Source organism: Melanotaenia boesemani, chromosome 6 (assembly GCF_017639745.1).
Source record: "Melanotaenia boesemani isolate fMelBoe1 chromosome 6, fMelBoe1.pri, whole genome shotgun sequence".
Classification (NCBI taxonomy): domain Eukaryota; kingdom Metazoa; phylum Chordata; class Actinopteri; order Atheriniformes; family Melanotaeniidae; genus Melanotaenia; species Melanotaenia boesemani.
This window is the reverse complement of record NC_055687.1, coordinates 21,373,181-21,479,487: the sequence shown is the minus strand read 5'-3', so window position 1 is coordinate 21,479,487 and position 106,307 is coordinate 21,373,181. Positions and strand designations below refer to the sequence as shown.

Here is a 106,307-nt window from a genome sequence, read left to right as displayed (position 1 = left end):
GGGGTTGCCAGCGTCGGTCCTCGAGAGCCACAATTCTGCAGGTTTTCCAAATTTCCCTGCTCCAACACACCTGACTTAAACTAATGAGTCATTGTGCAGATCCTTATAGGCTGTTGGAGCAGGGAAATTTGGAAAACCTGCAGGATTGTGGCTCTCGAGGAACGACGTTGGCCACCCCTGCTCTACACTTCTGCCTGGGACTCCACACACTGGCCTTGTGAAGATTCATCAAAGTGACATGTTCATTGTTGTGGATATGAACATAATATCCAAGGTAAGCACATCTGTTCTCATATTGTCACTATACTCTTAATAAAATAAATGTCAGCAGTGTGATTAAGTATAATTGTTTGTGTCTCTAGCTGGACTGTCTCTGAGCAGGAAGTTCATTGTGGAACAGATTGTAGAGACATTTGCCCATGTTGATCTGCTTAGCAGCAGCAGTAAATTCAACTTCCTACATAAGTCCTCATGGTCACCACAAAATCATTTGTACCTGTGTTGCTGTTAATAAAATCACCATATGGATCAACTTATTTGACCTGTGCCCTGGTAATCACACTTGGAAGGCCACCTGCTTGATCTATGAGGCACATGCTGCTGCCAAAATGCTGCAATCTTGATGGAAAGTGGAATAACAGCACCGTCTGCCGTAAGCAAATCTATGTTGCAAAGAAGACAGTTGTAACTAACAGTTCAAAATACTTTGTACACCTCAACACAACCTGTTGACTGCGCATTTCTCTTTTTGTGTTCATATGTGTATTCACACAACTCCTTCCTTATTTCCTTTTTATTACACATAGCTAAAATAAATATGAGGTCCCAAAGCTGAAAATCAAGCTATATGATTGAGGGCATTTTAATTTATACAGCATTTTTTAAGTCTATGCCAATTTTTTATTCCAGTCCAGCTTTTCTATCTATCACTCACATACTCCCACTCAGCAGAAATTTAGGATAATGTGGGGTTCAGTGTCTCGCCCAGAAACACATTGACATATTGACTTTGGAAGCAAGGAAACAAACAACTGTCATACAATCACTCTTCTCCCTGAGCCACAGTTACCTGACAATGAGTGAGACAACTTTTGAGAATTTTATATGAATCACTTTTAAGATGAATCAGAATTATAAAAAAAGAGGGTGGGGGGGTGTCTGAAAACTTTCTTTCTGTGCTGCAACTTACCAGCAGCTGCTCTTATTATAACATCTGTGCTGTGTGTTGCGTCAGCAAAATCAGAGGCTTATGTGAGCAGTTTTACTCAGTAATGTTGATCATTTCCCTTTTCTCCTATCAGCCATTTCTTGCAAACTGAATAGCCATTATGAGTCCTGTGGCATAGCCTGCACTGCCACCTGTGAGGTCCTATTCATTTCGAGCCCCTGAGCCCCTGCTTGTGTGTAGATGTGCCTTTGCAACCCATGGGATCATTCGGGATGGTGACATCTGTGTTTCTTTGCCACAGTGCAGCTACCATCCATCTGGGCTGATGAGGGATGCACTAAACAGTGTGTTTGTGACCCTAACACCCACCATACACAGTGCCATTCGATTTCTTGTGGACCTAATAGCCATTGTGGTCCCAAAAATTGAGCTACAAGCCGTGTATATTTCCCATGACCATGATTTTCATGGCCCCTTTGAGAAAACCTAAATGGTTGTATGCTTGCAGAATCCAAGCCTTGATGTAACTCAGTTTAATGTGCAGACAGAGAATGATTCAACACTTTATGTTCTTGGGAATGTAGGTGGAGTAATTAAGAGCCTGCAAAAACACAAAAAGCATAGATGGGGCAGCTGGTATCCAGATGTTTGAAAATATGTTACAGAATTGGTCTGAAGTAATTAATTATTAAAGAAAAATCATATGAAATTACTGCTGAAAATGTTTTCTTGGTGTGTCAAATTGTCAAATGCAGTTTTGGCCCCCCCTAGAGGTTGATGTTTCCACATGGATCAAGTCTTGTCGCTCTTCAGGCCTGCCACAGCAGCTGCACGCTCCCTCTCACACAGACATGATCTCTGAATGAAATCTCAGGAACAGCAGGAACAATAAGCCTGTAACGGAAATATGTTAATGCAACTTGTGGCCCCTGTGGTAACTTGTAGTCTGCTCCCACTCTTGACCCCAAAGTGGCATCTCAGTCAAGACTGTTTTGGAAAGCTTTGGGGAAGTGTGCAGAATCCTTGGTGTGTGGAAGACTGTCTAAGAGGAAGTTGTCTAAAATGTTCATCTGAGCGTCCAGGCTGCCTCTCTGACCCAGAGGCTTGCAAGAAGATTCTGGAAAGTAATGGACCATTCAGACACTGTCATGGCAAGGTGGACCCCTGTAGCCTTTACAAGAACTGCGCCAGTGACCTGTATCTTCATGGAGGTCTCCAGCGTGCACTGTTTTGCTCCTTGGCAGATTATACTCCTGTATGCTCAACCCACAAGACCCCACGTCATCCCTAGAGGAGCCCGGGATTCTGCTGTGGACCTTAATGTGCTACCAGCTCTGTTGTGCAAGTGAAATTAATTAATATCCTCTACAGTTGTAGCTACGCTATATTAAGTTCAGCATCATTGCTCACCAAATGAAATATGGAGAGACTGTGGATGCCTTTACAAGCAGATAACATTTCATCATGCCAAGATTGCTAATATTGATCATAAAAACGAGGAAAAGGAAGATTTACATACAAAACTGATGTAAGTCTTTTGGTATTTAATGTGAACTAGTTTTTTTGTGTTTTGAGCAAATTACAAATTGTGGTATACAACAGATGGTGTGATGTGACTCATTAGCATTGAGGCCGCAACCTTTCAAGTGCCATTGGGCCACTAGATGGTACTAATGCATCACCGGTCAACCCTAACCTTTACAACATCTTGCTGTCTTCCTGCTCTACGTGACTCATGTATCTCTGCAGACCTGCCCAGTCCCTCTGGTACCACTTACAAGATGGGTTCACCTTTACTTTGACTTGCAAAAGAGCACAGTGCTTCTAGACATTTAAAATATCAGCCTCTGTGACACAGGTTTATTTAAAATGGCAACATCTGTTCAGTTTAGAAAACTGTGTGCTTTCACCACGGAGAACACCTAAAGGCAGTTCAGAAGTGTATCTGCAATGTCCATGTGCAAACAAAGCTGTTTATGTCATGCAGGAGGACACATGGCATGTGATCTTAAGGTTGCTACCCCATGGGTCTCAAAAGACTACATTTGACTGTGAGGCAAAAGTATAACCATACACCACCTTACACACATGTGATCTCAGAGAACTGGATGTAGAGTTTGTTTTAAAGGCAGCACAAGAAAGTCAGAGCAGACGGACTGACCTGCAAATCAAAAAAATATATTTTTATTTATTATTATTATTTTTTTTTTTTATTCAGGTAATTCATGTACTGACTTCATAAAATTCAGCATGGTTTATTTTCCCCACCATGCAAGCTGCCCTGTATAGGATGCCTTGTGAATTATCGCCCCCAGGTAAATGGAGTTTGTGTGAATATGCCATACAACTTCACTGTGCATCAAAAAACAAATGGATAACCATCAAGACCTCTGAGTCAAAATAATTTATTTCAAAGCAACAAAATCAGATCTAGGTGAAGATGTTAGATATTTTCACCACACAGTATGTGGTGTTTTTTTTGGAAGTGTAACTGACAAGTGGAATTGCAGTCTCATCTCATTTTTTTCAAGTAATGTGAAAATGCTTGACAGCGATTCATCTTGCCAAGACAGGTGAAAATGTCTGTCCATGAGAGACTACAACTTCAACCCACCTTCTGGTCTTCTCTCCCATTTAGCTTTTGTCACTTTTGAAGTGTGGCCAACAAAATATTAATCAGCAGCCCAGACTCATCAGGAACATGTAAACAGGTAGGTTTATCTATATCCTTGAAACTCAGCAGAATCACAAGGACTGTCTTTATTCTGTAGTTTTTTAATATGGTATGTTTTATAACTTGATGCAAACCCTAAACCATAAAGAATATGACCACTAACCATGTTTTAATTTATGGTTTGTTTGTTGTTTCAATGTATTTTGTATGTATCTATGTACCATGTAAGTTAATTCTGATCTTCTCTCCTTTTGGTGTTTCCCTTTAGGGATCACCACAGTTAATCATCTGCTTCCATCTAACCCTATCCTCTGCATCCTCTTCTCTCACACCAACTACCCTCCCTCACAACATCCATAAATCTCCTCTTTGGTCTTCCCCTAGGCCTCCTGCCTGATAGTTCCAACCTCAGCATCATTCTACCAATATATTCACTATCCCTCCTCAGTACATGTCCAAACCATGTGAGTCTGGTCTCTCTGGCTTTATCTCCAAAACATCTAACATGTACCGTTCTTTAGGTTGCACTCATTCCTGATCCTATCCATCACTCCTAAACAGAACCTCAACATTTTAGTCTCTGCAACCTCAAGCTCTACCTCCTGTCTTTTCTTTAGTGCTATTGTCTCTAAACCATACAACATCGCTGGCTTCACCACAGTCTTGTACACCTTTCTTTTCTTCCACCCGTTCCAACCTGCTTATACTCTCTTCTTCTCCTCTTTTCCACACTCTCCATCTCCCTGAACTGTTGAACCTAAGTACTTAAAATCCTCCACCTTTTTTTTTATCTCTACTCCCTGTAACTTCACTGTCTTGCTTTGGCTAACCTTCATTCCTCTCCTTTCCAGGGCATACCTCCACCTCAGCACCTCCTCCATCTGCTCCCTGCCCTCACTACAGACCACAATATCATCTGCAAACATCAATCCATGGAGATTCCTGTCTCATCTGTCAGTCTGTCCACCACCATAGCAAACAAGAAGGGGCACAGAGTTGATTCTTGATGCAGCCCCACCTCCACCCTGAACTCCTCCTCCTTGTACCTACAGCAATGTCTTATAGAGCCCATACGTCTCTGCTACTCCAGACTTTCTCATACAGTACCACAGTTCTTCTCTCAGCACCCTGTCATATGCTTTCTCTAAATCCACAGACACAATGCAGCTCCCTCTGACCATCTCTGTACTCCTCTATCAACAACCTCAAAGCATATATTGCTTCTGTAGTACTCTTTCTTGGCATTAAACCATACTGCTGTTTGCAAATGTTCACTTCTGTCCTCAGTAGCTTCCTCTACTTTTTCCCATAGCTTCATTGTATGGCTCATCTACCTTATTCCTCTGTAGTTGCCACAACTGTGCACATATCTCCCTTGTTCTTAAAAAATGACACCATCACACTTCTCCTCCATTCCTCAGGGATTTTCTCATTCTCTAAGATCTTGTTGAAAAACCTGGTCAAAAACTCTACAGCTACCTCCTCTAGACACCTCCATTCCTACACATGTATATCATCAGGACCAATTGTCTTTCCACTCTTTATCCTCTTCACTGTCCTCCTAACTTCATGCTTACTAATGTTCGCAACTTCCTGGTTCACAACAGTCACCTCTTCTACTCTTTGTTCTCTCTCATTTTCCTCGTTATTCCACCCTTAAAGTACTCTTTCCATCTTCCTATCACACTTCTAGCATCTGTCAGTACATTTCCAACTATCTTTATTCACCCTAACTTGCTGTACATCCTTACCATCCCTATCTCTCTGCCTTGCCCACCTGTATAAGTCATTCTCGCCCTCCTTACTGTCCAACCTAGCACACAAGTCATTGTAAGCTCTTTGTTTGGCCTTTGCCACCTCTACTTTCACCTTATGCTGTATCTCCCTGTACTCTTGTCTACTCTTTTCAGTCCTCTCAATCTCCCACCTCCTCTCCTGTACACATTCCTGCACTTCCTCATTCACCACCAAGTCTCCTTACCTACTTTCCTTCCAGAAGACACACCCAGTACTCTCCTACCTGTCTCCCTGATCACATTAGATGTTGTTGTTCAGTCATCTGGAAGCACCTCTTGACCACCCAGAGCCTGTCTCAACTCTTCTCTAAAAGCCACACAGCACTCTTCCTATGTCAGCTTCCACCACTTTGTCTTCTGTTCTGTCTTTGTCTTCTTCATCTTCCTCACCACCCAAGTCATCCTACACACCACTATTCTATACTGTCTGGCTACACTTTTCACCTACCACTCCATTTCTCTTCCCATCTTCACCATGATAGAACAGCTTGAACCCTGCTCCTAAACTTCTAGCCTCGCTACTTCTCCACCTGGTCTCCTGAACACAGAGTACATCTATCTTCCTCCTTTGCATTATGGCAACAAACTCTCTGCCTTTTCCTGTCATAGTCCCAACATTCAAGTTCCTACTCTTAGTTCTGGACTCTTGGCTTTTCTATTTTCTCTTTGCCTACAGACATGTCTTCCTCTTCTTTGACCTACAGTAGCACAATTTCCATTGGCGCCCTGTAGGTTAACAGCGCCAATGGCGGACATTGTTAACCTGGGCCACAACCGATCAGGTATGGAAGTCTTAGAATGTATTCACATGTTTTTTTTTTGGCACATGTTTTACGCTGGATGCCCTTCCTGACGCAACCCTCTGCATTTATACGGGCTTGGGACCGGCCCTCAGAGAACACTGGCTTATGTCCCACTTGGGGCTGCATTATGTAAATTAATTCTTATCCTAGCCATATATTATTAATCCCTAAACCTTAGCTTCAGCAGGGGGAGGGCAAAGTAAGGAGTGTGGAAAACACTGTGTGAGATAAGCTTTGAAATTTCCCAGCTTGGGATGAATAAAGTACTTCTATCTATCTATCTATCGAACTCCAGGTCTCAGCACTGGGGTTTATAGACTACCTCTGTTTGCCCCCTCCTAACTCCTTGCAAGCATTTTTGCCCAAATGAACACTTAAAATTTACCTTCATCTCATGGCAATGTGTACAAATATCACATCAATTCAAGTTCTGACTGTGCATAATTTACACAGAATTTAATGTTTTCAGTAGTTCATTTTATGCCAGTGAAATAACACACCGAATGGTTAATATTAGGACAAAAATACATGGCAAGCTATCATCCTCTCAATGTGTAGAGCATGAAATGACTCCCAAAACTACATAAAAAAAGACATGCAATTACTCTGCCTTTTCATGAGACCTGAAATGTCACATGTTTAACAACCTATTAACATCCTCAATTTAGTCATTGCAGCTCGTGTGTGAACGTTTGTCGCTTTCTGTGTCCTGACAGGAAGCCGTTATTACAGCCGTGTCTGCAGACAAGGTGGGAAGGGCTTCAAACACAGTATTGTGTTTTGCTTTCATTGGAAAACAGTTTATTTTACAAGTTCTACACATTTTGGTAAATTGCTCCATTACATTGCAAAATAGTAATAAAGAATCTCATTCAAATTCTTATTTTATAGTCTAATTTTTATCAGTTTGATTATTGAATTCCAACATTTTGATGAGGTTCTTTTATGTTCCCATTCTCAGGCTTCTGCGGGAAAAAAAAAAAAAAAAAAAAACTTCATAGTACTGGGATGTTAATTGCACCTGTGTGCCGCTTATCTGAGCAATACTCATTTCTCCCTCTGCACCGTGGCACAGCTTGGAATTGTGTGCTGTCACAGAGATGATTTGTATTTCTATAGTTAATAGTACTTCTATCCTTCCTGTCTCTGTGACCACTTTGATGGCTGGTGGTTGCTTCAGCTGCAGTTTGGCTTTGTTGAGATGATGGTCACCATGGACAAGCTGTCACTCCACACAGACAACCACACTCACACAGAGAGCACACTAACTCTCATGTCTACAGCCAGTGTACAATCACCAATTACCCTAACAGGCATGCCAGGTAAAAGAACTCTCCAGAGAAAACTCCCACATACATAAGGGAGAAGATATAAACTCCACATGAATTGCTAACCACTTCACTAATGTGGTCTTACTAATAGCTGGATAAACATCTAATATACTTATGTCATGAGACAGGGCAGTGCTTTGGCTCTGAAGGTTTATAAAAGTAAAAATATAGAGACAGGATGACTGAGGTTCTGAGGTTAGTTCTGGTTGTCCATCATGTATTTACTACTGACCCGTGAAAAAAGGGGAAATTGGGAAGTAAATGCAATTATTTAGTCCGTTGTCAGGTTTTTATAAAGGTATTATGTAAACTCCATAAGCTTAAATGGTTGCAATTGACAAGATTATCTTTAACACATTAACAGTGATGGACAAAACAATGAATGCTGCACCACACATCAACGTGTCACACTGTACATATGCCAAAGTAAAATTTCTATATGATGTACTTTACTATCCAACAAACACCAGTACTTTTACTCTCTGTCGTCAGTGGTGGCCATTATGTACTGTTCTCTAACTGTCCCTACATGCATGATGGGCTGTATCACCCTGTAGAGGAGAAGTGCCTTACAGCCCCACAGTGAACTGTTTTGTAAAGAAAGCCGTTGCCTTGCTGAATAAGCTGTGCCAAGTATTTTGCTGGATTTGGCTAATTCACTCCCTGTACTGTTATTCTGCTTAACAGTTGAACCATTTACCAATGTATTGTTAGTCTTCTTCCATTAAGAATTACTTGACTTTGCTGATTATCTATAGGTTAAATTCTGTACCATCTATTATTTTAGGTAAATATATATATATATATATATATATATATATATACATATATATATATATATATTTTTTTTTTTTTTTTGCATAAGTTGGCAGTAGAGCGATGGCAAATACAGTATCTGGGCAGGGAATTAACTTGTACTTGAACTTCAACCAGTAAAGCTAACTCTACCACAGATGAATAACATCACAACTTTAGGTCCCTGTGGGAAATTGAGAGAAGACAGATGGGAAGATGTATCTCCTGGACAACACAGCACTGACACTATTGGGGAGAGAGTGATGAGTGCAATCTGTCTCTGCATGACGGCACAATCTGAAGCATCCTCTTGGTGGGTAGAACTGAATTAAACCATTAAACTGGAACAGTGCTGTGGAGTGTGTTATTTACGCATCAGGGCAGTTTCTTGCTGGAGCAGGGCACATGGCCACATGTCTAGTTTTGGGAGTGTTTTTGCAGCCTGGAGGTTAAGGAATAGCAGTAGGACTTGGTTGGAGGACATATTTTGTCAGAAAATATTCAAAATTATTAAAAAATTTCCATCACATGTTCTCTAGTGTCCAGACTACAGAAGTCGTGCTGTTTGTGTTGACACCGTCTCCATCTCATACCCTGCTCTCCTTTCACCTGGTCCTCCAGCAAGTGGCTGTTCTGGTGGTGCAGTTGTGAAAATATATTTGGGGGGGTCGAGGGTAAGTGTATATTTTACAACCACTGTGTGTGCATGTTCTTAATGAAATATATATAAAAAGAAATTTCATAAATACAAGCATAACAGAGACAGTGAATACTGTGCACATTCTCTTGGGACTGCATAATCAGCAGTCAGCGCTCGCATGTCTACTTCAAAGCAACTGCAAATTTTCTTTCTTATTAGATTGAAAAACAACAGTTCATTGAGGTCTGCACACAGAGTTGTTGGTTCTGGCCTTTAGATGGGGTGTCATGTGAGGAGGAGAGCTGCAGCGCAAAGCAGCCACATACACTGACAAATGGTTCCAGGAAATGTTGTGATAGACACAATTGGGCGTTGTCCATAATTTAAAATCAGCAGCATTCTGTACAGTCCTACTGCAGCATTGCAGATCTCAATCCTCAAATTTTAACTTATAGCACCATAATCATCTTAATTTGTTTCTGAGAAACTGAGGTAAGAAGCAAGCAATGTGGTTGCTTCATTTTTAGTCATTTAAGATGACAGGCACTTAATTGTGCTTCCTATTATTAGAAGATTGCTCTCATCTAAGGCACTGGGCCAAACTAAAGGGAGTGTTTCTTGAAACATTAGAGCATGCATATAAGAGATGTACATTGTAAGCAAAAATACTTTAAAAATTAAAAAAAAAAATCTAATTGTGCATTTGCACAGTTGCATAACAATATAAATAGGCATAATCAGAAATTAGAGTAAAGGAGATACAAAAATGAACATCCTTGTGTCATTAATTAATTTATATCTATTTTTATTTGCTCTCTGCTACTGCAGAACACTGCAGAATGACAGGGATCTCACAGAAACACATAAAGCTTTTACAAGTATAGACTTTTATAAAAACATTTTTGTATTTTTGTATTACATATTTGCTGGCAGATGGGGACAAAAGAGTTCAACACTACTGAAGTAAATCTCACCTTGCTTAATTTCAATTGTTATGTAACTTATGTATAGTTCCCTTATGAAATTAGATGGCTTTTTTTATATTTACTATGGGGATTAACAGCAAATTTTATTGCCTCACAGGAAGAGGGTTCTTGCTTTGAATATTGGCAGTATAGTATTTTTATGAACTTTAGGCAGACAGAAGATTTTCTAGACTTTATTTCAAATCTTCAGATCATCAACTGCCAAATAAAAAGCCAAGTCACAGGTATAAAAACTTCTTTACAGATTTGAATTGACATAAACTACATCACTTTATGAACATTTCCAGTGTTTGTCTTCACTTACTCATTATGGCTTCCCATTGGTGAATCAGTTCTATGTGTGCATGTGTCTGTGTGTGTCCCTCTCATTTTGCCATAAGTGTTGTCCCTGTCATGTGATGTAAAACAGGACGAATCAAAGGGTCACTTTGTACCTCAGAGGAAAGGCTGCTGCCATGGTGACAGGCAAATGTACCTTTGGTAATCAACCAAATAATCTGGTCGCTGTTGAAACTATAATAACCACAGTTCAAACATCTCTGCCAAGTCATGGGTTCTTGATACGCCTTGCTGGGAAATGATACACAATAGCAAATCATGAAAAAAATCTATTGGTCACCACCAAGCACCTTTCTTACATATCTAAATGATCTTTTGTCCAACATTTTTGGGACATTAACCATGTTTGAAAACAATAAATTAGTAATTGATAACAAAAACAAAGAGCATATACCCACACGTATACCCATATGTGCATACTTATATCCATATATGACATACACATACACACATATACACATATGCAAATTTAATATACATACACATAAATATGTACACGCCGCATCAATATACACACACATACTTACATATACCTGCACATACATACATAAAAAGAATTACTTAAGTAATTCTTTTTATTTTTATTTATTAATTAATTATTGTCATAATACTCTTTCAGTTGCACGGGAACAAGTCTGTACTTGTCTATCGTCATATCTTTGTACCTTTTTGTTTTTAATTCAGCACATTCTTGATACATTTTAATTCTTCTGGTAATGCATTTCATAACTTCACACCACGGACAGATATGTACCTGCTTTTCATAACGGTATTACAAATGCATTGTTTCCAGTTAAGTTGGCCTCTGAGGGCATAACCCCCCCCCCCCTCTCTCTCTCTCTCTTTCTCTGAACATGGATTGTATGTTGAGAGGAAGCACTTCTCCTCCATCATGAGATCTGACTAATTATCCATCTACCAAGGACTTCTTATTTAGGCTATTTATGATTTTATTTAGTTATTATTTTATTTATTATTTTGAAAGTATATATTTTCACAGTGACTTTGAGGCTCATTAAAAAATTCAAATAAATATTGCTGTACTTATAAAAAAAAAACATACTTTGTGTGATCTGTTGTCAGTTAATGAAGGCCGTAACTGATTTAAATCAATATGAGCAGCCTTCGTACAAGTTAGGTCAGTTGAAAATAAGGTTATATCTGAGTGATGTAGAACAGGTTCTTACAAAAACTTTAACGAGGGCACACCTTTATCAAATTTAGCCCAACAATATGCGTACAATAACTACAGCAAGCGTCCTGCCCAGCCCAAGATCATAAGAACACCAATTCAATATTTGAGTTTTTAGTCTTTATTTTTGGAGCACTCTAATGCAAACTTTTAAAAGCCAAGTTATATTTACCTTCTCTGTTCAGAATAATTGTTGCACCCTCTGCTACACGCTGTTATTCTTTGGCTGGCATTTAAAATCAACAGAATCCGCCCATTTAACCAGCCACTGCAATTCAAAAGAGATGTTAGTATAATGTTTGATATATATCAGTATTTAGAATCTTCCTCCTATTTTACAAGCTTTACATAACACTCTGATGAGCATGAACTACCTTTAAGAACACAGAGTGAATTTGAGAAGAAAGTGTGATTTATTTGTGGAGAATAAACTAAACGTAAAGGTAAAAAGGTTAAAAAAAAAAAAAAAAAAGGGGGAGAAGGGAGAAATTATCATAGCAGCTCATTTTATCAAAATGTCAGAGTTTATCATTTAGCATTGATTTCTGTCTGATGTTGTTTAATGAGGTCTTTATTTGGCCCTTTAACAAAATTTAACAAAAAAATTTACATTTTTTGGGAGGGATATCTACCATTTATTACCATGTGATATATTAAAAATATTATAATGTGGTTTTCTGCTTCAGGGTATCTAATAGGGGACAGAAGACAAGTATTAGATTGTGTTCAAAAGGATTTTGATCAAAGTTTATACCATAAATTTAAGCAAAATGTCTCAGAAACTGAATGTAACATACTGTATATAACATGTCACATCAGGCTCTTATGGGTTAAAACCTATGGGATCTTAGATATTCATATACTAACAATGGTTTCTGCATGTTTTGTACTTTTCAAAACAGGCTTTCATCAAACTAAACTAAATAAATAGACTTAAAAACATTTTTTAAAGATTAGTTTGCTCTTATTGTTTTCATGTGTTGCCCAATCCCACTTAAAAATATTATGTGGTACCCCAGATAATGAGCACAAATAAATATGGGCAAATGATCACATCAACCTATATTTTTATGGAGTTAGGCAAAGCAAGTTTATTTGTATAGCACAATTCAACGACAGGGTGATTCAAAGTGCTTTACAGAATAAGTATAGTTTAACATTAAAAACACTGGATAAAAACAGTGTTAAAATATTATCAAGTGTAAAAATTGAAGCTTAAAAGAAACAGATGCAGATCTGGACTCGAAACAAAAACTATTGAAATGCAGCAGAGAACAGGTGGGTCTTTAACCTGGATTTAAATAAATTGAGTGTTTCAGCTGATCTGAGGCTTTCTGGGAGTTTTTTCCAGACATGTGGAGCATAGAAGCTGAATGCAGCTTCTCCATGTCTGGTTCTGAATTTGGCAACTGATAAGAAACTGGAACCAGATGACCTGAGGGTTCTGGTAGGTTCATACTGGGTCAAGAGGTCACTGATGTATTTTGGTCCTAAACCGTTCAGAGCTTTATAGACCAGCAGCAGAACTTTAAAGTCTGTTCTCTGATGGACAGGCAGCCAGTGACCTAATAGATTTTTTTAGGTAGACATATAAAAACACTGTTAGAATAATCAAGCTGACTAAAGATAAAAGCATGGACTAGTTTTTCCAAGTCTTGCTGAGACGTCAGATCTTTTACCCTTGATATATTCTTAAGGTGATAGGAGACTGACTTTGTAATTCCCTTAATGTGTTTCTCAAAGTTAAGGTCTGAGTCCATCAATACACCCAGATTTCTGGCCTGGTTGGTGGTTTTTAGGTGTATAGACTGAAGCTCTGTGGTGACCTTTAATCCTTTTTTCTGGGGCTCCAAATACAAACACCTCAGTTTTGTTTTTGCTTAACTGAAGAAAGATCAGACACATCCAGTCATTAATCTCCTCAATGCATTTACCAAGATCCTCGACGGGGCCTCGGTCTCCTGGTGACATTGTAATCAGAATCAATCAGAATCAGAATACTTTAATAATCCCGGATTGCGTGCACACAGTCGCTCCATACCAAATAAAGACAGGATGAAATAAAGATAAAAGTCACAATAAGAAAAATCACAAATAAGTTACGATATTTATATATATTTGTGTGTCATCTGCATAGCTATGGTAACCAATTTTGTTGTTTTTCTTTATGACCTGTGCCAGTGGGAGCATGTAGATGTTTAACAGAAGAGGCCCCAGGACGGAACATTGGGAAACTCAAGTCTGATGATGTAAGATGTAAAGTTACATTTCAACAAAAAGTACTTTATGTTCTCTAAATACATTTTGAACCAGTGTAGTGCAGCGCCAGAGAGGCCAACCCAATTCTTCAGTGGTTTCAGTAATATATTGTGGTCATCTGTGTCAAATGCAGCACTGAGGTCCAGTAAGACTAAGACTGACATTTTTCCATCGTCTGTATTCAAACATATGTCATTAATGACTTTGGCCAGAGCAGCCACAGTGCTATGGTGCTGTCTAAAACCTGACTGGAAGACACGACCAGCACTCTGGACTCATTTACCTGCCCTTTAATTAAAAATTTTGGGGTTGTTTTTGATTTTAATCTGTAATTTGACAGGCAGGTTAGTGCAGTAGTCCAGTTTAGTTTTTATCAGTTGAGGCTTATTAGTAAAGTCAAGCCTTATCTTCCTTGTGATGCATTCACGCTTTATCTTTTCTAGACTGGACTAATACTCTCTTTATTCCAGGACTGACCAGTCTCACCTCCAGCATCTTCAGCTGATCCAAAAGCTCAGCTGCCCCCCTATTAACGGGGGCAAGACGGTGGGAGCACATTACTCCCGTACTACACTCCCTTCGTCTGTTTTAGAAATTCTTTTCAAATTTAACTTTTGACTTTTGAATTTTTAAATGGTCTGGCACCTCTCTATCTTTCTGAGCTTCTGCACTATCATCGTCCTTGAGGAGCTCTGAGATCTGAAGAACAAATGCAGTTAGTAGTCGGCAAGACTTGACTCGTGACTCAGAGAGACAGAGCGTTTTCCTCAGCAGCCCCTAAACTTTGGAATGGTCTCCCTTTTTCTGTGATGTCTGCCAGAACCTTGAATGAATTTAAATCTCTTTTAAAAACTCATCTTTTTACATTAGCTTTTAACTCCAGAGTATGATCATGAGACCCGGTTTTGCACTTTTCTTTTCTCTTTTGTCTTTTATTGTTTATTTTTTGTTTTTTGATATTTGATTTTGTATTATTATTTTACCTGTGTAGCACTTAGGTTACCTATTGGTATGTGAAAGCGTTATATAAATAAATATTGATTTGATTTAATCATAGCAGTTGTTTTGTGTTAAAAAGTTGATGATTTGAGATCGGCCTGTGGTTGTTCATTTGTGTCATGTCTAGATTGTCCCTTTTTTATCAGAGGCTTAATTACAGTTGTCAGAGGCTCTGGCAAGATGCCAGAAAGACAAGTTCACATATAGTATACTATTACTACTACTACAACTACTACTACTACTACTACAAGTTCTACTATTACTTATAATAATAATAATAATAATAATAATAATAATAATAATAATAATTATTATTATTATTATTATTGTTATTGTTTTTATTATTATTATAAGAATAAGAAAGCACAAGAAAAATAAGCAGCAGCAGCAAAAAAAAAGCTTTATATTGTTTTGGGGGATTTTTTTGTTTTGTTTTTGTTTTTGTTTTGTTTTTTTGTTTTTTTTTTTGTTGTTTGTTTGTTTGTTTGTTTTTTGTATGAATTTTTCACATAACCAGCTCTTCAAAAGCAAAATTTCAAGAAAATAAATCTCAAGAAGATCATGTGACAATGCCCACATTACTCCTGGAATAAATGACTGAAAAACTTATGGCAAGGTGTGTTACAGACGTATTAATCATTCCTCCCATACATGCCATTTTTATTTAACTTTACACCTATGTAAACATAAAACAGGACCTTAAAGTTATTGCAAGCTCTGCCTGTATTTGTTTTAGAGGAAGGGTATTGTTGGGCTGTGAAGTTTTTCCATTGGTCAGTCATTTTTTTTCTCTCTTCAATATTGTATAAAAGGATGGATGAATAAAAAAATCACATTTATGCTTCCTAGCAGGTTAGTACTGAAAGAGAGATTGTGCGAGTTGTCTAGTCATGTTAATGTGTTTTATGCTTTATGTAAGATGATTTCTAAATAATTTGATAACTGAAATGAGTTTTTCTATCTTTCAGCCATGGGAACCCTACTGCTCCTTTGTGCTTTGGGGGTTTTAATGAGTTGTAAGTATATCATGAATGAATGACTTATTATACACACACACACACACACACACATATATATATACATATATATATATATATATATATATATATATATATATATATATATATATATATATATATATGTATGTACATAATATTATAAAGGATGTCAAGCCCATTTGTTGAGTTTCATTGGGCAGCTATTGCATGTACTGGTTTAAGGGGAAAAAATTACCAAGAACAGAGTTTAATAATGCAGCAAATATAGAACAACCATCTAAATTTAGTAAATGTCGTTTTGTGGGAAATTATATTTAGCTGTAACTGATATTGAGTTAGAACTATTAAAGCTAGAGGGCTGAAACAATAGTATGATCTAAATTCCTATAGTTCAGGCAGAGTGGTCTTTTAACTGTAGAAGGGCAGATAAAGATCATTTTTCCATTGTGTAACTTTACTCTTTACTCAAGTTCCTTATTGAGTTGATGAGCTGTTGAAAACGAGATGAAGGAAACAAAAAAGCAATCTATTTATTACATGCTGGCTATCATCCCTACTTTTTAATTTAGACAAAGAAGCCTTTTTCAGCTGCTTGCTCTTTGGTGTCACCTTGTTTCTTTGTACTACGTGTGCTATGCAAGAAATTTTATGCCAATCTTTTGTATTGCTAGTGGGTGAATCCTTTGATTGTCTTGGCAGAAACTGTCTCCATAATTTACGAATGCTTTTCTAACATATTTTCAACATTCGCTTATAGTTTTCAAAGCCCATTTGTGTCTGACTCCTTTACTTTAATAAAAATAAATAAATAAAATAAATAAAAAAATAATAATAATAACATTCTTTGGACATGTTTTTTCTCTTCCTGTCTCATAGGTCCATTCTGCGCTGGCTGGGCAGGGAGGGAGTTTGCCCTGTCTTTTATGCAGAATTATGCTCCACACTATGACAGTCCTCAGTTTCAGCTCTATATCACAGCTGTTCAAGCTAATACAAAAGTGACAGTGCAAGTGCCTCCCTTGAACTTCAAGTTAGAAAAACCTCTGAAAGCAGGAGAAGGGACCATCATCAGTGTTCCTATTACTGTCGAGATGTATGGCTGCCAGAAGTCTCCCAACACAGTGCGCATTGCATCTTCAGAAGATGTGTCTGTAACCGCTCTTAACTACAAGCTGTACACAGCAGACACCTCTCTGGTATATCCAACCACTGCGTGGGGCACAGAATACTTCATCTTCAATCCTCCAGGATCCCCGTATGGCTCCTTTAAAGAGTTTGCTGTGACAAACGGAAAGCAGAAAAACAGGGTGACGATTTTCCCCAATGAACCTATCACATTCCAGGGCCGTGTCTATACAAAAGGCTCTAACATGACGATAGATCTTGAGCCGTATGAGAGCATCCAGCTACAGAGCTTTTATGATCTCTCTGGCAGCAGAGTTTCCTCCCAGCATCCTGTTGCTGTTTTCACAGGGCACACTTGTACCTGGCGTTTCTCAAAATGCAACCATGCTTTTGAGCAGCTTCTGCCAGTGAGCAACTGGGGAACCAGCTTTGTCATCCCCCCTCTGAGCTTCCAGAATAAATTTGATACTGTTTACCTCCTGGCCTCTCAGCCCACCCAAGTCACTGTCAACAATGGCAAGAGCAACTATGGCTTCAGTTTCTCTAAGGGGGAAGTGAAGAAGATTGACTACAGTAATCCTGAGACATTGTTTATTAAGGCTGATCGTGGTATCCAGGTCCTTCTACTCTTCAACGGTGTCAAAAGTGGCTGGTACCAGTTCTACGACCCATTTTTGATTAGCATTATGTCCACAGACCATTTCTGTTCTTCTTACTCACTGCCGGCTATTGGGGGTTTTGAAAATAAAGCCCTGATTGTTGCACCAACAAGTGCAACAGAAACACTGAGGTTTAACAGTGAAAAACTGCCAAAAGGTGTTCAGTGGGTAAAGATTGGAGGAACAGATTTCTCCTGGGCTGAGATGTCCTACAAAAAATTTTTTTTTTTTGACGACAAATCTCCCATTGTGTCTAGCTCCACTTCCAGCTTTGCTCTCTACAGTATAGGACTCAGTCAGATGAATGGTTATGGTGCCCCAGGACAGTGTATGCAACAAGGTAAGGTTGGAGCTCCCCAACCTGTCCTGTCCTGCAGCAGTATCACCTGCAGTTCTGATGAAGTCTGTGAGATGAGTGGTGGGTATCCCTCCTGTGTCCCCAAACCACCAAAACTAAACATTGGTACCTGCTGGGCCATGGGAGATCCTCACTACCGCACTTTTGATGGTCTACGCTTTGACTTTATGGGCACCTGCACCTATGTCATTGCTAAAAACTGTGGAAAGGACAGTGATCTTCCAGCTTTTGAAGTCTTTGCCCAGAATGAGAACAGAGGAAGTAACAAAGTGTCATACGTTGGCCTGGTCATGGTAAAGGTGTACGGCGTGACCATCACAGTAGTTCGGTCTGAGACAGGTCGCATAAGGGTAAGCAATCCTGTTTAAATAAGTAAAAGATGGTCTTTTTTTTTTAAATGTTCAAGTGTTTTACATACTTTCCCATTTATAGTCATTTTTTGTTGTGTTAAAAATTGTAATGTCACATCTCCTGTTTTCATTTTTGCAGATTGACGACAGCTTATGGAGCTTGCCAACAGTTTTGAACAATGGCAAACTGAATATCTTTCAGAGTGGTCGCTCTGCAGTCATAGAGGTTGATTTTGGTCTGACAGTCCGTTATGACTGGAATCACAATCTTGTGCTCACTTTGTCTGGCAATTATGCTGGTAAGACTTGTGGACTCTGTGGTAACTTCAATGGCAAACCCAATGATGACTTCACCACACCTTCTGGCACTCAGGCAAATGGGGTTGTAGCCTTTGGGAGCAGCTGGAAGGTGCCAGGGATGGTAAAAGACCCTCAGTGTAGAGATGACTGTGTGGACGGGTGTGGTACCTGTGACCAGAACCAGCTGAAACAGTGGGAGAGTGACTTATTTTGTGGGATCATAACAGGGAAAAAAAATGGTCCTTTCAGCCAATGTCATGCTGCTGTTGAGCCACAAGCATACTTGGAAAGCTGCAAATATGATTTATGCATGGGAAATGGTCTGCGACAGTTTCTTTGCAAGGCTCTTGAGGCCTACAGTGACGCCTGCCAGGATGCCGGAATCCAGATTCAAAACTGGAGGGAGATGGCAAAATGCCGTAAGTAATGTTAACTACATTAATGACTTAACTCAAGTATGTATTTATCATTTATTGTCACAAGCTTTTACCTGTTCTTCTTGTTTTTCTCCCTAAAGCTGCCAAATGTCCAGCCAACAGCCATTACGAGCTCTGTGGCAATGCTTGCCCTGCCACTTGTTCTGACCCAAGCGCTCCATCCAAATGCAAACGCCCCTGCGTGGAGACCTGCACCTGTAATGCTGGCTTTGTTTTAAGTGGAGAAAAGTGTGTGCCTGCTGCTGAGTGTGGCTGTACATATGACGGTCGCTATATTCCTGCTGGGGAGGAATTCTGGGCTGACAAGGACTGTAAGCGATGGTGTAAATGTGTTCCTGGAAAAAGAAATGTAGAGTGCCAGAATAAAGGCTGTGGGGCAGGGCAGCAGTGCCAAGTGATTGATGGTATAAGGAAATGTCAAGCAGTGTCCTACAGCACCTGCCAGGTAACTGGTGATCCCCATTATGTGACCTTTGATAAGACGAAGTTTGACTTCCAGGGTACATGCGTGTACCAATTGGCAGCACTCTGCTCAAAGGATCCAGAGTTGGTACCTTTTGAAGTCCTGGTACAGAATGAGCACCGGGGCAGCAACGTGGTTTCCTACACCAAGTTAGTAGAGATCAAAGTGTACGCTAACAGCATTGTTATTACAAAGACATACAAAGGCCAGATTATGGTAAGAGCTATATAATGTTTGGTGCATCATAGTTAAAACTGTTAGTTCTGCTTATAACCTTATACTGTAATGAATATTTTATCATAGTAGTAACACTAAGTTCTCTTCTTCAGGTGAATAATGAGCTGGTCAACCTGCCTATTAAACTGAATAAAGGATTGATATCTGTATATAGGAGTGGCTGGTACGCTGTTGTCACAACAGATTTTGGTCTCAAAGTTGCCTTCAACTGGGAAAGTGCTCTATTTTTAACATTGCCAAGCAACTACATGGGAGCCATTAGTGGCCTCTGTGGCAACTACAATGGCAATCCCCAAGATGATCTGACCCCAAAGAATGGCAACAAACCTGTTAAACCAGCAGATTTTGGTGCCAGCTGGCAAGTGGCTGAGATCCCAGGCTGTGTCCACGGGTGTAAAGGGGTTTGTCCCAACTGTGACATTACCCAGAAGGCTCAATATGAAAAGCAAGATTATTGTGGTGTGATAAGAGACCCCAAAGGGCCGTTCCATGACTGCCATACCAAGGTGGACCCAGCTGGCCACTTTGAGGACTGTCTTTATGATGTATGCCTGTATAATGGCCGGAAGGATGTGTTGTGTCAGGCTATTACGTCATACACATCTGCCTGCCATGCTGTAGGGGGCAAGGTAGACAGCTGGAGGACCAGTCAGTTCTGTGGTGAGAAATGTATTCAATTTAACTTAAAGGTCCCATATTATACACTTTATTCCCAATCTGAGACCATTCATTAATATCTAAATGAAATATTTCCGCCATGGTATGGACAAATCGACCCTCAGTTTGAGTGCAGCGGCTTCTCTTCACCTCCCTCTTTTTAGCAGCTTCAGAAATGTGCCGTTTATGGTGGGCGGAACCCTGGTGGAGCAGCTCAGCTGTTGGCTCCGCCCATCGCATCGCCCGTCATGAGGTGATTGACAGGTTAGGCCTTAGCGGTTACTAGACGCTGATTACAGCGTAGTGAAGGATAAACAAACGCCGGAACACCGGAACCCATTCCTGAAGCCCCCATTACCGACCCAAACCGCGACGCACGGAGAACACAGCTAGCTACGCTCATCAATCTGATGCACAATGGCACCGGATACAAACAGTAGAAACAGTGACTTGGCTACATTTACAACAGTGCTAATATATTTTCAAGCTATCAGACTAATAAGGCCGAAACGATAAAATAACTGCCAGCTCTTACCTCTCCAGCTGTGTCACGGACAGTTGGTATTGAACCTGGCTTCAGCTTCAAACGGTTGGCGAAGCCTGCTTTCCATGCCCCCATGTTGTGGAAACAGTCCTCTTTGAAATGCTGGCCACAGACATGCAAAACCTTTGGAAGTTTTCCGGGTACATTTCCTCCAAAAATAAAATTAATCCACTCAGTCCTCGTGGGTTCAGTGGATGGAAGTAAAAAAACGTTTTCGTGTTCATTTATGCAGCCACAAACAGAACAGTGCTTCTGTCGCTTAGCCATGTCCGCTAACGAGGGTTGCCGAAGAGGGAAAAACACTGGGCGCTAGGTGATTTTTAGAGGGCGGGCTTTGAGAGCCGGTAGATGGGTCCATCGCTCTGTGGGGAGTGGTTATTGTCCCTTATGACGTCTTAACGTACAGGCTTTCAAACTCGCTCAATTCAGCGCTTACTTCCCTAGAGGTGGAGCAGGGGGGAGAGAGAGCGCCTGAAAGAGTTTCACACTTACGGGTCTCCTACACATGCGGGGGGACCAGTATGACTGTTCCAAAACCATTAAAAAGTGAATTTTGCATAATATGGGACCTTTAAAAAAGTAAAAAGAATATTTACCCTAACTGGACATATTAAGCAGCTTTTATGCATATTTGAGTGTTTCTACTTCTACTTTTACTTTCTTTGTATTTATCTTGAATTGTTACAACTACAAGTGTCTTTTTAGAATGATATATGTGTGTCACTGTCTTTTGTCCCTTGTTTTCAGCAGTGAAATGTCCCATTCACAGTCACTATGAAGTGTGTGCAACTTCCTGTCCAGCAACGTGCAATACTTTGGCTCCTCCTCAAGGTTGCAAGGCTGATTGCCAGGAGGGCTGTTCCTGTGATGAAGGGTACATCCTCAGTGGAGATGCCTGTGTTCCTTTCTCACAGTGCGGCTGCATCCACAATGATCGCTACTACCGCATTGGCGAAGTGTTTTATCCCAGTGGAGAGTGTCAGGAGGAGTGCAACTGCACACAAGATGGACAGGTGATGAATAATAAAATTATTAAAACTGAATAATTTGGTACATATTAGTGTAACATTGCTGCTGGATCATTTTAATCACTTCTCTTGTTTATTATGTATTTTTCTCAGGTTGAATGCAAGAAGTTCACATGTGGCCCTAATGAGAAGTGCAGAATAGAAAATGGAATCCACAAATGTCATCCAGATGGAAAAGGTGTGTGCCAGGCCTCGGGTGACCCCCACTACCTTTCTTTTGATGGGCAGAAATTCGATTTCCAGGGCACCTGTACTTACACACTTTCTAGGACCTATGGGCTGGAAGGTACCCACCTGGAACCCTTTTCTGTAAAAGTGGAGAATGTACAGTGGGACCGAATGATGGGAAAGCAACAGGTTTCTGTCACCAAGCTGGTTGCTGTGGAGGTTTACGGTTTCTCTCTCATCCTGAGGAACAAGATGTTTGGAGTGCTGGTGAGTCCTCTTTCCTCATTTAAACAGCATTGATATTTTGAGTTACAGTATTTGTATTAAGTAACATCTCTTCTTTTCTTGTAGGTTAATGGAGTGTTTAACAACCTTCCAGTGAATCTTAATGAGGGAGCAGTGAAGGTCTATCAAGAAGGCAGAAATTATGTGATTGCAACTAATTTTGCTCTCATTGTCACTTACGACCTGGTCTATCATGTGACAGTCACAGTACCTGGGAATTATCGTGGAAAAGTCCGCGGCTTGTGCGGCAACTTTAATGGAGACAGAAAAGATGACTTTCAGATGCCCAACAATCAACTCACTGAAAATGTCAATATGTTTGGAAAATCATGGAAGGTCACCATTCCCAATGTGGTGTGTGAAGACGGTTGTGAAGGGAAGAACTGTCCTGATTGCAGACCAGCTCAAAAGGCTGTATTTTCAAAGACCACTTACTGTGGTATCCTTACAGCACCCACAGGTCCATTTGCAGTCTGTCATAGCAAACTGGACCCACAGCTGTACTTTGACAACTGTATGTTTGATGTTTGCGCCTCTAACGGCGATGGAAATGTGCTTTGTGACAGTGCAGCAGCCTATGCCTATAACTGTCACATCGCAGGAGTGGACGTCAAAAACTGGAGAACTCCTTCATTCTGTCGTAAGTGACAGAAGTGACATTATGTATTATGTCAATGTATGTTACCTGTAAGAATAATATATGTTTGTTTTTTGTTTGTTTGTTTGTCTGTCTTTTTGTTTTGTTTTTTTTGTTTTTGTAATGTTTTACTACAGCTATGAAATGCCCCACCAATAGCCACTATGAGGTGTGTGCAGATGCCTGCTCTGCTTCCTGTCCAGGCCTCACAGATATTGTTGAGTGCCCTACCGGCTGCACAGAAGGATGTGAATGTGATACTGGCTTCCTATTCAATGGACAGATGTGCATCAAAGAGGCTGATTGTGGCTGCTATGAAAATGGGAAAAGTTACAAGGTACAGTTCAGAGTTATTCCAGAGTGTATCCAATAATAAGCTAATTTATAGTATCAAAAAGCATTTGTCTTGTTTTTTTTTTCTCCCAGTATTTTGATTTTAGATATTAGCATTAAAGATTTCTTTTAAGACTTACCTAAAAGATTACCCAAATTTGTAATCTGAACTCTTTCTACCTTTAATATCCCCATGAACTTATTCTCTGCCACCAGCCAGGTGAAGTTGTGTATGAGGAGAACTGTAACACAAAGTGCACCTGTAATCCACCCAATGGCCTTGTTTGTGAAAAGCATTCCTGTCCTCCTACCACCAAATGCATGATCAAGAATGAAGTCAGGGCATGTTACAACACAGGCAAGACAAAAATTCTATATATTTGCACTGATTAATTGAAATTCATATTTTTTTTTATTGAGTAAAGGATCTAAAATAAATATTGTAGTTACATATTTTTTAAATGCAAGCTTAACTTTTCCTTGTTTATCTTTTGCAGATCCCTGCAAAGACGCCAAATGCCGTGCCCAGGAAAAATGTGATATTGAGAAGGGTGAGGCTGTGTGTGTCCCCAAATACACAGGCACCTGCTGGGCCTGGGGGGACCCCCACTACCACACATTTGATGGTTACAACTTTGACTTCCAGGGAACCTGCAAGTATGTCATCTCCAAGACCTGCGGTAACCTAGATGGCCTAGTTCCATTTTCTGTCACTGAGAGGAATGATAACAGAGGAAATACAGCAGTTTCCTATGTCAGAGAGGTAGATGTGCTTATTTATGGGTACACCATCACCATCCGGAAGAACCAAGCCGGTCGAGTCACGGTGAGATTTCAGCCTTTTGTCTTTTTTCACCTGTCATATTTCAGTGTGTGCAGTATACGTATTGATCTGATTCATCTTCTATAGGTGGATGGGAAGCTGCTGAATCTTCCTGTACAGCTGGGTGATGGTGAGGTATCCATTTTTCAAAGGGGGCCATCTGCAGTGGTAGAAACTAATTTTGGTCTATTCGTCTCCTATGACTGGAACTGGCATCTTGTCATCAAGCTTCCCAGCAGCTATTATGGCAGTGTCTGTGGTCTGTGTGGCAACTTCAATGGTAACAACGGAGATGAGCTCCAGAATCCAGATGGTAAAGCTGTCTCCTCAGTGATAGAGTGGGGAAAGAGTTGGCAAACACCTGATCAGGACAAAGACTATCTGTGCTCAAACACTTGTGAGAAAAACTGTCCTACCTGTGGCGATAACGAGCAGAAACTCTATAAGACTGAGGCTTTATGTGGGGCCCTCACAGTCAAGACCAATAGTGTTTTTGAGAAATGTACTGGAAAAGTGGACCCCCAAGCCTTCATGAACAACTGTGTGTATGACATGTGCTTCAGTAAGGGAGATAAAAAGATGCTGTGCCAGGCACTAGCCTCTTATAGTGCACAGTGTCGTGAGGCAGGAATAATAATCAAGAACTGGAGAGAAAAGTTTGGATGTCGTAAGTATTTAAGAAAGTCATTCACTCAAGATTGCAATCAAATATTAAAGTTTTTCTTTTTCAGTTGATATTTGTCTGAATTTAATTTTTACCCAGCAATGAACTGTCAGAGTAACAGCCACTACGAAGACTGTGCCAGCCCTTGCCAGCCATCATGCCCATTCCCTGAGGAAAAGCCGAAGTGCAGCAGTGCTTGTGTGGAGGCATGTGTGTGTGATAACGGTTATGTCCTCAGTGCTGGTGTGTGTGTGCCTGCTAAATCATGCGGTTGCTCTTATGAGGGCCGCTACTATAAGCCAGGCCAGCAGTTCTGGGCTGATGAGGCCTGTGGTCGTCTGTGCGTATGTGACACCACTCTGGGCATGGTGACATGTCGTGAGGCTTCTTGCTCTGCTAAAGAGAAATGCACGGTGGTGGATGGAGAGCGTGTCTGTCAACCCATCAGTTATGGCACATGCACAGCCTCGGGTGATCCACACTACCGCACTTTTGATGGGCATAGGTATGACTTCCAAGGGACATGTGAATATCAGCTGGCGGGACTGTGCTCTCAACAGCCTGGGCTGGAGCCGTTCAAAGTGAATGTGCAAAATGACAACCGAGGAAGCAAGGCCGTGTCCTTCACAAGGACTGTCAAAATTTCTATCTATGGTGCCACTCTCATCATTAGCAGAGAATACCCCTACAAAGTCTTGGTAAGTGTGGATGAGGAGGTATGGATAATGACGTAAATGGTTGATGTAATAAAAGATTAAAGAGTTATCTGCTTTTATGAGCATTTTTGAAGAGAAGAGAAATAGGACACAGCATGTAGTCGCATTATTGAAAATAACAGCACAGATCCTCTCAGCCTTATTGAAATGGGTGGATGATAATTCCTTTTGTCACTGCGCTAATTCTGACATCCCTCGTGCTCTTCTGCATATATATTTAATTGCATATTAAAATTTTGATCCAGGGATTCTTAATTAAACTAAGATTTAAATGCACATTAAAATGGATTAACGAGGTCTACGGAATTATTAAATCGATAATCTCCTAAAAATATTCCTCCCTCTTTTCCTCTATGTCTACTCTTCAGCTCAATGGGCAGCTTGCTTCACTGCCTCTGGATTACAATAATGAGCTGGTTGTGTTTCTGAGTGGTCGTACAGCTGTAGTGGAGACAGCTGCTGGAATCACTGTGAGTTTTGACTGGCAAAGCACCGTGAGTGTCACTCTGCCCAGCAGCTACCAGGGCTCTGTGTGCGGTCTGTGTGGCAACTACAATGAGAAAGCACAGGATGACCTGACCATGCAGAATGGCAAGACTGCCTCTGATGGAACAAAGCTGGGGGAAAGCTGGCAAGTGGCCCTCACACCTGGTTGTTCATCAGCCTGCCAAGGAGCATGGTGCCAGGCCTGTTCAGACTCCCAAAAGAAAGAGTACCAAGCCAGCAAGTACTGTGGCATCATTGTTGACAAGGCAGGACCTTTCAGAGAGTGTCATAGCCATGTGGACCCTGTTCCTTACATGGAGGACTGTGTGTATGATGTTTGTCAATATAACGGGCACCAAGGTTCAGTGTGTGATGCTGTGGAAGTGTATGTGTCTGCCTGTCAGAGCCAAGGAATCACCATCCTCTCCTGGAGAACAGATTTATTTTGCCGTGAGTTAGAATTTGTTTAAATTTTTTTTTTTTTTTTAATAGTGTTTTAAATGTCTCTGTCATGTTTAATCTGGTCTCATCCTATTCCACAGCAATGGTGTGTCCTGCCAACAGCCATTACACCCTGTGTGCCTCAGGTTGCCCTGCCACCTGTGCTAGTTTAACCTCCTTCTCCACCTGCAACAGGCGTTGTGCTGAAGCCTGTGAGTGTAACCAAGGTTACCTACTGAGTGGAGGTACCTGTGTGCCTTTGAAAGACTGTGGATGTTCCTATGATGGTCAATACTATAAGAAAGGGGATGGTTTCTACCTTGAAGACAAGTGTATGGAGCAGTGCATTTGTGGAGAGAATGGGGCTGTATCTTGCCAAAAGGCCAAGTGTCGTCCAGGAGAAGTCTGTAAGCTTGTGAATGGAGTGAAAGGCTGCCACCCAGAGGGGCAAGGAAAGTGTGTGGCTTCAGGTGACCCACATTACATCTCCTTTGATGGATTAAAGTTTGATTTCCAGGGTACCTGTGTCTATGTACTGGCCAAGGTTTGCAATGATGACAAAGACCAGCTTATACCATTCAATGTCACTCAGGGCAATGAAAAATATGGAAATGGAAAAGTAGCTGTAACCAAGTCAGTTGCAGTGACAGTCTATGGTTATGTCATCTACATCCAGCAGCGAGTGCCATGGAAAGTTATTGTGAGTTCAACATTATATCCAAAACACTTGTATACAATTTTGATTTCCTCACAAGAGTTCTGACAATGATTGTATTCTCTTATGTTCTTGATCTAGGTGAATGAAGAACTTCTCAATCTCCCTCTCTCTCTGGATGAGGGGCGTCTCACAGTCATGCAGGAAGGTCATAATATAGTAGTCAGAACGGACTTTGGGCTGAAAGTCCTTTATGACACTGTGTACTATGTTGAGGTGATTGTTCCCTCTACGTACCAGGATAAGATGTGTGGTCTTTGTGGCAACTACAATACAAAAAGTAATGATGATTTCAGACTTCCTGGTGGCAAACAAACAAACAATGCAGATGAATTTGGAAAGGCATGGGTGGTTGATCTGCCAGAGCATGTGTGTGGAGGCTGTGGAGCTCAGTGTCCAGTATGTGATCACACCAAGGTTGCTTTGTATGAAAAACCCGACTTCTGTGGCATCATAAGTGCAACTAATGGCCCTTTCAAAGCTTGCCACACTACAATCAACCCAGCAGCATATGTGTCTCATTGTGTGTTTGATGTCTGCGCTGTGGGTGGCAATAAAGATACTTTGTGCAGCAGTGTGCAGGCCTACGCTTTGGCCTGCCAGAACGCAGGGGTTCAAATCCAGTCATGGAGGAGCAGCTCCTTCTGTCGTAAGTTACACACATCGTTATTTTTAAAATAAGCTGTGTCAATGTTTTCTGTGCTTGAATAACTCCATTTATAAATTTGTTGTAGCTGCCTCCTGCCCTCCACACAGCCACTACGAGGTGTGTGCTGACACCTGTGGTAGGACATGTGCCAGCTTTATTCAGCCAGTTTCTTGCCCTGAAAGCTGTTTTGAAGGATGCGAATGTGATGCTGGCTTTGTTTTTGATGGAAGTCAATGTGTTCCCCTAAACATATGTGGGTGTGTGTACAACGGCAGATATCTGAAGGTAAAACTTTACTTACATTATGTTCAAATCATAAAAATGACAAATATCCTACATTAATGTCACAGAAATGAGACATAAATACACACACACACACACATGCACATATATATATATATATATATATATATATATATTTTTTTTTTTTTTTTTTTTTTTTTTTTTTTTTAACATACCAAACTGTGTTTCAGGTGGGCCAAACAGAAGTCGACAAAGATTGTACGTCTATGTGTGTGTGCCTTGCGTCTGGGCAGGTTCAGTGTAAAAAGCTGTCCTGTGCCAGTGGGGAGGTTTGTGATGTAAGAAATGGGATCAGGGGTTGTCAGATTAAACAGCATCACTGCACTGTCAGCCAAGCTGGCAAGCTGAGCTTCTTTGATGGCATGTCTGGAGCGATTGAAGCACAAGGGGCATTCGAGGTGGCGTCACTGTGTGATGAGGCCTCTGAGCAGTGGTTCCGTGTGGTCGTGGATGTCAGGATCTGCAGAAAGGGGGCACCTCCAGCTGCTGCTGCTGTGTATGTGTTCTTCAAGGACACTGTCGTGACAGTGAACAGCCAACATGAAACCTGGGTGAGGAATATGAGTTTTTTGATGCAGAAACTTTTTTTTTTTTTTTTTTTTTTTTCTTTTGGCTGCATTAATTTTGCTTCTCCTCTTACTTTTCCATCTTTGTATCCTCCAGGTAAATGGCAGGAAAGTGAATCTTCCCAGCAAAGTGACAAATGAGCTTACAGTCCAAATCTCGGACATGAGTGTTGTCATTGAAAGGCTTTCAACTGTACGGGTCACCTATGCAATTTCACAGGAGGTCACTGTCACTGTTGACCATCACATGTCTGATAAAATGTGCGGTGCCTGTGGCAACTTCAACACTGACTCCAAAGATTATCTGAAGACAGCAGATGGGAAAATGACCAGGAATATGTCGGTAGTTGTTGACTCATGGCTTGCAGGAGACTTCCCTAGATGGTAAGTATTTGAAAGACATAAAGGAACATTTAATGGCAAAGATTTGTTGCTGTATTCAATGAAATGATAGTCCTTTGCAGTGCTGCATACTCACATCACAGCTCGCCTTGTGTTAGCCTGAAGTGTTTTAATAAAATAACTTTGCCTAACTGTCTAGTCTTTATAAGCTTGCAGTTAAAAGAGAAGCCTTTGTCATTCTTTTTTATTATGCAAACTGCAAGCGTGATTTGACCGCTAAAACAATCAGGTCCAGATCAGCAGGAGATGGGACAGTGCTACAAGCATTCCTCTGCTCATTCTCTTAACAGCAAGAACTAAACAAGGACTCTGCAGAGCCTTTTTAAAGGAATGAGAGTGTAGTTTTTAATTGCATTTGGCTCAATTTAATTAAGAAATGCTGGAGAATCCCCTATGGTAATTACTGATTAAAAAGCAGGTGAGGCTGACAGGCATGGCCATCAAAAGCTACCAAGCTTGCAATCCAATCACTGCTTGTCATCCAAGGACACTTAAGACTCATCTGGGTGCAATAATAATTTGGGGGCCCTTGTCTTCAGTTTCACGCCTTAGCTTCAAGTCAATCCTTCTGAGGATTTTGGGCATCCCCCTACCTCTTTTTGTTCAAATTTCTCCAACCTTAAAGAACACAAGCAATAATATGACTCAGTGCTTGCACTTGCATTTGCCTTTAGAAATACAATTTTCTGAGGCATTGCGTATAATCTCTGTTGTGCCACAGTGGACATGATTTTACATTGACTAAAATTATTTTTTTGTTGCAGTGGCCTGTAGAAATGTATGGTCTGTGCTGACTAATGCACCTGGTTCACAGGTAAAAAAAATGAATAATAATAATAATAACTGAAGCTGTTTCTTTAAAAAATGTGAACATATGTGTCCTCGTGAATGAAGCATAAAGTGTTGTTTCCCTGTGTTTCCCATCTGTTCAACAGGATGAAGAAAGCTGTTTGTTTACTACTCTGCTCATCACAGTTTGCTACTTCCTCTTGATTCATACAGTAGTTTTCATTGTTTCTTGGCAGTCTGGTCTTTTACTGTTCCCTTTGGATTTGTAGAACCATGTGGTTCACTCTTGTCCAACATCTCCATCTAGTGGAGAGAAAGATAAAGCATGTTATCTATTTTCCATAGAACTCCTTGTAAGGAAAAGAAACTGTTTGGGGTAATAAACCTAACAATACTTTAGGAATATGTTTGCTATGAAAAAAATGTCTTCTTTACTGTTCTAACCAATAAATTTATATGTTTTCATGACAACATGTGCCCTAGTTATTTGTTATACCCAGAAAAATACCTTTATGTAACTAAAAACCTCCTGAAAATGTTGTGTATATCAGCACATAACAAAAGGGATCTTGTGTTTGACCTCAGCTACCAAATTTACAGGTGGTGATAGAAATCTCATGCCTGCCTGGCTGATTAGAAAGCAATGTCCTTGGAGTGAGAGGGGGAAAGTACAATAACAAAATTCCATAATGTCCAGATAACCAGCTACAATACCAAACTAAGACTCGAACTGCTTCCAGCTTGGTCCAGCCGTGTATTTGCTCACAGAGGGGAGAATGTGTCAGTTTGCTGTGGGATTGACCTTATGAAAACTGTTACATCGCTGAGAGAAAACTACCTCTGTGGCAGACTGGCGTGGCCCTAAAAGCCCTCTAGTGTTTATGATTTAACTTCACAGTTCTGACCCCCCACTACAGCCTGTAAATTACACCACAGCACAACAAGCTCTCTGTTACATGCTGCTTATACCTTTTAAATTAGACTGTGGAGAGACATTAGCATGATTTACAGCTTATTATGAAATTACATTTAACTGTCAGTGCTGGCAACGACTCATGGCAATAATAACTAACATAACAGGAGCTCTCCTTGTCTCCTTGATTAGTACACAGGGGCAGCTCAGGGTAATTTTTGGGAGCAACTTCAGTGACTCCCCGCCCCCTTCTGCTTCATTCCTGAGACAAGACCAAGAAGGAGCAGAGCTTGGATGAGCAGAGCAAACGTTTCTGCACAGAATGCGGCCATTATAATTCTTTTTCTTCTTCTTCTTCTTTTATGTGAGGTTTTCATTTTCTAATATTTTTCTGGTCTTACGAGATTTGAATTCCTTTGGCTGAAGTAACAATTAAGTGCTAAACTTTTTTTTGTTTTCTTTTTCTTTTTTCAAAGTTTAAGTCATTGGTAAGAGGCTGATAGACGGTAAGTTTATTTCTACTCCCGTTAAATTTATATCACGGCATTTTTCATATCACTGAAATCAGTACCTAATGCCATAATATAGTTCGTGTGTTTTGATTATTTGGCCTGTCTTTCAGTTTCCTTACTGTATTGCAATTTCTCGACACATAACTTCTAGTCTTTATTACGGTTGCTGCGCTTTACCACGTGACTGTTTCGTTCACTCAAATAAATACACCGCTCGCGCAAATCTGATCGCTTTAAGTAGTTTTTGTTTGTTTGTTTGTTTGTTTTTGCATTTACAAGTACATCAAGTTTTAAAAGGTATTTTACTTTCTGTGTGCTTCATAATACCTCAAAGTGGACTGAGTTTGGTGTCACACCTCTGAGTTTGCCACCAAGTTTGTGGCAGTTAAGGAAATTCCTTCCTTCAACAACTAGAGCTGGGAAAGGGTCACCCGTTCAGCACAAAAACATGAGAATGTCAATGGCTGAGCAAACAAACACAGAAAGTATTCCTCTTCCATCAATGTGCTCCCATACGGAGGCTGCTGCTGGGCTTTTTGTTGTTGTTGTTTTTTTTTTTTTTTTGTTTGTTTGTTTTGTTTTTTTGAGGGGGTTCTTATTTGCAGACTGCATGCAAATACCTATTTAAAATAATCCAGACACTTATATTTCTTTTGGGCTTCATGGCCATCTTCAGTTATTCTCATTATTCTTCTAAATCACTCAGAAGGTGAACAAACAAGATTATTGTATTGCTTTATGTTAAAATAATACATTTTTAAATATCATTATTAAACCTGACTGGCAGGCCTTTGTTGTTAATCCGGCTCTCAGGTCTGAAGTGTTCATTTCTCTCTGCTCCAGACCCATGCTCACACCCCCACTCTAGTCATGCATGAATCCCCAGCAGTGCTCAGGGCCAGGGAGGTAACTCTTAGCTGTGTTAAACACATGCTTTGATCTTTGTGATGCAAAACATTTCATTTCATGGCATAGATTTTCTTCAAGTGTAAAGCAAACTCATATGTCACTGCTTTGCATTTGTGTTGTCACGATGTGGGATTGTTTTGAAAAATTTGCCTGTGAAGTGAGCAAAATCGTACTTAGTGTGCTATCTAAACTGAAGTCACTCTTGAGCTCCTGTGTCCAGTTATGTAAAGTGGTTGTGAATCATCAGCCTGTAAACATATGGTGTGTAAGAGAATCCCAAAGGAATGATCTGGATAATATATAGATAGAAAAACAGCCCTGCGAGGCTCATACTTCATGTTGATGACCCCGCAAAACCAAAAGCAAAGCCCACTGACTAAATATCAAGTGCAACTCAACACCGACTTTGCTTTGCAGCCCTCCACTACCAAGCGTCTTCTTTTGGGGTGCTGAGCTTAAAATAGATTCCCCTCTTTAACCCAGAGCCAAGAGACCAAATTATTAGGACATATATTCTGTTAACATTTATGATCGTGTTATGTTGTGTACTCTAAGTGGAGCATTATGTTCCTACCAGGCATGGGTCATTGGAGGGCTTAATTTCCCACTAGGAATTAATTTCAGTTTAGTTCTAGTTGTCATTAGAACTTAGTGTTTAGCCTTTGAAAAAGTGTTTACCTCTGTGGTTGAACCTCGGAAATGTGTGAATGATGTAATAAAACTGTATTAAGTTATATTACTGTTTTGGGTTTGGCCAGTATTTTTTTTAGAAAAAACAACTAACTCAGCTCATTCAAACTTTATCTGACTGGCTGCTTTGCCCTAACCCCTCTTAACAGGTACAATGGATCTCGTTGTACTGGTGGCATTTAGCTCCTGGCTGGCTCCTGCACTTGGTGAGTATCATTTTCACCATATGTTTGAGAGCTTTGGAATGAACCAGTCTGTGTAAACTTAATATTCTTCATTACTTCTCATAGCTGTGCTATGAGTTCCTCGAAGCTAAATGAGCCGATGTTTCTGTATAACAGGATCAGCGTTTGGCAGGGAGATGTTTGGTAAGGTTATTTTTGCACTGGAGTGGTGGAGTGGTCAATGAAAGTGCTGGACATGTAGATTTATCAAAGTTTTTGTGCGCTGGCTTTTTGCATGGCTTTGTTTGCAATGTGCTCTTTTTGGTCAAAGGTATGGTTTTTTGTGCCAGTACTGCATTTATTATACAGTATTTATTTTATTTTTTATTTTAGCTTCTTTTTTTTTTCTTTTTTGTCTGGAATGTCCATGTTTTGCTCTGAGAAAGGTCATGTCTTTCTTTTGTCTATAGTTTGAATAATCACTTGTTCGGACTACAGCCAAGTTTTCCATTTTAACACAGGTCCTGGTTTCTGACTTGTATCTTTGTGAGTCCTGCATGCCATCAATTGGACTTGATGTTAAGCAGATTTGCCTACTCTAAAGTTTGGGGGGGAGGGTTGGTTTTTTTCCCCCTCGACTCTTACATGTGACTGCAAATCAGACCTCATCTTTTAAGACTTGTCAAAAGCAATATGCTAGAAATGTGTTTTGCTTCACAGAGAAAAAGTTTAACATTGATTTACAGGCTTAGGAATGAGGTCAGAGGTAACACTAGCCCTCTAACTCTTACTCTTCAGTGAGCAGGCTGCAACTATGTGTATAAAATATTAATCTTTGTGGTTTTAAATAAAAAGCACTCACCTGTAACAATTCATTTTATAATTAATAGCATCACTAATGTTAAGGATATGAGTCTTTCGGTAGCTGTCAGATAACATTAAAACTGAGCATTGACAAGCTGCTAATGGCTGCAGTTTACAAAGCTGAACACAGTCAAAGGAATATTTTGATAACAGCTGAAAAAAAAAAAAACATTAATTATACAAAATGTTGGCCGGCATTAGCATTTATGTAACTCCCAATGTGCCCACTGCAGGGTTACATTGTTCTCAATCCAAATACTGATGCTCATATAAACACAGTCTCCTTTGTGTCTGAAGTTGGTTGCTTAATTGTTGCAAGACTGATTCTGATTTGATCAAAGAGGTCTGTACTTTCCCACATTGCACCATTAGCATGTACGAGGGGAAATCAAACCAAATGTACTCTGTGTGAACAAAGGTGAGTTGATCTTACAGTTTTAAGTTGAGGACTCAGGTGTGTTTACATGTGTGAAACTGGAGGAGTTAATTGTTTTGCACTGATTTAGAAATGGAGCGTAAACAGTCACATGAAAAATAAGCTCATTCTGAGAAAACATTTGACCTTTCTTTCACATATTTATCCATGCTAATATTTAATCCTCTTTAGTAATGTCAGACTGGCCTGTCACTTTAAAATGGGGCTCTATCTGTTTAATCTGGAACCACTGGTTTTGATTGACTCTGTCATATTTATTAATTAGGCAGTCTTTCAAATATGACCAAAAGTTAATTCCCACGGGGTCACCGTTTCACATTATAGTAATGTTTATCCTAAAAAGTGACATAAGCGCTTTCAGCTGAATTCATTATACATTACTTATCACTATATTTGCCCTTATCATACACCAGTATACATTTGCATTGATAAAAAAAAGGACTGTGTAGTATGTATTGGTGTTCCACATCACTTTTATCTGATGAGCCCCACAAGCTGAATTTCTTGTTTTTCCTTCTTCTTTTACAGCTTCATCAGCAGATGATGACAAAGGTGGGTATTGTCGAGCCAAAGTTTAGAAAAGTCTAATTATTAGTGAAATTAGTACAATGAAAATGGTTTCATCTGCCAAATAAATTGGTACTGGCACAAAACTGAGTAATGTCCTGCTGAAAGGCTGGTGATATAATGAGCACTCTCAGAAGTTTGTCAGTGGATTGTTCTGCCTCTCATTTGTTTCCTCTCTTTCTCTCTGTCCCACTAGACTTTGACAGTCCTTTTCAATATGGTGAGTACTGAGCACAGAACGGTGTTCCTTTATTGGTCAACCCTCTTCACAGGAAACATGCCTTGTTTTTCCTTGAGGTAATGGAAAACTTCTGGAAGAGCCTCAAAACAAATACTTCACATCCTGCCCACTGTGATGATTTTTAGTGCAACCAAGGGACCAGCTGAACATGTGCATTCACATTTTATTCAGTTGTTTACTCCCTTTTATTTATTTATTTAGGTGTTGTGTTTGTGCTGATGATAAACCGGCTTTTTCCTTTTCCTTTTTAGGACACCACTTCTTCAACGAGCCAAGTAATTCCCACTGGGAATGTTTTATTTTTTACATTTCATGTTTCCTTATTAGTTAATGATTTTACCAGAAAAGCTGGAATAAGAACAAAGTTAAAGGAAAAAGTAAAAAAAAAAAAGAAAAAGAAAAAGAAAAACATTTTACAAGTGGCAGGCTTTTTTGTCTTTCTGGATAAAGTCTTTCCCACATTTAAATTCAATGCATAATAAAACACAGAGTCTCCACATATATCCTACTTTACTAACCCGATATATATGCACATCTTTAACTTTAAACCATTTGTCAAAAAATAAAAAGTCATCTTTTTTTTTTAGAAGCAAAACCGATCAGAGATGTGTGGATAGTAGATTTCTAAAATCACTTTAAATTTGTGTAATACTTATTGTAAAACTTACAAATTTGTCAATCTTAGTTTTTTCATAAGTATATATTTTTGTCGCCATTTTAAAGTTAATTTGATATTTCTTTTTGAATCAGGATAAGATGTTTGTTTTATGTTTATGGAAGCCATATTTATATACCATATAATATAAACAAAGGAAATGACATTCTTGTGTTTTTTTTAACTCATGGTTTGAAGCACCTTAAACTTATAGTGTGTAACTTTTAAAGCCCGTAGAATACTCTATAGCTACATAAATATGAGCTAAAACATCACTAGAAATTCTAAAAGTAGAGAAAGAGACTCAAAACAAATATGACAAGATAATATGTTTGCTGAGTGCAATGGTTCAATATTGTGTATCTATAACTGATGAAGTGTGTTAGCCTTTACTCAGAGTATCTCCTGTGACCTCCTTGTGCAACAATAACTCCTAAAAGTAAAACTGTTGATCAGTCATTTAAGACTTAAATTTTAAGGATGTCCTGACATTTTCACATGTTTGGAAACTGTCCAGGACCTGATCTAATAACATGGGCCCAAACCATGATGCTACCACCACCTTGATTCACTGTTGTTTTTTGTTTCTTTGTTTTTTCCATTGTATTTTTCCCCCAAACATAATGCCTCATGTCTGCCTGTTTGTTTTCTTCATGAATGTGTCAAAATGTCTTTTGTTTTAGTGCCTGGCTTGTCCACATGATGATTAGAGAGCTGCACACATTTTTCTCACTTGACTCACCGCAGACGGTAGATTCAAAGAGATTGCACCGTCCCCCATGACCTCTATCTCATAGCTGTAGTTGTTGCAAAGTAAAGTTTTTTCTAGATCCTTGAAGAATGAACATTTCTTCTTTTCTGGCATGGTAAATGTTCAATATATTATGAAATGATCCAAGATCTCAAAAATCAATGATAAGAAAAACTCAAAAACCTGAAAATACAATTATGCAGCACAATGTTTTTTTTCCCTTTTAATCACATTTATCTGGTGTCTTTATATGTGAAATCATACATAAAGAAGTTTAAAGTAGCTCAGTTTCAGCAGTTACAAAATAAATTTGGTTTACATTTGGAAACAATATGATATTGAAATATGTGAGTAAGATTGGCTACATCTGTATTTTTACTGTATACTTTATTTTAGGGCTAGTACTTTAACATAAGACACTGATATAAAAGTCACTCCTAGTGGAGCGTTTTGAGATTGCAGTATTTATTAGTTTATTTCAGTAAACGATATCAGTATTATACACTGTTGGATCATTGTCCCTATTAAATAACTATTACATAACTCTTACAGTGAAACATTCTTGTCTAAGTTCTCTCTGTCTTGTTTTAGGCCTGTTCTGTTTAAATAATGTGAGAAATCTAGACAATTCATAAGGTTCCACAGATATTCAAGTACAGTCACACATTAGCTTTCATTTTTTTAATAGTTATCATCATTATAATAATTAGTTTTGTTCAAATTAACCTGCTCATTAAATTATTATCATATTTGTTCATTTCATACACTTAACTAATGATTTTATAGCCTGACAGTTCCTTAGAGGCCCCAGGGGAAAGTATTTACAGCTTCTCTGTGTTTTTTCTTCTTTCTCTTGTGGCATTCTGGGGATTTTATCTCCTCTGCTCAAATAACCAAGATTATTAAGTTGTAGTCTGAAACAGATAATGCTTTCTTTTCAGTGGCTACGAGCCAGAAACGTTGCAGATGACACGCTTCATTGCACGTTTTCAGGACAGTTTACTGATACATTTTTCACAACGAGCCTCAGAATTTCTTCTTCATTTGTTTGTGGTTTGTGGAAAAGATATCTTCCTTTCTTGTTTTCGTGTTTGTGTATTAACTTTAAAATGAAAGTTTTTCTGAAACAGTTTGTCAGTCCTCAAAGCAACAGCCAGCTATGGAGCTGAAGTTAACCGTGGTGTTTACAGTCCTTGTGACTGCAGATTACAGGAATGTGTGGTGTCCCAACAAAACCATTTCTACAGTGCTGCCTTTCAATTAAAATGCTAATTAAATATCTCAGAAAACTCATCAAAATGTTTGTTTTTTTGTGACTGAATACTTTAAATCAGTCTTTTTCATTTCAGATTATGAGTCTCTGAGAATCGGTGGACTGGTTTTTGCTGTGGTGCTGTTCTTTCTGGGCATCGCCCTCATCGTCAGTAAGTACTCTAGTACACAACTCGAGCGTGATGCCCGTACTATCTGCTGAGTTCAAATAGGGCTGCAAGGCAAGCAGGCTCCAGGCGCCCTCAGAGGTCTGGTAAAGACACACAGATGCATCTTGCAGTGTCAACACACGAGTTGGCTTTTATATCTCATCCCCTTTCTCACACAATGTCCTTCCAAGATTTCTCCTCCGAACTGCCAGCTCATGCTGCTGCTTCTGCCAGTTGTAGTCCTGAAATCTAAACCAGCCAATAAATAATTCAGTGGTATTCGTACACCCTGCCACAGTGTGTTTCTGCACTCCAGTAATATTCCTGTGTAAAACTTTATTTGAATAACAGATTTTTTTGTACACTGTTTTTTTAAAAAGTGGGACATAAATTAAATCTTTGTTACATTTATTCATCATACAGAGGGGCCGTTGATTTCTACATATATGTTATTATTTTCAGAATCTTAATCATGTCCTTTGTTAGCTGAAACCACTTGTAATTGGAGTTCATGAAGAAAATAATTTGGTTTTGTCAACTTCAACTCCCAAGACACAAAGAGCAAAGAGAATTTTTTCTCTTGAGGCGTTAACCTTTAGTGGAATTGCAGAGCTGATTATCTCAGAACAAGAAGCTCTGCTCCGAACATCTGCATGATTTTTTTGCTACGACATTACTCTTACGGTAATAATAATAATGATTTTAATGATGATGAGTAAACATGGCATCTTTGTGATAACCACAAGAAAATTAAAATTTCATAACCAAATATTAACAGTCTTAGCCTGCACAGCATAGGGAACCATGTGTTTTGAATTTTTAGTTATACAACTGAATTCTCTGGTTATTTACTGACATGTAAACAGTCTTGGGCTCAGTAAGCTGGAAGTTTGTAAGGTCTCCTAAGGCTTGTAGCCCAGAAGGGCTTATAAGCACATGTTTGTGTTGTGGTAAGATCTTTGATCAAAAGCAGTGAAAAAAAAGTTTGTTTTGAGGGGAAATTTTTTATAAATCTCTTTTTTACTACAGTGTAGTGGCAATGACCTGAGAGCCCTTTGTTATTGTTTTTCTTCTTTCTGCCCCCAAACAGGTCGAAAGTGTACCTGTTCAAAGAGTGACAAGTCAAGGTATGTTTTAAATTCCAAGTATTTTAACAGTTTTTAAATCTCAAATTAAATTGTATTTTGATTCTTTCTGTCTTTTAAGTTTAGTTTAGCTCTGTAAGGAACTTTTCTCCCACTTCTGTTTGATAGGGTTAAAAAAATAAAGCTGATTTTAGTTTGTGATTGTCATTACTTTACCATTTATGTTCCTCAGATCCAGGGGTCTTGGTGTGGAACCAGGAGTCCAGAGGGGTAAATGTTAATCTTTATTTTATAATAATAACTATAAATGTTACTTATTTTGTGGCATTAATCCAAACCCTCTTTTTACAGTTTAACAGACACTAAAGAAAAACTGGCAAGTATCCGACAAACAGCTGTGTATATATAAGGAGCTGAAAGAAATGCAGATCAAACTCAGCATTTTTACCTCTTTCCACAGTCTGATTGTTGCCTTTAGGTGGCAGCAAACACCATGATCACAGCAGAAGACAATCATTTCACAAGCACAACATGAAGCTTTCTTGAATTTCATAATGTTCCTCTTCTTCTGTTTTCCTATTTTAATGTTTTTATCATCAGTAACTTTCACCAGTTAATGTTTCACCTTTATAAAGTAGCTATAGTCTGATCATTTATCATTTATTTTTTTGTGACTTTCAAATTTATGCAAAATAATAAAGCAAATCTTTTAGAAAAAATATCTATCTTCCTCTCTTTTTTTTAGAGTCATGCATCTGTAGTAGTCCAGTGAACATAGCCTTCTATTATGCAGCACTCCAGTTCCTGCTGACACTGCAGACACTTCAGTTGCACATGCAGTAGTAACGATCAGCAGTGAGTGTGGACTCGATGATGTGCTGAATTGAGCAGCTTTTGAAAAAACAATACACCTAATTGTAGCCATCTCCGTTTTTCTATGCTGTTAATTGTCAGATTTTCCACCGTAGTGATTCTAGCAGCCTCTGCAAAGATAAAAGCTGCATATGCAGACTGTATTTTCCCTGGAGTTACAGGAACAGGCTGACTGCACTGCACAAAAGAACACAAGACAAAACTGGGTGCACTTCCAGCATGGAAATCCATATTTCTGCAGTGTAACCAAACATCAGTTTTAGTAGGAAGCATTCAGGAATGTTGGTGTGAAAACTGTAATGATTTAATCAGCCATCTTTTTTTTATAACAAGCCACATCTTAATAAGTCATAAAAGGCTATTTGGTTGTCAGTAAATTGTTGAAAAGAACTAATTTGCTATAAGATATTTATTCTACCATTTATTATAACTTTGAGGTGCCATGGTGACCTAATATCCCCAGGAAACTGGGGCTTAGATTTTTTTAATACTGGGATTGCCCGTGGATTGCACCAGTCGGTGTAATGTTTCATCATCACCACCAGAGGGATCCTGCTGGTTTGACACTGAAGGTGCACTAAGCTGCTTTCCCTGCTGTGCTGTCCAGTTCTTCCACTCATATCCAGGCTTTAACTGCAACCAAGTAACCTGCTAAATTTCCAGGAGATAGAGCTCTTCCACATCTCTGCAGTGCAACCATGGCTACAACAGGTTTGTTTGTTCTTTTTTTTCCCTTTAGGGGATCTTTAATGGTGTTGTATTCAGTGCATAAAGAATTTAGTAGAAAATAGAAGAGAAATACATCTTTCCCTTTTAACAAGTTTGGTGATTTTATACATACAAATTAAACTGGACAAATTGAAAAAAATGTCATTTTAATGCCTATCTTGATCAATTTGTACTTCACTATGCTGCATTTAGTGGAGCTGAAAAGTGCTGATGTATGTTTCAGTGTTACAATAAGGGAAATTCTTAAGTAAACTTCCCACTATAAGACTGATATTTTGCACTTCTCTGAAACTGATTAGTTTGTGTGAAAGTGGGAAAACAGTAAGGCAAAATAAAAACTGCTAGCGTAGCCCCTTGGGACTGAGGATTTAGCAACACGCAGGTAATGTTATTGACTTCCTGATAACCAACTAAACTGGCACAGTCTGTAGCCCACATCATCTTTATGTATTCAGAATTATTTATTGCATTGCTAAAACACATCTTTTAAAATGCCCCCTCAACTCTATCACTTTTCTCCATTCAAGCCCCCACCCCTTCTTTTTTCTGCTGTGATGCTGCTGCTGGCTTGTAACCCATTTTTTCTGCTGAGCGAAGATGCTGCATAGAGCGCCTCTGAGTGGAAAAAAAAAAAAAGAGTGTTGAAGTCAGACCTGCAGATCTAGGGAAGCTGAAAGCCCTGCCCAACTAGAAACCCACCCAGAAAGCTCACTGTGTTGAAACAAGTTCCTTTATTTGATTTGATGTGTGCTGATGAGACTCTTTCTTTGCAGAATCAATCTTTCCAGACCAAAGCGACTTTGATTATGGTAAGGTTTTTACCATTTACAGTACTAGTTTTAAAAACATAAGGGCACTTTGTTTTACATACTGAGTTCTGTGACTGCAGTATATAATGAACTCCAATAGGTGTGTTTGGTGAAGTCCCACACGCTTTTGTCCCTTATAGACTATGAGACATTGCGGACCACAGGCGTTATCCTCGCTGTTATTATGTTTGTCTCTGGCATTTTAATAGCCCTGAGTAAGTTTAGACATTTTTTTAAATATAAACTAAATTTTTAAGTTTATTGGATAGACATAATATTAACCCTGTAACTTATTTATCATTCCTCAAACAGGTAAAAAGTTCACAAAATGTTTTAAATCCTCATCCAAGTAAGATTTGTGCAAGATTTAGTGGATGATCTGCCCGTGCATGGTGTATGAATTTGAACTGATAACCACTGTAAGCTGGGGAGAAGAAAAAAGCAACTTCTGTTAAAAATATTAATAATGATTTCCCAATTTTTTCCATCTCCCTTCCCTGGATGCCACTTCTCTAAATACTCCCTCCCTATACACAGCCTAAAATACACCTCCAACACATTAAGCTGTTTTACACAGAACTGTGCGTGCATTTAACACACTCTTCATGTGTTGGTTGTGAATAGGCGGTGTACACCCAGCTGATGGCATGCTGCTTGAATGGCAAAACAAGAAGAAAGACAAGCTTCTGTTTGAAAAGTACAAAGAGCTGCACAGTGGTCTTATAGCTAAACAGGGTTTATATTTGAAGGTTTGTGAGCTCTGTAAGTTTCAATATTTCTGCTTAAATATGATATCAAGCATCATCATATTTACAAACAAAAACTAAAAGAAGATAAAAATAAAAAATAACCCAATATTTTTAAACAATGATGGGAAAAAAATCATACTTGGACATTTCTTTGAGGAAAATGATTCAATATCATATCATTTTCACAACATAAATGCATCTGTAACATAGCTGATAGGTCTGATTCAGTGTCATATCTGTTAGTCTGATATCTTGTCTACAAGTAGAGGAGATTCACAACCAACATTTCTGCAGGAGAATCCAACCAACTAAGATCATTCCAGGATAAAAGCTTGTGTGAGATTGAAAAAAAGAGAAGGTTTATAGTGTATGTTTGGCGAAAGGAAAACACTTCATTTCAGCTTGAGAACATTATGTGTGCCGCATGGGGGTGGTGTTCTAATTTTTTATGCTTGTTTTTCATATCTGCACTTGCTGTACTTAATAGGACAATTGCTTTTGAGTTATATCAGTAAATTCTAACAGTGAATGTCAGGACATTCGTGTGTGCAGTGACTCAACAGATATGACTAAGCACACAACTCATTTTACTAAAGAATTGTTCATAAAGAATAATAAAGCGTTTTGCAATGGCCATGTTAAATTCCTGACCTTGATTCAAAGGTCAGGAAATGTAAATGCTGCAGAAGAGCAAATGTGAGCCAACCCACCATTACCTCAGATATATATATGTGAATTTTTTTTTTTTTACAGTAAACAGAATAAACAAGTATTTGTATTTCATTTCCTAAATAAGCTTCTATTTGTCTACTTTTAGGACATGAGTTTAAATCTGTTGATGTTTTGCCTCATATTTATGCAGTGATATATAAAATGTTAAAGAGTTCACAAATTTTCAAGCACTATTAATCAAAACTCTGTGGCTTCAACTAAGCTCATTAGCCCCGATAATACAAATAATTTATCAAGTGCAATCTTAGTTGTTGCCACAGATTTAAAATAGTTTCATTTGTAATTTTGACTATTTTAAACTATACAATTCTATGTACTAATTTGTATCCTTGTTCCTAAATGCAGCTCAAGCTCTTCTGGTACCCAAATTCCAAAGACAGAGAGTGAGTAAATTAGACTTATTTGAGCCACGGTCGTATTCATCCTCTCATTGTCACTTTTTCTGATGTGTTTCTTTTTCAGTTACTCCTCCAGCCGTATAGAAAATGTAGAATGTGCATAAAAAAGAAGAACGCCATCCACTGATCGATACAAGAAAATCCACACCAGCTATTTTGTAGAAATTCTTCCTGAGATAAAATACCTCTGCCAGCTGGATGGATGGTTGGTGGTTATTTAACAGGGTTTCCCAACATATCCTAGTATGATCACAACCATCCCACTGAATTCTGATAAATAAAGATATTCCCATCAATAAGACTCCATAAGGTGCACTTAAAGAAATATTACAAATGTGATTTCTCATTTGTATATTTTATTCCTGTTAAACAATAAAATTGAAAGCATGGTTACACAATATAAATTTGTCATAAATTTGTCAATTTTGCATTAATGCACCTGCATGTACTGATTATAAGTGACATATGCCCTTTGGTTTGATTAAAAGTCATTTTCTGTTCTGTGTCAACTTATCTGGGTGTTTCATAGAAGATAAAAAGTGGAAAAAAGAAATAGCTTAATGGCAGAATAAATAGATAAAAAAATAAAATAAAAATGTAACACAATGATGAATATTAAACATTATGTAATGCCTTAAATGTTAGAACAACCTTTGGCTCCCATGAAGCCTTAACAGTTTACTTACAACTTTCAAATGACAATAAAGTATGCTCAATACTCATTTTATTTATAAGTTTCCTTAAAATAGTTTTTATAAATTATTATAGGGAAATAAAATCTGAATTAGGAATTGTCAAAAATAAACAAAAGCGAGATAGGAATGACAGTATCCAAACAAGCAATATATTCAATACCTTGTTCACTTGTGAGCTTGATCTCTTTTGGGGGTTTTACAGGAATTTATCACAAGTCTAAAGTCAAAGATGACACACAAGTGAGAGACATGAAATTAATTACTCATTTCAGCTTTCTATGTGTCAGTAATGGTAGGAGGAAAGGGGCTTGAAGAATAAATGCTCCACTGAAAGTCTAAATTGCTGTTAGCTTTCTTGGGGGATGGTGTAGTTTCCATCCTGCTAACTTCTGACTAGCTTAAGTGTAAATGCAACCGTTCAAAGGTCGCCCTGAACATCAAAACAGTCTGATGGAACTGTGATCATTTCACTCGTGACTCATGAAAAAAATGTACAGTGAATCAGACAATATGTCATCGCACATCATGTAATGTGTCCACGAAAAGAAGTAACATTATTTGTCATGAGCAAAAAAGTTTTTACAGTTTCTTTTTCCACAAAGAAAATTGCACTGCCTGTTACAAACACATGTATGATGCATACAGAAAGAGAGCAAAATTATATTAAAGATTGCCTTAATTTTAACACATAAATTCTTAACATAAGATTAAGATACACGTGCTGACAGAAATCTAAACCATAACTCAGAGTATCACTATGATACCTATTCAATGGGGTTTTTTTTTAATTGGGACTCAGATGCGTTTCAGGGACATAGTCTTGGAGTTCATTTGCATGATTTCACAGAAATCAACCATAAATTGGGACATTAGCCTATCAGGTGAAAAAGTACAATTCCAACCTCCTTAACAACATTATGGCTTCCGGTTAATCTCTTTTTTTTTCTAACCAATATTCTTTTTTTCTGTACTCTTATCTACTTTGTCAACTAAAGTAATTCTTCAGTTTTTTTCTGTATGTCAGAATGTTTTACACATGGCTTTTCATAAGTAGAAAGCTAACAAATAAATTCATAATCCATTGTGTGTTTAGAACAATGAATGTGGCAGGTGTTTATGGTTTCATAAACACCTAATGTAACAAAGCAAATTTAATTATTAAAGCTTAATTTGTCATAAAAAATAAAACGTGAATATCAATAAATGTAGAGATTAATACACCAAATGTATAGGCTAGACTCCCAAAATCTTATAACCGTAAAAGCAGCATCCCCTTCTCAATAGAGGAACCAACTCATTCCCTCTAAACAGGAATTACAAGTGATTTCAATCATTCCTGGTCCTGCAAGGACACGATGCGTCGTCGAGAAGAAGCACTTCGTTTCTTCAACATGAGTTTGAGCTACAAAAGAATAAAGCAAATAAGGTAAATTACCCTAGAAACAGTAAAACAGCAAGACTTAACATTGTGAGATAATGGGCTGTGTACCTGCTCTCCCTGCTCATCACTCTGCAGCAGGTGAGCCGGCTGGTCATTCTCCAGGTTACGGATACTGGGATCAGCTCCTCTGCCCAGCAGCAGCTGGAGAATATCCTTCTGGTGAGGGTTACCATGGAGACCAGCCGCCATGTGTAAAGCTGTGTGGCCATGAGCCTGTGACAAAAATGCAAATGTAGCATGACTCAGTGTTTACAGTCAGTCTAGTTATATGGTGCAACCTACTGTGTATATGCAAACACACAAACAGAGTTTCATGTCAGTGTGGGTCTCACTTTCATATTGACAAAGTCTTTCATGTTTGGCAGGGGAAACCTCAGCAGATAGCGCACCAGGTCAATATTCCCCTCTTTTACAGCCAAGTGCAGGACTGTCTTGTTGCTTTTGATTTCCTGGAATTGGAGAATTGGAAGCGATGGAAAAAACATAATGTAACCACAAGTCAAACTTTGACCTTTAAGACACAAAGATGACAGAGAACACAAAAGAGAGTACGAAGGGGGAACGGCTGGCACTATGACATCATATTTGTTAAATGAAACATCGGCACTTCCCCTATGAACTGTACATTTTCGCTGACACTTCAGAGTTACGCATATTAGTTAGCGCCCTTGTTTTTAAAAGCCTATTGAGCTACTGTACCTGGCTGAGAAGGGAAGCCCCTGCACTCAGTAGCAACTGCACACACGACAGCTTCTCTGCAGCTTTGGCCTGAAGATTAACATCAGCTGGCCCGCTGGTGGACAGGGCCTTGACGGTGACACTGTGAGAAATGGCTGCACAGTGCAGAGGAGTCATACCTGAGGCAAAGAAAGAAGACGTGTAACTTTTAATTGAAGTAAGAATTTGTTAACACAACTTCAACATCCTTTAACTATTGCTATTTTAATAATTAGAACTAAACCATGAAAGTACCTTCAAAATTGCGAGCCTCCAGGTTGACAGATGGTCTGTTAGACAGAATTACCTTTAGGGAAAAAAATCACCATTCAGGCCTTCACAGTTAACTCATTTCTGTGTATCTTTTAAAATATTATTGCCAAAGTAATTAAGCAGTTATGCTTATTTACCTGCAGAACCTGAGGGAATCCATAGTGAGCAGCCAGATGAAGTGCAGTTTGTCCTTTAACATCACAAGCGGTGATGTCTGCCCTTAACGACAACAGATCTTGTACAATCTCCGGATGGTTTGCCGTCACTGCCACCAGCAAAGCAGTCTGCACAAACATATGTATATACAAATTACAATCACTGTATGCTAGCCGAAGAAACTTTTCATATAAAACATGTCATATACATTCTTTAAAGCCTGTGGACTTTTCTTGATCTTACTTTTCCTTTGTGTTCTTTCGCATCGAGCCTCCCCACATCCCTCAGCTTTTCTGCAGCAGCATAGGCACACTCCCTCAGTCCCTTGGCAGTGTAGATGTGCAGGATGCTGATGGGACAATGGCAAAAGATGAATCACATGTAAATTAGACTGGATAATCATAATGATCCACACAACAAATTTCACTCTGACCCATTTCACTATTAAAGCTTCTTTCTATTTTACTGGACTTTCTAATCATCAACGACTATTGCCTGAGTCATTGGCTTTTTTTTTTTCTTAATCATTTTCTAATTCTACCAAACTGCATTTGCGGTTCTCGCTTTCAGCTCTCAACTGAAAATGAAACTACGGAAGTAAATAAATTGTGTACTCACATTAAATCATTGCAAAATCATTTCAAACCTAAGGGTTTGAGAGGGACTAGAAAGTCTGAATGCACGGTTTTATACATTTGTTCTTAAATATGTTGCAGACCAACGTTTGATTCGTATATGTACACCGTTGGTGTAATCTTGCAGTTTCAGCTCTAAACTTTACAAGCTTATATTTTTATTTTAAGGGTGAACAAGAATATTTTCAATGCTTTACTTAGAAACATTGTGCATTTTCTAATATCACATACCACCTTCTCTGCAGACTTTTCTGCGTTCATTAAAAAATCTCAAAAGTCTCAAAAAATGTAATATGATATATTTAAAGACACTCACGTATCTCCATCTTCATCTTGACAGGTAGCTCTGCAGTAGTCCATCCCACTGAGCAACATCCTGGCCTCTTCTAACTTGGAGGCATCCATGGGTGGACCAAAAATCTGCTGTGTGGTCTGACTGGGTCCTGGAAGTGGCCAAGACGAAACCACAGTGGAATCTGTGACTCCCATTTGGTAGTCCTGCTAAAAATAGTTAGATTTAAGCCAACAACAATGAGGCAGTGAATGAACTTATGGGATTTTATCTTGCATGTTAGCAGCAAGTCTTACATATGAATGAGGCATTGGATCTACAAATCCTTGGACTTGCTGCTGGGTGCTGTATTCAGGTGCTATTGGAAGGTTGTAGGATGCAGCATAGCTAGGTCCTGGATGGTTGGTGTAATAACTGAGTGTCGACTCAGGAGTTGTGGCCCATGGTTCATAGCTTACTGCCATGTCTGAGTAGCTGATTGCTGCACCTAGAATTGAAAATCAGGACATTTAAATTTTACACTCAAGAAACATAAAGCTGAATTTATCCTTTACATGTAGCATAGAAGATGTCCAGCACTCGCCTGTACAGGTAAATGGTTCTGAGGAAGACAAGTCCTGGAAGAGGCAGGAGAAAATAGGAGATCATTAGCAAACACAGTAAACAAAAATTATTTATGATGATATTTGGGGAGATGCTGATTGGCTTACTGTCACAGTAGTTATAGGAAGAGGGCTTGTGCTGGCAGTAGAGCAGGGTGGTGGCACAGCCAACGACCCACGTCTTCTCTTCTGCTCCAAGAGTTTTTTCACTGTGGGCAGGGTGCAACACGGCTTCTCTTTTGGCGCTAAAAATAAAAAGGGAATAACCATTTGCTAAGTTCATGACATACTGACTTTTGCTGACATATTCAAACAAACACTTCACTTTGCAACAGTGTAGAGAAATAAAAATGATATACTTCACCTACAAAAGATTTTATCACCTTACTGTCATAGTTTAGTTAAAAGATGTCTAAAGAATTCCCTGCATGTACTGTCTGTTTCAAATCATCCAAGAACATTTTAATGGGATTCTAATCTGGGTTTAACTGGACTCTCCCACAACCCCCTGAGTCCTATTTCCGAGCATTTCATAGTTGGTTTTGGTGGTGTGTTAAGGATCTTTGTCTTGTTCAACTTGCCCTTTCTTCAATCACTCTGATTAGAACCAAACCATAATATTTCCACCGCCATGCTACACAGTATCGTGAGAAGCTTCCTATGGTATGCATCCAAACATGGCTGCTGCATCTGCTGCCAAAACAGCTTTGATTGAACTGTCCAGAATATGTTATTTAAAAAAGTTTTAGTCTACATTTTCACATATAAATTGTGGTGTACTCCAATGTTTTTTTCGTTTTTTGACAACAAAGACAACAAACATTAAGAGCTTAAAAGATCTCAGGTTACCACAACAAAGAGAACAGAAAATCCTAGACGTTTCTGTTCTCTGTCCTAGATAATAAAGTTTAAATAAGAAACATTTAACACTATCAAATCCTAAACTCTTGATTTTAATGTCATAAATTGAATAGTGTAATAAATGGATGAGGATACCTACTTTTATCCTTTTTAAACATAGATTTAAAACACAACATTGACTGCAGGGTTTCAGTTTTAGCTGCCATTTCTTTCAGCATATCAATTTAACAGTTGGTATTGTTTTAAAAAGAATTATGGATTTTTGCAATATGTAAGCTATTTCTACAAAATGTGCTTATGTTTACATATATGTGTGTATCCTGCTCATGAGATGAATATCCCAAACTACATTTGGCCATTACATACTTTGTTCAATTTTTTATAATAATAAAACGCAATAAAAAAATCCCCATTAAAGTTTTTAAGAGCCGACGTTGTCATTTTCAGATATCTTGTTTAAAAAATTAAATATTAAACATTAACAATGAGTTTGTATAATGATGCTAATCAAACTAGCAAGAGCCAGAAAAATTATTACATGTAAACAGTCTATATGTTTCTTCTTTTAACTGATAAATTAATACAGTACACAAAGCAACGATATATCTCATTATACTTAAAGTAAGAGTAGTGTATATGCCAACCATCATCCAAAACCAATTTTGACAAAAGACCACGGGTATAAAGATTTTTTTTTTTTGTATTTAAAAATCAAAATGTGTCAAAATGAGAATACAATCAGTAAAATAGATAATTAAGGTTATGGATATGTGTCTAGATGTGTAAGTTTTTAAACTGGCTCTCATTAGTTAGGCTTTAGTGAGAGTAAATTAGCAATTATTCCAAAGTAGACATAAACTGCTGAAATGAGTGGAACCAGCAATATGAGACAAATCATGTGTTGAGCTTACATAATTAATTTTTTGAGTCAAGTCGATATAACAGATCCAGCATATATATATATATATATATATATATATATATATATATATATATATATATATATATATATATATATATATATATATATATGTATGTATGTATGTATGTATGTATGTATGTATGTATGTATGTATGTATAAGAATTTATGCTATGATTACATTTTCCCCCAATGCTAAAGCATCATTTCCATTGAACAGGTAAAGGAAAAGAGAAAAACTGGAAAAAATATTACAAAACAGAATTCTAATGTTTCCAATAGACAGTCTGTGACCACACAAGCTGTTTCCTCAAAAACTTCACCCCACACATAAGAGATAAGCACTGGGTCTATTTCCACTCTCTCTGTGGAACCAAAGTACAAAGTTAAGTCTTTGAGAAACCTCCTCCATTAGGAGAAACCTCCTCCATCATGTGGCCATGCAAACCAGAGATTAATCAGAAAACCTTCAGCATGGGATTGCCACCGCTTATTTTCTATGACAGCTTCCGTACCGCTCCATTACGCTACAGAAAACAAACCACATCTTCCTGCCTTTGTTATAGGCGCGTCACCTGACACAAGTAGATACTTTTTTTCTTTTCTTTTTTTTTTTGCTGTTAACCTACATGTCTACGAAGCAGAGCAGCAGAGGAGTTATACTGTTTCATCCCCGTTTTTTTACTCTTCGTCCATTAAGGACAAGACAGCCCTGTTCTGTGAAGCAACCCACACATAAAGAGAGAGAGGGAGCATTTCCGGAAAAACAAAACAAAACAAAACAAAAATGCTAATCCAGTCGAGACAACATATGAGACCATGGGTTTGCCAGTTTAGATTTCTGTTAGGCGACTGTCTCAACTTACAAGAGCTTTCACTTCCACTTCTAAAACTGTACTGAATAATAAGCCCTTGTGTTGTTCTGTGTCATACTGCATAGCCCCAGCACCTGATAAAAGGTTACTTGAGCAGAATTCATACATCAGTCAGGACATTTAAATGCTGATACATTTAATTTTCAACTTCAGGAGGTGTTACTACAGCCTTACTCAGTCCTGACTCATTTCATCTTTACCACAAAATGTAACCTTTGACCTTTTGTCTGAGCACGTATTTCAACCTAACTTCACAGCCTATTTCAAGGAGTTTTACCAGATGCAGAAGTTGCATGAGTCTTGGTATTTTTGGTCCATCACATTGCATGAGAGAAGCAGGAAGCAAGGGGATGGCTTTTAATAGTTTGTTCAAAAGTAAGAGGATGCAGGCACATTTTGGATTAACCCTAACTGTCTGCCAAAGTTAGACTTTGCTTCATTCAAACAGAGGTGGTGGAAACCCCTGGACATTGAGTCACGCGCGTGGGAGGCTGGGGATTCCGACGGCCTTTCTCTTTTGGCTCCATCCACAGAAAAGAAAGAAACAGTGCATAACCAGTTTCCTCATTTTGTGGTTTAGCAGACTCGGGGCAGCAAAAATATATGTATGTGTTCACCCGGGCATGTTCAGCAGAGGGCAAGTACAAGAAGCATGTCACACTGCCATATCACACAAGATGCTTGTCTGGCATTAATCAAAAGGGGAAATGAGAACATGTTACTAAGGGTGGAGATGCATTAGGGATTCCCCAATAATGGCCTGACTACTAGATTCATCCAAATTATGATGTCATACATATATCACTGAAATGATTTAATGAATAGTCCATGTACAATGTTTGTAGAGCGGTATTTTCACCTACAATACATAATAACACAATCTGGGAAATACTGTTGAAGCTGAAAAACCTCATAGGATTTTTCATCCAACACAACAAAGTAAGAACAGAATCTATCAAAAGAGCTCAAAACTATAAAATAAGGTTCTCGTAGTTCTCGTGATAAAAATAAATCTTACACAAAAAATGTAAACAATTTCCGCAGGATCAATATAAAAACGAAGCAACACTTGTCATCATTCTGGCTAAAACATTTAACTTAGTGTTATGAAGCTGCAATAACCCAAAATAAGAATAACATCTAACCTTAGATTATGTTTGTTTTGTTGTCATGACGACGTATCAAGGGCACGCATACTCACATTTATCAAAGTGCATGTCAGAAACGTTTTTTTCCTCTGATGTCTTTAGCGGATCGTCCACTCAGTCACCAGTCTGTTGAAAACGGGATTCACGGAGCCGGAGGAAGCTGTGTTGTTCAGGTGGGCAGAAGCCTGTCTGACTTCTTGTAGCAGCTCCCGCGTGTAAGTCCACACTGTCTCCGCCCACAGCTGTAGCCACGCCTTCTGAAAGAGGGTGGCTGGGGGAGACGCACATCAAGAATTCAGAGTGGAGCATTACCAAAGGAAAGCTGTGATCAGTAACCCATTTTTTAAAACCATACAAATAGAAATTATTGCGCTGAGAAAGTAAATCATATAAACAGCTATTTAAAAAATATATCACTTTTTTTACCAGCAAGGAAGAGAGTCTCAAGCAACCACATCAGTGTGTTGAAGCATTTATTACTAATCTGAACTGATTTCATATTTGACATGCCTGAATGAAAGTAAAAGGGGAAAAAAGAAGGATCTTAAGCTTTAATTGTGAAACAAGATAAAGCAAAATAACTTCCAGCAAAAAGCACGATCAAGAAAAGTTTCTGAACAGGTTATTAGATGTACACAGGGAAGATGAAGGGTCTATATATATATATATACATATATATAGTCAGAGTTGTTGTGGGTAATTCAGCTTGGCTGGTGGTGGTCATGCTAGCACATACAGCCCAGGCAGATCCCACAAAAGTTCAGTGGGGTTGAGGTCTGGACTCATAGCAGGCTATTCTTTCCCCTACACTACTACTGTGACTGACACACACCTGATAGCGCTGGAATCTGAAAATAAGAGTCAATACCAACATGACGTTGTGACGTTGATGTTACATTTTATGTACTGCTCACAAAAAAAGTTATGGATGTTCTGCTTTTTGTTTAAAATCAGAAGGTACATAAAAAGCACTTTAACCTTTACAGGTGAACTTTATTTGAGCCTTCTCCAAACCTTTGAATGCAAATGTACAACTGTTCCGTGTTTAGGTACTTACTGCATGGCGTGCTGCTCTCCAACAAAATGATTAGCCACACTAAAAAGAAGAAAAAAATACAATAAAATAGAACTGTGTCTGAACAATAACTTGACCAACAAATCTTCTGGTTCAATAACATCTTGTATTTAATCAGTCCTCTGCATCATATACTGTTCACATTTTGACCTCAGGTCAAGACGCCATGCATGACAACTTATTGAGACTGTTGTATTGTATAAAATATATATTTTAGATGAAGAAATTGCCATTACATCATTCTACTTAAATGTCCTACATTGATGATGTAATATCAATGTAGCATGAACTTTTTAGATTTCCTGTAAATTTCACCAAAAGCTGAATATCTCTAACTGGGACAGATTTTTACAGACAGGAAAAGTGACTATTGTTTTAGATTAGTTTGACCTTCTTCCTTCTTGAGCATGTTAAGCTACTGTTTGCCTTACTTTTTTTTTATTTTTCTTTACTTGTGTGCTTTTATTTCTGTTCCTTTTTATAAGATTTAAGATTTAACAAATTCTTGTCGTTGTCATAATAAAAACAAGATATTGTTTGCACATCCTAATACTGGCATAAGAAAAAAAACAGCACAATGTCAAAAACAATATGCAGTCTCATAACATGTTGACAATAAAGCATTAATTCAAGTCTAGGTCAAATTACCAAAGTTGGGATAGCAAACTTTTCCAGATACATAAAATATTTGACTTTATTGAATCTAACATCTGTTTTGTTTTTGTTTTTTTTTTCTGTGTCAGAAAACTCACAAAGTAACACTGATTATATCACTAAAATAATGTAAAAGACACTGCACTGCTGCTTTATAGCTTACACAAATGAGAACAAAAACTTTGACTGTTTCTTTTCTATTTTTTTTTTTTTTTTTTTTTTTTTGATATTTTAGTTGCCTTAAATTTTTCTCAACAATAAGGGAATCATCTCTGTGATAATAACAACTTTGATATAGGAAAAAAGTATTTTCTTTAAATTCTCTGTCTACACAGTCTTACAAGAAAATTGGTGTGACTTTAAACAAATTAACGTCAATCTTTGTTTTTCTTACACAACTAACATTACATTAACTTTTAGTTCTGCAGATAACTGCCAAATAACACATAATTACAGAGATGTGGAAATAGAAGCATGGAAAAAGAGAAGAAATGTAATGGTTTAGATGACTGCTTTGGAGATTCAATGATTGAATGATTTAGAGAAACAGCTCATAGACGCCACCGGCAGACCTCTCATGCTGGAGCACGTTCCCCAGCATAATGTGACAGGAGCAGTGAAGAATAACATGATATAATAGTAATGAGGACAGAATATAGTCACCTTAGACTAATCTGTGAAGTCAAATAAAATAGTTTTTAACACAAACTCCAGTGAGCTCTTAACTAGTTAACTTACTCTATGTAAAAGGTTAATGACTCAATGAGTAACAGAAACAAAGAAAGGAGGAAATGATGCCACAATACTCTATAAAAAAAAGCCGGGACAATGAACTTCATATGATAAAACTTATATCACAGGTTATTCATTTGCTCATTTATGGATGTTTTGGATTTTTATGCTCTAAAGGCAAAGATAATGAATACCCACAATGATATATTTATATAGATCTCAAGGCTATTTGCATTAACAATAATTATAAATATTTATACAATTCTCAAAAATTTTGAAAAAGCATTCAGTAAAAAATTTGATAACTTCATTAAAATTAATACCTCATTTTCACATAGTTAATATGGATTCAGTAGTAACCTCATGGAAGAAATCACAAAGGCCATACATATATATAAAAAAATGCTGTGGAGATATTCATTGATCTTAAAAAGGCATTTCACACAATAAACCATGAATATTTAATACACTGGAAAAATATCAGATTAGGGGATTGGCACGGGAGTAAGTGAAATGTTAAAAGTCTAAAAGAACAGAAAGCAGTTTGTGAAATTAGATGAATGTCAGTCATTTTGTTTGGATATTAGGTGTGGTGTACCACAAGGGTTGGTCTTAAGATTATTCATAATTTACATCAATGGTATATTTAAAATCTCAGTCATGTTTGCTGATGACACAAATATAATTGTCTCGGGGAAAACAGCAGCTTTTGGAAATTATCAACACAGACTTAAAATTAAATATTGGTTTGACAAAAATAAGTTATAACTAAACTTAAACAAGACATGACTAATGATATTCAGCAATAGTAAAATAAATCAAAGTGTGCAAGTACTGATAGAATGTGTTAGTATAGAAGAGGTAGGCTACATGAAACTAAATTATCAGGGACGATAATTAATGACAAAAAATTGCTTGAAGTTATACATTAAATAAATATGCAATTAACTGTCCAAAAGTACTTCTATAATAGCTATAGCAAGACACCTTATAAACCACAAATAACTTCAAATTCTGTTCGTTCAGTGGTCTCACCATGCCGTACTTACTGCACAGAGGTTTGGGGCAACATTTATTGGAGCCACTCATCATCCATTCATAAGGTCATCTGGAACACACAAATGTGTCAAGGCCTAAATATTATATTGTAGAAATTCAAAACATGTTTCAGGAAAGAGATGGAAGTTATAATTTTTGAGAGAAATTATGACTTTGGAACATCAACCTATTTAAAAAGAAATATAAACAAATTCTTTTTAAATTGTACAGGAAAGGGAGGCATTAACAGCTATTTGAGATATTCTTGTCATGTATTCTATGTGTGTATTATTATATAGAATATGCATACTGTGTATACTGGCATTATATGTGTGTGTGTGTATATATATATATATATATATATATATATATATATATATGATATAATGAAAATATACACAGATGGATTTTTTTAATATATATGTATAATAACACTTATTTTCACATTTAAAATGTAACTCTTCATTAGAACATATATACAATCTCATATATATTTACATGCATAAGTTAAATATTTCTATGAATAACTACTTAAACTAATTAAATGTTGATATATTTATAGCTTCTCATATATATATATATATATATATATATATATATATATATATATATATATATATATATATATATATTAATAGTCTATATAATAATAATAATAATAATAATAATAATAATAATCTGTACCCCTCATTATGAATGAAAAGCGGCTTATTGTGTGTTTTACTTCTTCTTACTTCTTTTAGAACATTTCAGCAGATTCACCATTTTAAGTACTTATTCGAAATTAAATAATCATTCATAAATGTCTTGTAAAGATTAAACTGTACATTGATTGAATTTAGCTTTAATAAGTGACCTTTAAAAAGGCATAAAAAGAAAAGAGAACAGGAAATCAACCAGAGATCTTCTCAGAGCACTAAGTCTGCAATGATGAGCAGCCCTACAGCTCCATCTGCTGTCACAACCAGAGAATCAGTCTTTCACAACCCTGCTGACATGAGCAGATTTCAGAGGCAGAGCACACAAAGTATGTTCATTTGTCGTTCATCTGGCAGCCACCAGATAAAGCGTGAAAAGAACATTTCTCTGCAGTCCTTATCAGTAATGATACTTAACTAATTACTCGAGTACTGAACTATCAGTTTGAAGCACCTTTTCTTTGCTATTTTGTACCATTCCAATTCATCTCAGAGAGAATATGTGTGAGAGTGTTAGTACCTGGCTACTTTACACATCTTTTTCCACAAAAGAACAGATAACATTAACAAATAAAACAAACAACCAATAAAGATTAATCAAGTAATCAGTTTACCCAGCAACATAAATTGGCATAATTTTGATAGTTTCTCTAAGGCATGTGTGATGGCATTGCTCCCATTTTCCAGATTCATTAATGAAAAATCAGCCAATCCCTGATGAAAACAGTCTGACAAATGTTGGTTTTAATTTAATTCATTAATTACTTGTAAAACTTTTAATGCTGTGAGATCACACTTTTAGATGCAGGACTATTTTTAACAGTGAACTTTTTACAATGAGGCATTAGTAATTAGTGCAAGAACATCTCTCTACTAATGATACTAATAAAGGCCCTGTCAAATCCACGTCCAAAACACAGTGTCCAATAACAGGGAAAAAAGTTCAAGATGTTAACGTGTTATTTAGTGTGCAGGCAACACTTGTAACTATTGATATTTAAGTATAACAATGTTTTGTATGGTTTTGATTTTTATCCCAATCCCTGACCAGGTTTTTATTAATACATAAATGTATTTACTTACAGCACAGAAGGAAGAGACTAAGGTAATCAGACAAGACTCAAAATCAAAACCAGAACTAAACCAAAAACAGAGCTAAAAGTCAAAGATACTAACAGGCATGTTACACTTGTAATAGGCAGATGCAGAATGCAGCAATTTTGGAGCCAAGAAAATGTAGTAGATTTAAAAATGTAGTAGAATTAAAAAGTCCTTATTATAAAACTTCTGTTTTGCAACGTGGACCATTGTAACTGTTACACACTCAAGTGTGAGACTGAGCTGGAATTTTGAAAAAAAATGGGTTGTTTAATAAATTAGAGGTATATTGAATAAAATATGCAGGTTTGCTGTTGATGGTGCCTGGCAGTTATGAGTCTGGAGCTGCATCACATCGGTGACATTTCAACAACCCACACACTTCTTTGCCTTTATCTCTGGGGAATCTTTAAGCAGTCAAAGGCCATGAAGATGGCCCAGTTTGTGTTCTTTACAGTTTTAACTTAGCCCCCATAAGAAGATATCAGTTTACTATATACAGAGAAATGTGGCATTCTTTAGATAAAGCTGGGGGAAGTGTAAAACAACAGCACACCTATTATAAACTATACCGTCTTTAATATTATTTTATTTTTATTACTACAAAACTTTGACACATTTATCCACATGGACATTGAAGTGTAGTCTACTCTATTATCTATACTTCCCTTTTCACAGTTAATGTATTAGTAAAGAGAAAGAATCTGCATCTGAAACATTGCTTCCCTGTACAGATAGATGGTGTTTCAGCTTAACAGAGGAAGTTACGAAAGTGACGTCACCCCTCAGAAGTGAAAATCAGACTCATCATCATTTAGACTGCAGAAGGCAGATGAGCCCAAGCAGAGCAGGTAAGAGGCTCTAAACTCATAGTGATTTTAGTAAATTTATAAAGCTTAAACCTTCATGTTAAATCTTTCCTGAATCACGCTGAATGTTTCATCAGATCGTTGATGTTCAGATAGATTATCACTCGTATCATTAACTCATTACATTAACTGTATCATTAATACAGTCTGATACATGTTATGTACTTGATGGGGCTTAACCTGTTTTCCATCCATTTAAAAAATAATCATTTAAAAATTTCACATCACCCATCTCTTTTGATCTTTTTTTGTTGTGTTTGGTTTCCAAATGCAACTTATGGTTTGTTCTGAGGGCGGAGTTGTTTGTTGAAGTAAAAGCAGCCCAAGCCTACAGTCTCTCAAACACTCTATGTGATTTATCTTTAATGTTGGCACAAACTACAATAAAGTTCAAAGGACATAAACTAAAACTCAACCTGGAACTAATGATTGAATAAGTTTAAACATGTCTGGAGGCTGTTTATAAGTTTTGTTTTGTTTCAATTCTTTTTTTTTTTTTTTTTTTTTTGTCTTACAGTAAAACACAGCCCACTTTGAAAGCAATGGCATATACAAAATCCTTCATCAGAGCCATCTTCTTTCTTTGCAGTAAGTTTGCTTTCACAGGTCTCAGTTTTTTTATACATATTTAGGTGATCTTTCACAGGAAGATGAAACCACAGTTTGCATAACGGAAATCAAACAAACAGGGCCTTGGTGTTACAAAATCTGAAAAAGTCTTGTATTTGATGTGTTCTTTGTTTTCTTTTTGTTAGATCTGTCTGTGGCACTCACAGGTACGTAGCCCCAACTAATAGTGTACTCTTCATTTAAAAAAAAAAAAAATCATTAAAAGGAGAGTCACACTAAAAAATAAATAAAACTACAAGAAGCAAATAAACTCAGCCTTGATGAGTCATTTTTTCCAGATGTTTTTGTCTCTTTAGCATCCCACTTCATTTTCTCACTTTGCTTTTTTTCATTTGGTTTCTGTCTGTGTTTGTCAGAGAGCACTGTGTCTTGCTACAGAATTGAACCTGGAACAATAGTTGGCATCGTCTGTGCAGATTTGGTTCTGACTCTCATTATTGTTGTTGTCACCTACCGATGCGCCAGGATTCGCCGTCAGAAAATAGATAATGGTAAGTTGTCAGTACGGTTCAAATCTATAATCGTATGTCTTGCAAATTTTTTTCAATAATAAATGATGAAACATTGTATTTACAACCATGTTTGCCTAGTCTTGTTTAGAACGACTAAGCTGTTGGTAGATGTTCCTTTAATACCTAATCCTGACACCCTCACCTGGCATTAAAAGTCTGCTGGTTGACTTACATTTTATGCATTTTTAGTCTTTGTTTGCTTCTGAACCATTTTCTTCTTTCTTTCTTTCTTTCTTTCTTTCTTTCTTTCTTTCTTTCTTTCTTTCTTTCTTTCTTTCTTTCTTTCTTCATCTTTCTTTCTTTGAGCATGTTGCTGACATTAACTTCTGGATTTGTTGGATGAAGTTGATCTAATTGTGTCTGTCAACAAATGAACAAATTACATATTTCAGTTTTTGTTGATTTATATAAAAAAAATCTTATCATTGAATTAACTTTTATATTTTCAAACCATCTTATTTATGTTTCCTTTTGTAATTGTTCCTGTAGTTTGGCTAAGATTATCTTTGGAAAATCATATCACTGCATCATTTAGACTTCACATTAATCCTAATGTTCTTGGTGCATTCTGGAAAATTGCATACATGTTTTTAAGTAATAGGTTCTTTGTAATCTCTTCACAGCTCACAAGGTGTACATGAATGTCCGGGCTAACTGCAAGAGCACATGAAATGGCATGCCGATTTTTCATATGATGGTCTCTGTATACAAATCTAAAAATTACATAAGATTAGGTTAATGTTTGTTCATTGTGATTACTTCCTAACAGCTAGCCAGCATTGCAGTACAGCAACCTTCTTTTTTCTTTTTTTTTTTTTTTTTTTGATCTCATTTATATTAATAGCTTAATTTGTTTCCAGGAAGACTTGATTTAGCCTATCATGTTGTATTAGCTTTGCAAAAATGAAAAGAAATAAATAAAAAATAAATAAAAAGACAATGCAAATGAAAGTGTATTTCCCAGGTCCAGGCTGACTCAACCCAATGTTTAACTGCATTCTAGAAAAATGACTTTAAAAGAAATTATTTTATTTTTTATTTTTTTTTACTTTAAAGCCCTATAATAAAAATTTATACAATATGGACTCTTAGAATTATTTAATGTTGTATTTAATGTCTATTTCATAAACAAGTTGTTTATCTGACTGTTTCGGAGAAAAATGTTTAAGTTTAAGCTAAGATAAACAATGTTAACGAAACAAATGTTAACATTTTAAATATTACACATATTCATAACATTTTGGCTGTAGCTACACTAAACAGCAGCATCTGTAATTAGCTTCTGTAGCAAAACTTCCACACATTTTTACAGGTCCTGAAAATGATTTGAAAAAACTGAAGAAGAAACTTAATTTTGAGTTTTGGTACATTAATAAATCATGTCTATATCCCTTCTGTCTCTGATCTTTTCTTTCTTTTTTGTAGATTTCTTTTGTACAACACCTCAACAAAATGTTAAAAGGTCTTAATCAATTATTGAAATAAGTCAGTGCTAGGAATCAAAACACAATTGGGAATTCAAATGAAAAGCGAAAACAAATTTACAGAATAATGAAAAAGATGTTAATATTAAAAAGCAAAAATAAAAAAACATGAAAAGACATGTTGAGAAGGGACTGATTCTGGGCTTTCTGATCCTCCGGTAGAAAGTTGCACAGCAGCGGATCTTCAACTGCAGAAGTCCCATCATCTGTCATTCCTGAGTAGGAAGCAACCAGCAGAAAGCTGCCTGAGGCTCTGAAGCTCTGGTCTATAAGGCAGCTGCAATGCAGCGCAGAGCTGAACCATTATGCGCTTCAATTTCAGTCAGCAAATTCTTAAAGTCAGTCCTAACACATCAGGTGAAGATGTGCTAAAAACAGGGCAAACTTGCTTTGGTTACTAGATTTTTGGGGCGTCAGTTCTTGTTTTCTGTGAGTTTGTTAGGTGGTTTTTTTTTATTATTTTCTCTTTAATTTTTATCTAAATCATGGCTGAGTTCAAAAAGGGCATTTCAACAATGCGAGTAGCACTGGAGACCAGATTAGATATGCTGCTATGCCTTGTTGCGTGCTGATGAGACACTGTGGTTTAACTGCTCCTATTTCAAACACAAAAACATGCTGACCAGTTTGACTTATCTCTGTTTAATCTGTCTGATCTACCTCCTCTTTGTTTTCACTGTGTTGTTGCAACTGTCTGCTTTTGCCTTTCACCCATTATTAGTCTCTTTTCTGCTTCTAATTTTCTTTCATTGAATCACACAGGGTACAAAATTCAACAATCACACCTTTGTCGTTTTTTTTCTAAGTTAAAACCAATTTTTCCCTTAACAGGACTCTCATCTGGGTTTCCTGTTGGCCTATGGGTTTTAGACAGCTGGTGTAATTGATTGAATGATTTTATTTCATTCTTATGAGTTATAAGTAAATTGAAAGTATGTACTGTAAATGAGAATTAGTTCTATAATAACATCTGTGTATGACTGTATGGTAGCTCAGCACACCTATGTTACATTTAAATGGTAAACCTTAAGAAACATAACTGAGTAAAACAAAACAAAAGTGCTTTCATTTCACTGAAAGAACAGCTCAAATTTAGATAAACTTGTGGTTATAAGCCCATAGCTTGAGCAGCAGCAGTGACTATGTGGCCCACACAAAACCACAGGTCATGACAAACACCTGCACTCAGAGATAGGATTGCTTTGTATTTCAACGGAAAGTGCATGTGTAAAGAAACTGACTATAAACATCTCTTCATCTTAACCAGATTTGGATGATTTCAATAAAAAAAAAGCTCTGTAACATTAAACAAGCAAAGTGCACAGTGAGAGATTTTCTTGTTAGATTAGAGGACCAATTATCTCTTAAGCAGGGCACAAAACAGACACACCAACTTCCTCTATTACCAGTGGACTCCTTCCTTTAGCTCCTCCCCTGCATCATTGACAGTATTACCCGTGGACACTTCTTCATCTGTAAACTCTTTGGCTTCTTGTTTATGGGTGCAACAACGTAGCTGTGGAAAAAGAGAACGGAAGGACTGCCCTTCAGCTTCTCCCTTGCATTTCCTCCTCAGCGTAAAACCAGCTTTAAGATGTATGACGCTCTTTGTGTTGGGGGTTCCTTGTTCGGTGAGTTTTCTATGTGTTTTGGTGATGAACAATTATAGCAATGCCGCAGCAGTTAATAAATATGCTGATGTTTTCTGAACTGTTTGTCTTCCAGGCTCAGAAGGAAAGCAAGGTATCTAGACTAACTTAACCTGAAGATTTCTGAGCTATGATGTCTTGTTTTTTTTGTTGTTGCTTTTTTAATCCAGTGTTTTCATTTTTCCCACAGATTGTAGCTCCTGTTACTTGATAGGCATGGGTTCTGTCATCGGCATTATCGCCTCTGATATTCTCTTGACCATCTTCATCATTATTGCTGTGTTCTGCTTTGCAACTCACCACCAAAGAAGAAGAGAACGAGGTTCACATGATGGTGAGAATGTGTAATTATGATCATTTGTCACTGTGCTGGGTGGTAATATCTGGCAAGTAAGCACTTATTTGACTATTTTTCAACTGTTAACAGGTAAAAGAAATCTACCTTTATCAGTTACAAAGAAAATGTCAACAGAAGTCACAGAGTCTCCCTACCAGGTAAAATATTACAACATTTAAGTTTGAAAAGATATTAGATAGTTTGGAAAAACATATATGGTATTTCTGCTGTAATGATCAACTGTTTGTTTTTTTTAGGAGTTACACGGAGTCCAGTCAGATGTGTACAGTGAGCTTCAGCACTTTAGGAAATGAAATTCTCGTAAATAACCCATGAAATGTCTAAATCTCAACCTTTTATCTGTTATTAATTCCTCATTTTCAATGCATCAACATTAACATTACATGAAATAATATTTAACCTTTAACACACAGCTGGCTTTGCAACTTAAAATTAAGCAGAATTGTACATAATGATATATAATTGTGAATATTTAGCATATAATGAATATTGTATTTAGTGAATGTGTTGTGTGTTTGCATGTGTTCATTTCTGAATGTTTTCAGATGTTTTTCATTCAGTCTTCATGCCATTCGCATTATTGAACGAATTTTTTTTCTGTTGGACAAATGACAAAATTCTGTTACAATCCCTTTATTTCTTTTAGTTAGATCAATTCTCACATGATCAGATTACAAAAACATGCATATCAAATTCTAAACCTGGAAGAAAAAAGTCCCAGAAAGCAATTATATTTGGAAGCAGTCTGTCTGCATCCTATGAGTCAACAGATGGAGGCTTCTGACTTAAAATGAGGAAGAAATTAAACCTGGAAAAAAAAATGAGGAAAAAGAAACAGTTAAAAATACAATAAGAACTAAAAGGCAAGACACAGACAGCTATTTGGTCTTATATTTAGATTAAATTTGGGGATTTTAAATAAACCTCATATCATGAGCTGGCTTCTGGTTATGTGCAGAAAATACTTGAGTGATTCAAATGCAGAGGGAACAGACCTCCTGTTTGATCGTCAGGCAGCTCAGCCCTTGGCTGGAACAGACAAGCTGCTGGGCTCTGGAGGTGTTAAAGCACAACAAAAAAATATTCACAGATCTTTCTGGAGAGCTGTATGCATATTTGATCAGGGGTATTTTTAATATTCACTTGAGAAAGAGAAATCTATTCTTACTGGATGGATATGTTTCCAAACTGACAGATTCTCTAGTTTCTGTGGGAACATTTAAGATTTATTGTACAACTTTTGATTGATCGCTGTATACAGTTGTTGTGATTTATGTTATAAAAACATTCAGTCTTACCATCATAGTCTGCGTCTTTACTGCTGCCTCCTGCAGTTAATCTGCCATTGTTGTCTTCCAAACTATTCCAATCCAGCATCTCTCTGCTTTGGCCTGGGAGCATCTTATCATTAATGCCTTTCACTATTCCTGGTCTTGCCTGCCTTTGGACATCAGTGCTTTCATGGACACCGTGAGCTTTCACCTTCATTCCCTCCTCACTGTCCTGATCAGCCGACTCTCTGCTTGCCTGCAGCTCCTCGTGGATCCCATTTAGCTTTTGGCTCTTGTGGTCCAGGATCAGTCTTCTGGTCATACCCATCGGCTGCGTATTATCTTTGCCATCACCTGTCATCCTCCTCAGTGGAGCCTGCTGTTTTGCCAAAGCTTCACGACTCAAGACTTCATCGCTATCAAGGTCTTTGAATGTTTGTGGGAAGAATAAAAATATAATATCTGCATCAGTGTGCGCTTTTACAACTAATATTTATGGTATTGCGTCTTTGCTTTAACCTTCATCTTTGTTGATGCTACATTTTATAAAATATGGAGTTTAGAATATAAATTACATATACCTGGAAATCCATCAGTGTCCACATTCTCCATAGATTTAGAGTCAGACAAATCTGTAAAGGAATTGTGTGTTGTTATTTAAAAGAAAAGAATATTATATAGGCAAAAATGAGATACCAAACCAAACAAAAATTCATAAATCAAAGGGAATTCTTTGTTAGTAATATATTTTGATTAAATAAATGCATTTATATATTTATATAATGCTCATTTGTCATTAAGAAACAGGAAAGTGTACCTTCAGAATTTGGCACATTTACTTGTTTTGGAGGGTTGCTGTATGCTGTAGACATGAGAAAATGGAAAGTGATAAATACTTGGGTTTAGATCATATCAGACATACATACTAAGGTTTTTGAAGGTGAATGATAAACAGCAGTTTCAACCGATGCCTGTTTCTGTTCTCTTTTTTCTGATCATGTGTTTATTATATTAGAGAACCAAAAGTCCTATGAGGATCTGGTGAGGAGAGTAATGTGTATGAGACATCATTTCACTTTGTGGTTATAAAACAAAATCTCTTTGGATGCATTTTGAATCACAAACCTTTGGTTTTCGTAGTTGCAGCCTTTTCAGTAGTTGTGCAAAATGCATCTATATCAACAGAGGTTAAAAAAAAGCATGCTATCATTTCAAACAGCACTATTTTGCAAACATTAAATGACAAAAAAAAAGATTACAAATCTCACCATTTAGAAAGCTTAACACATTTAGTCTTTCAGCTCGTAAAGAAAGAAAAAGACAACATGTTATACCATCTGCCCTGTTTAGTGCATAAAAATAAAACATTTTAAAAATGGCAAAACAAGGAGAGTGGCTTACCTCTGACTGGGGGTGTCACTACTGCAGCTGCAAATGCAGGCAGCAGTAAATAAAACGTTAAGCTGAAACACATAATGGATTGTATCAAAGGGGATTGCAGTATTGTAGTACATCAATTAATTCAACATTGAAAAAAGAGAAAACAAAAATTAAACTAATTAAACTTACAACTTCATCACTGACTTCTGTCTCCAGCTGTGTCCACTGTCATCAAGAGGGTTGAGCTTTTATATGCTACAGCATCAGCACATAAAAGCAGAGATCTTTTTAATTATGGTTCCTAACAAGACAGATAAGATTGACTTTTAGTCAAAGACCACATCTGTGTGTTGAACAGTGTGTGACTTGTGTGCAGACGAAGAACAGCTATGGTAGTTCTGGTATATTTACAAAGACCTGTTTATTTCAGCTCAGTATCAAAACAATCAGTCTTAACATTCAAAGTCATGAAGGTAAGTGGTCTTACCCTCTATTTTGTGCTGATTACAGGTAGCAGGTTACCTTGAAAGACAACCCCAGTATTTTCAACGGCCAAAGTAGCCTTTCAATTAATGCAATGGAGCGTGTGTTGGTATTTGTCATTATTTCAGCACTGTCCACTATTCAAATGCATCCCTGTTTTATTAATGACAAAGGCCGTTTGAACAACACCCCTATTTTTCACAAAGATGGGATCTGTGTCTGTGTAAAAAAGTATAAACAGAATGTAGTGATTTCAAGATTATCTAAACCCAATTTTCAACTCAAAATAGTAAAAAGATAACATATCAAATCATAAAACTAAAAACTCTTTAAAAAATTGTTTTCAATTTGATGACAACATCACATTTAAACAAGTTCTGATAGAAGATGACTGTATGCTACTTGTGGAACGAGTTAAAAGTTTGGAATAAGTTTATGTACAAATGATTCACCAGAAAAGAATTAAACATTTCAGAGTACACACTATAGAGATTAAAATTCATTAACAAATCGATTCTTTTGAACGGGTTTCTTAAATGAACAATAAAAACCTAGTCGGAGCTGCGAGATGTTTGTTTGCAAGTCTTTCTTTTTTATCTATAAATTATCCATGCTGCCTTTACGTGTGCCATCATAGAAGTCTGATATCCAACACGCTCCATTCACATGAATAAATCTATGGGGAGATTGTTTGGAAACAAATACTGTGAGTTCTATCCAACTATCTATCCTACCAAAATTTGCATTGATGTTGCTCAGGTTTACTCTATTTTGATTTTGATTCGTCTGTATTTCTGTTTATTTTTTTATTTAATTTTTTTTTATCTTGTATAGTAGATTTTAAATAGGTACATATTTTATTATTTACTATTCTTATATATTGTGAGTTTTTCTTTTTCTTTTTTTTTTTTTGCATTGCCTTTCTTGTGTGAAAGGTATGGGAATAAAATTATTTTGATGAGATGTTAATTGTAGCCTGCTTAGTTTTTGTTGTGCCACAGTTTTGGGTGAGGGAAAATCCAAAATAGTGATCTCACTGTGAAAACATTGAGATATGGAGCCACCTTATGGACTGGTTACAATGGCAACAAAAGCCAAATTCAATTATGACTAATATTTCTGAATAATTCCCACCAACAGAGTAGGCTGATGTTGCTTTCAGTTACCCCTGACCTAATTCTAAAAAGAAAAAAAAATCATTAAAGAAAAAATAAGAACGAGTCAGTCTTTTGAATGGCTCTTTGAAAAGAACGGCTTCTCAAGATCTGACTCCCTTCCAAGAACCATAAATCCCATTTGTAGTACACACACTCACATTCAGGCAGATCAAAGTTTGTTCCTTTAACCAGACCTGTTGGTGGCAAAGGAAGCTGCAATCTTCCCCTGGAAAAAGAAAAAAGAGTGCGCCCTCTGCTGGAAAGGCTGTTCGTACTAAGCTCTTGATCTCGAGCATCGCCATATTGACGTCCCAACAACGCTGAGAGGTAATCGTGTTATTTAATCATAAATCGTCGTTGTTCTAGATCCATTGTTGTGTGCTTTACATATTAAGAAAATGTTAAAATGTCTAACTCGGCCGAGGGGCAATTCTGCTGCTCGAATACGGTGTTTTTAGGATGTTTTTTCAAGGCGTTGTCAGCCAGTTGCCTCGCCAGCAACCAGCCTATTCACTCCCTTAGCTTGTTAGCTTAGCACTTTTTAGCTTTAGGAAATTTTATATTTCTTCGAAGCGTTGTATATCATCTATATATACATACATAATGTTCGACCGTATAAGAATTTCGTTATTTTGGCATGGCTTGTTTATTTGACCCCGTTACAGCTCGCGGTGTGGCTGAAAGCTAGTTGTGACTTTCCAACCGGCTTTTCACTCTGCTGTTGATAAGCTAATGCTAACTTGTTAGCATCCCTCCCAGCTTCCCGGTTCGTCAGCTAGCTAGCTTCAGTGCAGGCCGTGGGCCACAGTGGTTTTGTGCGTACCCTCTCCTTTATCATCAAAGTATCAAGCGGGCAAACAGCTTTTAATTGAACGAATGTCTTGTACTAGATATATATTTTTATCGATTGGATGTCTCCCATGAATGTATTTGTTTAATACGACCTCACTAGTATTAGCTTTATTGGATGGCGTGCGCTGGCTTACACACTTTGCTCCTGTTTGCCTAATTGATTCTATTGATTTTAATCAACCTACTTTCTGCCTTTTTCAACAGGAGGTACTTGTTGTAGCCCCCAGTGATGACTGTACTGAACCCTGTACCTCCTGATTAGACTGGTTGGATGCCCCTTTTTAACATCCAGGTTTCTCCATTTCATATATGTCGTCATATGCAAAAGCACACCTTGCACCATTTGTGTGGTTTGACATGATTTTTGTTGTGTCTGTGAATGCGTGCGCGCGTGTGTGTGTCTATGATTATTATTTTTTCTTATACATGAAACTTTGTAGTGGCATATACGTTGTGGCATAGCACGTGATTAACGTACATTTTTTTATTAGTTGGTGGGGTATATACACTCCATATGAAATTGCAAAGTTTTTAAAAAAAAATATTTGATGCTCGGTTTTACATATGATGGTTCAAAATTACACAGGATTGTTGTAAACTCATTTAATATATATTTTTCATGGTTGTATGTCCATTTAGCTTTCTTACTGTAGAGGCATCACAGCCACTCTTGTCGCATCATTTGTCACCATTATCCTGGAGGAAGTCTCCCAGGTAATGTGATGTTTTAAATAATTGTATAATTTCATTGTGATTCGGTTTGTGCAAATATGTTAACTATCTCTGATACTTATATATGGAATTCTTTTTTATTTATGTCGATTTGTGCTGCTATAATCAAATTTAAATTAAATTTTAGGATTTTTTTATGCCCTTTTCTCATGTTTTTATGTTTTAGGAAGTTTAGAGAAGATCCTGTGCAGAATATGTCTGGCCCTGTCCCCAGCCGCTCTCGAGTTTACCCTGATGTAAACACACAAAGACCTCGAGAATATTGGGACTATGAGTCCCATGTTGTTGAATGGGGGTAAGGATAAATGGACTTATTTGGGTGTTTTTTTTTTTTTTTTTTTTTTTTTTTTTCTTCTTTCTTTTTTGTTTGTTTTAAGATATCTTAGCATGTTGAACAAAGCCTTTTTGTCTTTATTTTGAAAAATCTTTTAGGAACCAAGATGACTATCAGCTTGTCAGAAAACTTGGAAGAGGCAAATACAGTGAAGTATTCGAAGCCATAAACATCACAAACAATGAAAAAGTGGTTGTCAAAATACTGAAGGTGAGATTATAAAACAATATTTCATGTATAGCAGGTTATTCTGTCCGGTCATCTGGGATTTCATATGGCTAAATGCACTGTCTTTGCTCGCAGCCTGTCAAGAAAAAGAAAATCAAGAGAGAAATAAAGATCCTGGAGAATTTGAGGGGTGGCCCAAATATCATTTCTCTGTTAGATATCGTCAAGGATCCTGTGGTAATTTTAGGCACCTTTTTACTTGCCTAAATATTCCGGTCTTATACATATGCTGTATATCTTATACAAATCTTCCCCCCTTTTTTAGTCCCGAACCCCTGCGCTGGTCTTTGAACATGTGAACAACACAGACTTCAAGGTAATGATTGATTGGTTTAAATATACACTACCAGTCAAAATAATTTTTGTTTCAATTCGATTCAATGATAAATGTTTGTTCCAATTTTACAGCAATTGTATCAGACCCTGTCAGATTTTGACATACGGTTCTACATGTATGAAATCTTAAAGGTAAGCAATGAGCAATAGTGCTACTGCTTCCCCAATAAATAAATGTGAGAAAGTTGATAGGAAAATTAGATTTTTTTTTTAAAACATTTGTCACCTTTTTATCTGGAAGGCTCTGGACTACTGCCATAGCATGGGCATAATGCACAGAGATGTGAAGCCCCACAATGTTATGATTGATCACGAACACAGAAAGGTATTGTGTTACACATCTTTCACATCAGTTGTGTCACCATCTCATTACAGTGATGTGATACATTGAACTTGTCTTTTCAGCTCCGTCTAATCGACTGGGGTTTGGCAGAGTTCTACCACCCAAACCAAGAGTACAATGTGAGAGTGGCATCCAGGTACTTCAAAGGACCTGAACTGCTGGTTGACTACCAGGTGAGGACAAAGGCAATGACTTGATCGGGTTCTTGTGGGAGGTAAAGAATTGAAGAAACCGTTTTGTTTTTTGTTTTTTTTTCTCCCTTTGTATTATTTTAGATGTATGACTACAGCTTGGACATGTGGAGTCTTGGTTGCATGCTGGCCAGCATGATCTTCAGGAAGGAACCTTTCTTTCATGGTCATGACAATTATGATCAGGTATGAGCAGTCGTGTCTTTTTAACATGAATACTTTTGTAGATGAGTTTGCAGAGCTTGTTGCCACAGCGTGTCTTATTTGAGCATTTTTCTTTCACATTCCACAGTAAGCAGTATTTTTAGTTTTACACAGCCACACCACTGTCTTCTCAGCCTGGACGCTGGCCTCTTAGCAATTCTGCAACGCCTCTCTGGGTTATTTTCTTTTCAAAGGATTTAAGTAACAGCTGAGGCTTTTTGGTGTCAGTAATGCTATAACAGTTTGGTATGCTGAATGTAAAACAAAGACAATGCAAGACAAATATGATACTGTACCAGTGGACAAAGTCTTGATCTTTATTGGTCCCATCTGTGGGGTGGGTTGTGTCAAGGGCTCTTTGTCTCCATTACATTGGGGGTTGGGCTAGGATAGAATTTTCTTAGGCTTTCTTATTAAATTTAACTTTCAGAATTAGCTGATTTGCACATGCTTTTTTTTCCATTTGCACATGCTCGAGACCACTTTTTGACCACCAATACAGCTAAAGAATTGTAGTGTTTTATAATTTTGTACTAACTGACAGTTATATCAACATATACCTGCTTTTTCACAAATTATTTCCTTAGCTCTTGGTAATCTTTTTAGGTAAACTACTACAGATTTACACTTATTTATAGTTATTTATAGGTATTTTGCTTGGATAAATGTTATCAATGTTATATCAGCTAAGCACACGGTAACAGGAATACAAAAAGTTACTGCTGCACATTGCGGCATGCTTTGTCTCATCTTTCCACATCAAATAGTATTTCAAAAAGGCCTTTTGTTCTTTAAAAAAAAAAGTTGCTCTTGGCATTCAGTAGCTTGATAGCTGCAGGAATACATTAATCTTTTTGAAATAATTTCATGACTTTAATACTTACTCTTTGGACACTCTTTGCACTGAAATTTCCCTGCTACTAACAAAAGTATCTTATCTTCAGTAATTCCAAATAAACCTATTGGAATGTACTGACAGTCATTGACTTAATGAAAGCAAATAGGAAAACCTTTAACATGAATTTTAGGTTATTGGTATTATCAGACTAAGAGTTTATTTTCCTTTGTAAATTTAAAATTGTTTCTCTTGTGCAGCTTGTGCGGATTGCAAAAGTGCTTGGCACAGAGGACCTGTACGACTACATCGACAAGTACAACATTGAATTGGATCCACGGTTCAATGACATTTTGGGAAGGTGAAATGTTATAGCTGCCTTAACTCAACAAAGCATCCACTAAATGTTCTTTGGTCAACGTTGGTCTATTGCGCACCTTGCTTCAACGCCAGGCATTTTTTTCCCCTTTCAGGCATTCCCGCAAAAGATGGGAGAGGTTTGTGCACAGCGAGAACCAACACCTAGTCAGCACAGAGGCTCTAGACTTCCTGGATAAACTGCTGCGCTATGACCATCAAGCTCGCCTCACAGCCAGAGAGGCCATGGATCATCCCTACTTCTGTAAGCTTGTCTCTTCACCTCTATGCTTCAGCGCATTGCATTGAACCACAATTGAATGCACTGAGTGGGGTGTGATTGTGTCAGATAATGTAGTTGATTTATGAGGTGCTCACATCCACTTGCGTTCTTAGATCCCATCGTCAAAGATCAGGGAAGGGGGGCCACTCCTGGAGGGATGGCTGCCAGCTCCACTCCAGTCAGTTCCTCCAGTATGATGGCTGGTGAGTTATTTTCCGCTAGTTGTTGCATCATTGTGATTTTATTTGTCATGCAAGACTTGGTCAGATTGTGAGATTGCAAAGGAATTTACTTCTATACTTTGCTTGCTTTTAGGTATTGCCTCCATGTCCTCCTCACAGCCAATGGCTAACATTGCTGGATCACCTGTCATCTCTGCCCCCAATACTCTGGCCACACAAGTCCCTGCCGCCACCGGGGCCCAGCCCTGAAGCCACTTCCTCACCTGTGTTAACGTGTGCTCATGGCCTTGTCCTGCCTAGGTCTCACTGCGGCCCAGGACCATGGCTCCCCTTTTTATGTTAAAAATAACAAAGAAGAAGATTTAAATTGCTTTACACATTCAGTTATATTTGACACCTGGACTTGACAGACATGCATTGTTGCACCTGTCAGGTTTATTAGAGTTAATTTGGGTGTGTTATTTGATGATGCCATTGTCTAGAAATTCTAATAAGATGTAGACATAAAGAGAATGGATAATAAAATTTATTTTGTATGTTCCAAATATACAGTCTTGCTTGAAACTGTTTGATGGGGATCCTGCTGTATTACACTGTGAACCTTTACATGACTTCACAAAACATGAGACAGGAGTCTGGTGTGCCCCACTTAACGGTGTCCGCTGGTTGCACACAATGTAATGTGCAGGAGTTGTTGGTGTTTTGAAGTTGTTAGATGCTATCATTCATTAATTGGACTTTTGTAGATAATCTACAGTTACTGTCAGGTTGCATGCACCCAATGCTGAGTTTCACAGGGTCAATAGTTTGCCAACTTTATGTTACTTTCACTTCTGTATGTGTATGTATGTGTCCATGTTTGTTTTTTATGAAGTCTCTTACACATGATTTTGATTACATAGACAATTTTGTAACCTTTTGTTTTATGTTGGGAGGAGTCATCACCTACAAAAAACAACTTCAAAAATAAACAATTTAAACAGGGTTCTGCAGGCGCTATATGTTTCTGAGTATGCTATCCGTTTATAGGTTGAAGTGATTTTTACTTTTTTCTTTGGAAATTAGGAATTTTAGCACCAAATGCGATTCAGTCTATACTGTGTACCCTTTGTTATTCTGAGTAGTTGGAGCAACATTTGTGGCCACAGTATTTCTTTTTCAAAGCTTTGTGTAGGTGGGGTTGATCAATAATTATTTTTCTTGAGAGAGAGAAGCGTAAAAGCTGCAAATCTAAAATCAAACTTTCTCCTGTGAGTGAAGTCCAAATCTGATTGAGGGAGGACTCTGACCCTGCGTGACTTGCATATACGTAGTCGTGAAAAAAGGAGTGCTAACAGAGATTAGAACTGTGCATGCGAATTACTCCTGCCAGCAGGCAAATGGGCCAGTGGTCAAGAGGCTAAACGGTAATTATGGTCCAAGACTGCTGGTGCTGCTATTTACAGGCTGAGCATCTGTTGGATGCTCATTCACAAGCACAGTGGTGCTCATACCTCCCTGACAACACTGCCACAGGGGATAAATGTACAGATAAAACTACTGAAACTGTAGTCAGTTCACTGGAGTAAATTAATACTAGTCTTTTACAGAGCTGTTGTCTCATGATGAAAGAAGAGAAAAGGTTGTCGCTCTCAACTTCTTACATAAAAAAAGATGAAACACTTGAAATGTCCAATGTCTCTTTAAAGTAGTTTTTGTCTGTTTTGCTCTTTTGACAGCTTCTGTTACCTTGGATTCAGATATCTCATAAGATGGAAATTCAGATTTTCTCATCACAGTCATTTTGGTGTCTTTATTGTTGTCTTGTGTGTAGTGTGACCATTGTGATTCTCTGTTATTGCTTGTGGCTGTTTGTAGTGATGCCCCTGCTGTAGCCATTTGTGCCTTTAGGTTGCCATTTTCTGTCACTTTTTGTGCTCGTTCATGTTTTTGTGTGGTCATTGGTGGTTTCTTTCCTGCTCTGGCACTTCATTTTTGTTGTAATAATGTTTGTAGTAATTTACTTATTTTTTATCTTAACTTGTTTTGCAACTTTTTGTTGTTTCACGTCTGGTTGTTTTAAACTTTTCAGCCTCTGACCTACAAAATAACAGATGGCAGCCCGCTGACGGAAGTACAAACGTCAACAACAGCAATACTGTTTTTCATCCGTGTATGTGATTGGTATTACTTTAAAAATGATCAATTTAAAATGATATTAGTAATCACATTTAGACCGTCCAGCAGTGGGGTCACGACACCAACTTTGGGACTACAGCGCTGAGTGAATGCAGCTGCCCACATTAGCGGTTCACAATTGTGTTGCATTCAGGTGCTTGTTTAAGGTCGGAAAATTGTCTATACAAATTGCTTCTTGTTGGGTCAGACTGTGGCACACAACAAAAGTGGTACAGTGTTAGCGAAAGGATGTGTGAATTTTTTTTCTTAAGAATCAAGTGGTTTTTCTTAAGAATCAAGTGGTTCAGACGGCAATTCACAAATTTGCGGACATCAACGTTAAAACAAAATTAATAAAAATAACCAAAATTAACGTAAGAAGACATTAGTTTATTTATGTCCGATAAATTATAAATGCAGCATTAGTCGTGCCCGCTGCGACTCGCCTCGCGCTGCTCCAGCCCTAAAGATTAAATCTTGTCGTAAAAGCGGGCTGTCGTGATTTTGAAAATGGGGAAGCTAGTCACTATTTCGGTTGTAATTGCAGCGGTATCTGTGCTGCTCGGAGAGAGGCTTTTCAATTTAAGGTAACGTTGAAAACAACAGCATTTACGACGATATGGTCGTCTCTAGACTTTCATTCGGTAAGAAAAAGTTTGTGGTCTGACCGCTGAAACCCAACTCTCTAAACTCTGCAGCAAAAGGAGTCTCGCCTTTAGGGAGGTTGTTCAGAATCACCTGCCTAACTGTGTTGCACTGAAAAATCTAGGTAAGCCCACGCTGCAACAAAATACAAATTAAACGTTGGGGCACGTTCAACATTAAAGTGATAGTGCAACTATTTTTCCTCCAGATTATGGGTCGGAAGATATAACCATCCTCGGAAATGGACATGCTTTAATTAGTACTGTAAGTTATTTTTCTTCTTCTTTTTTAAGTTATTACACGGCTAAATATACGCATCTGCTGATTAAACCGACTTACAGTAGAAGTTGGAAGAGAAATGTGGTCATCCAAAGAATTTCTTTCTTTCTTTCTTTTTTTTTTTTTTTTTTTTTTTTTGCTCGCCTACAACAATTAAAAATGTTAATGTATACACTTAGTCCCGCTTTGTTTTAATGTTTAGTTGATCTACCTGAATAATCTCCAAAGGGTGGGTGTCCTAAGGTATTGGATGTTTTGCTGCAAGAACTGATACAAATAAAATGGACCTCCAACAGCTGGTCAAGTTCTGCACAAGTCTGCTAATGGTCCATTCATTTGAATCAAGTGTGTTGCTGCAGGGAACCATCCAATACCTGCAGGATACCTCCCTGAGTTGGTGATCCCTGATCTAGACTGTTGTATTTACAGTTTATTGATCATTTTCAAAGGTTATATTTGCTTTTACTAAGCAATATCTTGTGCAATATTGTCATAGCCTGTTTAATTGAGAATTTTTACAATAATTTATAGGGGCTCAAGTATCCTGGGCTGCCATCCTCAGATTTGCCTGGGAAAATCTTCTTTCTTGATCTGCAAGATCCTCGTCTGAAACCGGTGGAGCTGCGTATGCCATGGAACTTTGACCTGGAGTCATTTAACCCTCATGGCATCAGTTTATACACCGATCCAACTGGTAAAAACACTTCTAACTCAGCTGTGGTTGCACATATGTGAGACAAATTCCCGCATGTTAGCATCTGGTAACTCCTACCCCAGTAGCTTTAAATGATCATATTTTGACTTTCATGGACCTTTAATAAGCATCACTTCCTATCACAATAACCATTTTCAATTCTGACTGTATAAATGGTTAATTACTAGATAAAAATATCTATAATTTTTTGTGATTTTTAAGCTTGTGTGAGCATGCAGAACTGGTTTCTCTAAACTCAGTCCTCAGGGGCCACTGCCCTGGAGGTTTAAGATGATTCCCTACTACAGTGGCTTGCAAAGTATTTAACCTGAAATTAAAATACTAAAATTATAAAAAGCCAAAAGTGGCATGTCCACACATATTCACCCCCTTTGCTATTTAAGCCCTGTATAAGGGTGCATTCACACCAGGATAGTTCGCTGCACTCCGTCCGACTGGGGACTCAGTTCAGTTGGGGATCCAACCGAGATTGCACTGCTTAAATGAATTTGACCTTTTAAATGGCGTGTTCCACTCTTTGCCAGAGGCAGCACTGCACCATGAATTACTGAAGGAGAGGACGAGAAACCCAACAAAGAAGAAAACTCGTTCCTCTGTTTGATAATGCAGAACTTTGGTTTCTAGTTCATAACAGCTAAACATGGAGCTGCATCAGATCCTAGCGGTTTTGGTTTGATTAGAATTCTGTCAGAACTTTTACCGAATTCTTCCACGTCTGACCTTGTCCAGAGCTGCTTATCACCCCACACATGTTTTTGTTGTGTTTACCCTTGATACCACGTGCTGAACCCGCAATGCACTTTGTTTTGTGGTCCGCTTCCTGTATTTGTTCCGCTTGAAATGGACCGAGTCTGCTTCTTTGTTTCTAATCAGAATTCATTTCTGCATTGACAGTACCCCAAACGAAGTGGCCTTTCTTAGCAGATGGAGTAGGATTAGAATCAAAAAGACTGGTGTGAATGCAACCTAAGGTATGGTGCAACTAATCACCTCCGGAAGTCCTACAGTTAGATAAATAAGGTTGATCTGTGTGCAGTTTAAGATAATCTCTGTTTATATACACACCTGTACTGAAAGGCAGAAAGACATTACTGGTCAAGAGGTACCACCGGCTATGCAGCACCATACAGACCAAGGAATAAAAAGGTCAGGACCAAAGCTGTGGAGGAGTACAAATCAAGGTTGGCTTAAAACAATATCCAAAACTGGAAATCTTTCAAAGCGTCATTAAATCCATTGTTACAAAATGGAAAGAATATAGCATGGCAAAAAAACTGGTTAGAGAGGGACGTCCACCAAAATTCGCAGGCTATCAAGGAAAATGCTGTCTGGCATAAACCCAACACCTTTTTAATCCCTCCAAGAACTCATTCCTCACAGTAAAATATGATGGCAGAAAATTTATGAGGAAAACTTGTTTTGGGGACATTGACTCCAGGATAGTTCAGGGGACTCTGTTTGAGAAAATGTCCAGTATGAGCAGCAGGACAGGCAGAGAGCAATCCAGCATGTTGGTCCACACCAGAATGTGAATGAGCATTCACACTACTCCAAACAAACCATACTATCCATGGAAGCGGACCAGGGTTCGTTTAAACTGGATCAAACCGTGCCAGTGTGAATATGCCCTTAGTCTTTCAGTGATTTGAGACTAGAATGGAGATTGGTCCCCACCAGTACAATGGCCCCATGCATATTGCTGAAACAACACTGTTTTAAAAGGAAACTTTTTAATGTGTTAAAATGGTTGAGTTAAAGCCCAGATGTCAAACGTTTTTAAAATCGGTTGCATGACTTCAACGATTGCTGTAACCAGCAAATTCATCCAAACTGCTTCAAAAAATGAACAAAAATCCCAGTGAGTAGATGTGCTAAAGTCAGACACATACACTAAAGGCCAGTTTCCACCGGGTGCGTGTGCGCTGCGGCCTCCAGGGCTATACGCGGCCATTTTAGTCAATGGTTTGGTTTATACCGGGGATGCCTCGGCACGTATTAGAAGCATCCCAGAATCACCACGTCACGGCTCTGCTAAACATGCTCGCCGAGTCTATTTTTGGTGGAGCACGCGTCTGGAATGCAACAAGTTCAGCAGATAGGTCCAGACAGGAATCAGACACAGGAGTAGTGTAAAGTAAATTTAGTAAATAAATGAAATAAAATTTCATTTCCAGTAATTTCAAAATAAAAGCCCAGGGGCAGATTTGCTCTTGCTAAACATACAGTAATTCAATCAGTAATTTTTCTGTAGGTTAATTACATAAAAAGATTACCATTCAAAAATCTATTCACATTACAAGTTGTAATGCCAAAAAAAACAAAAAAACAATAATTCAGACATTAATAAAAATGGATCTCCTCAATTAGCCTATTTTCAATTTCTACACAAACCTGTTAATGACACAATAGGTGAGTTGAAGCAGGGAAACACCTTAAACCTGCAGGGCAAGTACCCCAAAGGACCAGAGATGGAGATCACTGATGTAAAAGAAGAGAAAAATGTGTTTAAGTTTTAGTTTAGGAACTGTTGTGGGTGTTGCACTTTTTACAGTGTTAACTCTTAAATAATCTCAACACAAAAGAATAGAAAAGTCTAGAAGTTTAGATATGTACTAAACAATATTGTAATAATTTTTAGGTCGTTGTCTGTTCTAGTGTAGATAAGGATTTTTCTTTTCAGGTAAAGCTTACAGTCCTCCTCCTTTCTATCACTTCACACTTGCACAGTTTGGTTTTTATGTTCTTTTTGTTTGTTTGTTTTGTCCTTGTTTATTGTTATGTATCAGATAACACGGTGTACCTGTTTGTTGTCAATCATCCTCAACACAAAAGCCAAGTTGAGCTGTTCAAATATGTAGAGGATGGCCTTTCCCTTGAGCATCTGAAAACCATAAAACATGAACTTCTCCACAGGTGACGCATTTTAATTGTACCGAGCTTTATTCGTTTGGGCTTGATTGATTAGTAATGTGTACTTAATATTTAACAACTTCCTGGAATTCCATTATTTTCTTTCCAGTGTAAATGATATTGTTGCAGTAGGAGTGGAAAGCTTCTATGCCACCAACGATCACTATTTCTCTCACGAAATCCTTAAAACTTTGGAGTTGCTTCTACTTCAGCCTTGGACCAATATTGTGTACTACAGTCCTGAGAAGGTAAAAGTGGTCTCAGAGGGTTATTACAGTGCAAATGGAATCAACATTTCTCCAGACAAAAGGTAAATAATCTGCCTAATATGAACATGAAAATTATTATGTCAGTTTTGCTCAATTTTTTTGTGTGTGTGTCATTTACAGGCATGTTTATGTGGTAGACTTATTTGACCACCGTGTCCATGTGTTGGAGCGGAAACACGACAACTCGCTGTCCTCTGCAAAGGTAAAGTTCAGTTATATAAAAGCTGACTGATGGATTTTAGAACACTTTTTAACAATAGATATTTCTAAAGCAATAACGGATTATTTTTATCTCTGCAGTTCCACGCATTCATTCCTGGTGTTGTCAGAAAAAGACATGCATATATGCAAATATTCTGCAACATAAACTTGTTCTATAGTATTGTTTTCATTATCAAAGTTGGTACACAAATGTACAATAACTGGTATAATTTTGAGAGATGCTTAGATGAAAAATGGTATACCAGTCATATAGAGGTCAGTTGAGTCTTGAATAGGTCACTGCTGTTCTATTGACTGGCACAAACCATTTTCTAGTGGAAGATATTGGTATTACATAGTGTTACATCTGGGCATGGAAATTCTTAATTCAAGTGACATAAATGTCAGTGGAGGTACTGCAGTAAATGTGTATATACATCTCATCTCATCAAAACCAGCTCAAACAAATATACTTGACATTAAAAAAAAAAATCTGTATATGAAATTAAATTAATGAAATATGCCTTATTAAACCCTAAAGGAAAATGATATGATAAATTATTATATAGATTACACATTCATTGAACTGGGGGTAGTACACCATCAGCTATGTTTTCAACATTTGGCCATGTCAGATGCAGCTGATGTAAAATTAGTAACCTATTAGAATTTCAATTTTTCCAGTATCAGATGATGTTAAAAAATGTTATTTAAGATTATCAAGACACTGTTTCTGGTGTTTTTTAACAATAACTTTTCATCTGACTCCTCACCAGACTGTACCTGTGGGTTCACTCTGTGACAACGTAGAAGTTGATCCTGAAACTGGTGACCTGTGGTTGGGCTGTCACCCTAATGGAAGGAAAGTTTTCCTGTTCGATCCTAAAGACCCACCTGGATCAGAGGTTTGTCTAATTTTTCTTTAGCAGTGGTTAAATGTGAGAAGCTTGACAACAATTCTAAAATCTGAGATGTTTTTGTCTATTTTTTGTGTTATTTTCTTATATGGATTGCAGATGTACAAGTTTATATGTTTTGAGTTATATTTGTTTCTTTTGTGTGATTGTGCATGATATGTTTTCAGGTCATCCGCATCCAGAATGTTCTTTCTGATCAGCCAGTGGTGACCCAGGTGTATATGGACGATGGCCACGAGATTATGGGCTCTTCTGTGGCAACTACCTATGGCGGGAAGTTGCTCATTGGCAGTGTGTTCCACAAAGCTTTATGCTGTGATTTTAAGTAGGCAATGCCTCTTTGGTGTCTATAATGCAGTTCAGTAGAAGAAATAAAAATATATGTTTACCTCTTTTCAGACAGGGTGCCTGTGAACGATTGTATGCATATGTACGGTTGGGCGGGTTTGTGAAAAGTGAAACTATTGTAATCAGGATCGGATAGCAGACCAGAGGATGCCCCAGAAAAACCTGGAGGAAGGTAGTGTCTACTGGAACCAAGAAGGCATCAATGTGTTTGAGAGTTACACAGAAATTTAACAACCCAAATATGTGAACAACTTGTACTTAGGGAAAGTGTGTTTTCAGTTTTTCTTCTGCTGTATATCATGATGAGGATGATAGGTAGTGATAGGAGTGAGCATGTGTCGGTGTGGACCACTCACATTGGGTTGGTGGGTTACATGTTTTAATTGCTGTTAATTTCTTTTTTTCCCTTAATGTCTTTCTAAACAAAACATTTAAAGAAATCATTCTAAAAGTATGCTTTATCTTGTGGTACAAAAAAGCGTCCTCTGGCAGGTAAAATGTATGGATGTTTGAATAACAATTAAAAATTTAAACAACAAATTTCTGTGTTTTCAGGCCCAATTTTTTGTTGTGCTTTAATTACAAAAATTTCTCCATTATAAACATTACAGCATGTCCCACAAATACCATGTCATTACATGACTATTTACACATTTAATCCTTTCAATAAGTTTTAATCCTATAATATTATCCTATAATATTAATCCTATTAAAATATATATATATATATATACACACACACACACACACAGATGACGTTAAATTACATACAATCTACTACAAGCATGCACACACAAAGTAAAGCTGCAAGTATCAAAGTACCAACTTATCTGAATTTATAAAATGAATTTTCAACTTCGGAAATCCTTTCCTGGTTTGAAAGTATAAGTTTAGGGGTGTGTCTTGAGGGCACTTTGGCTCCATATTTAGTATGGGCATGTTGTCATGAGCACAGCCTTCGAAAGGTTTCAAGTCATTTCAAACATGGCCGGCGGGAAGAAAGTGTTGATTGCGGCTGCTGTTGCTGCCTTTGCAGGGTTTGTTGGGCACTCATTTTTGAAACTACGTATTTTTTATTTGAGAAGGCTAGACATGTCGAAGGGATCAGAGGATGATTGCCATAACACACATTTCCCCATTGTGGGATTAATAGATAGATAGATAGATAGATAGATAGATAGATAGATAGATAGATTCGTCCTGTTGAGTGTGATATGATGATATAATAAATATATTGTTTGCTTGTAGTACTGTGAAAATAAATCCTCTATAGGACATTACATTAAGATGGGTTTGAGCCATGTTTTATATAAATACAATCATCCTCAAATTCATTCATACCCTTCCGTTAAAAAAAAAAAAAAAAGAAAGAAAGGAAAACAAGCATGATGGGACCCATAAACTAATGTATTGTTGAACATCCTTTTGAGGCAATCAGTGCTAAGTGTTTTCAGTAACTCTCAATCAGACTTCTACACCAGTATCAGTGAAATGCTTTTATTTGTCTAGGACAGCTTGTTTGCTGAAAAACTGAAAAAAGTAATAATACATTTTTAAATAATTATTTATTTAAAAATGTATTATTACTTTGCTAAACATACATAGTTTCTGGTTATTTGAGTGATTATTGAGAATTTTGCCTTTAATGGAAGGGTATGAATGAATTTGAGGATGTATTTATTTTTATAAAACAGGTTGAAACCTATCTTAATGTAATGTCCTATAGAGGATTTGTTTTCACATTACTACAAGCCAACAATATATTTATTATATCATCATATCACACTCAACAGGACGAAACTGTAAAGAGTCTGCCCTGATTATACATAAACATAATTAGCCTCAGATCATCAATTATGTAATTCAAAACAAAGATACTATAAATGAAGGTGACTGATGTGTGTGTGTGTGTTTACTATCTATGTTTTTAAAAAGGTCAGATGCTACCCAGTACAGCTGCATCACTGGAACTGAAATCGCAGAGTTGCAAATTCGTTATAAAACGTGTGCAGAAAGTATAAAAACAGGAGATGAAATCAGGATAAAAAAGAACAGAGCAGGAAAAGACAGCAGAGGTGCCATCCAGGATCACATGTAAGAGGATAAGATGCATGTTATTTGTTCTTCTATATTAATTAAATAATCAAACTTAGCCCTCTTGTTTTATATTTTCTGCTTTTAGTGGATGTGGTGTATTCCCTGGACCAGTGATCAGAGGTGCCTCCAATCAGTAGCTGACTGTGAGTGATATTGATGATAGTTGTTGATATAGTTGATTTTGTTATTTTGCTTCATTAAACCATATTATTTTAATCCACTGTTTTTTGTCTGCTTTAAGGTGATGCGAATTTGAAAGCTGAGATGCTGTATCATTGTTTTTAAAAAAGCACATGCTAAAAAAAATCCATCAGTAATCTGGGTCAAGTCCTGGATCTTCTTCAGTCCTGCTTTCCTTGTAGTCCGCCCCTGTATCAATCAATCAGTCTTTATTTACAAAGCACTTTTCATACAAAAATGCAGCACAAAGTACTTTCCATGAACCCCCCTCCCCCCTACACACATACACAACCCCTTCCCTCCCCGCGTCCTCTCACATACCAGTATGTACAAGCAAGCATACACATAAACATACACATACTTACACATTTAAAAATACTAATGTGAGGTTGAGCACAGATGAGCCAGGTAAGGAAACACTATCACAAGGAGCCGTCTGCACCGGGAGCCGCTCACAGGCCACGACCGCCAGGAGACCGACCCAGACTCACCTGGAGGATTCATCAGATGGACAACTTGCTCCGTAGGTGACCCACATCTTAAAATGATGCGACAACAGCTGGAAATTTGCTTTACAAACTGTAGAAGGTACAGTAGGCTATGTGATGAAATTTTATTCCTCAGTGTACCACTTCCCCCTTTACCACCGCACCACGAGGATGCGCTTGTTGACGCGTTAATGGGACCAGACTGCAGACCGCTGTCCAAGTTCAGGAGTAATTAACCCTGTTTGTGTATAAAGCTGTTTTTATAGGATTTGAAGCTCACCGTGTGATTATTTATGATCAAGTCAACTCTTTAAAAATAAGAAAAATCATGCTTCATTGCACATCTTTATCATTATTTTTTATATTCATTCATCATTTTGTCATTCTTTTATTTAGTTTTCCTTGTCTGTCTCATTGCTGTTTCTGTTTGCACACCAGTAAGTCACAACCTTACGTATAAGGGTACTATTGAGGTGTTTACCTATGCAAAGTAGGGCCGGTTGGTCCATCCTTTTAGCTAAGGATAGATTTGTATTCACCAATCTAAGAGGACAGATGTGACCAATTCCATCTTCTATGAACATGGTCTTGAATCTAACGCAAGATTTTCGTGAAAAATACAAGAAATTCTTTGGTAAAACTTAAGAAAAAATTTAAGAAGATTTGTGAGAAGATATTGGTGAATGAGGCCCTATATTTCCTCGGCCCAGTCAGCACTGGTTTGAGTCCCAGGTCTTAGCAACTTGTGATCACTGCTCAGTAAAGATCACCCTACTCACAAGTCATTTTTAAAAAATGTACCATAAATGCTTACTGAGATAAACCCAAAATGTTTTAAAACTGTGAAATATATGTATTATCAGCCAAAACTAAGAAAACAAACAAACAAAAACGGGTTTTATAAGCTTTATAAGCTTAGACTAGTCTGGAAAAGACTAAAATTTCTGTGATCCCATTTTGGTCCTGTCTCGATTAATCAGCTAAATAATAAAACAGTGCAAGATAGTTTATTTAAATCTGGTTTCTTTGTGCCTTATCAGTTCTAAAAATAAACTGATCTCATGCATTATCTTTTCTCAATTTACTCAATTTTTCATCAGTCTATGGTCATAATATGTCAAGATAGTTTCAATCCCCCAGTTACAGTGACATCTAGTGGACACTACGTGAAAATGAAAATATAAAGGTAAGCCAGGGATACCTGCTGAGAGAGAACAGGATAAGCACAAGTTAATGGCAATAATAATGTCATAGCCATTGCACATTGTTATACACACACAAACATAAAAACCTGCTGAGAAATAAGAAAAAGGCAGAAGTTATTAGCAATAACAATGTCATAGCACACTAGATACATACACAGGGCTGTCAAATGATTACATTTTTTATCAGATTAATCACAGCTTAAAAATTAATCATGATTAATCACTAATCACTATGCCTGAATTTTGCCTGTTTTTACTGTATTGTATCAACAAAATGAGCCAATGCTACAAATGTTTACTGTTAACTGACCTTCCCTTGGGTAAATGTCAGATGTCCAAGGGTCAGTAAATGCAGCATGTAATGTACTTCATTATGTTGTTCTGGATCATCTCTACCATGTTCTAGATCATCCAGCACCCTTGTGGGAACAGAAAGAGAAAGTAGCGGCCATACTGGGGAACGTGAAAGTGAACCTATTCTCCCCATTGTGCCAGTCAACATTAAGTCTAAGAAAAGCAGCTAGACAATCCAAGTTTACGTATTTCTGGACCAAGGAAGTGCAGCAACCTTTTGCACTGATGACGTTATGCAACAGCTTAACCTACACAGATGAAAGACTTACATCTTACTTACCACAAAGAACAAGCACTAATATCCTATTAGACCTGGAATTAAGTAGCCTGGATAGAGATAATTACATCGACCTGCCACCAGTGTACACCCAGCACAGCATACCAGTTAAGAGAGGAAATATACCTCAACAGAAAGACAGATATAGGTAACTGGCCTTACATGCGTGAAGTTTGTATCTCATCTGTAGTCTGCCTGCATTTGGGCACCAATGCTTATAAGGCATGGAACTACAACAGATCCTAAACAGTCAAGGATGTGGACCCTATGCTGTAAGAACGTCCCTAGGATGGGTCGTTAATGGTCCCATCAGTGCCAAAGAAACACACCACCGAATAGAAAATCACACGGTTAACCATATTTCGGTGTCCAAAGTGGAAAATATGCTGACTCAAATGTACAACTCAGATTTTCCAGAAAAGCAGTATAATGACAAAAGAGAGATGTTACGTGAAGACCACGAGTTCATGGAATCAGCTCAGCAAAGTTGGCTGATGGTCACTACTGCATCAGACTCCCATTAAGAGACAAAGAAATAAAAATGCCAGATAATAAATCCGTGGCAGAACAGCGACTATTAAGCCTCAAAAGAAAGCTCCTAAGGAATCCAGAATTACACACAGAGTACAACAACTTCATGGAAAGTTTGTTGACAAAGGGATACGCTATCAAAGCACCTGAAGAACAGGTAGGACCACAAGATGGGAAAGTATGGTTCATTCCTCACCACAGAGTCTACCATCCCAAAAAGAGAAAATTAAGGGTGGTATTCGACTGCACTTCTTCATATCAGGGAATATCATTAAACTACCAACTCCTACAAGGTCCTGACCTTACAAGCACATTGACTAGCGTGTTAAGATTCAGAAAAGAAAAAGTGGGCATGATGGCCGATATAGAATTAATGTTTTATCAAATAAGAGTACCAGAAGAGGATGTGGCTCTACTGTGCTTCTTAAAACAGAAGTTTTAATGACTGGACCTGAAGCTGAGAGAGAGAAACTGGAGGCCAAACTGAAAACAGTGGCACTCAACCATTTTAATCAAGTAAAAAACCTGGGAGTGATTTTAGATGCAGATCTCAGTTTTGAGCCACATATTAAAAACATAACTAAGACTGCTTTTTATCATCTGAAGAACATCTCCCGCATCAGGCAGTTTCTCTCTCGAGCCAGTGCAGAGACACGTATTCATGCTTTTATCACATCAAGATTAGACTACTGCAATGCTCTTCTTTCTGGTCTTCCAAAGAAGTACCTGAACCAGCTACAGCTTGTACAGAATGCAGCTGCACGTCTGTTGACAAAGACCAGAAAGAGGGCCCACATTACACCTATTTTAAAGTCTCTGCACTGGCTCCCCATCAGCTTCAGAATTGATTTTAAGATTCTCTTATTGGTTTTTAAGTCTCTTAATGGTCTTAGCCCACCTTATTTATCTGATTTGCTTTTATCTTATGAGCCCACTAGACCCTCAGGTCCTCTGGTACTGGCCTTTTAACTGTTCCCAGAGTAAAAACAAAAACACACGGCGAGTCCTCCTTTTATTTCTACGGCCCTCGTATGTGCAACAGCCTGCCTGAGGATGTGAGGGGAGCACCTAGTGTGGATATTTTTAAAAACAGACTCAAGACCCACCTTTTTAGTTTAGCATTTTAATCATTACTTTAATTATTACTATTGTATTTATTCATTTATTTATTCTTAACACACAGGCTGTATTCAGCTTCTATTTATTTATCATTTATGTATTTGTTTTATCATTTTGTATTCTCTTATTTCACGGGTTCTCTTATTTTATGGGTCTTAGCAATATTACTATTACTTTAATACCCAGGTTGGTTTTTAGATTGTTTTAGATTTGGTTTTACAGTGTTTTATCTCAGTATTTCCCCACACCACTAGACCCCAGAATTTACGACAGCGTTTCCTTGGTCCTTTTAACTTGCTTTTATCCTCTGTGATGTGTGTGTGTGTTTGATGGGAAGGGGTGGGGGGGGATGGGGCTTGCTGCTATTGGGTTGGGGTTCTGGGGGATTTTACTATCTGTAAAGCACCTTGAGTTGCTATTTTTATGTATGAAAGGTGCTATATAAATAAAGTTTGATTTGATTTGATTTGATTATGGTGGTCAGAGTGTAACATGAGGTCTGAACCTGCAACATACAGAATGTGTGTACACTTATTTGGAGCAACCTCATCCCCCAGCTGTGCCTCCTACGTCCTGAAGGACAGCCGAAGATGGAAAGGAGGAAACTTGGTCTGAAGTTCTACAACAACTTTTACGTTGACGACTGCTTAAGATCGACATCAACAGACGAAGAAGCCATCATGATCGCCAAAGAACTAAGAATGCTATGCCTCAAGGATTTCACCTAACCAATAGGAGAAGCAACTCCAGAGCTCTGCTCATGTCTATTCCACAACAGGATAGAGCTTCAGACATCAAGGATCTCAACCTTGGTAAAGATGAAGTCCCTACAGAGAGCATTAGGCATACTGTGGTGCACAAACTCAAACACCTTCGAACTGAAGGTTAAAGTACAAGACAAACCATGCACAAGAAGGGGTGTCTTATCAGTAGTAAGTTCAGTCTATGATCCTTTAAGGTTCCTAGCACCCCTTATCTTACACACCAAACTCCTCTTTAGAGAATTATATAAGGAGAAAAAAAACCATGGGATGAAGAAATGTCCTACAAGCACAAAAGGGCATGGTTCAAGTGGCTGTCAAAAACTTTTGTCCTTTAGTGTTAACAGAAGCTTCAAGCCCAATGGGTTTGGTGACACCAAGATGGTGCAGTTGCATAATTTTTCAGAAGCCAGTAACAACGGCTATGGCACAGTCTCTTATCTTCTGTCGACCAACAACAAAGGCCGAAAAACTGTTTCCTTCCTGATGGGAAAGTCAAGAGTGGCACCTGTCAAACAAGTCACCATTCCTAGGATGAAACTTACAGCAGCAGCGATAGCTGTAAAAGTGGATAAAATGTTAAAGCAGGAGCTGCACTTACCACTGGAAAAATCAGTCTTTTGGACGGACAGTGTTACAGCACTTAAGTACATTGAAAATGAGGCTGCCCATTATAAGACATTCGTGGTCAGTCGGGTCCCTTTCATAAAAAAAAGGCACGACACCATCACAGTGGAGGTATCTGAATACAGCTGACAACCCGGCAGATCATGATGCATCTAGGGGTCTAAAGGCAGAAAGTCTTCTGTAAAGTAAAAACAGATTCAGGGACCTGAATACCTATTGGGACAAGTCTGCAACTGGCCAGACCTAATTCAGAACATAGCTGAGGAAGACACGGAAAATTAAAATCTCAGCCAAAGTGTCTCTCATACAGACCTCCACAACAGATACAATGACTCCATTTATACAGCCCTTTTTGAGCTGGTTTAAACTAAAAAAGGCAACAGCTTGGATCATACATTTCAAAGAGATCCTGATAAGACTAAAAGACAAGAGAAAACAACTTCAACAAGAGTTAAAAACTGCCACAAGTGCATCGCTACAACAAGAAATGAACACTTACAAGCAAACCTTAAAGGCCCAAATTCTAACAGCAGAAGATGTTGCGAAGGTCGAGTTGTAACTAATACAACTCCATCAAAGGCAGAAGTTTTCACAAGAAATAAAGACTCTGCAAGAAGGACACAGCTGTGTTGGAAAAGGCTGTCACATTTTTAAGCTAGATCCATTCTTGGATGAAGGAGTGCTGAGAGTAGGAAGTCGTCTCTGCAAAGCAGTTATGCCATTCGAGGCCAAACATCCAGCCATTTTACACAAAGACAACTGGATCTCTAAACTCATTCTCTGCCACATTCATGAAGAAATTGGGCACTCAGGAAAAAATGATATTCTTGCAAGGCTGAGACAGAAGTATTGGACACCTAGAGCCTGTTCATTAATACAAAGAATAGTCTCAGAGTGCAACACCTGCAGAAAGCTGCATGCTAAAGCTGGTGAACAAAAAATGGCAAGTTTACCAAAGGATCGACTGCTGCCAGACAAGCCGCTTTCACAAACACTGGTGTGGACTATTTTGGCCCATTTGAAGTCAGCAGGAGTCACACTAAACTAAAAAGATATGGCGTGATCTTCACATGCCTGACAAGCAGAGCATTCACCTGGAAGTTGCATAAACCCTGGATACAAGCTCATGCATAAACATTCTAAACTGCTTTGTAAGTAGAAGAGGACAGGCGTCCATTATTTGCTCCGATAATGGTACCAACTTTACAGGAGCTGAAAGAGAGCTGTGGGAAGCACTACAGAACCTGGATCAGAACCTGTTTGTTTTTATGATCTTTGTGTTTTGCTTTGTTTTTCTTAGATTTCTGTTTCGTCTTTAGATATTGGTCGTGAATCCTCTTTCATGTCCAAGAGATTATCCTCCTTGTGTTGGTCTCTCATCTCAGTCCTGCATTTGGATCCTATTTGCGTGTAACAAAATAATCCTCTTCTATGTTGTTCAAGGCTTTTTGTGTTCTTGTTGTTTGTTTATTCTGTTCATTTTATAGTGGTGTTTTACGTGTTTTCCATTGTCTGCTTTTGTTTCGTTTTGTTGTTTGTTTGTATGCTATTTTTTTTTTTACTATTTGTATTTTCCTCCTCTCTTTTAGTTACTCTGTTATGTTCTATTCTCTGTTTTCTTTTTGTTTTTTTATGGTCTTTGTAATTTGCTTGCTGTGTATTTTTTGGATTTTTGTTGTATTCTGTCTTCAGATTCTGGTCTTGAATCCCGTTTCATGTCGAAGAGATTATCCTCCTTGTGTTGTTCTCTCATCTCAGTCCTCCATTTGGATCCTACATGCCAGGGTCTCTGGATTTTGATTGATTGATTGTTCTGTTTTCTGTTTTTCTTGACTTATTTTGTAGGTTTTCCCTTGTGTTTTCTGTTCTGCTTCCTTCTTCCTGTCATTAATTATTTTTATTATTAATGTCATTCATGCACCTGGTTTGTTTTAGCTAACTCACTTAGCCTGTTTCTTGTTAGTTGTCCTTTGTGTATTTAAACCCGTTGGTTTCAGTTTCTCCTTGCTAGATCATTTTTTTTACTTAGTTCTTTTTTCCTTGTAGTTGTAGTTTTTCCTTCAGTCCACTCTGTTTCCTTTCTTGTTCAGTTTGGTTTGTGTTTTTCTGAAACCTGCTGTAGCAGTGACTTTGGGGTTTTTGGACTAATAAACATCTACCGCCTCCATTCACCTTCCTTCTGCTTGGTTAAGCATCTTGGGTCCCCACACCAGGCCCTGACACTATCTCCTGGTCACGTCTCCATGGATCACAAAACTTTTAATCCATGCTGTTCTTTGCTGTTCTTTTTTTTATCTACATATTTTGCTCTGTTATGTGATTTTTTTTATTTTGTTTTGTTTTGTTAAAATTGATATTTATTGTATTTTATTCTACTCTAGCATTTTCTGATAAGGGACGGGGTGTGGGCTACTTATCTTTCCGTGTACTCTGACATTGTACAGGCAGGTGTAATCCGGCTCGCCTCAGTTGCTGTTCACCTCTAACTTTACAAAACTAAACATGTCCTCCTTATGGTCCTGTGGGACAAAAAAGACAAATGAGTGTTAGTGTGATGAGGGACATATGTAAATAGAAGAAGAATATAAAGCAATCAGGTCTTGGGGTCTTCGTTCTGGTTTTGGGACCTACAGATTTTTCTGTAGAAATCTGTTTTGATGTCTGAACTTTTGTAATAAACTTCTTTTTATTATTCAAGTCAGCGTCAAGATACATCACTCCTAATTAAAGGTACAGAAGGCCTGATACCTGGTACTTGGTTTACAGCTGTTTGGCCAAAGAATAAAGAAAGAGAACCAGGCAGTGCCATTTTCCCCCCTTGCTTGCAGGAAAGAAGACGCTGCCTCTTCACCAACAGCTAAAGATGCAGAAACAACTTCTGATGAAGACGTTAAAAACCTTGTGTGCAGGGCTGGAATTACACCGGAGCTTTTAGGGGAGCCTTTGTCGGGCGTGCACCATGATGTGCAGGCGCATATTGGTGCACGTAGTGCAGTCAAAAATATGGTTACTACAAAAACAAATAAAATAAAAACATCTGCTGCTACCGTATTCAGCTTGTTGAATCAGAAACAAGGACAGAAAGTTCTTTTAACAACCACAAAAGAAAGCATAGTGTTTTTTGTATGGACGCTCACAGCTCGCTACAAACAAGGCTGCTGTCCACTGCTGGATCACATTTGGAGGATTTAATTAATTAATTTATTAATTAATTAATTAAATATTTAATTAATTAAATAAATAAACCACAAAGCTTTCATCTAGATCAGCTACTGTGCTTACCAGGCCTGCATCTCTCCTTTTGTGCCATCTCTCCCTGTCTTTTTTCAAATTTGCTTCCCTCCTTATAGGGTCAACTGTCAACTCTGTTACTGTTAAAATCATTTAACCATTAACAGAGTTGACAGTAACAGAGTTGACATTTTCCACCATTTTGTCCCTTAACTCCATGTGTTAGCTTAAAACCAGATACTGCATGGCATGCATTAAAGCTGAATTTTATGAGTTTTCATCATACAATTTTTTTTTTTAAAATGAACAAGAGATTCACTACAATATCACGATAACAGATTTGACACATTATTAATCTACTGTGGGTGTATTCTCGACATTTTGTACAAATTAATAAGAGAAGAAATTAAATATACCATTGTTCCCTCCAAAAGATCAAACGTGACAGGAAATGGTGCACTGGGTGTACCATCACCGGGTGCAGGTCACATATTTTTATTTAAATGCTATATAGTTTTTTTTTTTATGTCATTTTGTAACAGAGATAACAGAGTTGACCTGATTCCAAACACGGATAAAAAAAATATATTCTTAATGCCATGATCTGGTTTAATACAGAAAATAAGTACTATAGGCAAATAATTGTATAGCTGTTAATTAAAATTGTGAATAAGCGCGCGTGCACACACACACACACACACACAAACATTGATTATATGGAATTATTTCATGCTGATTTAAGTTGAATATGTAACTCATGACTGGTGGGGTGGGACTATTGAAATTATTATTTTATATATAAATAAACACCAAGCATTATTATTAGTGAATATTAGACATAATTAGTGTTATTACTCAAAACCAATCCAAAACATGATTTTTTTAGGGAAATTAACTAAAGACTGTACCAGTAATTCTGAAATGACCTATATATACATATATATGTATATATATATATATATATATGTATATATATATGGCAGTAAATTGCATACAATCGTGTACAAGCATGCACACACAAAATAAAGCTGCATTTCTGTGTTTCTAAAAACAACTGAAAAGGTGAAAGGGAACAGTATCAACTTATCTGAATTTATAAAATGAATTTTCAACTTCGGAAATCCTTTCCTGGTTTGAAAGTATAAGTTTAGGGGTGTGTCTTGAGGGCACGTTGGCTCCATATTTAGTATGGGCATGTTGTCACGGGCACAGCCTTCGAAAGGTTTCAAGTCATTTCAAACATGGCCGGCGGGAAGAAAGTGTTGATTGCGGCTGCTGTTGCTGCCTTTGCAGCGTTTGTTGGGCACTCATTTCTGAAACTCAAGTAAGTATTTTTTATTTGAGAAGGCTAGACATGTCGAAGGGATCAGAGGGTGATTATCATAACACAAATTTCCATGTTGTGGGATTAACAAAATCTTATCTCCACGGCTGTTCTACAGTGAGTCACAGTTGAAGCGTTGCTATTCCTTTAAGAAATAGTTTTTAAAAGAGTTAATGTTACACCAAAATCTGTGACCTATCAGAATCTGAGACCATAGGGGCGAGTAGTGTACATTTCTCTGCATGTGCGACTTAGAAAAAGAGCGAAAATATGTATTTAAGTCTGAGTTCATTATAATACAGGTACAGTAAAGTCACACATTTTCAGTGCTATCAGAAATGGTGACATAGGTCACCGCTCTTTAAGTCAGGACTTTTTAATTTATACATAATATGTGACCACATAGCCAAGAACACAGAAGTCACCATTTTCTGATAGCTATCAGAATGTGTGACTTTACTGCACCTGCATTACAATGAACAGACCTCAGTACAAGTGTTTTCAAGACTGCTCGTCTTCTAGTACAAGCAGGGAAATGTACATTATCGCCCCCCTGTGGTCACAGATTCTGATGGGTCACAGATTTTGGTGTAACACCTGCTCATGTAAGACAAATGTTAAGTAGTTAAGTTAACGTTAATGTCTTAGTTGTGTATATTCTCTGCAGAAAAGTGACCCTTGCCTCCAGAGAAGCGCCAGTAAAACACCTGAAATGTCAATATTTGACGAATATTGGTAAGTAGTCTTTATAATCAGTCTTGTTAATAATAATAATAATAATTAATAATTATATATATATATATATATATATATATATATATAGCATATGTATTAAATCAGACTGCGACTGAAAGGTATGAAATCCAAATAATTTGAAGTAGATCAAGTGTCAGGAAGACAAAATATAAGAATGCCGTGTACAGGATCTGAAATAAATAAATGGAATTTTTGTTTTTCTTTGTTCAGATTATGGGGCAGAGGATATTACCATACTTAAAGATGGACTCGCCTTTCTAAGTACAGTATGTTTTTTTTTTTTTTATGATCAGTGGCAAGCCCAGTAGTACTGCATAAATGTAAATTACTTTAATTTCCTTAATTAGTCCACCAACCTAGTATATTAGATTTTTGATAATTTGAATGATAATCATTCATCCATCAGCTATACCATGGGTCACAGCAATTAGCAGGGTACACCCTGTACAGGTCGCCAGTCCATCGCAGGGCCAACAGACAAATAACCACTCACGCTCACACTCACGTCTAGGGAGAATTTATAGTGACCAAGTAACCTACTATGCATGTCTTTGGACGATGGGGGGAAGTTGGAGTACCCGGAGAACCCACGCATACACGGGGAGAACATACAAACTCCCCCCAGCCAAGGCCACGGTGCTAACCACCACACCACCGTGCAGCTAATTTATGATCCTCAGTTTATTTGATTCTGGAAATGTCCAAGTAATAACCAAAAGCTTGGTCATAGACTGTTGAACATAACCATCATGCATTTTTCCATTCAGGGGCTAAAATTTCCTGGAATGCCGTCATTCTCAGATGAACCAGGCAAAATGTATGTTATGGATATGCTGCACCCAAAGCCAACACCAGAGGAGCTACAGATCAAAGGGGATCTGGACCTCAGCTCATTCAACCCGCATGGCATTAGTGTGTACAAGGATGAAGCAGGTGATGTATAGCTCATTTATCAGTTAGAAAAATTATCTGATTAAACATTGAAACTAAATTAGGGTCAGATCAATTTTGTTCAAAGGTTTTATAGCATAAGGAAGATATTCAGTTATATAATTTTATGACAAGCTGAGCAAAGTTCATGAACTAATATGGTTCACAATCACAGGTGAGGTAAGATTTTATTAAATGTTCACTCCAAAATGTAATAAAGTCCAGAGTTGAGAAAATAAAAGAATAAAATGTAACCCTGATTGAAAACTTTTTTCTTGTCTCTGTTGTGTGATATTTGTTGGTGAGTGGATCCCAGGAGAAACTCTTTTTTACTGATCGTTTAAATTTTTAAGCCAGCTCTTTATTTGTAACGAGGGCTATGTAGATACTCTATTAAGAAATCAGTTATATTATAATCCCTGAGAGTCTTCTAAAAATTAAACATGTTTTTTTTTCTTATTATTTTGCTTGTTGCAACAATGGGTGGATTAATATAGTCGGTAAACATACAAGGCATTTGTAGGACTGCAGTACACAACCTAGTGGTGCCGTTTGGATTTTATTTAAAGGGGCATCACACACACACACACAGCCACATATGAGCTGTATTAGGTTACCTATTCTAAACCACAAACCAAGGTTTGGGTCAGTTGAGCCTCCGAAGTTTGGAATTTATCTTCAGATGTTTAATGACTCTTGAGCATAACTCCAAACAGCTAGTTCGAAATATTTTTATCAATTAAAAAATATTTCAAAACTCAGACTACTGGTGTCAAAAGTTGAAGCAGAGATAATTATCCGTGCTTTTAGTTCTTCTCCTTTAGATGAAACTAACAATCTTTGTACTTGTTTTTAACAAGTCCTTTAGATTGCCTTCAGAATGCTACAGCAACACTTTAAACTGGTACCAACACAAGGTCACACATCACTCCTATTTTTAATGTTCTCTTCATTGGTTGCTGGTAAATTTTGCATTTTTTAAATCTTGGTTTTAACTTTTTAGAGTCATACATGTTCAAGCTCTGCGGTATGTGTCTGACCTGCTCCTTTTAAAAAGCAGTTGAAGGCATTTTTATATAGACAACCTTTAACTAACTTTGTAATTATTCTTAATTTCTGTTTTTATTGTTGTGACTTGTTCTTTCTCATTTTTGTAAATAACTTTGTTTTTTTTATCTGTGACTTGCCCTGTACTGTAAATAAATTTAACTTTTTGCTTTTAGCATTGACTATGATAACTTATTAAATTAAATGAAAAATACTTAAATTTCCCATTGGGATTAATAATATAGTAGTTTTTTTAAAAACAATCATTAAATAAAAGAGGATGATGGCAGGAATGATCTCCACTATCTTTTTATCTTGCAGTGAACTTGACTTTCATTTTTATCAAAGACATGTTCATGAAATAAGTAAATTATTATTTTCCAGGGCCTTGCTGCTGTCTCCAAATAAACCAGAACTAATAGCTTAAATATGAACTTGGAATAATTAATAATTATTTAATTTAATCACGGCCATATATTATATATACTTAACAGTCAGAGAATCTAAGTTTCTTCATACTCTAAAGTTAATAAAATATTGCTGTTTTTTTTTACAGATGACTCTCTGTATTTATTTGTTGTCAGTCACCCTGAGCAGAAAAGCCAGATAGAGATCTTTCGTGTTGTGGATGAGGACACGCTTTTTCACCTAAAAACCATTACCCATCCCTTACTGCACAGGTATGCACTCTGTAATAAACCCTCCTTGTACATTAACTAAAAATTTGACATTTGGCAGCAACATTTTTTCCACCTCGTTGTCCTACAGTGTAAATGACATTGTTGCTGTGGGAGCAGAGCACTTCTACGCCACAAATTATCAATACTTTCAAAGTCATCTACTTAACTTGCTGAGTGTGGTTTTGGGTCTGCCCTGGACTGATGTGGTGTACTACAGCCCAGAGGAAGTGAGGGTGGCAGCTGATGGCATTCAGTCCGCAAATGGGATCAACATGTCTCCGGACGAACGGTCATTTCCTGTTCTGTTAAAGCAGTCACTGATAATACCCACGTTCAAATATTTATTTATATTCATATTCATTTATTTTAAATTAATAATGACAAAGAAATGCATCTTTAATTTTTTTTTTCAGGTATATTTACGTTGCAGATATCGTGGACCATGAGGTTGATGTTTTTGAAAGAAAAGCTGGGGAGCAGTTGGTGTATGTGAAGGTACAACAGCGTTTTTTATTTTGTGTCAACAACTCAGTCATCACACACACAGCTGAACCTTTTATAAGTCACATTTAAAGCTACAACCAGCAGCATCCACTGTTAGCATAATCTCTTCATCTTACACAGCTAGAACCCTGAAAAGTGTAATTTTTAGAGCATTGTGACATTATTTTAGCCCCATTTACACCATGCACCAGCTTAATCTGTAACTCATGATTACATTTTGTGGTAGTAGTTTACAGGGACCAAACAAACACATCAGCTCTCGTTTTCTGTCTGTAATGTTCAAATCCAGTCCGTAGATGTTGGATCACTTTGTGATAATATTGAGGTGGACCACAGAACAGGTGACTTGTGGCTGGGCTGTCATCCAAACAGCATGAAGTTGGCAATGTTTGATCCTGAAGATCCACCAGGCTCTGAGGTTGGTGTCTTTCATTGCTCCTTGACAAAATGGTAAACACCTGTGCCATTTTTATAATTCATTAAAACTGTTGACGTTGTGTTTTCCACAGGTCATCAAGATCAAGAACATTCACTCAGAGCAGCCGCTGGTGAGCATAGAGTATGGTGATGATGGTCGTGAGCTCATGGGCTCCACTGTAGCGGCTCCTTATGAGGGAAAGTTGCTTATTGGCACTATTTTTCACAAAGCCCTGTCTTGCGTTTTGTGATACATTTAATGTGCATCTATGGTTATAACTGTTTGGCAACGGTGTTGTAATAAGCAGTTTGCATCAGTACAAAAAATACAGCTAATATTTGAAAGAATACGAATGTTGTTATTTTAAGTCAGGACAATATGTCACAATAAAGCCTCAATGTAAACACATTGTGAAATGTCCTTCCCACAAAATGAAATTTGTTCTCAGTATGCAAAACTTATGCAAACCTGTTTAGCAAGAACATAATCCAAATCCACACTAAACTGTGATGCTTCCTTACTTTGCTCACACTCTACCCCCCCCCCCCCAAAAAAAAAAATTTTTCTTTTTAAAAAAGTATAAAATCCTGCAAAAACTTCTTTGTAATTTTCTTGTTAACCGAAGAACAAACACTGAAAAAATACTTGGCTGTTTTATAAATAACTATTTTACCCTTTCTCTGCTTTATCCAATGACAAACTTTCCTCTGCCACCTTGGATATTCTAAATCTACTTCCCCTGCCATCTGTGTGCTGCACTGTTTCCTCTTTTTTAGCATTTTTGGTTGGTACAGCGAAGACGTTTCCATCGTTTTCTGATTCAGAATCACAATCCTCCTTGTATTCTTCATCGTCTGTTTCCACACATGCTGTAGATTGGCGGTCTTGAACTGTCTCTTGTCTAAGAAACTCTTCTTCGTCTTCAGCTTTTTCTGCCTTTGCATTAATAAACACCTCACTGATGCTTAACATGCGTCTGTGCCGTGGTGAGTGATCCAAGGTCTGAATGTTGGCCAAGATGTCGCTGCAGCTCTTGGAACGGTTGATGGCTTTTGGAATTGTTTTTATTGCCGTCATTCTGATATCTTTGATGATAGTGCTGTAGTCTTCGTGCTTCTCAGAGAGGAAGTTGAAGATGTCAATAGCTGTTGGCTTTTCATCTTGATTTTTTTTGTCCTCTATAGGCTCCGGTTCTGTGCCATACAAGTGTCTGTGCCTATGTCGCCTTTTCTTTAGAACTTTGTGAGCTTCCACTACCATGTTGACATTCCAGCTAAAGAACAGAGACAGCCAAGCCAATCCCATGTAGATCCATATCTCTGCAAATGTCCTGTACAGACGAGGGTACTGTATATCTGGATTTACACCTGAAATGAAAGTCAGTGTTAAGGCATCACTTTGATTTAATAAAGTTCAGACCACTCTCTCCCTACATTTAAAAAAATGTGTAAATGAAAAATATTTGCTGTACCTGCCACATAATCTCCAAAGCCAACTGTTGTTAGTGTGATAAAGGAAAAGTAGATGCCTTCTAAGTAGCTCCATCCCTCCACAGACATAAAAACAAATGGAGGGATCAGCAAGTGCACCAGCAGACCCCATAAAAGGAACAACACTGTACACAAAAGCTGGACTTTTTTCTGACAAAGGGGAGAGAAGAAACACAGACACACATTATACCTTTTTAGATTGCAACTCGTTTGTTTATGTTAATACACAATTTAGTGCAATCGATCCATCAGATTCTTACCACAGAAACACCTTTACGTAACAGAACCTGGGACAGACGTTTAGCCCGATCTCCAAAGAAGGAACCAAGCTCACTTATCCACACCAGGCAGAGGGGGATCCCACACAGACCGTACAGGATGCAGAATGCACGGCCACCTTGTGTCTTTGGAGCGACGTTACCATAACCTGTAGATCACAAACCACAATACATTTAATCAATCATATGCACTGAAGGTGGGAAATACTGTAGCTTAAACGTGGTAACTATGTGTTCTTTATTATTATTATTATTATTATTATTATTATTTAACATGGGTGCAGTTTAAAATCCATTTTCATCCCAAGGAAATTCATGAACAGAAAAGTTCATTTTCCACCTTATTAAAATGATTTAATTAGCTGTGCAGACAGCTGTAATAGCTTGATGACAATGATGTGATTCACATAATTACGTTGTAACTCGACAGCCGATCATTTATATTGAAAAGACTTGTTTTATGTCCGATTTAAAACTACATTAAAGAGATTGTATTGAAATAGTGGACCTATAGTGGTGACAATGGTGGCAGCAAAGACGACAGAGTTGGTCCAGTCCCACGTGTTGCGGTGATTGTCGCCGGTGATGGTCACACCCTGCCCCGCAGCCTCTGACACGATCTAAAAGTTAAACACAGGAAATCAAACACTATGAAAACACATTAAGGAACCGCTGCATTGTCTGATTTAACTTTTCCAGAACCATAATGATAACAGACTAGCTTAACATTTTAACCGAATATCCCTTATCCTAATACAAAATGCCAAATGAAGCCCAACAGGTAAGCACACCTTCAAATTTCTGCATACCTCGTGGCGTGCTTTGCGTGACCGTGCATGTCTACTTCACACCCGTTTACCTCAATGTGTGATTGTGCGCCTGCTGCTGTTATGAAGGCATTTTAAAGGAGAACTGCGTAAAGTGTGCCATGTTGGCTGTTTTAGTTGCCATCCTTGGAAAAACAGGTTGTTGTAACAAAGACCAACGCCCCGGTAACTTTGTAGGCTATCAACGTAATCTGGAATTACAAAGGAAAGGGCAGTGCTGCATTCTTGGCTTTAGTTTAAAAACTTTAACAGATTTATGAGAGCTGTACAGTACATCTCAACGGCTAGGATATCTGTGGTATGTATTTAATCTGTCACACTAAACAATTTTTCATACCTTCAGTATCTCATCGACATTTTCTTTTGTTAAGCAGTGATAGTTCCTTAAAATCTGTTCCTTCTGTTGGATGTATTTGTCCTTGGCTGCGACCCAGTTTGGCTCCTCAAGAATTTGGAATATAGCTGCCCCGATCGACAGGTAGAAAATAATACATGAAGTTAAAAACGGACCTTTATCAGCCATATTAAAGTCAACTTCATTCTCTGGAAGACGAGCAGTTAATTCTCACAAAGGGCTGTCCCTACTCTACCTGCCTTCTTCCTGGTTAACATAATGGGCTGCATTACTACTCTGTGGGGACGTAGAAAAAAACAGACTATTGTTAACGTCGGAAAATTTGGAAAGAGGATTTAAACACACACACACACGCACACACACACACACACACACACACATATATATATATATATATATATATATATACACATACACAATACCAGTCAAGAGTTTGGACACACTTTTTATATAAATCCTATATAATAACACCAAGTTTTTGACCTCGTGATGACAGAGTCGTTGACGTTGATAGCAGGGATCTCCCCCCTTTTCATCATCTTGTACAGGTTGTGGTTTTACACTTTTTTACAGAACTAATCTTGTTACTGATTATTAGAAAGATGTTTTTCAGCCTGGTTTGAATAACATCTGAAATAAAAACAAATTAAGCAGTTCTGTAAATGAAAACGTTTAAAGTAAAATGACAAAATTTAATCAACAACCAATGAAAGAAAAATACAACCAAATGTTATGTTTCCACTGATACCATTGGCATTGTTTTGATGATTCACAGTGTAATGTCTCTTGATTCTTTGCTTCATTTTCAGCTTCATGGCCAGAGTTATTTAGTTGTCTAGTTTTGTTATATATATAGAGAGAGAGAGGGGGGGGAGGGGGAGATATAGCTTCCTGAAAGCATTTAAGGGTGCTAAAGCCAAATGCAAACACCAAAGATCTTGTTTGAAAACTTCCTTTTATTTATTGTTCGCAAGCAGTTTCACACATACCAATTTTGATGATGCTTCCAGGATGTGGGTCTAAGAAGGAAGTTGGTCTGTGAAGGCTGGTATATTATTGGGTTTCAGGAAGATCTGGAGCTATCTGAAATGAGGGTTTCAGCCCACAGCATGCTACACATTGAACCAAGCAGGGCCCTGATGGGATCAAGGGGGGCACCTTTATTGAAAAATAGGCGCAGCAGGGCAAGAGTAAAGCTTGCCAAAGCCTTCATACATGAGCCACATTCTTTCTGGGATAATCTTCCATATACAGAGGAAACCAGTTCAGAGGTGGAATGTGGTGCAAAAATAGAAGCAAAAAAATAAAATAACAGTTTCATTAAAACATGGTGGTGGTTGTTTTTATGTTTGTGCTTCTGAGGACGGAGAAGTTGAACCTTTTAGAGAAATTATAAAATCAGTCATTTAGGGCAAAATGTGAAACCCAGTAAGTATAACTAATTTGAGGCAAAGGGCTCAGGTCTTTTAGCAGGATAGTAACATGAAGCAATCATCCAATATCAGCAACAACAATAAATAATAGTAACGTTTTAAAGATAAATGATGGATAGAAAAGGTTGAAAAGCTCGCTCTGAAAGTAATGTAAATACCTGCAGTTATGGACATGTCCAACAGGGGGCATGAGTACTGTATGTCTGCAAGATGTGATGGAAATGACAGTCCATATCTTCATGTGCGAATACCCAGAAGGCCGGAGTGTGTACAGTTACTGGGTGGATCGTGGCTGCTGTGTGTGATAATAGACAGAGGCGTTGTCCCATAGAGGCTACTGCATTTAAATGCTGAATGGAAGTTTATTGTTCTTACAGCTTATTACCCGTATTGATAAAAACTAAAAATAGCATTAAACTGGTTAATATGTTATTTTTATCTTGATATTAAATGGATCAAGCTATCACTCTTTCAAAATGCTAATTTTAATACATACACAATTTCATCTATATATTTTTTCTGCTTCAGGCCTAAACAAATTGCTGTTTTTTTTTTTTTTTTGTTTGTTTGTTTTTTGTTCCATAGGTGCATATCAGTGCAGTGCACCTTTGAGGCCAGATATTATTTGACTAACATATTGGGACAGTACCACTGGGTTTATGTTGAACTGAGACAGATGTTCCAGTTGTCTCAGCTGCCAGACTGAGGTTTACACCTTGTGGGATTTCACATTGCCTTTTTAGGGTCAACAGTGGGCTGGAACTCGGATTTGTTTGTGCACCTTATGCACTCAGTACACTAGTTGGCATGAGAGGACATAAACCAGTTTAAGCACATATGATGACTTTGCTGTTTGTTTCATGTGCTCTGCACATGTAAACATATGTATGTCGTATCTGTATAGTGTTGCAAAAATGCTGTGTCTGTATTTTTGTTATTGGTGTTGCTCAGAGCTGCTGCCCATCTTGGCCAGGACTCTTGAAAACAATATTTAAAATCACAAGTTTTCTCTTCAAGTTAAATTATGGTTTAAATTAATGTAAACTTTGTGCTCTCGTCTCAGGTGGTAAAGCTGTCCTCCACCAATCAGAACTTGGCCGGTTTTAATCTCCAGCCCTTCTGTAGACCAAACACTGAATCCCCAGAATGCTTGTGTGTGAATGTGTGTATGTGTGTGTGTAAAGAAAGAGCAGTAATGTATAAAAAGAGATGTTATGTAAGAGCGGTTGATTTAAAACACAATCTATTTTAGGGCTTTTACTTGGGACCTTTTCTTTGGTCAGTTCTGTTGCTATTCACTGTGCTTGTGTTGAGCACTCAAAGGGTTTGATCCTAAATCTCAAGTGTCCTCAGGCAAGACACTTATTTGCTAATGTGATACATTTTCTGTATCTTGTGCAATATTAGGTCAATAGGTAGTCTAAATATGTCTAAATCTAATGAAAAAAAGGTCCAAATCTACACCCCCAGACCGAATTTGGCGAGCGTTACTGAACCACAGCTAGCTAACCACAAATAAGCCCTAGCTGAGCTGTCACCTTTTCTCATTAGGTTTGATTCACTGAGCAATGTTAACCAATTTATTGCCTAAAAAAGATTTAATCTACAGAAGAAAAACTATAACCGAACCTGGAAGCCTTTACCAGTCCAGACCTGGTACACTTTTTGACAGCACAAAGATGTTTGCCAACCTCTCTATCAGCCTGCTTTAGCTGGCCTTCTGGGCTCGTTAATCATATGCAAAGAAGATGTTATTAACTGTTGCTTCATATTTAGGATATTCTTACAGATTTTGAATATGACTTTTCATTTTGTTCATTGCTGACACTAAATGGGGTCCTTAAAAATGATTAGCTCACCTCAATTATTAAACATGCACATGCAACAGCGCCCCCGTGTGGAACTATTACAAATACAATATATCAGTGTTGTTCACATCAGAGTTCTTGCAGGTGAGAAACCACAGAAAGCAAATAGCTCAACCTAACTTTAATATTTGATCCCATTCCTCTGATGCCGAAGCCCTGGTACTGTAAAACGGAAGCGCATCCCTGCATGGGAATCAGAATAACCTGGAAGGGAAAACCAAAATCTCTTGACATGTTTATGAATGACTATGTTAAAATTGTGCTTTTTTGCGTTTGTAGTTCCTTTTTAAAACTAACCAGAAACCTATGCATGGGCTTTTGAGCAAAGCTGCCACCCCTGATCTCCACCCATCACTACTTATAGTGCTTCGTCATTGTAGCTGCGTCAAAGCCTCTCTGTGGAAACCCGATCGATAGTTTCCAACTTGACCTGAAGGCAAACAGCGAAATTATGGCATCGACCTAAAGTTGGTGAAAGTACCCAGAGGAGTCATCTATCATCTCAGGTATGACTCGCTTTCTCAGCGGCCGCGGCTTGTCTTATTTTCTCTAGCAAAGCATTTCTCCCCCTTTCTGTCTTCCCGACAGCAGTTCGTGTAGAGTTCACTGCAACGCATTTAGGAGGATTATGTCAAACACGAAGAGGTCACAGATATTTGTGGTTCTAGCCAATATAGAAAATAAAGAGGCAGGATGCTTAACTTACTGCAGTATTTTGAGTACATGGTAAAACAAACAAACAGAAAAAGACCCGAGATGCCTGGAAAGGATTGTTAAGTTGCTACTAGCCCAAAGATTCACCGCCTTAAACGCCCCAGAAACCAAAGATACAGTCAAAGGTGGAGCAGGAGTTAAATAAAAATTCTGTTAAATGTTTGATTAGTCTGATAACAGACGTGCAAATCCAGAGAGAAACGTTTATTTGTAATTAAAAGGAATTTTCAATTATTATGGTCAAAGGCTTAGATTAATTATCGACTATGTTTTTGTTGCTTTGAGTTTTTTTTTTTTTTTGTATTTATAACTGTCACTTCAAATAGCATTTTATTTTAGTTAGGTTATTCTTCTCCATTACTTTAATTGTATGAACCTTACATAGCGGGTCCTGGCAAATAAATTCATTTTTATCCTGAACTGACACATTGCTTTTCTGTCTCCCTCTTTTTGATCCCGTGTCACCATCTGGGGCTGAACATTGTTGTGCAACCATCCTCTACATGAAAATAATGTGAGTATCAAATATTATTTAATCTGAATGAAAGGTTTTTCTAAAAAATGAATGAAAGGCTCATTGGCTTTAATGCCATCCCCTTTTGACTCCCTCAGTCATATATCTGATTTAAATACTGACTCATTATAATTCTTTTAGTTTTTGGTGGAGAAGGAAGCCTCATCTCCCCAACCTTGACAGTCCCTTGAATATTTATGGTTGATCTGAACAAGATATTTGAAAAAAAGGAAACAAAAATGCATATCCTGGTCAACTAAAATGACAGATCACAGTTGTTGTGAGCCAGCTGGTCCCCTCAGCAAAGCCATTCTGGGAGGGATGTTGTGAATGTCTCCCTGAGGCCTCAAACGCAAACACGTCTTTATCTGTCATGAACACATGCTGCTGCTTGCATTGCACTTATGTGATAAAGCTGAGTAGAATTAATGGGGGTTTCCTCTCACAACATATAATTAATGTTAAACTATGTTATGATGTTGGAATTTGAGCTTTGACTGCTCAGTTTTTCATGACAAGACTTAAAATACACATTTATAGAACTGCACTATGTACTGAAAAGTTGTTGAGTAAAGAGGAGACAGAAGAAAAGCACATTTTATGTTGTTAAAAAAATAGAAAAGCAGCTTTGTCACCAGTTCATTACACAGAACATCAGCACAAATGCTTACAATATGCCTGCATGCTGCATTTACTGTCTCCACCAGGTGGCAATGTAAACCAACACAACTTGGTCATTTACAATACCATCCGATGATCAAACACAATGCAGCATGGACTTAGTTGGCCTAGAATGTCTGCCACAATTTGTTTATTGCACTGTGAGCCTCAAGGCAGGGTATTGTGTATCTGAAAGAGCATTTTAAATCTCAGATGACATCCAGGCATGTAGAAGTATTTTCATTGCAGTTGGAGCCATAGTTTTGCAACATCAGTAGATGCAGACAGCAGTTTTATTGGCTGCACAAAATGCATAGCTTGTCCTGTTTTCTGTAGTAAGTTTTACCACAATTTAAACTTTAAATTGTAATGCACCGACTCTTTACAGTGTAATTTTAATCCTTTAATGAGTGAGAGGATTCAAACTTGGGTTAAAAAAAGAAGGGGCGCCATGTCTGCTTGCAGAAAAGGGTGGAAACATGGGCCATTCCCAGTTCATTAATTCTTCATAACATAATGGTGCACTATGAATATTGATGCACATACCATCCATCCCGTTAGCGCTCCTGAGAGCTCAGCACAAATAAAACCCCTGCAATCTTGCTTCTGTCACACATGCAATTCAGTTTCATATTTGAAGCAGTTTTAAAGCTGCACATGTTGTTTTACATGAGAATCAGAGGAAAAGCGAAACAGTTCTCATCCAGATGCAGCATTGAAAATCTGAAAGAGATGAACTGGGTGGAAGTGGTGTGATGGGGATGTTATGTAATCACAGAATGATGGTGCCAGAGAGGGATAAAGATGTTCCAAACAAACATAACCCTCGAGCACTCATCTGGAGTAATGCACTGCAGCATCATATGTATGTGTTCGCCTTTTAAACAAATGAGGAAGAGTGGCAGGGGAGGTAGCATATTTACGTCGGTCTTTGGGTGTGTCTACTGTGTGAGTGCGAGGAGTGGGTAGTCTCAGTGTCTGTGGTTCCACACTGTCACTGTCTCC

The 106,307-nt window shown here is 37.8% G+C and overlaps 11 protein-coding genes across 16 annotated transcripts; 8 read left to right on the top strand and 3 right to left on the bottom strand.

The window, feature by feature from the left end:
• The first annotated feature begins 15,942 nt into the window (after window positions 1–15,942).
• On the top strand, window positions 15,943–30,583 carry LOC121642397 (IgGFc-binding protein). Of its 2 annotated transcripts, none has more exons than XM_041989120.1 (21): window positions 15,943–15,998; window positions 16,857–18,472; window positions 18,612–19,191; window positions 19,290–19,888; window positions 20,002–20,569; window positions 21,861–22,123; window positions 22,232–22,573; window positions 22,658–23,231; window positions 23,366–23,565; window positions 23,778–23,919; window positions 24,059–24,387; window positions 24,472–25,051; window positions 25,148–25,746; window positions 26,133–26,700; window positions 26,793–27,391; window positions 27,488–28,055; window positions 28,141–28,340; window positions 28,529–28,909; window positions 29,022–29,308; window positions 30,091–30,140; window positions 30,262–30,583. In XM_041989120.1, the coding sequence occupies exons 1-20, from the start codon at window positions 15,953–15,955 to the stop codon at window positions 30,098–30,100; spliced, it is 9,051 nt and encodes a 3,016-aa protein (XP_041845054.1). In that variant the 5' UTR covers window positions 15,943–15,952; the 3' UTR covers window positions 30,101–30,140; window positions 30,262–30,583. The 2 variants fall into 2 exon arrangements, with proteins under 2 accessions (XP_041845054.1, XP_041845053.1); XM_041989119.1 differs by having other exon boundaries at window positions 21,858–22,123.
• A 674-nt stretch (window positions 30,584–31,257) lies between these two features.
• On the top strand, window positions 31,258–40,052 carry fxyd6l (FXYD domain containing ion transport regulator 6 like). 3 transcript variants are annotated; one of them, XM_041986802.1, is made up of 11 exons: window positions 31,258–31,392; window positions 31,505–31,534; window positions 33,289–33,345; window positions 33,481–33,507; window positions 35,132–35,155; window positions 35,367–35,390; window positions 38,167–38,241; window positions 39,329–39,365; window positions 39,556–39,593; window positions 39,675–39,699; window positions 39,784–40,052. In XM_041986802.1, exons 3-10 carry the CDS (start codon window positions 33,294–33,296, stop codon window positions 39,677–39,679), a joined length of 282 nt encoding a protein of 93 aa, XP_041842736.1. In that variant the 5' UTR covers window positions 31,258–31,392; window positions 31,505–31,534; window positions 33,289–33,293; the 3' UTR covers window positions 39,680–39,699; window positions 39,784–40,052. The 3 variants fall into 3 exon arrangements, with proteins under 3 accessions (XP_041842736.1, XP_041842737.1, XP_041842735.1); XM_041986803.1 differs by lacking the exon at window positions 33,481–33,507 and having other exon boundaries at window positions 39,784–40,048; XM_041986801.1 differs by having other exon boundaries at window positions 31,287–31,534; window positions 39,784–40,051.
• A 694-nt stretch (window positions 40,053–40,746) lies between these two features.
• fxyd7 (FXYD domain containing ion transport regulator 7) lies at window positions 40,747–44,060 on the top strand. Its single transcript, XM_041986835.1, has 6 exons — window positions 40,747–40,907; window positions 41,699–41,734; window positions 41,875–41,949; window positions 42,359–42,431; window positions 43,561–43,598; window positions 43,678–44,060. Exons 1-6 carry the CDS (start codon window positions 40,895–40,897, stop codon window positions 43,695–43,697), a joined length of 255 nt encoding a protein of 84 aa, XP_041842769.1. The 5' UTR covers window positions 40,747–40,894; the 3' UTR covers window positions 43,698–44,060.
• Window positions 44,061–45,322: 1,262 nt separating this feature from the next.
• On the bottom strand, window positions 45,323–52,459 carry LOC121640997 (NF-kappa-B inhibitor delta). Of its 2 annotated transcripts, none has more exons than XM_041986833.1 (12): window positions 52,282–52,459; window positions 48,533–48,669; window positions 48,406–48,439; window positions 48,119–48,309; window positions 47,847–48,031; window positions 47,139–47,244; window positions 46,877–47,023; window positions 46,722–46,773; window positions 46,449–46,606; window positions 46,082–46,198; window positions 45,798–45,962; window positions 45,323–45,710 (listed from the first exon to the last, which is right to left on the bottom strand). In XM_041986833.1, exons 1-12 carry the CDS (start codon window positions 52,295–52,297, stop codon window positions 45,639–45,641), a joined length of 1,380 nt encoding a protein of 459 aa, XP_041842767.1. In that variant the 5' UTR covers window positions 52,298–52,459; the 3' UTR covers window positions 45,323–45,638. The 2 variants fall into 2 exon arrangements, with proteins under 2 accessions (XP_041842767.1, XP_041842768.1); XM_041986834.1 differs by having other exon boundaries at window positions 47,847–48,028.
• Window positions 52,460–58,341: 5,882 nt separating this feature from the next.
• hcst (hematopoietic cell signal transducer) lies at window positions 58,342–60,925 on the top strand. Its single transcript, XM_041987220.1, has 5 exons — window positions 58,342–58,374; window positions 58,910–58,980; window positions 59,148–59,168; window positions 59,379–59,513; window positions 60,158–60,925. Exons 2-5 carry the CDS (start codon window positions 58,935–58,937, stop codon window positions 60,202–60,204), a joined length of 249 nt encoding a protein of 82 aa, XP_041843154.1. The 5' UTR covers window positions 58,342–58,374; window positions 58,910–58,934; the 3' UTR covers window positions 60,205–60,925.
• Window positions 60,926–62,403: 1,478 nt separating this feature from the next.
• LOC121641214 (transmembrane immune signaling adaptor TYROBP) lies at window positions 62,404–64,322 on the top strand. The gene is made up of 5 exons (XM_041987219.1): window positions 62,404–62,649; window positions 62,744–62,761; window positions 62,858–63,001; window positions 63,095–63,162; window positions 63,262–64,322. Exons 1-5 carry the CDS (start codon window positions 62,613–62,615, stop codon window positions 63,316–63,318), a joined length of 324 nt encoding a protein of 107 aa, XP_041843153.1. The 5' UTR covers window positions 62,404–62,612; the 3' UTR covers window positions 63,319–64,322.
• Window positions 63,756–65,969, bottom strand: LOC121641211. The gene is made up of 10 exons (XM_041987215.1): window positions 65,866–65,969; window positions 65,698–65,759; window positions 65,565–65,597; window positions 65,422–65,469; window positions 65,114–65,158; window positions 64,878–64,928; window positions 64,324–64,722; window positions 64,194–64,232; window positions 64,021–64,078; window positions 63,756–63,833 (listed from the first exon to the last, which is right to left on the bottom strand). The coding sequence occupies exons 1-9, from the start codon at window positions 65,871–65,873 to the stop codon at window positions 64,044–64,046; spliced, it is 720 nt and encodes a 239-aa protein (XP_041843149.1). The 5' UTR covers window positions 65,874–65,969; the 3' UTR covers window positions 63,756–63,833; window positions 64,021–64,043.
• A 1,567-nt stretch (window positions 65,970–67,536) lies between these two features.
• Window positions 67,537–73,177, top strand: LOC121641207 (casein kinase II subunit alpha). Of its 2 annotated transcripts, XM_041987211.1 has the most exons (15): window positions 67,537–67,643; window positions 68,373–68,460; window positions 68,808–68,882; window positions 69,067–69,195; window positions 69,333–69,444; window positions 69,538–69,639; window positions 69,728–69,778; window positions 69,871–69,930; window positions 70,040–70,123; window positions 70,204–70,314; window positions 70,417–70,518; window positions 71,632–71,732; window positions 71,845–71,993; window positions 72,125–72,214; window positions 72,327–73,177. In XM_041987211.1, exons 4-15 carry the CDS (start codon window positions 69,095–69,097, stop codon window positions 72,440–72,442), a joined length of 1,179 nt encoding a protein of 392 aa, XP_041843145.1. In that variant the 5' UTR covers window positions 67,537–67,643; window positions 68,373–68,460; window positions 68,808–68,882; window positions 69,067–69,094; the 3' UTR covers window positions 72,443–73,177. The 2 variants fall into 2 exon arrangements, with proteins under 2 accessions (XP_041843145.1, XP_041843146.1); XM_041987212.1 differs by lacking the exon at window positions 68,373–68,460 and having other exon boundaries at window positions 67,539–67,643.
• Window positions 73,178–74,773: 1,596 nt separating this feature from the next.
• LOC121641209 (serum paraoxonase/arylesterase 2-like) lies at window positions 74,774–80,869 on the top strand. The gene is made up of 9 exons (XM_041987213.1): window positions 74,774–74,937; window positions 75,049–75,119; window positions 75,204–75,259; window positions 75,806–75,968; window positions 78,776–78,902; window positions 79,009–79,209; window positions 79,289–79,370; window positions 80,146–80,274; window positions 80,454–80,869. Exons 1-9 carry the CDS (start codon window positions 74,861–74,863, stop codon window positions 80,613–80,615), a joined length of 1,068 nt encoding a protein of 355 aa, XP_041843147.1. The 5' UTR covers window positions 74,774–74,860; the 3' UTR covers window positions 80,616–80,869.
• Window positions 80,870–92,692: 11,823 nt separating this feature from the next.
• Window positions 92,693–97,413, top strand: LOC121641210 (serum paraoxonase/arylesterase 2-like). Its single transcript, XM_041987214.1, has 9 exons — window positions 92,693–92,828; window positions 93,496–93,563; window positions 93,795–93,850; window positions 94,352–94,517; window positions 96,118–96,241; window positions 96,330–96,530; window positions 96,655–96,736; window positions 97,035–97,163; window positions 97,255–97,413. Exons 1-9 carry the CDS (start codon window positions 92,746–92,748, stop codon window positions 97,411–97,413), a joined length of 1,068 nt encoding a protein of 355 aa, XP_041843148.1. The 5' UTR covers window positions 92,693–92,745.
• A 419-nt stretch (window positions 97,414–97,832) lies between these two features.
• LOC121641206 (potassium channel subfamily K member 5-like) lies at window positions 97,833–100,376 on the bottom strand. Its single transcript, XM_041987210.1, has 5 exons — window positions 100,096–100,376; window positions 99,440–99,551; window positions 98,914–99,080; window positions 98,635–98,803; window positions 97,833–98,530 (listed from the first exon to the last, which is right to left on the bottom strand). The coding sequence occupies exons 1-5, from the start codon at window positions 100,279–100,281 to the stop codon at window positions 97,833–97,835; spliced, it is 1,332 nt and encodes a 443-aa protein (XP_041843144.1). The 5' UTR covers window positions 100,282–100,376.
• Between the last annotated feature and the right edge of the window lie 5,931 nt (window positions 100,377–106,307).

Excerpts from the sequence above, each read along its gene's own strand:
- LOC121641209 (XM_041987213.1), top strand. The coding sequence starts at position 74,861 with ATGGGGAAGCTAGTCACTATTTCGGTTGTAATTGCAGCGGTATCTGTG. Across the intron at positions 78,903-79,008 it reads AAACATGAACTTCTCCACAG|TGTAAATGATATTGTTGCAG; the intron begins GTGACGCATTTT and ends TTTTCTTTCCAG. Across the intron at positions 79,210-79,288 it reads AACATTTCTCCAGACAAAAG|GCATGTTTATGTGGTAGACT; the intron begins GTAAATAATCTG and ends TGTCATTTACAG.
- LOC121641214 (XM_041987219.1), top strand. The coding sequence starts at position 62,613 with ATGTATGACGCTCTTTGTGTTGGGGGTTCCTTGTTCG. Across the intron at positions 63,002-63,094 it reads AGAACGAGGTTCACATGATG|GTAAAAGAAATCTACCTTTA; the intron begins GTGAGAATGTGT and ends AACTGTTAACAG. Across the intron at positions 63,163-63,261 it reads TCACAGAGTCTCCCTACCAG|GAGTTACACGGAGTCCAGTC; the intron begins GTAAAATATTAC and ends TGTTTTTTTTAG.
- LOC121641206 (XM_041987210.1), bottom strand. The coding sequence starts at position 100,281 with ATGGCTGATAAAGGTCCGTTTTTAACTTCATGTATTATTTTCTACCTG. Across the intron at positions 99,552-100,095 it reads ATGTCGATGAGATACTGAAG|ATCGTGTCAGAGGCTGCGGG; the intron begins GTATGAAAAATT and ends TTTAACTTTTAG. Across the intron at positions 99,081-99,439 it reads CACCATTGTCACCACTATAG|GTTATGGTAACGTCGCTCCA; the intron begins GTCCACTATTTC and ends TGTGATCTACAG.
- LOC121641210 (XM_041987214.1), top strand. The coding sequence starts at position 92,746 with ATGGCCGGCGGGAAGAAAGTGTTGATTGCGGCTGCTGTTGCTGCCTTT. Across the intron at positions 93,851-94,351 it reads GACTCGCCTTTCTAAGTACA|GGGCTAAAATTTCCTGGAAT; the intron begins GTATGTTTTTTT and ends TTTTCCATTCAG. Across the intron at positions 97,164-97,254 it reads AAGATCCACCAGGCTCTGAG|GTCATCAAGATCAAGAACAT; the intron begins GTTGGTGTCTTT and ends TGTTTTCCACAG.
- LOC121641211 (XM_041987215.1), bottom strand. Across the intron at positions 65,159-65,421 it reads TGCAACTACGAAAACCAAAG|CATACAGCAACCCTCCAAAA; the intron begins GTTTGTGATTCA and ends TCATGTCTACAG. Across the intron at positions 64,723-64,877 it reads GGACACTGATGGATTTCCAG|ACCTTGATAGCGATGAAGTC; the intron begins GTATATGTAATT and ends AAACATTCAAAG.
- LOC121640997 (XM_041986833.1), bottom strand. Across the intron at positions 47,024-47,138 it reads CGAAAGAACACAAAGGAAAA|ACTGCTTTGCTGGTGGCAGT; the intron begins GTAAGATCAAGA and ends ATGTTTGTGCAG. Across the intron at positions 46,774-46,876 it reads GATTCCCTCAGGTTCTGCAG|GTAATTCTGTCTAACAGACC; the intron begins GTAAATAAGCAT and ends TTTTCCCTAAAG.
- LOC121641207 (XM_041987211.1), top strand. The coding sequence starts at position 69,095 with ATGTCTGGCCCTGTCCCCAGCCGCTCTCGAGTTTACCCTGATGTAAAC. Across the intron at positions 69,779-69,870 it reads TGAACAACACAGACTTCAAG|CAATTGTATCAGACCCTGTC; the intron begins GTAATGATTGAT and ends CCAATTTTACAG. Across the intron at positions 70,124-70,203 it reads TTGATCACGAACACAGAAAG|CTCCGTCTAATCGACTGGGG; the intron begins GTATTGTGTTAC and ends TTGTCTTTTCAG.
- hcst (XM_041987220.1), top strand. The coding sequence starts at position 58,935 with ATGGCATATACAAAATCCTTCATCAGAGCCATCTTCTTTCTTTGCA. Across the intron at positions 59,169-59,378 it reads TCTGTCTGTGGCACTCACAG|AGAGCACTGTGTCTTGCTAC; the intron begins GTACGTAGCCCC and ends TGTGTTTGTCAG. Across the intron at positions 59,514-60,157 it reads CCGTCAGAAAATAGATAATG|CTCACAAGGTGTACATGAAT; the intron begins GTAAGTTGTCAG and ends ATCTCTTCACAG.
- LOC121642397 (XM_041989119.1), top strand. The coding sequence starts at position 15,953 with ATGGGAACCCTACTGCTCCTTTGTGCTTTGGGGGTTTTAATGAGTT. Across the intron at positions 18,473-18,611 it reads CTGAGACAGGTCGCATAAGG|ATTGACGACAGCTTATGGAG; the intron begins GTAAGCAATCCT and ends TCATTTTTGCAG. Across the intron at positions 27,392-27,487 it reads GAGTGCCATGGAAAGTTATT|GTGAATGAAGAACTTCTCAA; the intron begins GTGAGTTCAACA and ends TTCTTGATCTAG.
- fxyd7 (XM_041986835.1), top strand. Across the intron at positions 42,432-43,560 it reads GACAAGCTTCTGTTTGAAAA|CTCAAGCTCTTCTGGTACCC; the intron begins GTACAAAGAGCT and ends TCCTAAATGCAG. Across the intron at positions 43,599-43,677 it reads CCAAATTCCAAAGACAGAGA|TTACTCCTCCAGCCGTATAG; the intron begins GTGAGTAAATTA and ends TTTCTTTTTCAG.
- fxyd6l (XM_041986802.1), top strand. The coding sequence starts at position 33,294 with ATGGATCTCGTTGTACTGGTGGCATTTAGCTCCTGGCTGGCTCCTGCA. Across the intron at positions 38,242-39,328 it reads GGGCATCGCCCTCATCGTCA|GTCGAAAGTGTACCTGTTCA; the intron begins GTAAGTACTCTA and ends GCCCCCAAACAG. Across the intron at positions 39,366-39,555 it reads TCAAAGAGTGACAAGTCAAG|ATCCAGGGGTCTTGGTGTGG; the intron begins GTATGTTTTAAA and ends TATGTTCCTCAG.